The sequence below is a fragment of the Vanellus vanellus genome (genome assembly GCF_965231255.1).
Source record: "Vanellus vanellus genome assembly, chromosome: 2".
Classification (NCBI taxonomy): Eukaryota; Metazoa; Chordata; class Aves; order Charadriiformes; family Charadriidae; genus Vanellus; species Vanellus vanellus.
Window position 1 is genome coordinate 44,555,863 of NC_138906.1, and position 126,285 is coordinate 44,682,147.

General features: G+C 37.1%; 1 protein-coding gene across 1 annotated transcript; it reads right to left on the reverse strand.

Moving 5' to 3' along the window:
• Nucleotides 1–10,493: 10,493 nt before the first annotated feature.
• On the reverse strand, nt 10,494–117,602 carry NEK10 (NIMA related kinase 10; the record flags this gene model as incomplete). Its single annotated transcript, XM_082479416.1, has 35 exons — nt 10,494–10,551; nt 22,464–22,519; nt 22,604–22,656; nt 24,058–24,166; nt 26,616–26,726; nt 30,238–30,338; nt 37,853–37,890; nt 40,516–40,564; nt 48,125–48,211; nt 48,300–48,483; nt 60,589–60,802; nt 66,222–66,292; nt 66,893–67,022; nt 83,522–83,597; nt 94,310–94,412; nt 94,614–94,735; nt 95,334–95,379; nt 96,733–96,870; nt 97,428–97,556; nt 97,668–97,770; nt 99,147–99,211; nt 102,059–102,136; nt 102,767–102,828; nt 104,457–104,596; nt 105,055–105,279; nt 106,669–106,755; nt 107,917–107,996; nt 109,080–109,147; nt 109,499–109,577; nt 111,707–111,748; nt 112,527–112,607; nt 115,418–115,520; nt 116,021–116,151; nt 117,143–117,203; nt 117,529–117,602. 35 exons carry the CDS (start codon nt 117,600–117,602, stop codon nt 10,494–10,496), a joined length of 3,354 nt encoding a protein of 1,117 aa, XP_082335542.1.
• Nucleotides 117,603–126,285: the final 8,683 nt, after the last annotated feature.

A 126,285-nucleotide genomic window follows, 5' to 3' on the forward strand; every position in this document is an offset into this window, starting at 1 on the left:
AAAAAGAAAGTCATTCCATGTCTAGTCAGAACTATCTAGAAAGACTATCACACAGGAGCAGTTAGAATTTTCACAATTAAAAAATTGTCGTAATGTCAGCCTGCAGGGCGGGCTCATATTCCTTCATGATTATTGTATATAGAACACTTTGTGATTATAACTGGAAATGCTGACATCCACAGCAGCGATTAAAACTGAGTTTTGCAGACCAGTTCTAAAGTGGGTTTTCCAGATCAGCTATGAGCTCATACAGGAAATTGACAGAATCACAGAATGATTGAGGTTGGAAGGACCTCTGGAGGTCACATGGACCAACTGCCCTGCCACCTACAGCAGGTTACTCAGGACCATGTCCAGGTGGCTTTCCAATAGATCCAAGGATGGAGACTCCACAACCTCCCTGGGAAACCTGTGCCAGTGCCTCATCACCATCACAGTAATAAAAAACCCCTGATTCCTGATGTTCAGAAGGTTCCTGTGTTTCAATTTGTGCCCCTTATTTCTTGTCCTGTGACAGCACCACTGAAAAGAGCCTGGCTCCATCTTCTTTCCACCCTCCCTTCAGGTATTTATACACATTGAGGAGATATCCCTCTCAGCCTCCTCTACACTAGGCTGAACAGTCCCAGTTCTCTCAGCCTTTCCTCATAGTAGAGATGCTCCTGTCCTTTCATCACCTTTGTGGCTCTTCGTTGAACTTGCTCCAGTATGTCCATGTCTCTCTTGTACTGAGGAGCCCAGAACTGGGCATAGTATGCCAGGTGTTGCCTCACTAGAGCTGAGCAGAGGGGAAGGATCACCTTCCTTGACCTGACTGCAAAACTCTTCATAATGCAGCCCAGGGTGCCATTACCCTTCTTTGTGGCAAGGACAAATTGCTGGCTTATGTTCAGCTTGGTGTCAACCAGGACCTCCAGCTCCTTTTCTGCATCTGCACACCCCCATCCATCCACCACTCCAGTTTTTGCCCTTTTTTTTCAGTTTGCTAGTGGCAGTACTAGGACATCCATGCAATCAGCTGTATCAACAACAGCTAGGAATGATGGCAAAATGCAGCTTTATATCACTACATTTCTGCTTCTGGATTTTATTTTTTAAATAAATTATTAACTGTTGTGTGAGTAACAAGACTGGAAAGTGAGTCAAGCTCACAGAAACTAAATTTCATCTCCTCTTCAGGAACACACAGACAAGCTTCTTTTTTCAAATAAATAAATAATTATAAGAATATTCTTAGATGTAAGATCTCCATTGTGAGAGAAGAAAGAGGATCTAATTGCTAAAATACAAGTCAAAGAATCAAGAGGCTTTGATCCTACAGCTTGGAGTGAAATAAGTCCACAACAAATTCTCGAGAACTTGTGGTTCTCATCCATGATACGAGTTGTTTGACTCAACAAAACCTTCCACCAGAGTTCTGGTCCATGCATAAAAGAGCTAAGCTATTGCTAGCTCCTCGGTCTCTTTGTATAGCTTTTGCATTTGCAAGATGAGGATCTTAATCTTTACCTTGTTTGGGTGCTCAGAGATTTAGTTCATTAATGTTTATAAGGCACTTCAGAGCCTTAGATGGAAAGCTGTACAGGAATGTAAATTACTATTAAGTTCTCCCAGATGTTACAAAAATACGGTTGTCTTGTCTCATCTAAACAGAACTCTCAAATGTAATAATGAAATTTCAAAACATTCACCATGATTCCTACTCTTCTTCCATCCTCCTCCATCTACTTCATCGCAGTGACACACAGTAATAATCTTCACCTCCTTCTAAAACTGAATGCAAAAAAAAAATTGCAAAAAAACTTCCTCAAATATGAAAGAATAATATTTAAACATCCAACAAATCTGAAGGCTTTTTACAAACATACAAATGAGTCAAAGCTACAGGATGTTAGTCCCTACCATTAGCGATATTTAAGCCTTAATATTTTACTCGGTAATGAAGCAAACATGTAGAATAATTACTGTCAAGCAATTAACACATTTCAGTGAAGAGGAAATCTATCATTTGCTTTAGGAAAAAAAAAAAGCAGTATGTGCCACAGTGATGATTACAGAAATTCAGTCCAAAATTCACTGTGTTTTCTTTTACAGATTATGGTGAAACACATTTTAGGATACCCTTCAGTATTTTTTTGAAGTTTATTTGAATGCAATGCATTGGGCTTGTCTGTTTGAAGCAGTAAACAGTGAACATTTGCAATGTGCAGTCTTGATAAACAGGAATAAGACCAGACAGGGCAAACAAGCACACGTTCAAAAAAGATGGCTAACCCCTCTTCATTAAACAAAAGATGCAGCTTGTTGCCAAGGATGTTTGGCTGAAGAACTAAGAATATCCTCTAGATCTTTGAGGTGTACAAAAGAACAGTGCAGCTACAGAGAAATACACAAAATCAAAGAAGAAATCTTGGAAAATAGCCTGAGGAAATACATCTCTCCTCTACATATAAGTATGCTACCTTCTCTTCATAGGCTGACAAAACCAAGGCAGGAATACATGAAGCAATTGAAACAGAAGGTGATAGAAGTTTAGATTAAGAGCTGATGTAAAATTAGAGTGAAAGCTTGGATACCAAAATGGTTGGGCATAGCGTGGGTTCATATGGAGAATATCTTTTGCCACTACTAGTAACTCTAAGAAAACTTCTTTTGATTGGAAGCTGTACGTACTTTCCAGGGACCCTGCAAAAGGGCACAGTCAACTTCCAAAATACCATTGTAGTGGCAGCTTCACCAAAGCAAGTCTCCCCTGAGTACTCACCAGAATAGTCTCAGTGTGCTGGGTGGTTGTTCACTGCTTTAGTTCTATATTGCAGCCATATTATGTGGTTTTCTATGTTAAATTGGTAGAAAAAAGATGCGAGAATTCCTCCCTCATAGGAACTCTCCGATCCCCAGATTCTACAGCAATGTATCCTGATCTTCTGTGTGCAACCTCAGAGGCAGATGCACCATTGCAAAGGTCACAGGGTTCGGAAAACGCATGAAGGAGACTAATGGAGTCTCATTCCTGGAAATAATAAGGGTGTCCTCCTTATAATAAGTGTTTAGTGAGTATGGGAAGTGTCATGTCTCAAGAAATGAAATTGTAGAGAGGTAGCCTGACAAAATGCTCCACGATGTACAGTGATTTCAGCAGAACAGTGCTCATTTATTACTGCTGTGCTTTGCATTTACTGGACCTTTTCAACAGTTGTCCCACAATCCTGCTCTGTCAAGTAGAGTCAGTTTCACCCAGTGAAATCTGAATACAAAGTGAGTTTTCTATTGGTAAAAAAGGTTTGTACCCACCGACTTCCACCAGCATGTCTCTCAGCAGTCACTTCTTACTGAGAACAGGACTATAAGTTCATTGTTGATTAACCTGTTCAGGAACATGGTATTTTTCATTGTCCATTACTCTTTCATGTCAGGAACATCTATTTCCATCCATTCTATAATTATTTTTCAATTTAAAAAAATATCACTAGTAGTGCACCATCATTTAATAATGAACTCTCAGGAAAAACTCTTTCTGAAAGACAGTGGACAGGTCACTCAAGGCAAAGCTCTAATTGACTGCCAGGTTTCCTTATTTCCTTATTCAGAGACAGTATTCAAACCGTATGTAAAGGAGCATGGGAAATGTCTGTCTCAAAGAACGGAAGATGACAAATAGGTCAAGATTAATTTAAGCCTCACTGAAGGCATCTTTAAAAATAGCTGTCTACAGTTAGAGAGTGCTACACCTCCCTCGTTTATTTAATGCCCACTCTCTGCAATATAAACCTAATTGCAGAAATGATCCATTCAGCACAACGTAATTTAAGACTAATAGATTGCATTGTAGAGCTTTACAAAAGTCTCTGGGGTTTACTGTGCTGCTGCTGGCTCCTACAGGTCTTCAGAAGAGGACCATTCATACCAACACTAACAGGTTTGTGCTGCTTCTACCTGGCACACTGCAGTCTCCCGTTCATTTTCATTGGCTACGTTTGGACCACAAATGAATCACAACAGATATTAGATACATAACCCTTCAGGCATATGCTGTGTCATCGGCTGTGGGCCAGAGCATCAGACCCACTACATCAAACTGATGTGTTCTGCCAACATTCATCATCTTGTATAATTCCATTGCATCATGACCTGTCTGAAAAAAGTTAAAGAACTAATCATCATGATCAGCTAAAGAAACATAAACCTTTGATTCCAGATCCTGCGAATTAAAACAAAGTTTTAGACAACCTTCTAAATTAAGTAAATAAACATTATTTCAATGACTGTATTTATTGTTTCAATTATTCTATGTATGTATTTGAAGAACATATAAATACTACACTGCGGAAGAAACTCAGGAAGGTAGTCTATGGAAAACTCCATCCCCATGTTGTCTGGAGACCAGGTAGAAAAGATGAGAAAACTGTAAGTAGACTCACAGACCAACTTGTCTGGCCCACCACTTTCCAACACTATATCCTCATAGCCAACACAATCTCTTCAGCAGCGAGAATCAGTATTAGTCAAAACTATTCCTCACGGATCCAAGGTATCCACAGACTGCTGGAACACCAGAGTTTATCGGCATGTTCTGCTCAGTTCACAAAGCCAGTGCTCTCTTTCCATCCACCAGCACTGCAACGCAGGCTGCACCAGAGGCACAGGCAGTAAGTCCTAAGTATTCAGACCACATCTTTCACAGAGACACTCATTTTTTGTCTTGTGCAGTGGGTCTCCCGTTTTCATCTTTTCCTTTTTAATCCTACTATGGCACTGTTTGCTGCTCTGAAAGACAATGTGCTGGTTTTGGCTGGGATAGAGCTAATTTTCTTCATAGTAGCCAGCATGGGGCCACGTTTTGGATTTGTGCTGGAAACAGTGTTGATAATACAGGGATGTTTTCATTACTGCTGAGCAGTGCTAACACAGAGTCAAGGACTTTTCTGCTTCCTCACACTGCCCCACCAGCGAGTAGGCTGGGGGTGCACAAGAAATTGGGAGGGGACACAGCCGGGACAGCTGAGCCTAACTAACCAAAGGGATATTCCATACTATATGACATCGTGCTCAGCAATATAAAGCTGGAGGAAGAAGAAGGAAGGGGGAGACATGCAGAGTTATGGCATTTGTCTTCCCAAGTAACCATTATGCGTGATGGAGCCCTGCTTTCCTGGAGATGGCTGAACCCCTGCCTGCCAATGGGAAGTGGTGAATGAATTCCTTGTTTTGCATTGCTTGTGTGTGTGGCTTTTGCTTTACTTATTGAACTATTTTTATCTCAACCCATGAGATAACTCTTCCAATTCTCTCCCCCAGCCTGCTGTGAGGGGAGTGAGCGAGCGGCTGTGTGGGGCTTGGTTGCCGGCTGGGGTTAAGCCACGCCAGACAGCTATCCGACCGCTTGTTCAGCCATGTGGTCACACATTCAGCAACTGTAATTCACCATTATGGCAAGCTCTGAAATATTATCTCTCTTCAAATGAATATTCCTGATCATACATCAGCCAGACTGTAGTGACCACCCTTCAGCAAGACCTTCCTTCTTTTCAGCCACATGGGCATAGTGCCACTGTGTTAATGACTTGTAACTTTTGAGTGCATTAAACGCAGCACACAGACTACAGAAACAGAAGTCAGTGCATTTTTAAATGTTCTGAAAGTTGTCATCAAGTAGCGCTGTGATACAGCAGTACTATTGCTAACAACAGGCCTTAAGCTTTGCACTGAATTTGCGGGGCTTCAGGTTCTGCTCTGAGTACATCTTTGTTTCACTCGGTGTAGCTGTGTTTGTGATTCCTCTAACTGACCAGTTGTGTACCTTTTGTTTTGTTTACCTTTGTACAACCATAGTTTTATATAGATAGCAATAAAAAGCAATTACTCTACGTAGAATGAGATACTTACGACTCTAACATAATAATGTAGAATGAAGAGACACAGACCTGGTCTGATAGCAGAGTCCTTAAGAAGTGGAGACACATGATGCAGTATAGAAGAGTACAGGTATGGGAGGACAAGAGGTGAGGCACAGTCTTGGCACTAGTGAGTATAAACAACTCAACCATGACCAGTAACAAAATGCAGACCTGGACAAAACTGGGTTGAGGTAGGTAAGGGAACAAAGAAGCACTATCCAGTACATGTAAAATAGACCATACATTATAAATCCACATGTATCATGGAGCTGCAGATCAATGAAGAAATGGTAAAGGTGTAAAAGTGTGTTAGCAAATGTATAAAAATTATCCTGAGTGGTGGATCCAAGAGTGAGGAAGAAGGAACCATCAATACAAACATCCTATTCCTCCTGGCACAGGACTCTAGATGCTGACAACTCATGGTAAACACCCCCACCAGAACAAAACCACTGACCTTGGGACACAGAGGAGCAGTGAAAGAGTGAGCATAATCCCCCCAAATGGGGAGAAGCTAAGAAGTGTCTGTACAGCAATTTTAATTGCATTATTATTCTTTCTTTTTCTGCAACAGATCTAGACTAATAATTATTCTTGAATTAGACTCCTAAGATTTCAACTATACTAATTAAAAAAATAAAGGATATATATTTTTATATATACACACGCATATAAATTAATGTAAATATCTCTCTATATATAGAGAGAAAAGTATGTTCTTCCTCTTTGTCTGTAAACAAGACTTTGAATGTAGCAGACTACTGATTCCACTGCTGAGGCTGACTCCCAACACTATTTATATTTGCTTACATTGCCCCAGTGGAGATGGAGGCAGAGAAAAGCCAGTACTGAAGCTATGGTAAGTCTAAATTTTGAGCAAAACTGAGTAAGTCTAGTCACAGCTTAAGTCAGGAAACACGTCCTGATTGGCGGAAATTACAAACATAGATCAAAATACGACAGTGGACAATTAGTTCAATTATGGAAGCAAAGCCTTAATAGATAGAAGTTTTTAGTTTGGTCAGAAATTGGAGGACTCAAATGTCAAATATTTTAAAATAGCTAGTTTTATCATTACGACTCTCACCACCTCCTGTTGAAAACAGTTGAACAGAGACTATCTATATGATTTAGCTTCCTGCAAGTCAAGAAACAAAATTAATTAGAAGACCTTTCTTTCCAATTGCTGTTGTCTATCTAGACAAATTGAACAATGAAACTTTCAGTTGAGAAGTTTTTAAATTCAAATGCATGGTGAATTCATACAGTCAAAACCAAACATTCTCAAGTGGTTTCCTCTTTTCGCATCTCCCGAAATGCAGTCATTCAGACTTGCCAGTTCTTCCTAAAAGCAGGACAGAATTCATACATGCTAAAATTGTGCGTATTATTCAGTTTGGGGAAGTCAATACTAGAAGCTTTCTTGTTTTTAGCAGGGAACGTTGTTGGCCTTTCTTCTTTAATTAACATAATTCCATAAGTTCATGAACTAGTTGTCAAATTTCTTGATATGAAATACCAATAATCAGGCAGTAATTCTACAAGTTACAATGATTGTAAGAAATAGTCATTAAATACATTATTCTGTGACTGTAAACAGGAATTCCCTTATGGAATAAAATTAACGATTTGATCCAATGTCAACATTTGATTATTCAGGGATATCACAGCAGACTGGGAAATGATTCAGACAGAGCAAAACAAATGTAAATCAGGCTACAGAATACACACACAGCGCATTCTCCTGAGAAAGTACTTGTAATCAGATGACTGTAGAAAGTACGTGCAAGTAATAGAAGGCAGAATAATGCATAATCTCAGGTACTTCGCTGCAGCCAAGCAAACTGAAGGAAGGGCCTACATAAGTCAGAGTTTAGATTAACCCACAAATAATCAAAAGTTAGCTGTAGTTCAGTACAGCGTTTCAACATTGTTAGTACCCATGCTTTGCAGCATCTTTTTCAATTAGCGAAATAATAATTACTCCTATGTCTGTTTCTCTGGGTTTTTTTGTACAGGTTAAATTAAAGATTACAAGCATACGAGAAAAAAAGATACACACCTTGAAGGATACCAGTTATGCACTGGACTGGTACTCAGGAGATATAGGTCCCATTCTCAAGTTTGCTGATGATCTCCTGAATGATATCAGGCAACTTATTTTTGGTTTCTGTGTTTCCATAAATATACTTTACCTATATTGTCTATACAGAATTTAGCTTTACAGAAATTATTAATGGCAGAACTGGATCTTGTTACTTTTCATACAATGGGGAACACGATGGATGCTGATCTCAGTGGAGAGCATCTATGTACGAGTACCATAAATTACTTAACAGCTTAGATAATGAATCTTCTGTGGCACCTAATTGCCCTACATGTAGAATGGATCAGCTCTTTCCTATAACATGCCAGTTCAGTTGCAGCCAAGGAGAAAAAAAAAAAAGCCCTAGTGAACACTAGGGAAGAAACAGAAACGACCACTGATTTCCTGCTTTGGTTTGCCTTGGTGGTTGCAGCTGTACACGCCACCAATCCACCTCTTGACTTGTAGTTACTGGAGTGAAGTCTGCTCTCCTCTGCTGGCCACCAGCTAGTGTTCCACTTTTTCACAGTCACAAAAACAAGCACAAAATTTGCTTCAAAGTTAACAGCACTAAAAATACATTAAGAGAAACACAATAAGAGTAATTAATTATACTCTATTTCTCAACAAAAATAATGCCATCAGGTATGAATGAACACTATCCTATCACACAAATCCAGACAAAATATAAACAATGATACTTCAAAACACGCTTGAAATAAGGTCCAAATTATTTCTAAGGCATTCAATACATTCTGACAATTTAATATTATAAGACATTTCTGAAAAAATACTAAAATATGTTACTTTTAATGTAGATTGGGTTTACACTATTTTAATGGAAAATTATTATGAGAATTCATAAGCAATTTGAGTAGAACAAACATATCAAGTTTGAACTTAAGTCTCTTTGGATAAAACATCAGTGTAATGAGTTCCATTGGCAGCCATATACAGCGTGGATTTACTTTATAATCCATCAGATTTAACTATATTGTGTTCCCTTTCTCCATTCTAGCAAAGCAAAACTAACACCGAACTAGAATAGGAATTGATGTTTAGTGGTAACATTGTAGGAAATGCCCTTTCTATGGTGATTCATAGTGAAAACTGTAGCTACCTGCTGGTCGTACCTTAAGAATCATATGTCTCGACCCTTAACAGACCTTTGCTATCACTACTGTACCATTGTATAGATGCAAAGAATGATGACTTTCTACATTATGTATATGTGAAAAGAGGAGAGATTTTTTAATTATTATTATTTTATTCTTTTTTTTCCACTGCTTCACATTTCCGGATGTTGAAGTCACACATTATAGGTGAAATAATACACTTGAATTGTTAGGAAATTAACACCCGTTAGCTATTCAGAGTTGCAAACAGACCACTTGGGGGAAAAAATACCCAAACCTTTGCCAGCCTATGAAGAGTACACAACATACAGCTGTATCAAATTACCTCTGAGTAATCAGGTGATGACCATAATGCTAATTTTCAACAGACAGTAGAGCTATATCACCAAGTGCATTCCACTTATTTTCAATAGTTACGATTGCCACAATATCAACTGGAGAGAAAAACTTTTGTACTTAATAAGTATTCCTTGCTAAACTGTAGACAAAAAAATAGCTTCTCTGCTAATGCAGTGAGACATTTTTATCTACATTTAACACAGAGTGAATAAATATTGAAATTCTGAAAGTGCTTTTAAGTACTACAGTTCTGATTAGCAGCAAAGCATGTATTTAATTTGCTTAGTCTTTAAAACAGTAAATGAATGTGTATATAAAATGTATATAAATGTACACTACACATTTTATATCATAGATCTATTCAACGTGTGCCTAAAGATAGACGTATAACAATACAGAAATTTTGAAATAGCAGTAAAACCAGCAGTTTTTTAAATCACAATCATTTCAGAAGCTATGCCAGTTGCAAATAATGACTATTAACATGTCATACCAGCATTAGAATTTGCTTCTATCCAAACATAAGTAGAGGAATTCCTTCTAAATACTAAAACCATACTGATGGTGTTTAATCTGTTTCTAATTCTGGTACAGTGAACCTACATATATTTTCTGTCTGGTCATATTACAAAGCTCTTTTTCTTCCCGTAGAAGATGTACACGGATACAAATAAGGTTACAGGCTTTGAACTATCGTTCCAGAAAACCTGACCATGCAACAATTCTTTAAAAAAAAATTATAAAAATAAAAGATATGTACTGTTGGGAACTGTGTTTTCCTCCTCATTATGTATAAACCTGGAAGCATCTTTCCCAATGTTTCTTTTAAAGTGCTTATGCTGTAAACAAAGCTAAAGTTAACAGTACCATCCTGAAATATCACGTGAGGTCTCCTGAAGAAGTCCTACATTGGTATTCCATCTGGATGCTATTTAATGAGCAAAGCTTGCCCCTTTGGTAATCAGACAGTCTCAGCTAAAGTACAGACAGGCTGGTTGACTTCACTGGGAACAATTCTGAACCCTTTGTTCAGAATTACAAGTTCTCTTCTTTTGCTGGATGGTTCCTTGTTCCCCTTGGATAGTAGAGATACCTGGGGGGAAAAAAAAAAAAAAAATTGGTAGTTAGTATGTGTGGGAAGTAAGAATTCCTCACTATTCACAGTCACCAAGTATGGGATCAATCTTTGTGCTAGCATAGAATATAATAGTTTGGGTTGGAAGAGACTTTTAAAGGTCATCTAGTCCAACGTCTCTGCAATGAGCAGGGACATCTTCAACTAGATCATGTTGCTCAGAGTCCAGTCCAACCTGACCTTGGATGTTTCCAGAGATGGCGCACCTACTGCCTCTCTGGGCAACTTGGGCCAGTGTTTCATCACCCTCATTGTAAAAAGTTTCTTTCTTATATCTAGCATAAGTCTACACTCTCTTAGTTTAAAACCATTATCCCTTGTCCTATCACAACAGGCCCTGCTAAAAGTTTGCCCCTATCTTTCCTGTAGGCCCCCTTTAAGTACTGAAAGGCTTCTATAAGGTCTCCCTGGAGCCTTCTCTTCTCTGGGCTGAAGAACCCCAACTCTCTCAGCCTGTCCTGATAGGAGAGGTGTGGCCCTCCTCTAGACCCACTCCAACAGGTTCGTGTCTTTCCTGTGCTGAGGACTACAGAGCTGGACACTATCAGCAGAAAGCTGGTGTAGCAGATAGAAGCTGATGGAGATGGCAGAGAGGCCAAGGAACCTCAGAAGTCTATCAAAAGAAATGGTTTAGTTCAGATTTTACAACAGAGTTTGATGCGGAAATCTCTGGGTGAAATTCTATCATTTATGCTACACACAAGGAATTAGTTCATCTAATGATCCTCAGACTTAAAATTTATGGACCAGTCTGCACTGCACACAAATAGAATTAGAGCAGCATGGTGCAAAGCTCTCCCACAGCTAATCAATGAGGCCTGAATGGAACATAACGTATTTGTGGGCCAGCTTTAACTTATGCTGCTGATGTAACATCTCCAGAGACTTCAGCACTATAGAGAACTAGTTGAAAGAAAGTCTTTAACATCACTTCTTTCTCCTTTTCTAATTCCTCTTTAGCCTGCTACATAAAAGATTAGCACAGAAAAGTGGAGCTGCTTCTGTTAGCTTTATTTAGGTGAAAATTACCTCATAATCAGATTGCATTGTATTGTTATAATTAATCTATGAAAATATGATGTAAAGACTTCTTCTCATAATCAGTTCTGTGAGAAAGTAAGTCAGGTGTTTATTTTCTGTCTCAAAACTCCACCAGCCTCCATTCCAAGAGTAAGACCTCTTCTGAAATTTTCCCTGGCTACCTGTATACAGCATGCATGCCCCCAATATCTGTAGCCCTTTCAAACATTCCTCTATACACATGGTGCTCAAGCAGAGTGTTATTTTGATTACTGAAATACTGAAAAATATGGAAATATTCCAGTAATAAATAAAGGAAAAATATGAAAAATAATTTAAAGTTTTGCACACATACTTCAACACATGTAGATAGAAATCCCTAAGCTGAAAGATTGTTATTAAAGTTGTAAAGTCAAGTGCACGCAAGAAAAAAAAAAAACACAGAGAGTGAAGGCTGACAGCCAACTTTCACACAGCCCCCTATGTGGCTAACATAATACTCAATGAGGCACTTCACCTGCGCAAAAAATAGAATCATAGAACGGTTTGGGTTGGAAAGGACATTAAAACACCAGCCAGTCCACCCCCCCTGCCACGGGCAGGGACATCTTTCAGTAGATCAGGTTGCTCAAAACCCCATCCAACCTGACCTTGAACACTTCCAATGATGGGGCATGCACAACTTCACTAGGCAACCTGTTCCAGTGTCTTACCACCCTCATCGTAAAAAATTTCTTCCGTATGTCCAACCCAAATTTACCCTCTTTAAGTTTAAAACCATTGCCCCTTATGCTGTCACTACAGGCCCTGGTAAAAAAAATCTCTGTCCATCTTTCTTATAAGCCCCCTTTAAGTATTGAAAGGCTGCAATGAGGTCTCCCTGGAGCCTTCCCTTCTCCAGGCTGAACAACCCCAACTCTCTAAGCTTTTTTTCATAACAGCGATCTTCCAGCCCTCTGATCATTTGTGTGTCCCTCCTCTGGACCCACTCTCCCACTCTAACAGGTCCATGTCTCTCTTGTAGTTTTGGGGACCCCAGAGCTGAATGCAGTTCTCCATGTGGGGTCTCACGAAAGCGGAGTAGAAGGGGAGAATCACCTTCCTTGATCTACTGGCCATGCTTCTTTTTATGCAGTCCAGGATACAATCGGCTTTCTGGGCTGCAAGCACTGGCCTGGACATTGGACATTGCCAGCTCATGTCCAATTTTTCATCCACCAGTATCACCTAGTCCTTCTCACCAGGGCTACTTTCAATCCCTTCATCCCCCAGGCTGTATTGATACTGGGGATTGCCCTAACCCAGGTGCAGGACGTTACATTTGGCCTTGTTGAACTTCACAATGTTCACATTAGTCCTCAAGCCTGTCCAGGTCCCTCTAAATTGCATCCCTTCCCTCAAGCAAATCAACTGCATCACTCAGCTTGGTGTCATCTGCAAACCTGCTGAGGGTGTGCTCAATCCCACTGTGTCACTGATGAAGATAATAAATAGTGTGGGTCCCAGTACAGACCCATGAAGGACACTACTTGTTAGTGGTTTTCACTTGGACATCGAGCCATTGACTATAATTATTTGGATGTGGCCACCCACCCAATTTCTTATCCATCTAACAGTCCATCCATCAAACCCATACGTCTCCAATTTAAAGGCAAGAACATTGTCAGGACTGTATCAAAGGCTTTACAGCAATCCAGGTAGATGACATCCATAGGTACTTCCCTTGTCCACTGATGCAGTGACCCCATCATAGAAGGCCACTAGATTAGTCAGACATTATTTGCCCTTGGTGAAGCCATATTAGCTGTAGTCGCACAACTAACATATTTACTGTGATAGATATTAAGAGTACTTTCTATGTTTTTCTTGAACCACAATACAGTTAAGAATATTTAATATAAAGGTTTGTGTATGTTATTTCCTAATTTTTACATCATAAACTAACCCCTCTCCAGGAATTTCATTATGTGATATCACCAACTCAGTTCATTGAAACCATTATCTGTACTGCACAGACTCTGCTATTTAAGTTAATAAATAGCTTGCAGCAGATACTGGTAGCTATCCTTCCGTGAGGACCAGCACCAGATGATAATGGGATACACACTTTTCTCACTATATAAAAAAGATTAGTGTGCACTCAAGTGCTCCAGCTGTCAGTGGATCCCCTTCTGTCCGAGCTTTTGAACTCAATTCCTGTTCTGTGTGCCCACTCTTTCTACCTTCTGCCCTTACCACAAACCATTCTCTTCACCCAGTCAGTCCCAGCTACAGGTGGTTCTTCCTTCTCCCCATAGCAGTCGCCTTTCCAGGATTCCTACATTCTGTCTCCTGCTGTCCTTGGCTCTGTAACAGATGTATGTATCTACTGCTCACTTCCTAGCTTCTATCTCATCAGTTGCTACTTGTTCATTCTTTACTCAGGCATTACCTGAAGATGACCAGACAGACTCACTTTCTGTTCTGATGTCTAAACTTAAACTTGAACTCACAATATTTCAGTGCTCTATTAAGGCTACTATTAAGCATATACCAACTGTGATTTTTCAAAATTATAACTTGGTTACATTGGCATGAATTTCTAAGAGAAGGGTGAAAGTCATATCTGTGACAAAAAAAAAATTTAAATCCTTGCTCTAGCACACAAGTCAATAATGAAAATATCACTAGAATTTTTTTAATATGGGCAAGCAATGTAGGGCAAAGCTTCATATTTTCAATGCCTTCATCCAGTGCTGTAAAGGCTAAAATTTTTCAGCTCTTTCCATGGCACAGATTTTTAGAGCTACAGGACTACACGGAAACATGGAAAATTCAGATCAAGGTGTTTGACAGATACAAAATCCCAGTAAGACAAACAGTTATCCCTTCTTTTTACATAATTTTCAGATGATTGGTCTTAAGTAAAAGGTTTCAAATTGACTTTCAAAACCAGGGCTGATACTTTGATAAGGCCTAAGGGTTATCTTTATGGAGTACCATATCAGAAACACGAAAATCTTACTTTCCCTTATCGGTAAGTCAAAGTTCTGCTAGCAAAAAGGCGGTCTTCAAAGACAAGGGACACAACTACAGTATTTAGAGGAATGGTGTGCCTGTTAGTACCATACTGACATCCTAAATAGCTTTTGTTGTATTTCACACAGCTGTATCAAAACAGCTATCTATGTAACAGTGTGCAATCCCTCCCCTAGCTGCAGTCACGAAGGATATCTTGAGACAGTTAAAAAAAAATTATCTTTGCATGGCCCGGATTGCCGTACACTGAGGCCAATCTCGTCTCCCACTTCTTTGAAAACTTTCAGATTGTTTTTCACTTAGCCTAAGACTTCCCAAAACTCCTTTCAACAGCATTTTGCTGTGACATGCAAAGGTATTACATTGTCCTCAGCTAAACTGTCCTAACTGCACCAAACCATTAAAGCCTCAAACAAAAAAAAGAAAAATTCTTCTTTACTTCAACTCAAAGAGTTCAGTCCACAGCAGCTGTATAAGATAGAGGTGTGCTAGCATAAGAATGATTCTGGACTACAGTGAGCTTTCTGAACCACCGTGAATAGGACAGTTAACATCTTATTCGATGTTGTTAGAGAGACTACGCTCTATACAAGAACTCCACCAAGCAGACATCTCAGACACATAGGAGTCAGTGTCAAAGTAAATCTTTCCCTCAAATAGGTAGAAAGACCTGCTTCAGAACTGCAAGAGCAAACCCGTCTTATCTCAGCCAAACAAGTCTGTGACGACAGATGCTTCTACTCAAAGACGGGAAGCTCATATAAGAATGTCTGAGAGCTCAGGGCATGTGATCTCTGCAAGGGATCAGAGCCATCTGCCTAGTGTTGAAAACAGTCATTCCCACTATCCAAATGCTGTCAGACAGCTTCATAAACACGCACTTTTTCTACAGTGTGGACTCCAGGCGTTTCCATTGTCAGGAGACCCCTTAATTTTGTGTATTCATCGCTGAACTGTATCAATGACTTGGTACCCACCAGTCAGCCAAAATTTAGGCCAGATGCTCCTTCATTTTTTCCAACAAGAGGTGAAATGCACCTTTCCACATATCTCATTGCTAAAGAGACGCTTCAGCTGAGTGAGGGGAGAGGTTTTGCGTCAATGACAGTCCTATCACATGATCAGATTATTTTGGTACTTGCACCAGATGGATCCCTGGATCACTTCTCTCCTCTGCACATAGCAATGTCATGAATTATACCCAGGTTCTACATCTAAGACTTTTATACCGAGTAGCCCCGATACTAGCCAAATCTAGTAGGCTTGATGCTGACTAGCTGCTAGAGCAATAAACAGTTTCTGCTACAGTTCCTATCATGCTGATTCACAGGAAAAAAGCCTAAAATAATAATTAAAAAAAAGACTGACTTACTCACCAAAGTGGGAAAAGTGTTCTGTTATGCTATTGTCATATCAGAAAAATGCAAATCCTTTTTCTGTGTCATTAGATTACTGGCCTCCCTGAAATGACCAGAATATTCCTACAATTCTCTAAAAATCCAGTTAGCGGTAAGTTTTTCACATCTTACCAGCTGATTTTGACATGCACAGCTGCTAATACCCCAGGATCCAAGGCATAAATCTTTATTTCTCTAGAGCTCCACTGTACCATTAACAGGAAGTCTGGCACACGTATCTTCTGAGTACAGCGAATATAGGTGTGGCTGTAACACCTTGGTAAAAATTATGTCTCTAGCAAGCATGAAAAGGTGCGGTGTGACTATCACCATGTGCAGTGGTGAACTCTATCCAGCAAGTGTCTTTTAATCCATCTCTTGGCCAAATGTGTCATTGTCATTGAAACACTCTATATTCATCAATGTGACAGGGATTAGTCACAGCCTTACCGTAGTAGTTGGATGAAATTGAAACTAGGATCAATTGCTACCCCATTTTTTCACATTGCTTCTCCTTTTTCTAATTTCTGTAGAATCTGTGACATGGGAAAGGAAGGCCAATACTGCCTCTTAGTGGAAGGACAGCTAACTCAAAAGATGTAGCGAATGCTGGCCTGTGGGAATAGGGTGGCATACTTACAGTGCCACACAGACCTTCAACCGATAGCCATAAGAACTGCAGGTGGGTAGATCAAAGACTCTTGCAGCCACGGATGTTCAGAAGAGAGTAAAAAAAAAAAAAGTGCCGAGCTTTGGCAGACTTGTTTTCTGTCGATTTGGCAGTACAAATCAACAGAATGCTGGTATGACTCTAAGAAATGTTGCTGGCCAAAACAATCTTCTTTCGTACGTGTGAGACTTAAGAAGTAAGAATCAACATGAACAATAATTTGGAAGAAGAAAAGAATTAACAGAAAACGCCAGGCAACATTAGCAGGAAGTGGTGCCAGAACTGAATAAAAAGTAGCTGAGTGTCTTAAATCACCTAGGTAACACAAAGTCAAAAAATCCTCTTTAGATTCCAGGAGTGTTGGAGCTGTGTACTTTCATCTACTGTCTTGTTTGGTATGTTCTAGAACATTAAAAAACATTAACTAAGCTAAATATAAATTTGAATCCTTTAGTCGTGTAACACAAAGAGGTGCATTAACATTGAAGAATACATAGATAACATGGTAAGAATTTGCAGATAGAAAAAAACTCCATTAATGCATTTCTATTTTTGAATGAGGTATCCATGGACCATAGACCCAACACAAATGAGAGCTGCCTGAAAAAGGCAAAATTCAGAATTTGCTGTCATTCCTGATCTATATTATCCTTCTGCGAATAATACCTTGAGCTATTCTTTGAGCAGTTAAAAATGTATAGCTATCATTAGAGCCAGACTTGACAGTTTTCCTTGTCATGAAATAGCTCTAACTACATGAATGGTTGCTTCTCTAATTCTAAAACTTCAATAATAATGGAAAATATTGCACTGAACAAAGTTACAAAAATTATAAGTGACAACATATTGGTATATAATAATTTGATTATGAAGACTATTTCCTTCTATTCTTACTCACATTGCAACCATTTTTTTCCTACAAAACTAATGTTGAAACAACATTTCTCGCATACACAGACGTCTGGTCACATCAGCTTGTACTGGTTTTGGCTGGGACAGAGTTATACTTCATAGTCGTTTGTATGGTGCTATGTTTTGGATTAGTGATGAAAGAGGTGTTGATAACACACCAGTGTTCTAGTTATTGCTGAACAATGCTTATACAGCATGAAGGCCATTTTGCATCTCACACCACTTCACCAGCGAGTAGGCTGGGGGTGCACAAGAAGTTGGGAGGGGACACAGCTGGGACAGCTGAGCCCAACTAACCAAAGGGATTTTCCATACCATATGACAGCATGCTCAGCAATAAAAGGTGGGGGAAAGAAGAAGGAAGGGCAGGGGGGAATATTCGGGGTTATGGCACTTGTCTTCCCAAGTAACCATTAGGCATGATGAAGGCCTGCTTTCCTGGAAATGGCTGAACACCTGCCTGCTGATGGCAAGTAGCAAATGAATTCTTTATTTTATTCTGCTTGCACAGACAGCTTTTGCTTTACTTATTGACCTGTCTTTATCTCAAGCCATGAGGGTTCTCACTTTCACCCTTCCAATTCTCTCCCCTATCCCATTTTGGGGGAGTGACTGGGTGACTGTGGGGCTGAGCTGCCTACCGGGTTTAAACCATGACAGAGCTACGGCACTCAGCTGAACTCAATTCCTGTCTCTGACCATTGCTATTTTTGTTTATTTATAACAAATCTTTTTTCATATAACTGAGTTTCTGCTTGGATTAAGTCTCTTAATGCAATTTATTAAAAATAGATTTCTGCATCAATTTGGGTATTACATGTATACTTCAATATAAAAAAAGCATGGTGAAATTTTGAAACTAGTATTCATTGTCCTATTCATAAATAGGCTCACAAACACAGAGCTTGCCTGTTGTGCAGTATAGTATTAAATCAGAAGGAGAAAAAGAGAGAGTGGCGCAATGGATGTGAATAGAATAATTCTGAAATATTACAGGGGTTTTCTTATGCGTGTTTACTAAATTTCTGTATAAATAATACAATTGGAGTGCTGAGTAATTTCAGAAGATTAGTAATAAATGGGCACAAGTTGATTATTCAAGATAAAGCTGAGGGTCATTATCCTCAGCTGGTCATTAATCCCCATGAAATGACTGGTATTGAGATAGTAATTACTATTATAATGAAAATGGGGGGGGAAAAAAAGCATGACATTTCTCTTATGAAGCTGTCTCAGTTTCTAAAGAATTCATGTTTCTCTAATCACCCAATCAAGTTGCTTGAATCATTTTTAACCCTTTATACAGCTTATTCGTCCGACTACTATTTTCATGTCATCGCTTCACTTAAGGTTTGTTTTTCCATCATACATTCCTAGAATTTTGGGGAGCACAGCAACTGGCAACAGCAATGGGAAAGACAGACAGTGCACACAAATCCCTCCAAAACAGAATATAAATAAAAAATATTTTCAGAATGTTTTCTCTATACAGTGTGCTCCACAATGAGGTACAAGATTGCATTATTATGCTATACACTATCTAGCTGTTTATTCTGCATTTGATAGTGCTTTTAGCAATAGCACACATCCCATGTTGTTGCACAGCAGCTGTGGAATTCTTTGTTCCAAAACAGAATTCACCTTGTGGCCTGACAACATATGGAACTGATACTGTCAAGTGAACTTGATCAGAAATCACAAAGAAATTTGGCCCTAAAATGAAGAAACATCTTTAAAAATTTGCAACTTCACAAATTAAGTTTGTGGTGTTCTAATGTGTCTTCTGAGGGCTCCTGAGCCTTTGGAGTTGTTTTGTTTTGTTTTTTTCACATTTCTATTAGAAGAGCTAGAAACTTATTATGGGCAGAAGGGAAGGCAATTTGTTTCCTGCTAGAAACATTATCATTCTGTTTCTACTGTGAAAGACCCACATATGCTGCATCATTGCAACTTCCCATCTTAGAAACTGAAAAACTTAATCTAAACTAAAAGCTTTTAAAATAAGCTAAGAAAGTTAAAAAATAGGTGTATTACCCTATATGTTGCTAAAGCAAACAAATATTCATTACTCCTAGTACTTTTTTATAAAGTTTTTCTGTGAACACTTTTCTAAGAAGGGGATCCCAGGAAAGCTACAGGATGTACGGAGTTTCTGCTGGAAAATTCGCAGTTGCTTCTGAAATGTTTCACTGTGTATAAAAGAGAGGAAGTAGAGCAACGCTCAAAACAGTTTTAGGCAAGAATGGTTGATAGGATGTTGCTCTGAGGGCTGCAAACCAAATTCTGCATGGTGGAATAAAACCAGATAATGGTGGACACTGATAAGTGACTTGCAGTGCAGCCTGGGAAACCAATTTGTCCTTCTAGCTTGCTTAAGCTGTTTGGAGAGTTTGAGGCAAAGCCTAATGATGCATGTTTGCTAGCCAAATGAATCATTCCACACTGGACAGCTATTAAAACTGGACTGGCTATTTGGAGAGAGTGTGGTGTGGGAAGCAAAAAAAAAAAAAAAAAAGCTCTGAATGGCATTGAGCAGAGCATACTTTAGAAAACATGGCAAGTCCTCTGGAAATAGAGACATGTTTTTGACAGCCAAGGCCAAAGCATGGTCTGTGAATTTTCTGGAAGAGAAGGAAAAATAGTAAGGTATTTGGGAGTAGAATGTTGTCTGGAAAAGAAGTAATGTAATAGGGGAACCAAACACAGTTACGCATCACAGCAGGTACCAGGATTCAAAAGCATAGTGAAAAAGCAAGTGCTCCTGGGAAAACCAAATACATAGCACCGCTAATGCGAGGAAGGATGCTGAGCATCCACTGGCCTTCTCCAGACTTTATGAACGTGTGAAAATGTACTGCTTGCTCTTTTCCCCCTGATTCTTTCTGCAGGATAAACATAGCATAGAGAAGAACACCTTACACCACACTGTCATCCTGTGTGGCTATAAAGAATATTCTCTTACTTCTCTTCTAAAATACAATTTCCAAAAATGTAGAAAAATAACTTAAGATTCTACAGAACAACAACTCTCTAGGGAATTCCAGCACAACAGTAAAATAAGTAGTCCTAAATAAATCAGGAAAAACAGAATGTTAATTATTTTACTGCTGTTAGTCTCATGTGCATTTCTGTAGCATTCCTATGTTACACGATGAAAGCACTAGTATATTTGCCTGCAATCTTTAAGCATCCTTTACATTTCAGCGATTACATTTACAGCAACAGGACACGAGGAAAGGGAATGAAGCTGCGCTAGGGGAAATTCAGATGGGACATCTGGAAAAAGTTCTTCACTAAGAGGGCGGTCAGTCACTAGAACAGGCAAGTGGTCACAGCACCAAGCCTGTCAGAATTCAAGGAGCATCTGGACAATGCTCTCAGTTATATGGTTTAATTTTAGGTAGTCCTGCGAGAAGCGGGGAGTTGGACTCGATGACCCTTATGGGTCTCTTCAACTTGAAATATCCTATGATTCTACAATTTCCATTAATAGATCTTATTTTTATAGTAGTTTGTGTAAAATACTCAAGTCCGTATTCAGCACACACCTGCTTCATTACAGTTGATTGCAGCAAGATGCTTTTTGCCAGTCTGTTTGTGAGATAAATGCCTATACAACTACAAAACATTTATACATTTATAATAAGACTTGCTAAATCTTGAGGTTAAAAATGAGAGGGTTTTTTTTCTTTCTTTTTCAATAAGTTGTGTGATATTTTTTCTACAGCAGCAAATCTTGGGAGTTTGTGATTAGGACAAAAAATTAAAATACTTGAAATTTGTTAGACCTCATGGCTGCAAAAGTGATTTGTAAACATGATTCAAGTATACCCTGAAGGTTTAAAGAGTGAATTATTATTTTATTTTGGGAGTGCTGAATCATGATTTTTCAATACTTACAGCTGGCAGCTGCAAGACACTTATAAGCTGGAATTCCGATTTAATGAGTAGCCTACAAAAATTTTCAGACTAACATTTGAAATTTTTCAAGCTAGAGTCAATCCATACAGAAAAGTTTGCAGAGATAATAAATAACTGAAAAACACCACTGAGGCACCAGGAACTATAAATTCTTAAAACCTCATAATATCTGCATTAGAAGGGTGTGGGGGTGTATGTTTGTTTATTTTTTTTAGAAGATCTAACTGCAGTCTCACAAGCTTTAAAATGTCAATTACTACAAAGACAAGGAATAGACTTACTTGATGGAAGTAATGAATTTTTTTTGCACTAAAGAATATCTGGGATGATAAACAACACGCCAGCAGGTAAAAAGAATGAGAAATGCTAAGCTTATGTTGTGGACTATAATGATATTTTTCATATATTTTCTTTCTTGTGTTCCTCAAAGGTTTCCTGCAGTAAAGATACACCATCTCCAGGACAAGGCATTTGCCTAGTTTCAAAGATTTTTTAATTTTTTTTCATCCCCTGCACTTTTGTGCTAGCAACCACTCACTCTGCTTGTTGTGCTGTACTCAAACATTTTACTACATACACCAGCATCATCCTTTCAACCCTGTAATGGCAGAGTATTATAATAAAATATACTTCTATTTAAATTAAACTTTTGTTCAGCTGTGTTTTCATATGGGAAAAATGTGAAGAAATTGCTGCCAAACTTGTACCACTCCATCATCTGAGTGAAGAAAACAGATATGGCCAAAAAAACCTGCTTAGATTAGCTAATATGTCCCACCTCCGTTTCTTCCAGTCCATGCATCCATGTGTTATAATAAACCACGGACTGCACTAAGCTTAAAGTGCAAATGCAATCATGTAAACAGGCAGATGATACATTTGGTTTTAGCACATCATAATTATCTTTCTCTTTTTAAATTGAACAGACTTACCTGTTACAAGAGAAATTGTAATAACCACTTTCCTCTAGAACCTCTTCAATTACAGTCTACAAGATAATAAAGATAATTTACTGAAATGAATTTCTTTTAAAAGTAATAAATTAATACATATAGGTATATTTATAGCTCACCTGCAACTGTTCATATGTCATCCCTTCTGCTATGTCAGAAGTGCCAACAATACCTTAAAGTAAAAGGCAAGTACTGTTATACTACTGAATTTAGGGTTTATGCTCCCTCACCAGTTTCTTGCTAATTCCACTACAAATATAATGACAAGAGAGATGCTTGATTATCAGCAGCTTATTCCACTGACCACAATGACCCCTGCAAAGGTGGGAGGCATCTTATGGCATGATGTGAACATTTGAGGTACACAATGTTACCACATTATGAAAGAGTGCTAATTGATGGAAAATATTTTAAACATTTAACAGAATACAGCAATGCAACTTCCTTATTCTTCCTCACTTACCATTTATAGTGGAAAGGGCACACAGCCAGCAACAATTTGTGAGGACAAAAGTATTCTTTGTGGGTTAAAAGATTCAAAAATTACAGATACTGAGCATCTGAACAAATTGCATTGTTATCTCTGGGAACAAAATAAAGCTCATATTTAAAGTGATTGTTAGGGACTCATTTCCTACTCAAATATTACCCTTGACACCTAGTATTATTTTTGGTTTTGCAATAAGCTGTGGAACTGATATGCTAGTTTCAACATACAGGCCAGCAAAATCAAAGTTTCTCACCCTTTTTTCTGGCACCATAGTTTTTTAATATAACTACGTCCTCTAGCCCATGCATTGTGATGTAGCTTTTCCTGTATTTAGAAGAATGGAAATGGCACAAATACCAAAATACAGGCTACACATTTCCCTTATGTCCATTGCACAAAGAAGCATATGATGAAATAAGTCTCTGAACTAGGAATTGTGGTTCCCCACCTACCTGGATGATGCCAGTGATAGTAGGTTTGATTAAAGACCAAGTTCATGATTTGCCACGCTAAGTATCAGTAGTCCAAAGTATATTTGACACTATTCAGTTTCTAAAGTGTATATATATATATACACACACACTCTACATCATATAGATGTGGTATAGCACACAGCATTTCATTTCTCAAGTTTGTATGGCTTGATCTAACTAGGGAATTAAATCATCCTAGTGTAATTGTTTCAAACATGACAGAAGAACAACACAGAGTTTAAACAGAGTTTGCTTAAAAATCATGTACAAGGACAAGTAAATCCTAAGCAGGACGTTTTCCATTACAAATATTTCTATTGATTTTCATGGATGAACCACATTATTTGCATCTTCAATATTTCCTTGTCATTCCAAAGTATACTCCCTTAAATTAGTAGAATGTTCCATCAGTGGTAAACTGCATATCTTATTAGAAATTAAACAAAACACAACATAAAAAAAAAAAAACCCTGATAATGAAAATCAGTACAGTCAACATAACTTTACTGTCTTTAAAGACATATGTTAGAACAGTAATTTCTTCTGCTTTGATACCGTACACTTTATAGACATATATATGCCACTACAGAGGTTTTGTTGCTTTCTTTACCTTTTCTATCACCTGGAAGCAACGTATTTCCACCTGAAGAGAGAAGTACCACACGCCAATCTGCTGTGAAGAAGTTTGGCTCAATCATTTCAGGAGAACCTTGCAGCAGCTGGGAAAAGCAAGGAGGGGGAAAAAAAAAAAAAAAGCAAAGGATGCATGAAATCTCCACCCTTCTTGTTTGCCAAAACTTCAGACTTCTCTGAGGCAGTTTACCCTTTCCTCTGTTTCCCAGTGAAACCAGGAGTCAAAGGAGATTTTCAATAGTTTTTGTGTTAATGAAAAAGTGGTGAACAAAATTATGAATGTTCTACCTTCTCCTCTCCAGAAACACTGACTGAACATTACAAGCTGCCAATCTGCACTTAATATAAAGCACTGAGTTCTTCAGACTTTTTGAATAAAATGTCATAAACTATGCATTTGTGTGAAGACAAACAGGGAAATGTATGCCCTTAAACCTAGGAGAGAAACAGCTGATGACTCTGGTTTTCCAAACCAGGGCTTCAAGTGAAAGCATTAGTCCATATTCAGGTGGTATAATTCCCATTACATGGGTCCCACCACTTCTGAAACCTCAAAGTCAGTTCAGCTACTTGATTATGTGAACAAGGATACTGACATTAACCTTAAAAACACCCAATATTGAAAATATCCACTGGGAACAACTCTGACATGAAAATATCTTTGCAGGCAGGAAAGAAATTCCAGTTATGCATTTCTGCAGCATGTTAACACTTTTACAGTTACAGAAACAGAAGAATATCTGTTTGGAAGACCTCTACCCCACCACCAATCAGTGGAGGAATCTTTTTGTCTGTTATTGTAATTAGGTTTTCTAATTCAGCACAGTTAAAAATCCATGATTTTTTTAATTTTGTGTGCAAAAACTGCACAACTTCATAACAACACTTGCTGGAAGACTTTAAACAAATTCTTTTCTCTGTTTAGGTGCTTCCTATTACCTCTAAATGACATCCATGTTACCAAATGTATTTATGGTTGTGATTTTTGGTAAAATATGTACCATTTATTCATGGATGCTTATCAATTCTCCATCCTTCTAACTGTGCTTTTTGTTGTTGCTTTCTATCAACTACTTCTATTCACTATTTCCTTCAAGGTAGAAATGCCCAGAATTGCATTCAGCATTTCAAACATCTTCAATTTACTACCATTTACTTTTTAAATAGCGCATTTCTACACTTTTCTTCAGGTTTAAATCCAATAATTTTGAAGCTAACACAATTTCACAGTTGTTAACATATACAAATTTATAAATAAATACATTCCTTTATTTCTGGGCATTGGAAAATTAGGTTAATTTTATAATAAATATTTCCTGTTTCTTACCATATTTTTGGGTACCCTTTCCTAAAAATATAAACTCAGTACATGATTAGCAAATATTTCCTTAGATTTAATGTTATGGCTGAAATGCAGGAATTGTTTAAGGTAAATCCCAGATTGATTTACAGGACAGCAAATTGGCGTGAAACCAATGGCTCAGAGAGAGGCATCTTTCACTATCTTTGAAATGTATTACCAGTGTAGACCAATGTGAACACTAAGAAGCGACGTTTCATGGAGCTTAAGCATCTCAGATTAATTATTACAAAAGTACAGGAAGGATTTAGCATGTGGGGTCAGTCCATTCCATAGCAAACAATGACTCAGAAGATTCCACAACTCAGTGCAAGTAAGTGACAAACACATTAGATTACATGAGGGAATTACGTGAGTGATAAAAAATCATCAAATTTTAGATACAGTAAAATACCTAATAAGTGCTTTGTCATCAATTCAAAAATGAAGTATCTTAGCTTCACAGTCTCCCACAGTACAGAGATGCCGAGGATGTAATTTTCAGATCCTCTGCTGACTACAATCTTCTCAGGAGATTTTGAAAGAACATTTAGAAATTCTGATATTAGTTGTTAGCTCTTTCTCTGTTGGGGAGTGCCCAGAATGTCATTGGAAAACATGCAGGCATGGTTCTTTAGTCATACCATTCTTGCAAATCTGCAGTACTTTTAAACTGATTACACTAATCTGTTGCTGACACACTATATAACAACAGGACAAGGTATGCTACATTCAAGACATTCTGGGACAGTGCTTTCCTAAAATTCATAGTTTGAGTAGGAAAACATTCCAAAACATGAATAATATTGGGAAATGAATAAAAACTTAAGAGTTTACATAGATAAGAGCTTACATAATCTTTATCAGCCTTTCCCACAAAAAGTTACATTTTCCTTTCTCTTCTCTTTTTGAGCTCTGATGAGATGAAGTCTCGCTTTTGCATATTAGCAGCTAGCAGGTCCTTTGCCTTTAAAAAAATATTCTAATGATCAGACAAACGTAAAACCAATCTGTAGTAACTGCTTACTTAAGAGCCCTCCATATTTTCCAAATAAAGGATAGCTAGAGAGTATTCTAAATATCTCCTTTTAAAAATTGAATTTTATTCTTATATTTTTAAGATATTAATATTGACAGCTTATTTCAAACAGAAGAAGAGACAAAGTTGACCACAAGTAGTAATTGGTGTACTACACCTTTTTCATTTCTGATTTCAGATTACAAGGATTGCTCTGCTGACTGAAGAGGGACTTCTTGAATCTCTCAATGATTCTCCTTTTCAAGCTGCATTGCAAAGCTGGAGGAAGCTGCGTGAAACAGAGAAACAGACGTTTACACCTGCTGTAAAAATGACCTAATCAGCAGTACCATTATTGAAAAAATTAGTTACACCGCAAAAAGAAACATTGATATTTAACAGCATGGTGATAAACAACAGTACAAGAACTTGTACTGATTGATTTCATGGCATATTATAATAATGCTCCTTAGTTCGCCTACTTTGTTAGGCTTGGCATATCATATAATTCAGTCCCTCTAGCCTTGAAGGTAAAGATCATTATAACAAGCCTAATACAGGTAATACTAGATTTGCTTCCCCAATCAAAGTGCTAGTATTTGGTCGTTTTTCTACAGAAAAAGCTCATAGAACATTGACTAGATTTCATGTTAGCTATAACGAGTCACTCCAGCTGTTCTCAATCCATTCTCCACTGAGCCTGTATTTGTGCTTGGGATTGCCACAACCCAGGTGCAGGACCTTGCACTTGGCCTGGTTGAACTGCATGAGGTTGGCCCCACCTCTCAAGCCTGTCCAGGTCCCTTTGGATGGCATCCCTTCCCTCCAGCATTTCAACTGTGCCACTCAGCTTGGTGTCATCATCAAACTTGCTCAGGGTGCACTCAATCCCAACATCCATATCACCAACAAAGATGTTAAACAGCACCAGTCCCAATACCGACCCCTGAGTAATGCCACTCGTCACTGGTCTCCACTTGGACATCGAGATGTTGACCACAACTCTGAGTGTGACCATCCAGCCAATTCCTTATCAATCACATGGTCCATCCATCAAATCCATGTCTCCCCAATTTACAGACAAGGACATAGTGTGGGACAGTGTCAAATGCTTTGCATAAGTCCAGGTAGATGATGTCAGTTGCTCTTCCCTTATCCACCAACACTGTAACCCCATCGTAGAAGGTCACCAAATTTGTCAGGCATGTTTTGCCCTCAGTGAAGCCATGTTGGCTGTCATCTATCACCTCCTTATTTTTCATCTGCCTTAGCAGAGTTTCCAGGAGGATCTGCTCCATGATCTTGCCAGGCAGAGAGGTAAGACTGACTGGCCTGTAGTTTCCCCAGGTCCTGCTTTTTTCCCTTTTTAAAAATGGGGGTTATGTTTCCCCTTTTCCAGTCAGTGGGAACTTCACCCGACTGCCATGACTTCTCAAATATGATGGACAGTGGCCTAGCAACTTCATCCACCAGTTCCCTCAGGACCCATGAATGCATCTCATCAGGTTGCATGGACTTGTGTACCTGATGACAATTCTATGGTACGTACTACCCTTTTGGAAGGATCTCCTATGCTGTTTCTGTATAATTGCTTATACCTGCAGACAGTGTTTGTAAAACTATGATTTTCTACCATTTAGTATTCACTTTATAATCACATCGTTGATGTAAATTCACAAAGTGCCAACTGCACTGAATTCAGGAAGCTTTTTAACTACTCAAGGAAGGTTTGACCACTAATGATTCACATTCAAACACTGTCACAGTATACATTATACAGATTTTTTTTCCCATTGGAACAAATTACTGCTCTTGGATGGCTATAAATCTGGAACAGCTACACTGGCCTCAAAGGAGTCTTGATTTGCTCTGGCAAACCAGGCATCAAGGTTACATCCTAAGCATAAAAGACATCCTAAGCTGGTTGCATACGTTTTTTTGTTACAGACAGATACCACTGTCTTTTCATGCAGAGAAGGCCTTACACATATGCTTTAAGTCAGATGTTGAATGTTCCTTAGCCTATAAGTGAGTAAAAAAAATGACGCCTTAGGAAAGGCCTGCAAGTTACTCCATAAACTACATGCCACTGCAATGAACTGTGTGCAGTTAATGTACCATGGGCATACTGGGACATTCTGAAGCAAAATTGGTAAAGAACAAGTCCACTGCTTGAGAAATTCAGAGTTGCCTCAGGCACTGGTGTTCAATTTTAGCTTTTGTTTTAATGAAATCAGATGTCAGATCAGTTTGGGTTTTGGTTTTTGTTTTTTTTTTTTTTTTTAAAAGGCCAAGGATTTACATAATGCTTTTTTAAAAGCTTCCTCTTACATTGTTTTCCCGAGATCACTCTGACTCTTGTTCCCATGGAAACTGGATTGGGAAGGCTGCTGACAGCCAAGAACTAACATGCAAGAACTCTCCTCTGGTAAAGTTCATTTTAGAATTGTCAGCTGAAATATGTAACAGAGTTTCAGAAAACAGCTATGTATTACAAAAAATATTCTACCTTAGATTTGTAAGAACATAAACAAGTACAAGAGAAGCACATAATACACGGTGAAGAAGTACAGGTATGGATCCCGGTTTCTCTGCCTTCCCATTCTGAAACCAACTGACACCAAAAGCATCAAAGTTGTTACTACTGCTTCAGTGGTCAATTCTGAGCAAGTCTTTGAGCTGCTGTTAGTTCTCAGTTATTGGGCACCCATGTTATGATAACTTGCATTAATTAGCAGGCTACTTGAGAAAACCTTCTTCAACAGAGAGGATAGGTTCACTAATGAGCATCTTGGACATACTCCTAATATGGCCTGTAAAGACTGAACTGCCTCACTTGTGTTAGCAGGGTAAGGAAATAATTTCCATTTATTTTAAATAACAATTGTTTTCTTTGTCTCTGATAATTTATTTCCTGTATTACCTGTTTTGATAAGCTTGACGGTTAAAAAAAATAAAAACAAACCTGTAAAACACACCCAAGTTCAGTTATGCTATTTGTTTATAAACAAAAAAAAATTGGCTCAGCAATCTGAAATCCCCTGAGGTGATAAACATAACTTGCCAAATATAAAAACTCCATTTTGGAAAATAAACAGATGTTTTAATTAATAATAGCAAATTTTGCAAGTAACTGAATGGCAGCTATCTTTCTGGAGAACAAAAAGGTTTCCATCACATTTTTAGTTGAAATTTCAATACAGATTTGTATCAACCGCATTGTGGCTTTGGAATCAGCATGAAATAATTTCAACTGTCTTTCACTATGAAACATTTTAACTTAATTTTAAAATAAATCTTAAGTTCGAAAAAGATCTGACATTTCAAAATATTTAACATATTCAGGATCTGAACTACTGCACCAGAAATCCCCCCCAAATTATTACTATTTATTGTTATAAAAAATATTACTTAGAAGTTAGTCAGAAATTATTGCTGTAGAGGAAAGCATTTTATGTAGTCTCTATGTCAGTGTATGGTATGAAGACACTTAAAATATTCATATTGGTGGCATGACAGAATGTTGTAAAAATAATTTACTGTACAATCTATTTTTCTGAGGTGAGCCAATGAATTTTTTTTCATATGAGTCAATTATTGCCATCCTCCACATACTAATATTCAAGGTTAGTCTTTATTTAAATGATATATTTTTAAAGCATCCTGCCATCTGCAAAAATGTCAAGTTCTGTTGTTTTTAAAGAACGGTGACTAAATTAGCAGCACTTTGCAGTACCATCATTTTGACAACAGCAAATAACTAAAAAGTATGGAATGTCAGAAGCAACAGTAATGCATACTTGAGTGATGAAGATAATTTTGTGCAGCTGAATAAGAATCTGCTGAACAGGGTCACTGATCTGACGCACCTTCCTTTGTGATACAGCAATTCCTGCCGATGCTGTAGATGACAACAGTAAAATCAGGAGACCAACTTATTTTGTTGCCTTAATATATTAATAGTGAACACTGTTTAAAACCTGTAGATGTAAATATTAAGTTTTAATGCATGACTTGTTTTTCCAACAGTGCTGGGAACCAAAAAAGTATAATCTAAAAACTTAAAAGATTAGACAATGTAATTGATAATGGGTTTCAAAAGAAAAATCCCTTTATCCGATTCATTTCTATGTTACTATAAGAGAAAAGAAGTATTACTGTTTCTCACTAATCATAAAAGTTTTGCCACACTTATTCAAAAGGAAATTTAAAGATATGATAAACAGAATTTTCTTATTTTAACTGATATTTTTTTTACAAAGACTAACACACATGATATTTATTTTTTATATATTTTGATGTTTTAAAATTTATTTTCATATCCTAGGATAGTCCCTAGGAATTATAATAAAATGTTTGATGTGGACCCTTTGGAGACCAATTTTATTAAAATATATTTTCATGTTGCCTTATAGTGATGTGTGTTGCTTTATTCCAGCTACTTTTCATTTCCAAAATCTAGCAAGAGCATGTTTTGAGAGAAACCTCAAGAAAACGTGCAAGAAGCTATGAATCTCTTGGGTCTTCTTTAATTTGTGTCCTGGTTTGAGGTAAAGCAGAACCAATTTTGTTCAGTAACTTCACTTCTTAGCTAGGCCTCTCTAACTACTGAAATTAACAGCATATTGTGCAGACAATATTCACTCTCTCAGAATGATGAGACCAATGTTTATAGCTGATGCCCAGGCATGGTATGCAGAGAGGCTCTTGCTTATACTTATTGCTATAACCCCCAAGGCCAAACAACTTTGGTTTTGCCCTGTTGGAGGGTCAGAAGTGGAAAAGCGTAGAGGGATCCCACCTGCAGGGAGGAGCGGACAGGACAGGTGACCCAAAAATGAGCAACAGGGCATTCCATCCCATCTGCCTCATGCTTAGTATAAAAGCTGAGGGATCAAAGGGACAGCCCTCTTCCTTCAATGGCCGACGTCTGAGGAGGACTCTGTTTCTCTGCCTGTCATCCCGATCCGGAATCCAGATCCCGTCCGTCACTGAGTCCAGCCTGGGACTGCCCCAGTGCCAGCCGGTGTCGTGACTGTCATCTCGGGAGCTTGATATGGTTTTGTATATATTTTATTATTTCTTTTTATTTTATTATTAATATTTCATTAAAGTAGTTTAGTTCCTTCTAAACTCATAAGTCTCTTTTCCCTCCTCTGCCTCTCTCCTTGAAGAGGGGTAGAGGGGAGCATCTGTCGGTTCCATCTGGGGTTGCCCAGGTCCCCAGTAGCGGATTTGGCCTAAATCACGATAATCTGCATCAGAAAATCAGTTGTTTCTGTTCTTTGTCATAAATTCCTCCCCACCAGAGACCACCTTATCTAAAGGACATATGATGGAGACTGGAAAGGACCTGTTACCAGCATTCTCCATGATCAAAACGACATCATCAAAACACACATAAATGGCATTTTTCATGTTTAAAATAAAAGAATACTAAGCAAAGAATAATACTGTAAAAATTCTTCTCCCCACATAGAATACAGACAATTGCTCTGTATTAAAGCCTGTATGTTGCTTCTGCTTGTAAATTTCACAAAAATAGTAGTGTTGACCGGGGAATATAAGGGAAAAGTGGGTTTTAAAAAATTTTAAATGCAAAGCTAGTTAGATATTGATAGAAAAATGCATGAGGTTAAGCAAACCACAAAATGGGGTTATGCAAACCAGAAAATACTAACACAAATTCCCATGTTCATATGCACGTAGTTATGGGCTATGCACATTACATTCCATTCCACCCCCCGGCCCTGCCATATTATATGGGATATAAAGTTGTCCTGGCTGAAGAAAAAGACTAAACTAATCTAAAAATTAAATGTTTTATCAGTGTTGAAAAACATTGTGTCTCTTAATATATATCTCCATATCATTTCTCTAAGAAATAACATTTCAAGTAGACTTGTACACCAGACAGATCAGAAGATATAATATTCATTGACTAATTACTAAGAAGAGATCGTGAAGTTGGAGATCCACAATAAGAAAGTATTGGCACTTTGAGAAAATAACATTGCTATAAGTTGTTTCTAATATTTTCTTCTAAAACAGATATTAAAAAAAATATTTTTTAAACATTGTATTTGAACATTTCCTTTAGCTATTACCTAACAACACGCATAATAGATACGCATACACCAATTCAAAAATAGTGCACACACAGGTTTATATTTTAGTGCTTAACTATTTAATTGGGTATCCAAATGTGATCTCTATTAAAAAGCATCCATCATACCTGATGGTAATGACACTACATTGTGTAGTACAAATTCTGAAGTAAAGAACAGAGTCAGTCTGGAATTAAAAGGGAAGCTTTATTTTAGAATTAAGAATATTGCAGTACTTAACAAATTTAGGCTTCCTCATATCACCTTTGTTAGTGATACAATATGATACGATTATTTTATTGTAGATTTTATTTAGATAAGTGTGAATTAATTATTATGACAAGGAGCAAGAAAGATGAATTTTTAACTTATGAAAATAGTGAGTATGTATAAAACTGTTCTCTTCCTCTAAAGCTAGACTACCATCCTCTCTCAAGCAAATCCATGTACATAATGTATATTTTTCACAGAGAAAAACACTGCAAAGGAAGTCATGCAGGTATAGAAGCTATACCTTTCTTTCAGCAAAATAAATTTAACATAATTTTAACCTGTTCAGTTACCTCTATCAGAAAAAAAACATATATCAGCTATGTGAAAATATTAAGTTCTTGGGATCAAGAATTGAAAACAAAAGCTGAAAGTGAATGTTTATTTTCCCCATTGAACCACTGTTTGGGACTCATCACAAAGAGCCATTAAATCAGATACGATCTTGGTCATCCAGAATTTGAGATAGATATACTTGTCTGCTGTAGGTGCATTTTTTTCTTGTAGTACAAGTAGCTTGGCGATTAAAAGCAAAACTGCCCTAATTTACCAGCTAGTAATATCAAATATCCATGTGATTTGTTTCCTGCCATATTCAATGAGATATTTGAAAAATACTAGTCAAAGGCAGCTTGATAAAAAGCAAAACCAAATTCCTTTGATTACCTAAATGAGTGAGCATTACTTAAAATTTACAAAGCACAGTAAACTCAGTACTGATTTGTGGATGATATATCTAAAAGGTTGACTGCATTTTGTTAACTAAAGACCGTTATGAACTTCCCTATTGAACAACAACAACAACAAAAAAAAACTATTTGTGTTTCATGGAATAATTTTAGTTCCAGCCATAAGAACCAACAGACAAATACTGCTGATCAAGCTTTAAGCAATTTAATAGAACTGGGGCATAGAAGTAAATATTACGTATTCTACAAACCGTGCGGATTTACAAAATTTCATTAGGATTTTCAATATAACAATTAAAACAAACAGAACAGCTTGATTCTTATTTACCTAGTGCTCCTTTATCATGCTTTGCCTGCTGAGAAAGAGCATAGAGCCAAAACTAAACCAGATTATTGAATTTTTATGTGGTAAACGAGTCGTTATTTATGATTATTAATCTTATGTGTTTAAGTCATACACACTGTCAGACCCAGAGATTAAATAAAAGCTTATCAGCAGACTGCCATTATAAAATACTTAGTGTATTACTGAAGTACATTAGTTACCGAGTATTAGACCTGGAAGCTAAGCAAAGAGCTTAGGACCAAGTATTGAACTTCAGCCAGCAGCCCTGTATCTCTCCTAAATACAGTTGTCTCTAAACTACACTTCAGAGGCTAATTTAGATCCATATTCTAAAATTTCCTCATACAGAAACACCTTGAGGATCATACAGTCTTATGGACAGATTTACATTCACCTAAACCTTTTTTTTTTTTTTTTTTGGCAAAGTGATCTGGTATCAAGAATGAAAATTCTACTGAAAGGAAGATGAAATCCAGATACCAAAGTTAGTTATCCCACAACCAAACTATTATCATTTTTTTTCCTGTTGAATTTCTGTGCTGGCTATTTTAACAAGAAGTAGAAGACAGACATTCACAAACTGAAGCGTCTAGGGACCAACCAGATCTGAGTTGTGCTCTAACAGAAAATAAAGAGATACAGCAAATGTCATTCTCTATCACAGAGACACACATTTCTAGCAGGATTAGGAAGATAATGACACCATTGCTATTGTCATTTTTTTTGTGGTAATGCCTTTTGGCAGATGGGTTGAAAGAGGCAAGTGAAATTCAGTTCAATGTTTTTCCCTAAGCCTCCTCTTAATTATCAATAAGAGGAAAAGAAGTCTTGCATTTCCCCTGAGCCACTTAAGGAAGAATTTTCATTGGTCTTTCTGCTCAAGTTGACAGTGGAAGCCATGCTATAATAACCTAAAATATTACATACCATGACAAGAACGATTTTGGTTTAGGTCTTTTTGCTTCATTTGCATCTCTCTACCAACTGTTTCAACACTGCTATATTCAATCCCAAAATAAATAGCATGGTCTTGCCGTCACTACTTAGGAATCTTCAGTTTTTGTTAGGACACTGATAAAAACTTTACTTCCTTGGCATATTACCTTTTTCACTGCTCCCTGTGGCATTTGACTTCTTTGCTGTCAATGGCTTGTATTACAAAACAAAAACAAATAAATGAGTGCCCTTTCCTTTGTGGGTCTTCTCAGACTATTTTTTTTTCCCTGAATAAAAATATGCTTCAAACTATGTAGTTGCCAAGACACTCTCCATGATATTTGAAAAGTCATGGCAGTAAGGTGAAGCCCCTGGTGACTAGAAAAGGGAAACATTGTATCCATTTTTAAAAGGGTAGAAAGGAGGATCCTGGGAAATACGGACCTGTCAGCCCCACCTCTGTGCCTGGGAAGATCATGGAACAGATCCTCCTACAAGCTGTGCTAAAGCACATGGAGGACAGGGGCGTGATTTGAGACAGTCAGCACAGCTTCACCAGGGGCAAGTCCTGCCTGACCAACCTAGTGGCCTTCTATGATGGAGTGACTACATCAGTGGACAAGGGCAGAGCTACAGATGTATATCTGGACTTCCGTAAGGCCATTGACATGGTGCCCCACAACATACTTCTCTAAATTGCAGAAATAGGGATTTTATGGACTGTTTGGTGGATGAGGAATTGGTTGGATGGTCGCATCCAGAGGGTAGTGGTCAGTGGCTCAATGTCCAGATGGAGATCAGTGACAAGTGGTGTCCCTCAGGGGTCCACACTGGGACCAGTACTATTCACTATCTTCCTCCATGACAGACAGTGGGATCGAGTGCACCCTCAGCAAGTTTGCAGACAACACCAAGCTGAGTGGTGCAGTTGACACACCTGAGGGACAGGAAGCCACTCAGAGAGACCTGGACAAGCTCGAGAAGCAGGCACATGTGAACCTTATGTGGTTCAACAAGGCCAAGTGCAAAGTCCTGCACCTGGGTCACCAGCAATCCCAACCACAAATACAGGCTAGGGGATGAAGAGATTCAGAGCAGCCCTGCTGAGAGGGACTTGGGGGGTACTGGTGGGTGAAAAGCTGGACAATGGGCACTTGCAGCCCAGAATGCCAACCAAATCCTGGGCTGCATCAAAAGAAGCGTGGCCAGCAGGTCGAGAGAGGTGATTCTGCTCCTCTACTCCACTCTTGTCAGACCCCACCTGGAGTACTGCATCCAGCTCTGGAGCCCTCAGCACAGGAAAGACATGGATCTGTTAGAGTGGGTCCAGAGGAGGGCCACAAAGATGATCAGAGGGCTGGAGCACCTCTCCTATGAAGACAGGCTGAGAGAGTTGGGGTTCTTCAGCCGGGAGAAGAGAAGGCTCCGGGGACACCTTATAGCAGCCTTCCAGTACCTAAAGGGGGCCTACAGGAAAGATGGGGACAAACTTTCAGCAGGGCCTGTTGCGATAGGACAAAGGGTAGTAGCTTTAAACTAAAAGAGTGTAGATTTACACTAGATATGAAGAAGAAACCTTTTTTACAATGAGGGTGGTGAAACACCAGAACAGGTTGCCCAGAGAGATGGTAGATGCCACATCCCTGGAAACATTCAAGATCAGGTTGGACAGGGCTCTGAGAAACCTGATCTAGGTGAAGATGTCCCTGCTCACTGCAGGGAGGTTGGACAAGATGGCCTTTAAAGGTCCCTTCCAACCCAAACTATTCAATGATATCAGCAAACAGAAAGGACTGAGTAGGACATAATATGGATTTTCCTGTTGTTCAGTGTATAGAGCTTTCTCTTTTTTCTATTATGATAGTAACAATATGACTTACCAGTCTAGGAAGAACAGATGTAATGTCTACTTGTAGTGTCTATGTGTTTCAAAGACAGCTAGAGACAAAATATTCAGCTAGGAACTTGAGGAGTTCCCATAAAGTCCATATACTCCAAGACCACTCCACAATTATTTTTTTTTTAAATATAATTTTAAAATTTTTTTACGATTATTTGGGGGATGAGAGCATGGGTGTGTGAATAGGCTGCTGAAGACTTGATCAAAACTTTTAAGAGTTTTACCCAAAAAGGAAAACATTACTGACAAAAGATACCAGATTTGCTCATGTTACCCACAGGACTGAAAATATTAACAAAGGCTAAAATGTTCGTCTGCAGATCAGTGTAGCTCTGATACATTATGGCTGGATAGTGGGTTTAAACTGTGTGTTGTTATTAAAATGACATACTTCAGTAAACAGCACTGAGAACTGCTGGAAGTAGACAGCAAATTTTGATTTGTACTGCATAATTTGAATTCCTAATACAATTTTTCTATCAAAAAGTTGTGAAATAGAAGTTAGTACAGACAAAAAGTACTTTTTAATGAAAATATTTGAACTGCTCAAATTAATTTTCTTTCAAATATTATTTAATTCAGACAATATGCATTCTGAAATCACAGCTTTTCTTTCTTACATACGGTGAAGCTTCTCAATAAGAAAGACAAGTATCTCAAATGGAAAACGTGTTTCATCAATGATAATGTACAAATACATGATAATTTACAAGGGCTGTCTGAAATATTCCTTTCATTGGAGAAATTCCCATTGCATTTGGTAAAAGTTTAGCCAGGATAATGACCACTAAAGTGAGGTCTTACTGGTTTACTATTGGAATTCATATTTTTAAAAAAATCCTTAAGGATATTTCAGATATTTGTATTTGAAATGTAATTATCTCATTTTCTAACATTTTAATATATATAATTATTAGATAATACTATCATTTTTCATATAACGAACTACAACTAGAAGACTGTAAGACTTCCACCTTGTCACAAATGAATACTCTGTTTTCTTAGTATGGGCCCTGTGCACTCTCAAGAAGAGATCAATAGGCAGTAAAGCTGAAGAAATAAAAGAGGAGACACTCTATATGCAACAGAAGGACAAGGTCTAAAAACTTGGAAATCGTTAGGTTTAATTTAAGTTAAAGTTTGATTTTGTTGCAAGCACAAAATTACCTGGTCGCAGTCTTGATCCCGGACCTTCAATATAATCTCTATTATTATTTAAAAAAAAAATAATAAAAAAGTAGTTTTAACTGTGTTTGTCATCAATGACTGTAGAGGAAATATTAGTATCCCCTGACTCCTTCTCATGTTTCCTCTAAAGGAAATCTGTCCAAATTCACTAGTTTGTAACTGTGCATTTATAAGTCACATAAAGGCTGGCTTACTCTACATGTCCAAAATAGCATGACTTCTACTAAATAAAAGTTAGACTCCATTCTTTTCCCTGCTCAGTTTTCAGCCTGGAAAGTACAATCATAGTAGACAGGATTATTTAAAATCTGTCTATTTATACAGACAGATATTTAAAACTCGATAATCCACTAGATTGCAAATTATTTTGCATTTCTAGATGCTTAAGGACATTTCAATTAACCCGTTTTATGGACAGAAAACATAAAGAGTAAAGCAATTATTGTTCAGAGGATAAAAACAGGAGTAATAATGCATACAGTACTAGTAAGTGGGGAAAAACAATTAATTAATGTTACATCACCAGGACAGTAATACCTCAATGTCAGAAATCCAGGTCCAGATGTTTCAATGCTAGCTTCTGCTCTATACACAAACACTGTCCCAGCCCACAGATTTCACTAGCTGAGATAAGCAACAACAAATGGATACAGACAGATGGGGAACAGAAAGAACCGGTATGATGTCCTGATAGATGGCAGCCTCAACAGCCCTAGCATAGCAAGAATTTGTATATATTTTTAGGCAGTAGGGAAAACTACAGTTTCAAAGAGTGGTTATGAAGAAAGATAAGGAAATAGTTTGCTAATGTTTATGTGAGGGGCAGAGATGGAGAAAAATACACGTGCTTGCTCAAGCATCAGGAGGTTGCCATTACTGATTGTAGCAGGACTAAAGCTGGAAAGCTAGTGAGTGGTAAGTGACAGACTGGATGGTGATATGCTAAGAACAACTCTGAAAGCAAAAATAAAGTATTGCATTTGAAGTGATAGGAAAAGCGCAACCAGTAAAAGGATACACACAGAAGATGGCAAGGTTGAAGGCAGGGCTGCAGAAATTCTCCTTGCAGCAGTCTTCTGAATGGGCATTTGAGTTATTAGAATGCATGTATCAAAACCAGGAAAGACGTTTGCATGATAGTCTTTTGAACCCAAGTTCAAAGAGTTTTAGCAGCATGTATTGATAGGAAAGGTTATATCTTAGAGGTGGCAGGCAGAACAGTGAGACTTATTCTGAATGTAAGAACATTGAGGCATGTGCAAGTTAAAGTGGATATTCAGATGTCAAAGTATGAGTGAGGATGGATGTTATTTTCGAGAATGATCAAAACCTGAGCTAATGGGCAGGACTTCAGGTACAGGCAATTATGACATTCCTTTCGGTTATGTGGCACTCAACTTTATGGCCACATGGCCAGAAAGAGATCTTACAGAGATGAGCAAAAATTTAGTACAGACAGAAGGAAATACATCTGGTGTATACAGCTAAATTAATGATTTGCAGCATGATTTTGCAGGTAGATGAATAAGTAGACACATTTGCCCATGCAAAGGCAAGATGCTGAAGAAAAGACAAGAGAATCAGTGATAAAGCCACGTGTAACATTCAGAGGAAATTAGATGAACAGATAAACTAGTATCCTTCTCTATGGTCCTTAAGAATAGTTTCAAAAAATAAGGGGAGAGTGAGAAAAGGACAGAGCCAGAAGAGTCAGAAAAGCTGATTTTAAGAAGACAAAGACAGCTCTCGTGGTAAATAGCAGATCAAGAAAGCAAAGGAACTATTACTTGGAAGAGGTCATTAAACAGCTTAGTAAGACTTGCTACAGTAATATTCCTTAAGTGAAAGCTGGATCAAACAGGGTCTGTGGAGAAAAGGGGGAGAGGAATCAATGCTGTTATTATAAATACTTCCCTAGTTAAGTTAAAGGTAAGAGGAAAATTTGTTCAAGAGGCAGACGGAGCCAAGAGTGATTTGAGTTTTTATTTTTCAGATGTAAATGAAAAGCAGAAATGAAGAAACAAAGAACAGAGTCTATGAACAAGCGTGGTGCCAAGGAGATCAGAAAAAATAATGGCTGGTCAAGAATGTGTTTGATGCATTTCTGAGTAAATAACAGAAGAAAAAGGAAAGACATTTAGAAGGAGAATGGGGATGTCCGTGCCATATTCTGTTTGTTTGTTTCCTTTTTGAAAGAAATGAAGACTACAGAATTCCAAAAATTAATATCTACATTTATATAGAAGGTCTAGAGGAGTTCAAAGGGACAAGATATGACTCTGCAATATCTAATGCACATGCGCACTTTTCCATGGTAAAACAGCTGCTTAAAATACCAAAACAGAATTTGGCTAACCAACTAATGTCAGGTTAAGCTGATATAGCAAGGTCCACTTTTAAAACGATGTATGTTTAATGACAGCCCTTAAATTACGTAAAAATTCTGTGTGCAAACACCCTCTAACAAGATCCTCAAGCAGACTGACTGTCATAGGCTGAGATAAAATGAACTTGTAATGATAAGTAAGGAAATGTTTCTTAAAGGCAATCACTCAACTGTTCCACTGTGAAAAGACTAACTGGAATTGATCATAACAATGATCAATTACATAATCTATATTAAAATCATAAATCGTACCTACCTATTCTGCGGTTGTCTTTCAGAAGCACTAAAACTTCGTTTCACTATACCTGAAACAAAAGCATAAATATTATCTCTGCATTAAAAAAAAAAAAAAATGCGAACATGCTAATATTTTTTATTTCCCAGACTTGGTGTCAAAATAACTTTTTTGAAGCAGTGTTAAACAAACTCCAAATCCCCATTTGACTGTGGGGCTGCAGTTTGATGTATCAAAAATTTGCTTGCATCATAACTAAATTCTCAGCCCCACATAGTATTTTAATAAATACTTTCAGAATTTCACAGAAACTAACACCACATGCTGACTTGATGTCTACAGAAGACGTATGTGGATTTGCATTAAATTACTACAGTTACTGCTACCACCATAGCCACAACATCGTCTCTAGTCTGGATAAAAAGCTAGAATATTTGCCTACTTTCTCTGGGGACCTTTGATGGGTTGTCTAAACCTTGTTCTACCATGGTTTTATTGCTGCCATTCTATTAGCTAACTATTCAAATTACTATACATGCAATAACTTAGTTCTTAAATAATCCTACTGATTTTAAGACCTCGAAGACAGGGGTATGACCAGTTATTGGTCAAACATCAAATAAGCAATACAACTGAACCCAAACATTTATGTCATTTATTACATAGTGTGAAAAAAATGTGTGAGGGAGGGGTAATGTTTGATGATATTTATTATTAGTGCACTTGGAAAGCATTGTCTTAAAGCAAGTATTTTTCTTAAGAATTTGTGTTAAAACATTCCTATAAAACCATTTCTTTGATGGTAATTTTGACATGAGACCACTCTCTCCTACAAATGGTATCTCATTTTGAATAAGGAATAAGCATGTTTAAATCAAAAGATATTTCAGCTAACTGAAGGTCTGAGTAGAAAGATTAGGAAATTCTTCTACAATTTTCCCATACAATTAATGTATTGTAATACAATACCCCACGTCTTTGTCTACATGACATGTTTTTTCAACATTAGTAACATCACAAGCATTACCATAGAACAAAAACAGAGGCATCTAATCACTCAAACAGTAGCTAAGAAAAAAAGATTTTACACCAAACTTACACTAGGTCTTGTTACAGCAGTTATATTGGTTCTAGAGCAACGGTAGAGGACTTTCAGAGAACAAACACATTTCTGAGAGTCTTAAATATTTTCTTTGTGTTCAAACATACTTTCTGTTGTGCCCTGAAAGATAGTGCCTCTATTTTTCCTACTTTTCTAAGATTCTCTGAATTAAAAAAAAAAAAATCCTGAAGGAGGCTTGCATCTGTCACACAGAATTCACTTCAAACCCAAAAGAAACGAGACATCTTTAGGCCAAATCTTTCTCCCTGAAAAGAAGACACACAGACAGACAGAGAGAGAATGAAAGAAAAAGAAACAGTGTTTTACTCCTTGCTAATGCTTTACTTAGCAAAACAGATATTAAAACTGAGGCACTTTGGCCAAAAGAAGGTTTGATAAGAGCAGTTGATATACATAATAGCAAATAAACTAGGCCCTTAAAGAAGCAAAGATACTTCAATTAACTTTAACAATGAGACAGGAAAATAGATAGGAAAATACAGTATCCACTGTCTAGAAAGTAAAGGCGGCCTTTGGAAATGAAAAAATATGATTGTACCTACTCAAGGAACAGATATTTTACCTGCTTAGGATGCAGACACAATGGTACAAATACAAAATTAGAAGCTCTGACTGAACCTGAATCATGTCGCTTGGGATAAGGATTTTGAGTTACAACCTCAGACACTCTTATAACAAAGACTATAATACATTATGGGAATATATGCGAGAAAATCTGTAACAGTAGCCACTTGGCTAGAAAGCTATGTTTGAACACAGCTGTTTGCTAGAATTTTAAAAACAGCTCCCCTTTCCAAGTATTCATACACAAAATTGGATTTGAAATACTATACCCTTTGGCTGTTTCAAATAAACGGTCTCTCTATCAGTAAAGGGCTCATATCCAAATTTGCTTGATCGGTTTGATGACTCACCACATTTGACTTGCTAATCTGCCAGTTTATGAGTGTATTTACAAGTGCATGATATTTCACACCAAAGAGTCTGCCTCACCACTCACTGTACATAGTAGAGCTGCAGTATTTTCTGATTCATATGCTAAAGTGAGGAGAATACTTACTAATGCTTAAAAAAATAACCCAACCAGAAATCATGATGCAGAACATCACTAAGCAATAGCCAACAGCCTTCAGTCCCATTTTTATTGCTAATTATTATGTTAGAGACCCACCAAGCAGCTACAACTCTTTATATTAGACGCTATGAAAACACACTGGAATAATTTATTCAATAACTAAGCATGAGGAGACTCAGACATCTAAAAATCATTGTAACAAACACATTCATGTGTGTATACACACACTTATTGAACACTAATGACTTTTGCTATAATCCCTCATCTTCTGTGTAAGGCACATGCTAATCATGCAAAGCCAGACAGTGAGTGAGAAACAACACAGATGTGTAGGAAAGTTAACTAATATAAGTCATGAAGCACACAGTGCATCCTGATGTTCAGCCCAGGGTGCTACCTGGACCATATTTCCTTTTACCATGATTATTCCTTTGACATGGGTGGGAAGAGCAAGGCAACATATATTTTGTTCAAATGCCTTGCAAGAGGGACTTTCTCAGTTCAAGATGATCTCAAGGAAAATGAAATATAAATCCTCCAACTCTTTCCTGCTTTGTGCCCACTCTCGTTGGAATGTGAAAGACGCACAAAAGCCAAAGCTTTTGATTCTCATCAGCCTCCTTATTCTGAATAGGTCTATGAAGATTCCTTAAGGACATTAAAAAATTAAAATTATACATATCTCAAATGAGTCATCAAGAATTTTTCTGACTGCTACTTTGGTCTTTAGTAGCTGATGTAATTAAAGCAACTTCAAAGGCTTTAACTTCATAACATGCATTGACATCAGTGCAAATCATACAAATACATTCTAATATGCAGTTTAGTGTTTTTCTCTTGGAGGCACCTAACCACGTCATTTCAAAAAAAGAGCTTATAACATGATACGAGACCAGAAAAACCTGGGAAGATAGTAATTTTTGCTTTGGCTTTCACTTTTACTTCACCGGTATCTCAAAAACAACTCTGAAAACCCTTTCAAGTTTGATCAGACTGGTAGGAAAATTGAGTCAAGATTTTGTATTAGCAGAAAACGTCAATAAATCTCCATGAATGAAATTGAAGCAATGAATGTGGTTGTTTTGGTGTGTTTTTTTTTTTTTGAATGACAGCTTCATGACCTTTTCAGAAGAAAGGTCAAATTACCTTTATTTATACAAAATACTGTTAGTAAGCTGCCCTTAAATCACTGTACACTGGAATGGGCAGTCCCAACCATGCTAATTAAGGTGTTTTGCAGAGCAAACAGAATTAAGTTTTTTTCTCACTAGCAGTGAGTTGCAACAGAAGTTGCAACAGAACTTGCCATAAACTTACTTGAAGCTTAAGTCAAGCTTCATACAGGAAAACCAAGTCTTGGCAGATTTATTCTAGCTGATGTCTTGAGCAAAGTTTCATTAGCCTGAGGTCTCAATAGAAATCTGAATCTCAGACAAAGTTGAATTGGGAAAAACAAGCCTACAAAACACTAACATCTCCAAAATTCTTTACAGACAGCCCATTGTGCAAACTACAGGTTTCTTAATGCAATAGTCATTTTCAGCAAATTTCCTAAGCTTTCACCTCACACTCTAAAGAACCATACATAGCAGATGTGAGATGATCTTACCCCTAAGACTTGCTAAGATATCTGTCTTATGTAAAGAAAAATATCTTCTAAAATCATGAAATCCAAAGAATACAAGTGGTATGAATTAAAAAAAAATAAAGAAAAGCTCTAGCTCTGCAATGACAGAACTTGCAAAATATAAGGTAGCTGCCTGCAATTAAGCCCAAATTTTGAATGAAATTACTAGCTCTAGACAGCAAGTGACATTACAGAATGGGTATTTATTTCCTACTGGGTTTGCTATTATCCTCAAAAATAGTTAAACTTGGAGCTCAGTGATGACGTAACCTCAGAGCCCAATCGTTTGCTACATACAACATGCAGAGTTCCTATTTTGAGACTATCCTAGTTTTAGAAATCCCCAGTTATTCAACTGGATAATATTGACTGCTTTGAGTATTACCTGCACAAGACAAGTCCTGGCACTGTATAAACAAGTTGTTTTTCTAAAAGCTCAAAGAAAGATATAGGAGACCTTACTGGAGTTACATCACTAGAATATTCTTCTGGCCAATCTGTGGTCTCTTCATTACGTGGCAACTCTGAGTACTACTGCATTGCAGAAGCTTTGCCAAGGAAAGGAGTCCTACATCTCAACACCTCTGCTTATTAATCACAAGTTAGGTAAGTTCAGATATTCCTCCAAATAGTGGAAACATATTTCAAATTCTGAGATAACAGAAAAAAACCCAAAGCAAGTTACAACACAACAACAGGCCTGTGCATTGAGACTTTATAGCCTCATGAAAAGCTAGTAGCTGAGCAATTCTGAAAGGGATCTATATTGCACGCTTACTTTTTTTATTGTGAGGAAGGTCAGAGGGCAAGTACATAAAACCCTAGGGACTAGGGTTTTCTTATAGCATATTTTACACAGAACTAGTCTTTCAATGTGTTTAGGACATTGTCCTGATTGCAGTGTAAACGAACATGATTCAAGGAAACAAAAATATTTTCCAAAAGCATCCCCAGACACAGAGTAAAATTTTAAACTCTCTCTTACCCAACTGACATAGTAGATCTACTGGACTATTATGCATTAAGAGACACCACATATTTTCCTGCTATTTGATTTTACCAGCAGACATGCAGGTACTGCTACACTGTAAATCAAAACCAAGCAAAAAAACTTAAATAGGACTAAGCTAAGGTAAAGTTGGTAACATTCTTAACTTTAAAATAAGAAAAAAAAATGCAGCTAATAAGCTGTTATCATCCCATCACTATTCGTTGTTTTTTGACTCAATATGTCCCTGCCCTCTGTCAATCTTTGCAATTTCAAATTCTAAGGACTTCAGGGATAAAAACCACATCTCTCACTACTGCCTCTATGCTTCCAAAATGTGCAGAATCTTGCTGCTGTAAGATTAATCATTTCAAGTACCATGAACAACTATTCCAGAACCTATATACCCCGCATTTGGCAATCTTAGGAGTTGTTAACGAAGCTGGTCTTGTAGAACTACATTGTCTAGACTAAGAAAGTAATCCTTTTCTTAAAGCATAATTGAAGAGCACAGGGTATATAAAATTATTAAAATATTGTGAAAATTAGTGGACTATAAAAAAAGCTAACCACTGTTACACTGTCACTCACATGCATAACAGCTTCTGAGCCACTAAACAACTCAGCATATCACAACTTTTTACAAAACACCATCCCAGTTTTAAATTAGAGCGATATTTTTCTACATTTGCAGATCATATTTTCTTTGAAAGTGATGTGATGGCAGCATGATTAGACAAACCATTTCAAAACCCTGGATCAATATACCCGTAACTGAAACTCGTATTTTCATGTTAGCACTTTCCTAGCTAGCTAGATGAAAGTTGGTCAGATTTTCCCCTGTAATGCTGCCATTCTTGACAAAACCATGGCTCATAATTCAAACACTGTTAGCCACTTATTAGCAATGAATGGAGCATAACCCAAGCAATACTCAAGTATCCCAAATTTATAATAACTTTTTTAAAAGCTGGCTTTTCTTTTTCCCTGAGAAGAAGAAAAATTTGCCAGCATTAATTACAGCTGATCTACAACGCTAACTTCAAGCATTCAGTGGAAACTTCAGGTGATCTAAGGATGTACGACTTCAGAATTATTTTTCTGAAAAAGCAATCCTGAAGTATCTATATAGCAATTAAACTCTATGCTTGGAGGAAAATGGACAATAACTTCTAGAAATGCTGATTAAAGTTACTGGAATTAATAGGAACTGATCGGATCTTTCCACTTAAAGTATTTCATTTAATCAATGAAAACCTGGCACAAAAGTATTTAAATATTAGAAAAAGTTGATGTTTTGTTAGTGTCCAAATCTTAACACAGAAAAATTAACAAGGAAATCATTACTAGTAACTATTTGGGTGTGGCAAGTTACAAACTCCACAAAGATTTCAAATGTCTGTGTACAATGCTGAACTAGCCCACAAAGAATTACATTTCTGGGAGATGCACAATGTGTTATTCTTCAGTATAAACACCAAAATAGAACACTGCCTCTGCAGGCTGTGTTTCCTCAAGGGGTTCCTCTATGCAGCCCCTTCCCCACAGTCATACTAGGCTTCCCTGTACCCTGTGACCTTCTCTTTTTACTCTCTTAGCACAAGAAAGTAAAAAAGATAAAGCGTCTTTTTTTTTTTTTTTTTAAGAAAAGCTTCATAATAAACTCAGGGTTGCTTAGCCACAGCTCCCCCAGACTGTAGAATGCCAGGCTATCCAGTTACAATTAGCAAATCATATGAATGGATTTTAAGTAGAATTATCAAAATAGTTATTTGCTCTGCACTAATGGCTAGACATTTCAATTAAAAGGAGTCCTATTTCTTCAGTACCTAGGCCAAAATCTGAAGGAAATCTCGCTAGCAAATAGGACTACAAACAGAAAAGTAATGTTAGTTTTTGAAGCCTGGGACCTTGCAATAACATTTGTTAATCTATCTTCAGACAACCACATTCCCTTCCCCTCTTTAAACGTACAATTTAAATCGCCCCCAGATTTTCTGTCAGAAATTCAGGGGATGAATATAAATCTCAAATTTTGCTCAGCTCTAATATCAACCTTTTTCTTCTAGTACAAAATGCTGTTTGATTTTCTCTAATCAGAATCTCATCCCATTTAACAGGTAGACCATAGTAGCTCATAATTTAGCAGGTAGCTCACAGTGGTTACAGATGTTTCACATATCTTTTTTTTTTCATTTTCATATTTAGAGTATAACCTAAAAAACTATTACTTAAGATAACACCCAGCACAGCTGGTGCTTCCCTATCTGATTACCATAAATAACTATAGGCAGAATTAATGCTACGTTTTGTCACATAATCCCTTTCTAATTCGAATCTAATCATTAAGCATTCCTTCAATTCCATTTGGTCAATTCATCTACACAGCTAAAGCTTGCCTCTTCCAACTTTCTTTTTTACACCCTCTAATAGGGCAGTTCATTTATTCATTTGCATTGCATTATTGTTACTGAGACAGTAGTTTTTAAACTGTCTTCCTTCCGTTTCTTATCAACACTGGTTATCTCATGCTTCAAATCTAAAAACACCTTCTTTGTCAAGGTGCCCCAAAATATTCCAGTTTTCGTAGCCATTTCTGCAAAACATAGGGAGAAGCTACACAAAGACTAATGTGATGCAAAATGTATTATGCTGGAAATGGCTGCCACAGAGGTACAGTTATCCTATTTTTCTTTTCCTTAGCACCCACAACAGAGAGTGAACTTGCAACAAATCATGAAATACCCTAATATTTTGGAATAAACAACTACTTTGCTGTTAGAAAGTAGTGTACACTTCATTCTTAGGGATTCTTACCCATAGCAGACTCTTTCAAATTACTTGAACTGGAGCTGCTCAAGTTGTCCAACATGTCCAGCTCATCATCCAATTCAGAGAACATATCTGTGCATAAAAATGAGAGCAGAGAAGCTTTTAACCCACCTCTGACCAGAATAATAGTATTCCTGATGCTTCTTTTGCTAATGGCTACCTTTCTCAGAGTTCTCTGAAGTGCTGTGATCCTCTACCAGGATTTCTTCATACGTTCTTTCCTCATCTTTTCCACATGCAGATTGACAGCTCTCAGCTGGGAGGTCAGTATTTTCTGAAAATTCACTTCTACAACTGGCTGCTCCACTGCTGCTGCTATGAAGACTCAACTTCTCATAATTTTTCTGACAACAAAGAACAAACAGGAAGTGTTACATATTTTCCTATGTCCAGCACTCATTAGAAAACCTGCAAATGAAAGTGTCACTTGTGTATATACGCACGCATAAAAGATACACTTTTTGTTCCCACTTAGCTGTTAGTCCAGGATTACATGGTACCCGGTTCAGGCACTGATTCTAACTTCAGAGCAAAACTGTCAAACTCTTAATCTAAACAAATCTATTTTTACCCTTTACATAAAAAGCATCTTAGTTTTTGATGAAAGTCTTCTCATAACAAGCACAGAAAGTGAAAAAAAAATGAAATAAATGCCAGACAATAAAGAAATAATGAACAATATAAAAAATTGAAGACTGGACAAAGTAGGTTCCCAGATACAAGCAATAGGAATCATAGAATCATAGAATGGTTTCGGTTGGAAAGGACCTTGAAGATCATCGAGTTCCAACCCCCCTGCCATAGGCAAGGACACTTCCCACCAGACCACGTTGCCCAAGGCCATGTCCAGCCTGGCCTTGAACCTCCCCTCTTCCAGTTTAGAGCCATTCCCCCTCGTCCTATCGCTACATGCCCTAGGAAAAAGTCCTTCCCCAGCTCTCCTGTAGGCCCCGCTTAGGTACTGGAAGGCCGCAATAAGATCTCCCCGGAGCCTTCTCTTCTCCAGACTGAACAGCCCCAACCCTTTCAGCCTCTCCTCATAGGAGAGGTGTTCCAGCCCTCCGATCATCCTCGTGGCTCTCCTCTGGACATCCTCCAGCAGGTCCATGTCCTTCTTATGTTGGGGACTCCAGAGCTGGATGCAGTACTCCGGGTGGGGTCTCACAAGAGTGGAGTAGAGGGGCAGAATCACCTCCCTCAGCTTGCTGGCCACACTTCTTTTGATGCAGCCCAGGATATGGTTAGCCTTCTGGGCTGCGATCACACATAGCTGGCTCATGTTGAGCTTCTTGTCAATCAGCACACCCGGGTCCTTCTCCTCAGGGCTGCTCTCCAGCCGTTCCCCGCCGAGCCTGTATTTGTCCTTGGGATTGCCCTGACCCAGATGTAGGACCTTGCACTTGGCCTTGTTGAACTGCATGAGGTTGACTTGGGCCCACCTCTCCAGCCTGTCCAGGTCGCTCTGGATGCCATCCCTCCACTCCAGCTCGTCTACCTCGCCATACAGCTTGGTATCATCAGCAAGCTTGCTGAGGGTGCACTCAACCCCACTGTCCATTGTCGCTGACAAAGATGTTGAACAGTACAGGCCCCAGTACCGACCCCTGAGGAACGCCACTCGTCACTGCTCTCCACTTTGACATCTTTGAGAGACTCCTCAAGGCTGAACCAACCAAATGCTGACTGGCATTACCAAAGCAGAGCTAAGAAAATCAAAACATGGAATATAAATTATTTGCCTGTAACATTTAAGTGCTGAATCTTGCCTGTAGCATGAGGTTCTTTAATGAGTATAAAATTCTGCCTCTGGTGCGGTGTTTATAGCTTTTCTGGAAAGAATAGAGATCCCTGATCCCTGTTATTGCTTCTACTTTAATACAACATATTTTGAAGGCAGACTGTTTTTATGATCTCCTTGTATATCGTTCTAAGTCTTCGCATATTATTTCTGTTGTGCATAAATAAATTCATGCTTCTTTTTACTCTATCTTGTCAGAACAAAGTGCAATAAAGGAGAACAGGAGACAAATTATATAAATATATCAGATTAAACAAGTGGGTATCTTTAATATTAAAGTAGTTTCAGGACATAATACATTCCTAAATTCATTCCTACCAAGTGTGTCAAAGACAATTTGGCCTGTATCCAAGACAATGTTCTTCCAAAGTTTTTCCCATGAAGTATTTTGACCTTATTGGGACAGAGCAGAATGGGTGCACTAGAAGCCCTTCCTCAGAAACCTAACTGCACCCCTGAGCAGTGACTATACCACTGCCTGCATAATGGTCTGCTTCAATTACTTCCCCATCTTTTGTTCTATTCCCAAAACTATAACTTAACTTGTAAGAGATGCCTTGTCAAGCTTTTCTTTTTAAATTCAAGTAGGAAAAGATCGTTTTATACATAAGCACTGGACTGACCTTATGTCCAAGATGCCACAATAGCAGTGACTTCAGCGTAGCACAGTATGGCAACCACTAACGATGACTCTCAAGCTGACTTAAAGAGAGCAGTCTAGTCATGGCATATGAACACACTTATTGTGCCCTAAACAGTCAGTGCACAATTACTGAAGAGAACCAATTCACCTGTTCTATATAAAAAAAACATAGTAAAGAGAGAGGAGGGCCAAACTGCATGGACATTTCAAACTTAAAACTCCTTTCAACACTGCCAATACTGAACTTCACACTCAAATGACTGATTTTTAACAATAACTTGTAAATCAGGTGGACCTAAGGGGAAAAAAAAAAAAAACAAAAACAAACAAAAAAACCCAAACAAACAACAAAAAAAAAAGATCAAAAAGACTGCTGTTACCAATTGGTGTCAGATTTAACTGCCACATCAAGAAACAAAAATTGTTTGAAATGCGTGAACTGAATTCTGTAGACCTCATGATAAAAATAATCATCAGACCTGCTATAGAAAGTGTTCAGAGATCAGTGAAATGTATCCTAAAGCCTTAAAGCAGTTATATAAACTGTAAAGCTATAACCTGTCCATACATAAAATGTGGTCTGTTTACATGATATCTGAACATAGAGAAATACAGTATTTCATTACTAATCTGGGAGTAATATATAAATTTACTGTGATGTATTTTGCACTACTTAGACAATAGATAATAATTTTCAAAAGTAAGTTTATATACTGTTGTTTCTCTTTTGAGTAGGATGCCTGACCGATTTAGAAGGACAAAAGTATACTGACTGGAGGAGTCTGGGATGCAAGTTCAATACCACTTCTGCTTAGCATTGGAGTGGGACCATAAGGACCTACATAAGGATATAAGGACATAAAGAACAGAATTCTGTGAGAAGAACATGGAGAATGTATTCTCCAATGCCTTGAAACAACCATTTCCACATCCTCAGAGAGACTTCTTTCAAATAGGCAGAAAGATACTTATCCTTTGAAGAAATCTGTGAAACAGTGGGATATTCAACACATCAGAAACACTGAAACATGAGTTAGGTTGATATATATTAATTTGAACTGTGCTCGTACGTACACCTGATTCTAGAGCCTAGTATTATACAAATCTTTCTGGAGGCTTCATCAGTTGATCCATTTTTTTTTCACTTTTTCATAATAAACTAGTGCCTCAGTTTCCCAATGGGGCAGATTGTTTGCCACCTTTGTTGAAACAAACTCTGCCTTCTAGTATAAACAAACACAGTTCAAGAGAAAATCTAAGGGGAAAAGAGTCCCTGTGCAAAAAATATTCAAATTATGAACCAATAATTTTTTTTCCCAGGATTCATCTTTCTTTATGATTGAGCAAAAGCACGTCTGGAAACACTTGAAGTTTGTGTCCCAACCATGAAGAAAAACCTCAGTCTGCAAGCTGAGACTCTTCATCCATATCCTGTATATTTGCACTGTCTCTCTCTTCACTGGTCACCATTACTCTCGTAAAATCAGATATACTTTCTTTTCGGAGAAATGAAACCCAAACTGGTCTGTTCAACTTCCAACAGGAATCTTATCTTTTATAAATTGAAATTAACACTGTCAAAAAAAGTAGGCCTAACTAAAATAAAGATATTGATCTATTGTTTAGCTCTTTTTTGCCAAATTGCTGTCCAGAAGAATTAACTTTTCTGTCTTCAAGAAATATAGAGCTCTCTACTGGCATTTGCAAACAGTGTTTAATTAATCTTCTTTATTAGGGACAAGTAATTACAGCATTATACTAGTCAATTGAAAGAACTACTTCCACTATCAAAATATTTGTAAAAAACTAGAAGATAGCAATAAAATGAGTAACAGCTAATATTACATAGTCAGGAAAAAAAACATACTAAATGAATGTGTTTCTGTACCGGGGTGACAGCTCTTGTGCATTGGGAACAAGAAGTGGATGTTATTAATAATGGTTTTAGTAAAGCTTTTGTCAATGTTTCTCATCACATCTTACAAGAACGATAGGGAAGCATGACCTAGACAAAATCACGATCAGTTGGCTGTACACTTGACCATAAAAATCATATTCAACTTGGTAACTTCGTTGAGTGTTCGTTAAACTGAAAATGGGTAGTGAGCACAGTTTTTCAGGTTCCCTTCTGACCTTGTTCCAAAACCATTCAATGTTGTCACCGAATTACAATGATAATCTGCACAATGGGATAGCAAGATTGCCTATTAAATGTGCATGGATCGTGATACCTTCACATCATATAGCATATTACAGTATATACATCATACACAAAGTTGCATCAATGCAAGTGACAACAAGTTTCGAAGAAAATTTTGATAAACTGGAGAAACTAAAAGAACTGGTGAAGTTTAAATAGGGAGAACGCAAAGCTCTGTGAGCAGAGAGAAACAACTGTACAAATGCACAGACTGGTCAGACAGCAGCTCTACAGGAAAAGATTTTGGGGATTTTGGTGGGTCAGAAACAGAGCATGACTCAACGATACCATGCTGTTATGAAAACGTAAACATCATACTGGGACATACAAAGAAGAGAATCCTCTCTAAGAACTGTGTAATCTTTCTATTTAATACCAATAAGGTTCTCAGTTGGAGTAAATGAGCCCAGTTTTGAATACCACACTTCAAAAATGTGGAAAGACAGCAAAGAAGAGAAATGAGAATTATCAGAGGTCTCCAAAACACTACTTACAAAGTAAGGCTAACGGAATTTGACTATTCAATCCAAATAAAAAAATTACTGAGGACAGATATAACATATAAGAGAAAAGAAATAACTCTTACATATTTTCACTGTGGGGAGGACAAAAAGTAAGCAGCTTAAGCTGCAAACAGGTAAAATTTTGGTTGGATTTTAAGACAGTTTAACAGTTCAACTATTGCATCTATCTGTGATCCTGCAGAGAGAAATAAGTGTTCATACACTATATAACAGGTTTGCATGTGCTCAGTAAATGCAGTGTTCTGGGGACATTCTGGACTTAATGCTCTCACAGCAATTATATGAAATTTAAGAGTGGGTCTGAAAATTTCAAGTGTCATGTACATCCCATACGCACACATTGCATACATCCATCTAATATGTCCTGGAAACAAGGCATACATAATAGATCTACTCTGTCAGGTATAGAAAGTGAGACAAACATTTTCTGAAAGCATCAGGCTAACTGCAGGTATAGTATATATAGCACAGTGTATATGTGCTATGGGTATGCCCAGGTTTTCCAATTGTCTTCTGACAGTGCTTCAGGCATCCTCATGGTTTTCCAGATGTTATCTTTGGATGAAAAAAAAAAAAAAAAAAAAAAAGATTCATTCAGACATAATTGCTGAGTGTAAAGACAGTTTTTTTGCATTTCTGCTGGTTCCAAATTGTTCCCTAATTTGACATAGTTTGCCTCGGGACAGACTTGTGCCACTTGACATTTTTATGACTGACAGGTCAAATACCTGTCAGGAGTGACGTAGCTCTAAGGGTTGGAGATGGACAAGATAATTTCTGACAACTCTTCCTGCCTTATACTCTAAGATTCTATTAAAGTACTTTGACACACTAACAAATTGAAGCTGAATTAAACATATGATGGGTTTGTCCTTAATAGTTTGATCATATATTTTCACAGGTAGTAACTTAGCTGTGATGACTATTTTCTACGTTCAGCAACTGTTTAAAAAATTATACCTGCACAGCAGGTTTTGTATAATTATTTTATTCTCCAAACACAAATAGTCTAAATCCAAAAAAGTTACTTTATTCTTATCACACCGACTGTAATTTCTAACTTTTAAACTTTAATCCCAGTACCTTCTACATAAGTGCCAAAACAGAATGGTGTCAGAACAAAATCAACAGAGTGAAGGGCGGAAGAAGAACACAATTTGTGGAATGCTAAGCTTTCATGACATTCCCAAGTGCCCAGTCATTTCCAAAGCAATGGAAATTGTATGCAGCAGTGCACAGACAGGCATTATAACTCAATTTTTAAAATAAAATTTTAATAACCTTTTAAATAATAAATTTTTAATATAAATAGAAATTGAATATTCTAACTTTATGTAAAGATTGGACTATTTTGCTGCAATATTAATAACCTGTTGCGTTCTAAAACCAAACATACTTCAACCAATACAAAAACAGTTGCTGCATTCCTACAGACTTGTTTTAAGAAAAATAATCTTTTATGCATTGATTGGCTGAATTGAGCAAAATACATATCTAAACACAAAGAATAAAGAAATTAAGATGAACGTTAATCCAATCTTTATGTCTTTTTCAGAGTTAACAAAAAATAGATTAATTGAAATGTAATTGCTAATTAAGCACTACTTTGTAATGCATGTGGTGATGCTTAGAAACTAACGTGATTATTAGCACAACAATTGCCAACAGTGCAGAACTGAATTTGGGTATGGGAGGAAATGACTCAGTGAAAACGTGGTTAAATCATTTTGTATTACTTTGCCTTTCAGATAGCTGTGATCCTGTTCTCATTTCTTTTAAAAACTTGAGGAAATTGATGTCTGCTTTAATCACAAGAGTTGCCAGTAGCCTGCAGGGTTACAAAAGCACGGATTCTTAAACCATGAGCTTCAACCCTTCCCCCTTTGGCCACACATCCTTGTGCATGAAAAAGATCGGGATAGAAAAAAATCCATTTCTGTGGATAAAGAGTGGGAGCAGTAGCATGCTTTGTATTTACAGGTATTCCTACAAAATGCTTCACAATTATTTATGTTAGGGTCTTTGTGATAGAAAGGACATACAAAGAAATCCCAAAGTTTCTCAGGACTTTAGTTTAGAAACATGAATGCTGTGGCTAATCTAGAAAAGATGTAATACAATCTAGTCTCCATTGTCTACAGGTGGATCGTGAATGTTTATGCCACAGATAGAAAACAGGAAACTGCATCAGCCATTTCAGGTCTGGCCGGGCTCTTTAGTTTAGATGTAGCCCTGTCTAAAACCTGCTATACTGCTTCTTTCACTATTTCCATCCAAGAAGCAGTTGAACTGCTTCGGCAAAAGAGAACACCAGGCAGGGTTCTTTGCATAGGCTGCAACCAACCTGGCTGCAAGCAGAATAATCAAGAGTGTGTATCCTAGCAGTGACATCCTAGTCCATCAGAAGAGCAATACCTTGATACCTGCAGATCTAGGTCTGGGAGGGCCACTGTTGGCCTGAAGTTAAAAATCCAATCTAGATGGAAGATGACTCACCTTGGGTTTATATGCCATGCTCTTCAGCATGCTGGGTTAGGGGAAGACTTAACAGTTCAAGTGTGAAAATAAAAATACAGAGAGAAAGTTTCCTAATAAGCATTCTTGTGCATTTGAACATTAGAACAAGGCACTAAGCTAGCAGTGACCTAAATGGACCAGCTCAGACCAAGCACTGCTAATGAGTTCTGACACCCTATTAGCCCTGACAAACACTGGATATGGAGCCACTCCATAGATTGCACTACACTCAGAAACAAAAGCTGTACCTACTGTTCCCATTATCTAAGCATATTAGTCTGTCATCACTCTGCACAACTGGGAATTTAATTTGAATACATGGATTTGCATATATAGATTTAAAAATAAAATGTGTACTCTAGTGACACTATTAATACAAAAATTAAAATAAGCTTAAATTCCCAAAGAACACAATATTACAAAAACCTGCTATGGAGAAAGAATGTGACAGAACCTGTGTGCTATATGTACAGATCAGAGCTTCAGAAATTGAGAATCATAGAATGGTTTAGGTTGGAAAGGACCTTGAAGATCATCGAGTTCCAACCCCCTGCCATAGGCAGGGACACCTCCCACTAGACCAGGTTGCCCAAGGCCACGTCAAGCCTGGCCTTGAAAAGGAAGTTACTCTCAGAAAATATATTAAAAATGGGCAGACATGATAGACTACCTGACTGATCAGAGTAGCAGGAGGCACAAATGGCTCATATTTTGTTATATATTTTTAGCTGACAGACTCTGACTGTAAAGCTCGCAGTTCTCTCTCCCACGTTTCAAATATAGGGCAGATCTCAATATTCCTCATTCTATATTGTTTTAGGTATTTTACATTAAAAAATCTGGCAATGAGAAAAAAGTTATTCTGTTTATATGTCAAAAGGTATGTGAACACACTGGTTTATCAAGGGCTTCTAAGCATTATTTCCAAGTTAAAAACCATTTCAGGATATATGCAGTAAGTGAAGCAATAATGGATGATGCCCACGTAATCAAATACATATTTCCAAAGTAATAAAAGGGACTTATTTTCAGCTTTTTGCAAACAGCCAAAATAACTTCTAAATTTTTCAAAACTATATACCTCAAAAAAGCAATCAAATTATTGTATGGCTACCCTCTCATGTCTTTAAAGGAAAATATTAGAAAGATACTATCATTCTATGATTCTATGATTATTAGCTAAATCAACTACTGTTTTGAGACTCAGATTTGGCTTGGAACACAGAAAACTGAACTTTGCCACTGGTCTGTTTGGTGACCTTACATGAACTCTATTTTTCCCCTCCACCTTTTCCTACCCAGAACATAACAATGTAATATTGACCACCTTGAAATAAAAGGTACTATGTGAGAGATAATTACTATTACTATTATTATTATTAATTGTTTGGGTTCTCTGTGTTATGACAGCAACCTTAACCTTTCAGAACTGAACACGCTAACTCTATGAAACACTTTTAATAGAATCATAGAATCATAGAATGGTTTAGGTTGGAAAGGACCTTGAAGATCATCGAGTTCCAACCCCCTTGCCATAGGCAGGGACACCTCCCACTAGACCAGGTTGCCCAAGGCCACGTCCAGCCTGGCCTTGAACACCTCCAGGGATGGGGCCTCAACAACCTCTCTGGGCAACCTGTTCCAGTGCCTCACCACCCTCAAAGTGAAAAATTTCTTCCTAATGTTTAATCTAAACCTGCCCTCTTCCAGTTTAAAGCCATTCCCCCTCGTCCTATTGCTACATGCCCTAGGAAAAAGTCCTTCCCCAGCTCTCCTGTAAGCCCCGCTTAGGTACTGGAAGGCCGCAATAAGATCTCCCTGGAGCCTTCTCTTCTCCAGACTGAACAGCCCTAACCCTTTCAGCCTCTCCTCATAGGAGAGGTGCTCCAGCCCTCCAATCATCCTCATGGCTCTCCTCTGGACATCCTCCAGCAGGTCCATGTCCTTCTTATGTTGGGGACTCCAGAGCTGCATGCAGTACTCCAGGTGCGGTCTCACAAGAGTGGAGTAGATAGAGGAGCAGAATCACCTCCCTCAGCTTGCTGGCCACACTTCTTTTGATGCAGCCCAGGATACAGTTGGCCTTCTGGGCTGCGATCACACATTGCTGGCTCATGTTGAGCTTCTTGTCAATCAGCACACCCAGGTCCTTCTCCTCAGGGCTGCTCTCCAGCCGTTCGCTGCCGAGCCTATATTTGTGCTTGGGATTGCCCCAACCCAGATGTAGGACCTTGCACTGGGCCATCCACTTGGACATCAAGCCTTGACTGCAACTCTTTGAGTGTGACCGTCCAGCCAGTTCTTTAGCCACTGAGTGGTCCATTTGTCAAATCCACGTCTCTTCAATTTAGAGACCAGGATATTGTGTGGGACAGTGAACATCATCCCTACATCCCTACATCTGCTTCTGTTCCTATGTAAACAACAATTTCTTTGGAAAACAAGGAAAGATAGGAATTTATATGGGAAGCTGATAAATATTCTTTCTATTAGGTTTATTTTCCAACATGGATTTTATGCTATACTTGCCCGGCAAGGTAACTACACTTCTTCAACATCATCTACTGACCTGCCTTTCAATGGCCTACTTATCAGCTTCCATGCTGGTCTTAAACTACTTATAAAACAGATTCCTCTCTGGCTCCAAAAAGACCTCTGTTGCTTAGTTCCATAAACCAGGACAGAGAGTACGCTGTTTATTTCAGACACATTCACAATATGACATAACTGGGATGAAAAAGGAGGCTGTAAGGACATTTTAGTAGAAATAAACCTAAGATAGGTGGCTTCAACAAAACATTGAACTATGTGGCAGTAACACTGAATGCTCTGACACCATGGAAAAATGACAAATTACCTGGCTGTGAAATCGCTGAGGCCTTGACTAAGATGAATTATGTTGTCCATACCTCACAGAGCTTTCTTTTCAGGAACAGCTGCTGCTTGAAATTCCTCTTAGTACTTATAGTCAGAATATCGTCTTTTTTCAAAAATCAAAGTTTTCAGGAATAATTATTCTTTTTAATAGAAAACCTCCAACTTCATAAAATTTTCCTACAATACCAGGAACAAGGACATAACATGGCTCCTTCTGTTTCTAAGCCTTGTAACACTCCTCTGAAATTTGAAAGATCCTAGCCTGATTTATTCTATGTTATTTACTGCAAGGACACACAATTAGGTCTCCCACTTCTCATTACCAAGCCATACTCCCCTCAGCTTCAGCAGTGGTCTGGATCTTTGTCAGATGTTCCCGTTGTACCTGTTTCTTTTAATATACATAATAAAATATCCATTGGAGGGGAACTAGAATTACAGTACTCCTTCCTTGAGAAGACTAGCTGTTATCCCCCAAAATACAGAGGCGTTTTCTTTCTCATTTTGTAGACAGGTGTATTTTTCAAGTAGTTACACAAAACAGACATATTCTAACTTCAATGTAAAGTATCAGTTCTATCATAACTTACAAGCGTCTGGATAAGGCACTCTTCTCTCAAAGACACTATAACTGCATTGAAATCCCAAATTAAGCAGCTTTCCATCCATAGTACATTTTTCTCACAAATTTCATCACAGTTATGCAAGAGAATGACTACATCAAGATATGAAAAAAATAATGACATACAACAAGCTTCCAAATGTGTTGGGTAAGGAAACGCAAAAAAAAAAAAAAAAAAAAAAAAAAGGAAAATAATTGCTCATACTGTTTTAAGTTATAAATCCTACTCTGTATCTTTCATTTCAAATAACAGTGGTTTGTTAAAGTTTTTCTGGAAGTTTTTGGCATCCTTTTTATTGAAAAAAAAATTGTACAATACAAAATTATCTTGGACTGATAGGTCAAAAAATTACTGAATAATATTATTAACAATTTCTACAAGTCTTATATTTGGCCAGGAAGGTGAAGACAAAGAACATATTAAAAAAAAAAAAAAAATCCATGAGTTTGGGACCCAGTGTTCCTGAAAATCTTTTTCCTACAGAGGTTCTTAAGTGCAAACTACTGAGCCCCAATAAAAGGAATTTGAGAGATACAACAGCTTAACAGACAAGAGTAGCTATGTAAATTGTAACTTTGCTTCACAACTACCATAACAATAATTTTCACAGTGAGCTTTTACTACACAAAAACATTGTCCTTGTGTTTAAGTAAATTCTCTGAGATCATATAGAACTTTGGTTCATTATGTAAAACACTGATGTCCTTCATGAGGAGTTCTTAAAACACAGCCTGAAGCACATCGAAGAATTTTAAGAAGCATTTCTGCAGAACTGTATCAGACAGTAAGAAGGCATGAGCAAATACCTTATCAGCATCAGTCTTCTTTATTTAGCAATCTGTAATTAAAAATTATATTTGTGTAGGTTCCATTTTCTAGGTGTCATTGTTTGTGAATCATACACAAGATTATCCATTTGTTCCACCCTAGCCAAGCGTATATTCTCCCATTCACAAACCTTTCACAAGTGTGCAGTAATAATTAAACATTATCAGATTCTGTCAAAACTACAAGTACTTCCATAACAATGCCATTTTCCAACATGGAATCATATGGGGTTTTAAGATACTGTTGTTTTTCCTGCATAAGCATGTCCACAAAAAACGAATTAATACCTCATTAAAAATAAATTAAAGAGCCCGTATCAAAAAACGTTCTAAGAGGATAGGTCTTTTCATTTTGATTTATTTTCTGCTTTATTGTGCCTTATTTTCTCAGATATGGCAAACGATGATAAGAAAAAATAAAACCTAATACATATACTTACTTGTGATAAAATGGAAAGCTGATGGTGACAGGTTACTGCATTTCGATTAGCCTCCATGAAGTACCTCTGGGTTCGTCTCCTCTCCCGATCCAGTTTCTTCTCCAACATGAGATGAGAGGTGGATAGAACATCCAAGTATTTCATCATCACATCAGACAGCAGTGAGCTGACCTCCACTATGTCTGGACGTGCCTCTGCATCAGGAGTCAAGCACCTACAGAAAGAACATTCTCTAATGAAAGCTGATTACTTCTTTCTAAAAAACTGTTTACTACCACTGCATTTCTCCACTGGTCTTTATCAAGTCATGCTAGCCAAGCCTGCATGGGACAGTTTGACCCTGCACAGCCTTGGTGTTGATACACTGCAGAGCACAGTCTCTGGCATCAGCTGGAACAATTATCCTTGGCACGAACCCAGACAGAACTGCTATGGGGGGGCTGCTGCTCTGCACTCCCAGACTCAGTAGGGAGTGCCTGGTGCCTCTTCCTGAGGCTGGGGGAGACACTGGCCTCCCTTATGGGGACTGTGCTCTGGTAAAGTTGCTGCACTGTTGGACAAAGCAGCTGTGAAGGAGATGAGCAAGCTGTCAGAAGGATTTACAGGAGAATGACAAGATCTTCACAGAGACGAGACCCCCAAACAATGCAAAGAAGGAGGAATATCTAGACATTACCCCCAAAGGACCAGTGGATGGAGGCTCACTAGAGGACGTAGGCTGCAGACTTGTGACTTCTACCAACAGAAGGAAGGTTTTTCCTCTGACTACAGACAGACAGTTACAGAACAGGTTTAGTGACCTAGAAACAGGTGAGGAAGAACAAGACCTTACAGAGGACACATCAGAGCCAGGTGACTCTGAATCAAGTGTTCACATCACAAATAAGAAGTAGCAGGTGACAGTCATTTGAGACTGAGGGAACAGAGGCATCCATCTACTCGATCTGATGTGATAATTGTGAAGCCTGTTGCTTGCAAGGTGCTTGAATTCAGGACATTGTGGAGATACTACCAAGACTCACCTGGCCCATGGGCTATTAAGCCTTGCTGCTTATTCATATGGGTACGAATGACACTACCAGGGTTGACCCTGAACACATCAAAAGTGACTACAGAGCACTGGGGTTAAGTGTGAAGGGCAGGGGGCCAAGGTGGTGTTCTCCTCAGTTCTGCCAGTGAGGGGGAAAAACTCAAGTCAGGGTGGATGCAACCTGTAGTCCAACACCTGGCTGTGTGTAGTTAAGAGCTTATGGGTAAGGATCAGAGGAACAGACCAACATGGGTGACATTGTGGTAGATGCCTGCTATAAACCACCCAAAAATTAAGAGGAAGTCAACAAGGCCTTTGGTGGACAGATGGAGCAAGCTTCATGGTAGCAGGCGCTCATACACATTGGGGCCTATTAATCACCCTTATATCTGATGATGGGGTAATATGGCTGAGTGCAGCAAACAGGAGATTTCTGGAATCTCTTGATGGCAATTTCTCGGTGCAGCCAATTCAGAAGCTAACTAGCAAAGGCACTCTGCCAGACCTGTTGCTCACAAACAGCGAAGAACCAGACAGGGATATGAAAATTAAGGGCAGCCTTGGCTACAGCAATCATTTTGAACTGTGCAGTTCAAAATCCTGAGACAAGTGAGAAAGACGGATTGTATGGTTACAACACAGGACTTCAGGAGAGCAGAATTCAGCCTGTTCAAGGATCTTCCTGGTAGAATCTCATGGAAGACTGCTCTGGAAGGTAAAGGGATAGCTTGGGAGAGCTAGATAATCTTCAAGGACACCTCAAAGCAAAAGAACAGCCCACTCCTGCGAGAAGGAAGCAGGGGTGGTCTACATAGGAAGAATACATAGCTATTGCCTGAAGGGTGGAGTTAGGAAAGCCAAAGCTCAGCTGGAGTTGAAACTAGCAATAGATGTGGAAGGCAGAAGAAAGGCCTTCTGTAAGTACACTGACAACAAAACAAAGGCTAATGAAAATGTGGACCCACTATGCAACTTAGTTACAAAGGACATGGACACAGCTGGGGCACTCAATCCCTTTTTTGCTTCCGTTTCCAGTGAGAAACTTTGGCCTTAAGTGCTGCAGATCTCTGAGCCTACCTGTAGAATCCACGAGCATGAAGCATTACCACATAGTAGAAAATACAGTGAGAAAGCATTTAAGCCAATTGGACATACACAAGCCCATGGGACCAGATGAGATGAGGCTGAGGGTGCTGATGCAACTGGTCAATGCCACCATCCATCATGTCTGAAAGGATCAGAGGGATGTATACAGGAAAAAGTTGAATATCGCACACATATCCAAGAAGAGCAAGAGGGAGGATCCAGGAAGGTACTAGCCAGTCAGCTCACCTCAGTCCCTGGGAAAACAATAGAGCAAATTCCCCTGGAAGTAATTTCCAAGCACACAAAGGACAAGAAGGTGACTGGGAAAGGTCAGGGTGGATTCACCAAGCAGTCATACCTGAATAGCTCGATTGCTCTCTATGATGAGATTACTGGCTCTATGGACGAGGGGAGAGCAATATATGCTGAGGGTAGCTTTATTTTAGCAAGGCCTTTGACACAATATGCCACAGTATCCACAGGTCTATAAGGTAGGTAGATAATTGGCTGAACTTCCTGGCTTAAAGAGATGTCATCAGCACTACAAAGTCCAGCTGGTGGCCGGAAGTAGTATCCATCAGGGATTGATAGTGGGTTAGCACTGTTTAATGTCTTTATTAATGACCTGGACGATGGGATGGAGCACATTCTCAAAAGATTTGTGAACACCAAATTGCAGGGATCAGTTGATACAGGGCTGCTGTCAGAGGGACCTGGGCCACCTACAGAGAGACCTGACTGCTATCTATATAATGGGGGGGCATAGAAAAGATGGAGCCAAACCCTTCTTAGAGGTGCATAGTGATAGGGAAGAGGCAACAGGCACAAGTTGGAACACAGGAAAGTCGGATTAGATATAAGGATTATTAGTACTATTACTACTTTTAATCACAAAGGCAGACAAGCACTGAAGAGGGCCCGGAGAACTCATGGGATCTCCATCCTTCAAGATATTCAGAACTCAGTTAGACAAGACCCTGAGCAGTGAGCAACCAGATCTAATTGTATCTGCTTTGAGCAGATGGACTAGATGACCTCCAGGGGTCCCTTCCAACCTAAATTACTTTACAGTTCTATGATTCTTGTTTCAGGCACCCTACATACTTGTTTAGGAACCTTAATAATATACTATTAGGTCTATTTTTAAATCCCCCGAATATTTTGTATGTAGAGTAGGACACGAAAGCTGATAGGGACAGTTCTCCATGTACTATAAAACTATCTTAAATCTGTTAACTCCAGTGAACCTGATAATTTACTATGATTTCCCTGCAGAATATTATTGACCAGATAATATACAGATACACTGAACCCAAGATCCTTCTTTAAAGAAAGTGTCACAGAATTATTTTATTATTTCTAGAATGGTACTTTCTAAATAAATATAACTGCCATGTAAAGTAACAGTTTTCAAAATGTTTTACAGTACTTGAACATCTTGATTTTAATCTTTTTTGGTTTAATTTGCTCAAATCCATTGATTTGTCTCATTAGTTTTCATAACTTTGTTTTAGTTAAAATTTTATATTTCCTTTAAACAGATGCAAGTTTTTCACCCTTAAGGAATGTTCTGTTCGATTTTTTCTTGTTAATTTTTTATTTTAATCCACTGAAATTGGTCAAAATTTCCAAGAATGTGAGCTATAAAAGATTTCTAATAAATCCTAAATTCATTTCCCATGCATCTAGAAATAAATTATTGATTTATGACTAAGCACTGAGTAGACTGATATTCAACTCTGAAAGACTTTGATGATTATGATTCCAGAATTTTAGTAGCTTAACACAATAAAACTGTATTTTAATAATAACAATACTGAGTAATAATAATAACACTAAATGTAAATTTACAGTTGCAATATACAGCTTTCAATGTTTTTCCTAATCTTTATCAATAAATTTTTTTATTGCATTCATCTTTGACTATATGTTGTGCTTCAGTCATTCGGAAAGAACTTCTTCATTTTTGTTAATGTTTCCTCATCTATATAAGTAAAATCTCTTCTTTAACGTGCTTAATTTTTCTAAATATCTCACAAAGCATAAGCTAAAACCTAAACATAATATTTCATTTAAGGATTAACCCATAGTAAGAGAATCAACATTTTTTAAAAAACACTTTGTTTCCCACTGCTATTAAAATAAGCAGAAAAATTCTGATATGATAAGAAAACTTAATTTTAACATTTTCCTGCAAATACCCATTTAATCATCTATTTAAACCTGTTAGCCTCCACAGCAGCCAGTCTTGTGATGATATGGGACTTTCAGTGAACCTGTGTAATACAGCCACAATATCTACAATCATAAATAACTCAATAGCTGGCCTCGGAAAAACCCTCACAAGCTTCCTATTACAGAGTTTCGCATCATTATCAGGAACAAAAAGAAGGAAAGACAGAGAGCCAGACACTCACATAACTTTATCTAAGTCAATGATAAAGATGTGTTTAAAATTTGTAAGAGAATACAATACATATCAATACTGATATGATGTGACTGGAACATATTTTCTGGACACATTTGAGATTCTAAGTTATTCTTAAACAGCACGCAATGAATTAATAAAGCCAGTTATTCTAGCTACAAATATCTGTAAGTATTTAAAATTCATTTCAGGACCTTTTAAACAGAAAGATTAGTTCTATTAGCTCCTAGCCTCTCCATTGTTGTCCTTCATCCTCAAGGTCTTTAAATAACAGAAACCTTTTTGTACAATAAAATATAGTATAAAAATGTTAGTCTTTGTACAGTAAAGTGCTTTTTAGAGATGGAATTCCACATCTGAGCTAGAAAGCAAAGCATTTTTGTACTAAGTGGAGTTTTTCTAAAATGGAAAAATCAAGAGAGCCAAATCTCATAGAAGTGCATCAATCCACTCTCTATACTTTGCCTTACACATTACATTATCACAAGGAAGATGTAACCATAGCTAAGAGAAATATGTGATGAGTGAGTGGAACAAATACAGGCTCCTCTTCTCCTCCAGCACTGCGTTATCTCTGCTTTGTTATCTCTGTTGTCCTGCTAACAGGATTAGAAGGTAGTGAGAAACATATTTCTATCAGTCAAATAAACACACAAAACTATGAATGTGATCATACATTGATCTATAAATAACATATAGCAACAGGGTTACTTCCTTGACCGTAAACTGCGCTTGGCAATGACTCAAAATGCTGTATCTTCATGGGGGGAAAAAATTGATGTGTAGGGAATTAACTACAACACTGGTATTGTTAAACTTCAGTACTGAGTATAAAGTCTACACTGGCTGGACAAATCTACTGACTATGCTGGCATGAATTTTCCAGTTGTAAGTATTCAACTATATTACATATATTATTAGCAGGGTAAGGAGATACTTCCATTTTTCTTTAAATCAGAATATATTTCATATTCAGAGACAAATACTGGCAGTTGCTAATTCAGCAAACTGCCACATTACCACTGCTGGAAACATAAAATAAAACATCTTTTCAGCAGGATGTTGAAATAAAACTAGATGAATAATTACCTCTTAATGGTAAATGACACTTTTTCAGAGTACAGTCCTTCTGGCACAGGTTCATACACAGCCCCTACTATCTGCAAAATAAATAACCTACAGTTAATGGAAGAAAAATATTCCATTATTTATTTGAAGATGCCATATGATAAGTACTGTTCCTTGAAACAATCTGATGGGTATTACATCATTAGCTCTAACTTGCAAAACAACTTAGAACACATATTCTTGCAGAATGTCACTTCTAATCAGCTATCCATATTCATTTACATAATTTACATAATCACTGTAGATCAAAGGGCTACAATATCTGAATAAGAAACATTAAAAAAAAAACAATGATTTATTTTTATTTATGATCACATCGTAAGGTGTAATACACAAGGCTATAGAAAATCCAATATTACAGTACATGAAGGTATTTTATATATCTAAAGCTTCCACCACCAAATGCAATGATAAAAATATGGTAGTCTGAGTTAATAATATACTAACATTTACAAGCCATTTTTGCAATTAGAATGGCAAGATAGCAATTCATATAATGATAAACACTTGTGCTCATTCACACATCAAACCAGAGAGCAGTTTATGCTTCTATAACCTTAAACATAAATTCTCATGGATCTAGTGAACACATGCAGAAGTAATTGGTAGGCTGATCTGGCATATCTGAATACCTTAGTTGCCAAGGAGAGCATATTGGTGCTGTAAAACGGTGGGTTCAGAGTTGCCATCTGATAAAGGATGCATCCTGCAGCCCAGACATCAGCCTTCTCTCCATACGGCTCGCTCTTTACAACTTCAGGGCTAAGTAAAAAGCAATGCAACCCACAAGTGTTTAATTAATTCACTTAGAAGTAGATTTAAAAAAAAAAAAAAAAAAAAAACAAAGAAAACAAAAAAACAACACACCCAATATTTAGTTAGTCAATACAACATTTTCAGAGCACAGACAATTATGTTCCAAAGGTTGCATATCTTTCCTTTACCAGCCAAATTATTTAAGTGGAAGTACAATTAATAGCTTTTCCACTTCTACTGCAGTTCTCCTTACAACACTCGTTTTTTATATTTTGTTCACTTATCCTTTCCACTCATTTCATGCTATAACGTCTTTGAACTTAATGGATACAAATGAACTACAGCACTCAGAACGCGTTTAAAATTATGGCATTTCAATAAAATGGACTAGAGAACAGACAAATGTATCACATCCTCTTTTAATTCAGGTATCACAAAGATTTTAATGATTCCTGTATTTAGAATGCTAACGGATACAATTTTGCTACTAATGTGAGCAAACTTTACTCATGATATCATTTTCATCCTCTTGAAAGTACTGTCATGCAGTCCTTGCGAGGCTGAGACATGGACACTTAACAGCCAGCTGAACGACAATAAAAAAAACCCAACATTGTAAAGATCCATTTAAAGCAAATGGAAGAAGGCAGTAATTTCAGTTTTGACTCAGTACAAAGCAGATTCCCCTTCCTTCTCTTAATTTCTTCAACACTTTTCATAAACGTGGATGATAATACTTTACATTAGTAGGAATATTCTGATGCTGGATTTCAAGTCTTGGCAGTAAGTAAAGGTCATTATCACATAATGTGTTTTTTTTCACTTAGCATCTTCTCACCGTAATTATTCAGAGACATAAAAATACTTGACTCCTTTAATCTGTAAAATCAACTTGAAAACCTACAGATTTTTAAAATAAATGGGATGAAGTCCCTTATATAAACTATTATGCTGAAGAAAAATTAATTGATCTTAACAGAAGGAAGAGAAAGTCAGTGTGGGGAAGTGAGAGAGACCGACAGGTCACACATTTCTGACAAAATTGATCAAGCAAGATACAGATTCCTGGGTGAAACCTAATTAGCGTTTTTACATACCTGAAGAGGGGAATACAGGATGTTGAGCATGGTGCTAGAACCTGATAACGTTACCATTTCTGTAATCAGACTGTCTTTATTCTTCACTGTGACACTAATTCATTAGGGGGCTTTGTGGAAATTTCATTTTTATGTATTAAATGTGTATATTAGAGCAAACATCAGTATTGCAACTTATCATAGATGGTGAGCTCAACAAGGCAAAGCCTCCGACTTAGTAAAGTTCTAAGCATGCTCCTATTCAGAAAAAAATGAATTGAATTCAGAAAAATGAACTGAATTTTACCATCTTTCATTCTAGTGATAATTTTCACACAGAGACATAAAGTTATAAACTATTATTTTAAAATTACTATATAATATTAAAATCCCAAACTGAGAATATTCAAGCCAAACCTATGTAGCTATGCAAAAAGTCGCATAGCCGTTACAGAAAGAATAAGCTGAAGACGATCGAGAGAGAAACAGAAGGAACCATGACCTGGCCTGCAGAATCTTATATTCATGAACAGCAGGGAAGAATCTAGCTTGATGTCCAGAGCAAACAGCAGTCCATTGAGTCAGTGACTAGAAAAAACTTCCTTATTACTACTATGATATGAAATCACAGAAAGAATACAGTGCTGACAGGCTTGTAGTTTTAGGATGGTTTCACGCAAATGCATAATAGCTGGAAGTTAATGAAGTCATTTGGTCTGCTTATTCATGCTGAAAGACTTCTTGTTCTAAATGCATACCTAATCCCCCCCCCCCCCTTTTTTTTTAAATGAAAAGGAGGACTTGCAGCAGAGTACTACTTGATCTTTTATTCCAGAACAAGTGTCTTTAGTCAGAAGCCTCTGGTACCTTAAATAAATACTGTCTCATGCTTAAGAAATACTTTAAATTACTGAAGTAATATTTATCTAAGGTGACCGTGAAAGTTTTACAGAGAACATAAAACCCTATATTTATACAATGCTGTGCTTTCATGGCTAATTAATTCTGTAATTTAGATTTTTAAATAGAATTTTCAAATATTATTTATTTACTTTTAAGAGATGTAGTGAAATCCCTCACCATGTTCTACAGGCTTGCCTCACCATCTGCTAGTTAGAAATGTGGGTGGGGTACAGCACTTGTTGACTAGCAAAACACTTCTGCAGTTGAGCCTCATCTTTTGGATCCACACTGCTGAGGGATGCCAAGCAGATAAAGTACCCAGTTCTGTTCCTGTACACTGCCACCCACAAACAGGAGGGTGGTGGGAGTACATACGGTTTGTCTAATTCAGTTGACAACTGTGTATAAACTGTCACTGTCTGGTCAAGACCAGAAAGAATGAGTAGAACCAGACTCTGAATTTTATTCCATAAAAACCCTACAAAATCAGTCTTACCCACAAACACTGACAATTAATTTTAGGGTATAGCATTGGTATGACCTTTTTTTGGTTTATTTGTTAAGACAGGATTCTTTCTTTAATTCTTAGATTAGGAGAATTTGATTTGCTGAAACAGGACAGTGGCACTAATTAAATTTTTAGCAAACAGATGTCCACACCATAAAATGCATTCAGTGTCAAAATAAAATACATAAAGGAAGAAACTCTAAGAGTTGATAAAGAATTTAATTTCCATTGCTCCAAGGGCTGATCATACTGCCGTGAAGCAGCAGTACTGATGCTATAGTCTATGACATCCACAGTCTTGGTTATTAAAAGAGGCAGCAGAAACTTATATAATTAGTCATTTAGTTCTTGCAGCTAAAATATTCAAGATAATCACTACAGTTTTCCTCTAGGTTTACAAATCACTGCTCATTTCCAAATTACATATTCAAGCTGAAAAAGCTTACTTCAGCAGCATTACATTAACTATAGGAGAGTCCTTCACCGAACAAATGTCCATAGCAAAAGCAAGACTAAATTCTCCTATATGCAAGACACAGAAATACATCCACAGAATAATTCTCCAAATTCTCAACATCCTTGAACTGATGGTTTTATAACTGTTTCACAGAAAGTTCACTTTTGCTCAACATATCAGCATTGCTTTTATATTTAATGTCTTCTATGCCAACAGCCTTAAAATGAGTCTTGAAATTGATTACATCATTTCTTAATCTAAAGAGTTACCTGGTTTTCCTTCTGAACTACTTTCGCAAAACTAAGCGGCTATTTTAAATACAGAAGATAGTTTCCATACTACCCCACATTTTCAATTAGGATTTAAAAAAAAAAAGAAAATCAACTCTTGTCAATATTTGTGTTACTCGTAAAACAGTACCATTTCACCAAATCATCTCTACGTGGCCTTAGAGACATTTTTGCAATCTAGCTTTCAGGTACAATTTTGCTCACTGATGTTATTTTGTCATGCTCTTTATTTAAGAATACTTTTAACAAGGATTTACAGACTGTCCCAATCTCAATCTGCTTCATTAGCACTATTGCGTACCTAGATGAAAGATGACTATTCTCACTGGATTAAATCATGTTCACATTAGTTATTATTGTATAGAAGTTCCAAAATGAAGGAAGAATGCCTGAATTTGGGGGGGGGTGAAGAAAGAGGGAGCTGAGGGAATGATGTTTTCAAAACAGCATTAATTTTCTAGAGCTTCTATGTTGTCAATACTATCAGGTGACTTTACAGGGACACAATCAGTGAGGATTTCCCAAGCTGCACAGAACTTCAATAAGCTGCTTGTGACTTGTCTTGGCACAGTGTTCACTGGTTCATCCAAATGCTTCTGACGGGTGTAAGAACAAGTTGGTATATGTCATCCTACAGTATGAGGAGTATTTTCAAATGAGACATGATTTCAACTAGACAGTCATGGATTAATTAAAATAAGAGTGATTCTTCAAGACTAACTCCCAGATGAGGTGATGGCTATAATAAAGGAGGAAATAAATAAGAAGCATGCACCACTGTGGAAGATTTTAACAATGACAAAGTTGTTGCTTTTATTCTTTATCATTCCTCCTCAAAATAATTTAAAGTTTGATGGAGATTCCTGCAGTTGCTGGTGGTTATACAGACACTCATGCCTAGAAACCATATCTAGCTGAAAAAAGTTGGAGGCTAGCAAAGTATCAAACATGCTTATCTCATTATTCCTTCCCTACGGTTACTGAATTATTGCCACTGTTGGAGACAGGACAGTAGGAGAGATGGTAGACAGTAAGTTTGCCATATACTGATAAACTGTTTAGTTTTTTTGGTCCCCAAAAATAAAAAAAGTCTCTGCAGCTTCTATTAACTTGAGATATTCAGATATCTTTGTTAAGATACCCATATAACAATACTTGCTTGCAATGGATAGTCTTTTTAGTTGCTGGCAGAAATCATTAAAGTGATTTACACAATCTTTGCACCTATAACTGCCACAATCCACTATAAAAATGAGACTGCCATTGTCTGGCCCAGGCCAACCATGGATTTCCCCAGTAATGTCTTGAAAATCTTCAGAGGTAAAGACTACACAACCTCTCTGGGCAGCCTATTCTACATCTGACTGTTATAATGGTGAAAAAAAAATGCCTTATATCAAGTTAGAATCTCTCCTGTTTCAATGAATTTCTATTTTTTCAGGAAAGGGCCAAATCCATTAATTTCAGTCCAAAGAATAAGAAAAATCAAGGGTAGGAATGTCTGTGTTTAGGAATCATTTCTAGGTTTCTATGAACCAGGTGGCTGGTTCATAACCAGCGTAAAATACTGCAGAATAATTTTTGAGTGTTTGGAGACCAGTGTGAAAAAACACAGCTCTACTCTATAATCGGTTCTCTGAATCACAGAAAGAGGGGGGAAGAAAAGATAAGGGGGGGGAGGGTGGGAAGAAGCTGCTCACCACCACCATCATCCTAAAAGAGAAAGAAAGAAAAACAGAAAAGTAGTCGTTGCTTGTCACAATTTTTCTCTGGATAGTTTCCTGTAAACTACAGACATGCATACAGTATTATAGCTTCATAATTACCACTTAAAGCAACAGAAGAAGAAACAGGAGCCACAAAACTGACAGTTTGAATAAAGAGCTTCTGTGAACATTGCTGAAAGCTATTTGCATGTCTCACCTACAAGAAGAATTCAACACAAGCCCTTGGCGGGTATTCTGTCTATCCCTTGAGTGATGAAGCTGGAACAGGATTTTCAATCACTAGTTAAAAATTTTTCCTTCACAGTTTTCTATTTTGAAATGTATTGCCAAGTAGTTCTATAATAATTTATTACATTGTCTTCTAACTTGTATACATTTTTATTATAAATTATGTTAAATATTTTTGTTAAACATTATACACATATATATATAAAAATTCTTCTTCACAAAAGACACTTTTTCAGGCACCTTAAGCCTCTGCTGACGCCTATAGAAAAGTTCATCATTTCCCCCATTTTTAAAAATGTAGGGAAGAAATTTACTACTTTCAGTTTGCAATTTACAATGTAATAAATCCTCTTGAGACCAGGAGAGGAATGCAATTTTAAAAAGGCTGAAGTCAGCGCAGAGAGGTAACTTTCACATGTATAATTGCTCTCTCGTCAGTGTAATCTCAACAGTTTGATTTTCTAGTCCAAGCATTGCCTGTCTCTGCCCAGAAGGTTCCTCTACATTCATATAATTTAGTCTATAGAGAGGCAAAACCAATCTGAGCTCAGTGGCAGGCAACTAATAACTGTAGATACAGCAGACTATACGATAATACCTCCCTTATGTTTTTACTAAAATCTTCCCAGAAAAGCCTGATTTGATGTGGAAGGACACTTTTCACTGCAAATAGTAGTAAAGATGTGTAGTCTGTCTCAATCCAAAAATCTTAATGAGCACTAAGAAGCAGGTAAAAACAAGATCCCAGTAACAAACCAGCAGCTACACTGTTGTTGACCAACAATATAGAGAAATCACTAACTTACTTCTTTCTTTCAGCACATATTCAGTATCTGTCTAAAATAGAAGCAGATGTTTTATACTCTACCTCTTGGGTTTTTTATTTTACAGTTTTGAAAATAAAGATATGGACATCCAGTTAACATTCAACTGATTTGTATGTCTTTGAATTTACAAATCTTTAAGCTTTTCTGTGCGCTAACATTTTACATTATTGCTTGGAGAAGCCAAATATATTATCTTCAAGAAAGTTATGGCCTCTAGCAGCATAATAAGACAGTGTTCTAGAACACATCAAGAAATGCCAGAAATCCACTTCTAATTCACCCATGTTGCATAATAATACAAATCAAATGACTTTTTTTAAAGTTTACTCTACTTTTCTTTACCCCTATTGCTTTGTTAAGTAAAAACAAACAAAAATCATCTTCACACCTATATCATTCAATATCCAAGGCAGAAGTATGTTCTGAGCGCAAGTTCCTCTTCCTAATCCCTAAGTGCAAAGCGTCACTCATACCTGCTTTCTTCACCAGCAAAACTTAGAGTACACATGAAACTGTGAAGGCAGCCAAAACAGCCTCACATGTGGTAAGCTGTTCAGGCTGTATATTTGAAAAATATTTTAAGCCAAGATGTTGTTTTGTTCCTGCTGCTCCCAGTCACTCTTTATCACAACTGTCTGCTCTGCTGTGCCAGCAGAAGTACTCTGCAGCTGCATTATGCATCAGACGAAAGACCTGATACACCTGAAAAATAACCTAAATTATTTTTCAGCCAGGTCAGTTCTCTAATCTAGTTCACCATCGTGCGTTTACACAAAGGCTTGTGTTTGCCCAGGAGTGGTATGGCTGTTATGTTGGGGGTGTTTTTCCAGTTTTTTTTTTTTTTTTCATTTAATTATTTCATTGACACAGTTTATATCACAGCCCTAGAAACAACTGGTATTGGCAGAAATTTGGGAGGCTTTTTCTAGGGAAGAAAGATACTAAATACAAGTGCCAAGAGGCCAGCTTTATAAACATAAAAGCAGCTTCCACTGAAACACAACTGCCAGTTTTACTCTTAGTTCATAATGCTCAAGTCAAGCTTTTTTCTTCTTTGTTAAGTAAGAAAAATTTAGTCAATCAAAATATAACTAAACAAAGAAAATGTATAAAAAGCTTCAGCATATCTCTCCTTAGTTCCTCTTTCTGAGCATAAAGCCTGTATAAAAAGCTGTTGAAAAGAGCAGAAGAATTTTATCGTGAGGACTTCTATGTTGATATGCAGAAGCAGAAGACCAGCGAGGTACATTCAATTGCTACATGTTCTCCCATCTTTGAACTCTGTACTTTTTCTGCAAGAGTGTACATCTCTGGCAGTTAGAAAAGATTCACGTATTTATCTGACAGACCTTTTTTTTGTGGCCACTTTATATCTTCAGTGCTTTTACACATACGAAACTAACGCTAGTGAAAACAAGTTCTTTCTGAATCTCATGGAGCAGTAGCAAAAATGCAACCTGGTCTAGTGGGAGGTGCCCTGCCCATGCCAGGGGGGTTGGAACTAAATGGTCTTTAAGGTCTCTTCCAACCTAAACCATTCTATGATTCTATGAATTTGGGAGCACTTATTCTGTACAGTACTATTGACCTATGTTGGCAACAAAATTTGGGAGAACTCTCAACATAATGCAAGGGCCAAAGTTATTGATATTTATGTATCCTTTACAAGCAGACAAGTATTTATCCCCAACCTGAAGGGTTTCTACAAACTTTTAAGAAAGTTAAGCATCTATTTGCAATGTTTTTTCCCCTTATCAGGATACAGGGTATAGGCATATTGGGAAAATATCCCAAAAGATACAATTCAGTTTGATTTGGCCTTCTTGTCTATACGCTGTATCTGTTGATCTGTAAAAATTGCTGGGACTTAGTGTGTAAAACTACTACATGTTTCCAGGCCTTCACTTTTTTAAAAAACTTGATTCAAAGACAATTTTAAAAACAACTTCTTTCAGTTGTCTTATTATTACTGAAGAGTGTCATGAAGTATCACCTTTCACACTGTAATGAAAATACAGTTACCTAGTTAAGCTCAAAATGTACATAACTTGTTTCAACTTTTTTATGCTTCTGAATTTTCAAGATTATCATATGCACCTCTGAGTAAATTATAAGGACAAATCAAAGTATCATTAATGTGCAGTTTAGTGTTCTGATATCCCGTATAGAGCCTCTGAGAGGCTTATAACAGAAAAACACATTAAAGTTCTAATTTACACCTATTGTTCCTTCAGACACGTCATGGAACAAAGTCTAAAACAACAAGAGGAAGTATAATCCAGATTCTGAAACTTACAAAATAAAATTTCCCTTCAATGTGATTTTTGATTTATATTATTAAAGGCAAGCATCACTGTATGGTCCACACATCTGATGTTCTTATTCATACAAAAATATCTAGCAGATTGTCAAGCTGTCAGTTTTAAAAGAAATGCTGTAGATAAATTGTATCTGTAAGTTCTGGCAAAGTACTATCCACATACATAAAAACTGAAACACTCATATTCTAAAAAGTACTCATAACATGCATCTGACAGATACTTCTATGAATTGACTCCTTCCAACCAGAGAAGTTTTCCAGTGAATTATAACTGCAATTTCCTATAAAGTGTTTTGTGGAACTGCCTAAAGTCTGTAACTGTACAAACAACTCAAGAAAATAAAAAGGTTTTTTCCTTTTATCTATGGAACAGAAATCTGAACACTTAAAAAATGATGTAGTATTATGCTTATTGTGCTATATGCTTTTCAGATTGAACTTCATTCAGTGCCTTTGTCCAAATAACTAAGCTTATCAGGAAATCACATGAATATTTAAAAGTAAAAGGCAGACATCGAAAAATAAGTATCTGCAAGAAGATGACCACAAGCTGTAGCAAATCCAATTCTACAACTCTAAAATAAACCTAAATCTTTAATAATTGATTCCATATAAGGTGTTAATTTCACCTAACTCTAAATTCCTGTGAGTTAAATTTATGCTAAGCTAGTGCTCCAGATCCCTCTGTAGCAAATGAAGAGAGACAGGCACATCAAGTGGTTGATTCACCTCATCTTAAAATAGCGGTTTAAGATAGATGGGATTAAATTCATTATTGAAGTGCCTATTTTCTTCCATTACTTTCAGTAATCATCTAGCTGCTTGACTTGAATAAGATGCCTAGTTTTATGAATGACTACGTATCAGCAAGATGAATCCCAGTCACACCAAGACTTGTTTCTCACAGAAAGGTATGAATTAGATGACTGCAAGTATTTGGGTTCACTGGAACCTAATAAACAGATAATTAACTAATAACTAGTTTTCTGTTTAGCAATCACATTCAGTATGGATTAAATGAACACACAAACAAAACAAAAAAACACAACAGAAAGAAAGACGACAGCTGGAGATTTTCCCTGAATAAGATGATAACTTGTCTTCTTTTAAACAGAATTATAAATTCCCAAATCTGAAAAAAGTCTGTCGATCCAGATGCCTGCAAAACCCCTCCAAGAAGTCAGTAGAGGAAATACAAGCAGAGGGCTGTAGCATAATAATCTAGACATAACTTGTTATATTTTTTTTAATATTAAACAAAGAATTTAATGCTTAATGGCTCACTTTAAAATATCAGTTGAAAAAGTAAGGCTACATGGGAAACTGAGCAAAGACTAAAGAGAAAGAAGGAAGAGGTTTGAGATACCACCTCATTCTATTCAGCTCACTCCCTAACCACAGTATTGGGCACCCTTGAGCAGTAGGCCAGAAGCAAAATAGGACAAATGACTTAAACTGAACTGTCACATTATCCTGTGATGAGAAAAACATTTAATTCTACAGTTTTCTTCTCTAAATTCTCTCCAAAATTCCTTTTAGGAATAAACTAAAGCCTCTTCTTGAGCTAGGAAGTAGAAGACAATACTATACATGTTAATTTGTAAATAGTAATCAACAAAACCTACCAACAAGTTACATTTACAACACACTGCTGCATCTCCCAATTTAATAACTGGGCACCTTCATCTCTATAAAGATACACAGACTACTTGTCTGCAGTTAGGATCAGATAGCTTATTCACTGCTACATCTGTACTACTTCTTTAGTCATAAAATCATTGACCCTTGCTTGCGGAGCTCAAATTGTGGGGGGCCTAGACATTGAGCACTAACCCAATAAAAGAGCTTTCTTCAGCAGAACACATAGCAAACGCAAATATATACGTCTGTCTGAAATCATGGGGTATTTAAATTCAACCTGCTTATGACATTCCTGTAAGCAATGATCAGCCATAACCAAGAAGTTTAAGGACTCTAGGTGTGGAAAATGTCAGTTGCCAATATGAGTAGCATAATTAAAGGAAATATAACTCCAAATTATTAAACCCACAAAAGCTATTCAAGTATCAGCAAAGAATTTAGTTTTACCTCTCCCCTCTTTCATTCAAAACAGACTCTTACATTATGTCTATTTTACATAAGAACCTGATAAGAGACTAGGGATGCATCTCAAGCAGAAAATATGGTCACTTATGGTGAGAGAAGAAATGGAAGGAAAGACTACAGGCTGTTCTGCTTGCAGATGACTCAGACATAAACTTCTTGTTCATTTAGAAGGCATCAACACCCCTTTATAGCATTTCTTAACCAGATGTCTATCCTATTTCTGATTCTAACTATTTTCTTTATTTCAATTATTCTAGAAGAGTATTACAAACATTCAGCCTCCTACTTATTCGTCAATTCATGACGTGGCTGTTCTTTCAGTCAGATGCCTAGCATACCTAATGCTGCCTCCAGTCATTCTTACACCACAGCTGGCCTGGCAGCCATGCCTTGAAGTAGATAGTGAATCTACCACTGCATAAACCAGGAAAGGGTAAAAAGAGGAGAGCAGACCCTTGAAAATCCAGTATTAAAATTTCTCTAATGAGGCATGGCCACTTTACTGCTCTGGTGTATAGGCTAATAACATCTCCATACAGTCCAAGAACTCTATTCTGTTACAGTGGCACATGCTTCACTTATTCTACCATTAAAGTTATTGTAACAACGAAAATGATCGTTCTGTGCAAATACTCAACTGTGAATGAAACCCAAGAAATAGTATAAGAGATGAAACAAACCAAGGAAAGACTAAGGCAATTTGAACAACCCTTGACAGAGTTTTGAAATCTGGCTACTATGGAAAAGCAAGCAACTGAACAGAAGTCACACCAGAAACTAAAGCCTAAGACCCAAATGAAAACAAGAAATAGCTTTAACTGACCACCAAAGACATGGTAAAAGAGCAAACACACTATTAAGGAAACATCAAAGACAGCAAGGTGACATATAATGGCACTACAAATTGAAACAGCACACCATATCCTGGGCAGCAAAGTAAGGCAGAACAAGAAATAGTGAAGATCTAGAAACAGTAAGAATCTGCCAAGATATCAATACAGCTGACATCTAGGATAGAAGAGAATGGGGAAAAAAAAAAAAAAAACAACCAAGAAAAAAACAGAAAAAAACCCACCAAAAGTATTCTACGTCCTGCAGTTCAGATGTCATAGTAACATAATAGCTCATTTGCTATTATGTAAAAGAAAAATTTAAAAAGAATAATTCTAGCAAACAAATACCAGTAACATTGGACTAAAAGACATTTACAAGCTCATAAATTAGTTCGATGAAATCACTGATCTTATTCTAATAAAAAACGTTCATTCGTTTTTATTATTATTATCTGTTCCAACGGGATTATACCATAATAAATAATATGCCTTAAAATAATTGTTATACAAGTCCTACAGAAATAATTATTTCCAAGAATTACATTGTTGGTTTATAATCGGTTATGTTGGTAGAATAGTACTTTTGGTTTTTTTCAAGATAACAGTTTAAATTCATCACGGGGTCTATAAAATTATTATGTACTGTACTTCTATTTTTTTTGAAGCATTAAAGTCACACTTTGGAATCTAGAGCAGCACCATTTACTTGTTAGAAAACAAGTATAGAAACTAACTTGTATGTTTTCACACTCCCTTTCATCAAGAAAACCTATGCTATGACTTTAAGCTACTTCTAAGCCTTTGTGAGTAAAACAACTCTTCTCTTCTTAGGATAAAAAAAAAAAATATCTGCGTGAAGTAGGCCATATCACTTCCAAAGTGGCCTGCTTTCTTTTTAGTCCAAGACTTTTTTGCATTCTCTCCTGTCTAGTATTAAGTTAGATCTTACAGGGGACTTCTGTCATTTCCATTGAAACATTTTTCCAGAGATAAATACAGATATCTTCATGCTTTCTTACTTTGTTTCACATCATTTCCAGTTTTACTTCCATGTATAATGCTTTGTAATACTGGACATGGTATTAAGTACTTTTCAAACGTGAGGTGACAGTTGTTATTTAGCCAAACTTGTTACTTCATAAAAATTATATAAAGTTAAATCATTTGGTCTTCTTTTTATAAATCTATCTCTGTCAACTACTCATAATGTTCTTCCTTAAAGTTCATCCAGCTTATCTTTTTAGTCATGGTATCTCCATAATAAACCAATATTCTGTGCAGAGTTGCACTGTGGCGTACAGATAGAGACAGTATTGTCTGCCTGTCCTCAGCTATACTGTCCCTGTGGATTCCACCTCCAATTGCACTGGACTTTTTGCTGACATGCAGTATTATAAACCCATGCCTAAACTACAACCACAGTATCACAATTACGTTTCATTCTCAGAGAGAATACTTACATTATCCAACTTTCAGAAGATCCTCTGATATAAATGCTGTATTAATATACTGAAAGGATTATTTAACTTCTGTTACCTTTCTAATCAAATCGGCAAATCCTCCCCAGAAGCCAGCTGTTCCAAGAATGGCAAAACTAGCACACGACTTTTTTCACTAGTTTTCTACTCTCCCTTACACCACAGTACCGCCAGTTTCCTGTTCTCTTGGTTATCTAAACACACCAAACTACTGTCACATGACAGCATGTACTGCAGCTTACTTGGAAGATAACATTTCAGCTGAGCTTAAAAACTTTTATCACCAAGAAGATTAAATTGTGCCTCTACTCATTATCCAACACCACATTTTCACACACATTAGGACAAGGGGTAATGGATTCAGGCTGGAATACAAGAGGTTCCACTTAAATTTGAGAAGAAACTTCTTCTCAGTGAGGGTGACAGAGCACTGGAACAGGCTGCCCAGGGAGGTTGTGGAGTCTCCTTCTCTGGAGACATTCAAAACTCACCTGGACGCCTTCCTGTGCAACCTCATCTAGGTGTTCCTGCTCCGACAGGGGGATTGGACTAGATGATCTTTTGAGGTCCCTTCCAATCCCTAGCATACTGTGATACTGTGACATTGAAAGAACCTAAACCCTCAAATTTGGTTGAAATTGATGAAATGGTTCAGAGGCTATTTTTGGAGAAAGAAATAACTGCTGGGAAAACTGGAAATCAGTTTGACCATATAGCATCATAAAGCAGGCTAAAAATTAAGTACGTATGAAAGTACAACACACTCCCTCATCTTAAATTATCCTTCCCAACACAAAAATGCCTTAAATAAATGAAAATATTATCAGGTCACCAGAATAAGCAATGAGAAAAACCAGCTACTGCAGATCTCTGCATGAAATCATATCACAATATTGATTTATGCAGTGCTCTCACAAGATATGGTTATAGATAGAAGTGACCAGTACTAAAAATTTGGGTACATAAAACGGTATATTTTTTCCTCTACAGCAGAGGAGATGAGGGACACAAGTAAAATAGTACCTCTAATTACCACTGAGAGTTTCCTCAAAAGACCACAAAGAGAAAACACCTCAACTTTAGCATAAAAAGCCAAATCTTACATAATATTGTTCTGTGTGTCAGTTTTCCAACATTTTAGAACAATTGTGTTTCAGAAAGATCAAGTTAGTTTGCCAACTAACATGAAACATTCTCACCTAATTCTTAATGACACCTGAGAGGTCTGCTCTTCGCAGTTTCCCAACAGCTTTTCAAGATCAGTCAAGTTCCCAAGGAATTATGATAGGATTCTCTATTCCGTCGCAATCTCAAAATTTACTTAATTTCCCAGAGTTTTTCTAAAATTTCTGTATACATATACAATTACAAAAGCAGTTACCGTAACCATGACTTGGCTAACTTTTACTTGTATCTGTAGATCTGTTGTCAATACATCCCCTTCATACGTTACAATCCTTCTTGTGAAACAAAGGAATTGCAGGTACACATGAAAGGAAACTTCATTCTCTATAACCATGTACAATTTGCTATGTCTCTTCTCGGAAGGCCTTCGAGACAGCAGGATACTAAAGACTCTGTCACCACTAACTTGGAGCAGATTGTTTCTGGTGACTTATGAGATGGAAAAAGACTTCAGAATTCATTACCAATTCCCTAAAGCAGTTTTTCCTCAATTTTTAATGTATTAAGCGTAAACACATCCATTTAATACATTTGGTATTCCAAACATACACATTGCTGGATTTTTTAATTCAAGGACATAATCAATTAAAAGGAATTTAATTAGTATGATAGTAGACTAAAACAGTATGAAGCAGAATTAAAAACCATCACAATTACAAATCATAATTATATAAGCCCCTCTCTAAACATAAAACAGTATCTGCTGTTGTTTTATGATGACACAGTTTTAAAAAAATTGCATTAGGAAATTGATTCAGTCAACCTCAAATACGAACATGTTTGGTACATCTAGTGATATGTTTTTAGCTGCACCACTCTGCATAATGCTGCATAGCCAAATTCAAACAATAAGCATCAGACACTACATTTGACATTTATTATTTTGTTTCTGTACTATATTATCTGCTCCAAGAAGGGTGGGTTGCATCTCAAACTACCCAGAACTATCATCCTGTGAATTGAGAAGAAAGGAATTTCTGCTACTCTAAAATGGCAATGCTGTCTCACAGTTTTCTCTTCCTCGTTTCCTTTTTTTTTTTTGTTTTTGTCCAGGAACTAATATTTCTGCTATTGGTAGATATGCATTCCCAATATTTTGATTATTTTATAGCCCTTCACTTCTACTTAAATCATACAAAAAAACACCAACAACAACAACAACTTCTAGTCCAAGCACTGATTAGGTCTATAGGCTCTGACTTCTGCTTCATGACTTGTTTTAAAATACTCAATCGGTTCACCTCATTCCTTGTGAACAGGTTTCTATATCAAAAAGCCTGCTGTCACACACAGTACTAGCCAAGTACCTTGAAGGTGGCATCCAGTGCATTCAGCTGTTTGCAAAGCCTTTTTAACATTCTTAAATTATTATGACATTGGAAAGACTTTAATGCTTTAGCCTGTCGTTTTAAATATTACTCAAGCATACATTTTAAATACAAAGACATCAGTACTGTATCTTTGTTCTCTTTTCTGACTGCAGACAGGCAAGGATTACTGCTTCCATGATTTTGCCTGTGGAGCAGAACTGACAAGTAATGTCCCAAAAGACCACTTACTGGGAGACTGCAACATGTAAGTGACATTTTATCCTCATGCCTACATCCAAATAACTGGACAAAGAGGCACAAAAAGAACTGCCAAAGTCCTAACTCTGATGTGAACTTCCATGTACGAAGACAGGGTATGAGAATAATAATGAACAAGGTATAAGCAAATAAAAAAAGAAAAAAAAATAGAAGATTTAAATCTACAGAACACTGCTCCCAAATATAAATTTCCTATGAAGTGTAAAAAGAATGAAAGGCTTCAGTGGCAGTATCTAACAGGAAAAAAAAATAGGATAAGAAAATTACAACTCAGTGACCCTGAGGGCCACTGGGGCATGGTTTGGAACCTCACACTTCTAAAGACCCATAACTGTTGTTTAAAAGAGCACAGCAACTTGCCAAAGGAAATTGCAGCTCATTCAGCAGACTGAATAATGTATTGTCTAAGGCAAAATTTTAGAGCAGTCATTTATGAGTTTACTAAGCTTAAATTGCAAACAATACGTGTCATGTTGTTCCACCATTGAAAATTTCAAACTTCAGAAAATATTTTTTCAGTTCAGTTATTAAAACCAAATGCCTACTGATCCAAAACTGATCCTACTGATCCACTGCACCAATTTAAAGTACTTTTAGAAGACAAATTGTTCGCATGTACAATGTAACTGAACATTGAAGCCACAATTACATTAAAAGCCAATAAAATTAATTTCTATTGTTTACGTATATCTTTTTATAACTTGAAAACACTTTTATTATCTATAAGGATATTGATAGATGAACAAGCTACTACACAACCACAGTTACTTCATTTTTGCACCAACTTAACCCACAGTAACCAGCATGTGCAGGAATAGGCAACAGCAAAATAGGCAGACAACCAACTACTGCAGAGTAGCTGTGGGTGGGTAGCTTGCACCTTGTCCCTTACTCCATTGTAATTTGCCTGTCTGCTCCAAAAAATTAACCATGAAGATGGAAGTCACTGGACTAAATGTTGTATGCAGGAATTCTTACCATGAGTATAGAATGGTTCCCACTACTGATGCAAGTTTGCTGTTTTCTTGCTTTTGCTTTGCAAGCCCAAAGTCAGCTACAATAAAGAAAAAAGATTCACATGTCAATAACCACCCTCTTTGCATGACAATCAGTGCTGGGTCACAACAGCTGAAAAGTTGGGGGAGGGTGGAAGGGAGGTTTGGGATTTTATCTTTTATATTTCGTAGTACTGGACCGCACTATCTTCCTATCTCCACATTAATCAGCTTATGTTTGAATCAGGCCTACCAGCTTTAAAAATATTATAAACACATTTTTGATGCTTTCAATTCAAACTACATGACCAGTTTCAGGTTTCTATTAATATATTCCAATTAACTACATGACAATGGTAAGTATCTAATAAGCAGTGATCTAATGCCCAAATTAATGGAAAAACAATGTAATGAAGTCAGTAATTATTTCACTTTCCTTCAAATTATGACAGCTGGGAAGGGCGGACTTTCTCAGAAATCAGTTTCAAAGGAGGGGGGGGGGGGCAATATCTGAATTGTTCATGTTCAAAGATTGCATTTGGTAAGAAATAATGGTGAATATTAGCCTTACCTTGTGACAAAAGCTGTAGATTTAGATGATCGTACAATTATGTTAATATAAGTGCCTTTTATGCAATTATTAGGTAGTCTTTCACAAAATTGTCACACACAGTCTTAGAGATGATATTTTTAATTTAAGTTCCATGCAAACAGTTCAAGTTTATTTTTTTCAATTCAATACTCTACTGCTACCTCAACACAACAATTCAGCTTATATACATTGCAGTTTATTAAATCCAAGCACAGAGAGCAAGAGAGAATCATAGAATCATTTAGGTTGGAAAAGACCTTTAAGATCATGAGTCCAACCGTAAACCTAATACTGCCAAGTCCACCACTAAACCATGTCATGTCCCTAAGCACCACATCTACACGTCTTTTGAATACCTCCAGGTACTCAAACACTTCCCTGGGCAGCCTGGTCCAATGCTTGACAACCCTTTCAGTGAAGGAATTTTTCCTAATATCTGATCTAAACCTCCTCTGGTGCAACTTGAGGCCTTTTCCTCTTGTCCTATTGCTTGTTACTTGGGAGAAGAGACTCGCTACACCTCGCTACAACCTCCTTTCAAGTAGTTGTAGAGAGCATAGTTGCATGGGGTTGTTGTCAACGATCTGGATTAGGAGATCGAGCGCACCCTCAGTAAGTCTGCAGAAAACACCAAGTTAGGTGGGAGTGTTGGTCTGCTTGAGGGTAGGAAGGCTCTACAGAGGGATCCAGACAGGCTGGATTGATGGGCCAAGGCCAGTTGTACGAGGTTCAACGAAGCCAAGTGCTGGGTCCTGCATGTAGGTTACAACAACTCCATGCAACGCTACAGGCCTGGGGAAGAGTGGCTGGATAGCTGCCTGGTGGAAGAGGACCTGGTGTTGGTCGACAGCCAGCTGAATACGAGACAGCAGTGTGCCCAGGTGGCCAGGGTGGTCCACAGCATCCTGGCTTGCATTAAAATCCATTAATAAATTTTCTATTGTAATGCTACTTCAGAATTGGGAAGATTTGTGTGGTAAATAATATTGTTTAAAATTTTTGAGGCTCCTGTTCTACCTGGACAAAGCCCATAGCATTCCTATTCCAATTGTCTTTACAGTGAGATAGTTAATAAACATTTTAGTTCAAAATGTTTCTACTCATTGAAAAAGCTGCAGATCAGAAGAAACACAAGTAAAAAAAATTAGTTTCTGTTGGCTCTTGTTCAGTGTGACCCTCAAGGGTCCAAAAAGGAGTAGGTCTCTTATTCAAAAAGGGTCTTTGATAAGAAAGCCAAATCTGGGTACCCAGCCCACAGATCATTTTTCTTTGAACAAAATGTTCAAAGATGGACTCGCTCTGCAGTGCTTGGAAAACACAAGTAGAAAGAATGCTAAATTAACAAGATCGCTGAGAAGCATCACATTTGCCTTCAAGTTAAGACAGTCCTCAGGCAGTTCACTCCAGGGAGCATTAATCCCAAAAGAATCAGAGGTTTTTGCAATATTGATACTTCCCTGATTTAATTGGGGTGAATCATTCTAAATTTCCTCCTTTGGAATACATCACATAATATTCTATGAAGAAAGAGTATTAAGACATTACATCAATCAATAAATTCAGTTTCTGATGCTTGAAAGATTTAGGAAAGGGAAGAGGAGAGCTGGGCATCTCCGTTCTGGAAGTAGTCTATTTTAATACATTAGTGATTATCTGGAAAAAAGAAAGCAAAGGAAAAATCAGCCAGATGGAGTAAATATATTATCTTCCTTTTAGGCTTAGGTCCTCAGAAACAGAGGGAAAAAAAAAAAAAAAACTTTTACAGACAATAACTTTTCCAAATTCTGCTAAACCATCTTGGTATCAGCAAGAAGCTCCTAAATACAACTGGCGCTGCTAAGGAATGTAAAGCACAGGACAATGAACTTTACATTAAAAATACAGGCTTTTTCTTAGCTTTTTCAAGCCCATAATACAGAATTGAATGAAAAGGAACTGGCAAATGTTCAACTGCATCAAACTAGTGAAATTGCTTGTTTTAATTCATTTAGGCACCTGTCTGCAGCTTATAAATTAGTCTACATTTTTAATACTCCAGGATTCTTCATTTGGTATTTGATGCCAAAAGTTACTACAATAACTAACAAATTAAATCCTGCCTGAGAACTGCAAGAGGCCTGCCTCCCATACCGTTAAATGAAGATATGACCAAATATAAAGATGACCTCTGTTAACTGGTATTCATTGTTTCAGCTCTGAACTGAGGCTTGATTATTGAGGACCCATTGAGACAATTCATATTTGGCAATTTCCTGAAACAACTTCACACCATATCAGTATGTCTTTTAGAAGCTGGAACGGAATTTTGAGAAAAAGATAACTCAATACTTGCTCAACTTCTCATGAATTTTACCCGTGTCAGCTTTTCACACAACGAGACAACTATATAAATCTTTGATCTGATCTACTGATTTTTATTTTATGACCTTATTGGTCACTTCTGAAATTCAAAATCTTACTGATTAAAGAAAGTATTCTTCCTGAACCATCTCGACTTACTACAGTTAACTCATTCAGTAGCACATCAGGCATTAAGACATCACTCTTAAGTAAGGCATGGGCCTTTCCTTAGAAGTTAGACCTAAACAATTCACACACGTGTGTGAATGCAGATGCATCTGATCACAAATCTCACCAATTTCACAATGAAATACAAAACTTTCAGCTTCCAGATATTGTCCTACAGCTTCCATTCTCACACAAAAAAGCAACCGACCAATTAACAGAGCTGTTGTGACTACTTGCTGGAAAGAATTATATCAATGCTAACAATATCATGATAACTATCAGCAGAATATAGCTGGCCAGAGAAAAATGGAAAAGAAAAGCCCATAGAGAATCATAGTTCGGAAGCCAGCGAAAGCTTTGTACGCCAGTAACTTAGATGAATCAAAACAAAGGCTGGTAAGAGCAAAGGCAAAGACATAGCACAAAACAGGAAGAAGGGAGAGCACAGGCAGGCCATCCAGCCACCACCACTGTCAGGATGCAGCAATGCATCCAAAGGGGAAATTATAAACCCATCTGAGTGATCCAAAGCAAGATTCTATGAGACAGATGAGCTAGTAACCCTCTGCCATAAAAAAGACCAGTCCTGCCCCTCTCTTGCACTGTCTCTGGAAACCAGCTCATCTGGCACTTGTGTCTTGATGAGTTTAGCTCACCCTTTTTCTAGGCTAGTTTCATACTGCTTTAATCTAGCCCCAGACTTGATATTGCAGTCCTAAAATCATTGAATTGTCTTCCACTTGTTGCCCTCTGTAGTCTTGCAACGCAGGAATCAAATTTGGATTGGAGAAGCAACTCCCTCATTCCCCCCAAAATAAAAAAAAAAAAAAAAAAAAAAACACAACTCATTTTGACTGTTAGATTGTCCCACTGTCCCAAAAAGTAAAAATTACTCCTTTGGGACCAAAATTAAAACAAACAATGGCAACTTTGTAGTACAGCTGAAGAAAAACCAAAATGCTAGTGGACAACTGTCATGATTTAACCCCAGCCAGCAACTAGGACCGTGCAGCCACTTGCTGACTGCTCCTCCTCCAAGGCGGGATGGGAAGAAGAATCGGAAAAAATAAGGAAAACTCATTGGTTGAGATGAAGACAGTTTAACAGGCAAAGCAAAAGCCATGCATGCAAGCAAAACAAAACAAGGAATTCATTCACTACTTCCCATCGGCAGGCAGGCGTTCAGCCGTCTCCAGGAAAGCAGGGCTCCATCACACCTAACAGTCACTTGGGAAGACAAAACACCATAACCCTGAACATCCACCCCTTCCTTCTTCTTCCCCCAGCTTTATATGCTGAGTATGATGCCTTATGGTATGGAACATCCCTTTGGTGAGTGGGAGTCAGCTGTTGCGGCCATGTCTCCTCCCAAGGTTTTGTGTACTCCCAGCCTAACTCGCTGGCAGGGGGTAGAAGGAGCAGAAAAGGCCTTGACTGCTTAGCAACAACTAAAAACATTAGTGTATTATCAACATTATTCTCATCCTACATGCAAAACAAAGCACTATACCAGCTGCTAGTAAGAAAGTTAACTCTATCCCAACTGTAACCAGGGACAATGACACATTTCAATGAGGAAGCAGTCTTGGACCTTCAATGTCACCAGTGGAAAGATCTATCTACCTGCCCAAAAAAGAGAGTTGTTTGTTGCTGCAAAATAATGGTTGTTTTCATCTGCACATGTCATTTTGGAAAAATGATACTTTTTCTGGTTTTAAACACTATTTTAATTTCTTCAAGTGCATGTAAACTACATGCATATCACCACTACAACTTATTGTACCATCCTAATACAAGAGAGTTCATAAACCGAGGGGAATGGTAGGTACCCCAATCTTGCAAACAAGTTTTCTAAAATAAAATTTCCATGGTAAAAATTTTTGATGCTTTGTCTACTGTGCAGCCTCAACTGACATGATTTCTTTACAGCTAATTTCTCTGATGGTTGGAAGCTTGGCATCCTTTGTTGAAGATGAAGATTATTTTTAAGTCTGTTCAAAGACAATAAAAAAATAACGAGTTGTCACCGTTAGATGGACCTTTATAAACTATAACTACACATGCAATTTCACCAGCTATTCATTACCAATAGTCACATCTCTCCACAGTATTGTTATATTTGACTAGATTTTGTACTGTGATTGAAAACATTAAGCCTTGAGGATTTTTTCCTCTGTATATCAGGAATGTAGAAAATTAAACTTTATTTTAATTTTTAAATTAAATTAAACATTATTTTAATTTTTAAATTCATTTTTAAAAAGTCAGACAACCATGCAAGACAGTCCACAAACAGGAAGAAAAATTAACACAAAATGATGAAGTCATAGTTCTTTAGATTCTGAAACATCCTTCTTCACTTGTTTTCACTTGTTTACACTGTGTTTAGGGTAGCAGAGTAAGTGATAATGGAGTAAGACTGTTGCAGAAAACATCAACATGCTGGGGAAGAGGGCATGAAGGGAAGAGAGAACTACGAAAAAATGGGTAGGCTGACTTGACTAGTATCTTAACCTCCTACAGAATGATCTCTTCAACTTTCATAACAGCTGAATTATAAAAACTTTCTAAATCTTAGCAGTCTCTTTAAATGACCATTTTAGGTACCTGCAATGTTTTTTTCTCTTTTTATTGACAGAACTGCTTTTTCATTTGCCATTTTATTTCCCAAAGATTTCACCTAGTAGATTGACCTTCTACAGTTTAAAAAAACAGAACATTTTCCAGATACTACATCTTAACAACACCAATATCATATTTGCACATTTGTTGCCTTAATTTATATTTGAACCCTATTTGAAAATGCCATTAATTTTTCCTAAAATCAAATATGTACACAAAGACCAAAAGCAAAGCAGAAAAGGAGGATGAATGGAGTATCAAATTCACCACATATCTGAACTTCAGACCTACTCAGGTCAGATTTTCACTGTGTCCCTTTCTTCTATCCTGAAAGCTCAGGCTGAGACAAAAATCACTTTGCTTCTTTTCGGCAAGTTTGCAACTGTAATCAAGAAAGTTTGTCAGCAACATACTGAGTTACAGTGATCAGGAAGATAAAAATAGAACTTTAATTTTTTTTCCATAAAAGTCTACCCTAAAATCAAGTTAATTTGCAATTTAATCAACAGTAGTACATACTTATTCTACTTTTTTCCATCAATAGAATGGGAACAGACTTAATTTCTCATGATTCCCAAATACACCTCCTAGCTACTCTATCATTCTCCTTTCTGCGTGCTAATATGACTGCTGCGTAAACTCAGTCTACTCTCTGTCAGTTTTGTGAAGCTTGTAACTTCTGTACTAAGAATGTTAGCATTGATCCACATCTAGAACAGAGATTTGTAGAGAGAGATGTGATTGTGCTATTAAACCACCAACAGTGTCCAGAATGTTTAATTCACAGTGTGAATGTAAACAAGTGGAAAATTCCACTCAGCCTATTATGGAAGCTTTGAAAATTAAGTACTATAAGCATTTCCTTGAATCTTAGTATGAAGGGTAGCAATTCTGATAATGAAGACTGATTAAATGAGCCATATAATCTGCAAAAAAACTAGCACTGATCGAAGCGACTCTGAAAAGCAGTGACTAACACACAACAGATACTAGTTATATCCACTTCACCTCATGGCCACTGCTTCTCTGTGCATGGCACAGAATCAAGAGCCAATAGGTCTTTTAAAAGCACACTCACCGAGCAAGTATTCTGAGTTACAAAATTGGTAAGTGCTTTCTTCCAGCATCCAGCAACTATTTGAACTTTTCAAGTCTCATTCGCTTCACCATTCTGACACTTCATTGCTGCCTGCTATGACTAGAAGTATTTTGGACAGGTGAGTTGTCTCAAAACTAGTATTCTGCTGCTATACAATCCTAGGTTTCAGTTCCACACAGACCCTTTCTGCTGCTGTTGTATCATGTGTGCTAAACATTAAACAGCGCATGCCACCCAAAAGAGTGTACGCAACCCTTCCCAGTTCTCCTCGATATCAGATCTGAAAGGTGTCACAGTGGTTCCACATGGCCCTCTGACCATCAAGATCCAAACCTTGCTGCAACTAGGTGACACTGAGGAAAAGTGATGATCTACAGTCTTCTGTTTTGTCCTACAAACAGATGCAGCTGTGGAGCTCTAGACAGAAATATGCTGTGCTAGAAACAAAATACAGCTGCAGTAAAATATAGCTGCAATAAAAGCAGATACTTTCAATTCCGAGAACTGTAACTTCTCAATGTTTTATATAAAAAGGCTGGGCAGATTAAACTGAGAGCCACAGATAATATTGGTTCAATGAATTTCTAAAACCATATACAAAACAACTTTCATTCAGGCTGTGCGTAAAATTCTACTTTGTGTGTGTGTGTGTGTGTGTGTGTGTGTGTCACAAATTATAAATCACACATTCAACCTGACCAGAGATGTACAGTTTCAGTAACAATTTTCCACCAATTTAGAATTAGATATTTTATGAAATTGCAGGTTAGCATGACTTAATATTTATATTTTTGTAGCATTTGTAGGTCTACCAATTATGATCAAATGCTGTACCAACATAAGAGATGGTAGTTATGGCCTCTTTCCTATCAAATTTATGTCAGAGATGAAACAGAACACGAGTAGGGTGGGCAGGTTCAGAGACTACATAAGATCATGCTTAAAGTTCTCTACAGTCAGAAACAGAGATCTTGTATCGCCACTAGCCTGGCTAGGATCAGACCGTAAATGTCTGTTTCCAATTGCAACAACACACAACTTACAAGAGCCTGAAAAAGATTGGGATAATTCAGATTTCACTGACACATGCAAAAGACGTCATGGAAAATGCAAGGGAAGTTATATAATCACATTAGAATGAAGCACCTCCTGGACTTAGGACTTTCATTTGTATCTTGCATAAGTTTTTAAAAACAATCAATCAAATAAACAAACAAACAAACAAAAAATAAACAAAGATGCGGACAGCGTCTAATCTCACTCAATATTTAAGAAAAAGAAAACACAGCATGACTATACAGATTCAAAAAATTCTTTCTATTATTACTTCAGGTAAAACCTATAGAGATGATATTCAGGGATCACCTCTAGAAAAGGCCCCTCATAGCTTAATCTTACATTGTGCAAGGCCAGTTGCAGAGTTCTCTGCTTGTATGAATTCTATTTTTCAGCCACCTTTCACCATAGGTCCCTGCCTACCAAGTCCTGCCAGAATTGTTCTACAAGGGCCACCTGTAGAACATTTCTCCATGAATTCAGGACAAGCAAGTGTAATTCTTTGCAGGTTTATTTTTTTCTGTGCTGACAGCAAGGTGGGAATGTCTCCCACACTATGCACTCCTTTCCTTTCCAGACAACGTAATCTCAGAAACTGTATCGTAAGAAACGCCTACCTGTGGGTTCCAGAACTTTCTTAAAGCAGTTCAATGTTGGGACTCCTGCACAGCCATGCAGAGTACAGAATGAAAGTCTTAGCCTTCAGAAGCACTTTGCTCCAGTGTATTGCTCACTTTTTTTTGTAAATCAAAATCTACCATGAGGGTCTGAAACTAAGGCACCTCTAAAGACAACATATTTGAAAAACTTTAGTTACAGAGGAATAAGATGCCTTTGTTATACTGTCTGCCTGCAGATTCTCAACAGCAAAAGATTAACAAGAGTTACTATTTCTAGAAGGACTGATTGAGGAAGAATAAAAAGAGCAGATAGACAAGCTTCTTTTAGGAAGCAAAATAATGTGGATCATTGGAGACCATATCTTAATTACATAGTTGCACAACAGTGCTTCACAGGTAGTCCACGGGAATATTACCCTAGTTAGATCAACACAAGTTTTGGACAGTTTTGAGATTTGAAAGCCTCCGGAAAATTGAACTCTCTCTCTTTAGGATGACTATGTAGCTTGTAAACACAGAACTGCAGTTCTAAGTAGATCTTAGAGCAGACCTTCTCCTTTATAGAAGCTGACAGGTTAAATTCACTGCAGAAGCAGATTTAAGATGTCTCAATAAACGAGCATACGCTTCCACCTTCATCTGACATTTTGTATTAGCTTTCATCTAGAATCACTTGAAATTCTCAAATGTATAGTACGCTTATCCACAAATACTGTGAGAAATAATTATCAAGATGGCAAATACTCCAGTCTTTGGCATACATGGACTGTATGAGTTAGGCATAATACCACAGCATGCACAAATACAGTACATATTTATTATTGGAAAGAAAGTAAATTATTCTTAATTTCATTAAGGTTGTAAAACAACAAGGCTCAGTAAAATTCAGAAACAACAGATAGAAGGCCTTCAGCTCCCTCTGAAAATTTCATGTACACTGGTACTAATTAAAGTACTAAACAAAGTGTTTGTTCAAATACTGCAATAGTTGCAAACCAAGCACTGTAGAAACGGTCAAAATAAGTTTCAGTTCTTCCAATTTTCCTCAGCTTCTGTAAATATTTGACAGAAATATAAATCCTTTTCAAGGGCAATTTTGAGCCTACATTTGAAAGTACATTTACACTTTACATCTAGATTGGCCCAGAGATAAGGCAAAGGTGTTAAATCAAGTCAAGAGTGCCCCTCAGTGGCAGTATGTTGATATAAAATAAAACTCTGTGATAATTTACTTTACAATAATATTCTGAATATTTATTTTCATCACTCAGGGATAAATGCTCCGTTAAATCACCTCGTTTCAAAACTGTATAATTACTAAGAATCAGAGGGTTCTAGCACACACAATTTAATAATGAATGAATTTAAGTATGTACATCATCAGGTATAAATACTTATAATAAAACAACAGTTGCTAAATATATTTGCCTATTTTAGCTGAGTGTTTTGTGGTTGCGTGTGCATATGTCTACACTTCCCTGCTATTTTTAAAGAAGAGAGATTGATTTTTGCATAAAGACTTCTCACAATAATTCTGCAGTATTCAAATTGTTTATTTAGCTCTGTGTCATGAGCAGCCAGAAAGCAGGCAGTAGTTCTTGGAGAACTTTAAAAACTATAGTATCTGAATTGCCTGTAAGGCTTGCTGTGTTTACCAGGTTGCATTAATTCACTCAAAGAGTAAAACTTTTTCATACTTTGTACTGTTCACACATATACTGCTTTCAAAGTCTATCCTGAAACCTGCTTAGGTTCCTTCCTCCACACTGTGGAGATTTTAGAAGCATTCATCAAGAACATTGACTACTACAGCCTTAGACAAATAGCACTTCACTGCAGCTGATCACTGAAAACAACTGACGGATACTAAAAAATTGCATGTTATAACTGGAATAGAAATGTTATACTGTTATACTTTGTATGTTCATTAGCACTTGTTATCTAATCTGGTTATCGCAATATTCTTGCTGATTTAAATAAAAACAGGTATTGAAGAATAAGTATAGTTTAATTGGTTTAGGGCTAAATCATGTCCTCCATCATATTTGACACACATAGCTGTGAAAAATGCAGTCATGGCTGATGACACCTAGTGGCAATGATCACAAAATTTGCATTAGCAATTATTTTACACAACAGTATAAGAATAATTTACTAGCTTCCAAATATGGTGACCAATGCTCAGGAATCCAAAATCTTCTGGGAGTTTCAGTAAAGAAATTCTACTCACGTACATCATGGGAAATTCTCTTCAAGTAAAGTAGTTCTACTTACTAATTGTAACTTTGTCTTTATCGCCCAGCATGACATTGTTCGGAGTGAGATCTCTATGAACAATCCTTTTCTCTTTATGCAAATAACGAAGAGCTAGACAAAGCTTAAAAACCAAACAGAAAGAGCCTTACAAAGATTCTTAACTACAACCTAAATAAAGGTACATAAAATTAAATCAATATCTGATATTAGTGCTTGATATAATAAGCATTACTTTGTCATTTATTAGCCTAACAGATATAAACAGTGCTACTAATTACTTGCAGAAAAGTGCCCTGGTAACAAGAAAAATGGACGTCCTTACTTGGATAAATATTTGCCATATTCTTTCTTCTGTAAACCATTGTTGTTTTTCCTTCAAAGAGTGAAAGTGTTCTCCCAATGGCACTCCCTCTATGAGCTCCATGACTATGTACAATCTGTCGTCTGCATAGAAGAAAATGAGATAATAGAACATTACATTTATGCAGAAGGCATTTGAAAATAGAGTAAATATATTTTTCAAACTGTTTTTTTTTTAATTTTTAAAAATTTATTTGTACAGACAAATACATTTTAATCATATTTCTACTCCTTGATATTCCATTTTTTCCTTCATTTGTATCACAGCAACTGTAAGGAATTCACTGCCTGATAATCACTCAACAGGCAGGCGTATGTAGCCAACTCTTTATAAAAAAGAAAGTTAAAGACATTATGGTTGAGCAGTCTATATCATTCATTCTACTAGCTTTTCTAATTACTTAGAATTCCAGTTGTAAATTTTCAGTCTTTAACTCTACAGGATAAGAATGATACTTTCTACAGGTTTACACTGCATCCAGTTTCACTGATAGATAAACAAATATAAACATTTTTTTCAGTTTTAAAGGAATAAAAGGCTGTGTAAACTGTAGCAGTTCTTGAAGAAAATATTACCATATATTGCTCAAATTTGACACACTCCTTCCAAGCTGTAAGTGGTTTTACCATATATTTCCATTTCTTCATTATGTATGTGGTAATTCCCTGCATTTATACTTACTTTCCAAGAAGGTTCTGTAATACCGCACAACATTTGGATGATAAAGCTACAATAAGGAAAGAAATGTAGATGTTTAGAATAGTTAAACCAATGGCACAAGTATTTATAATGTTTAGCTACACATTGGAAGGAAGGACCCCACAAACTTGCTTATGAACTTGCAGTGCAGTAAACCTTCACTGCTACCCCAAACACAGAGAAGTGTTGCACATTACTAGAGTAATCAGGAGGAAAATACAGCATGAATTCTATCCACTCTCCCCTTAATAAATGAAAGAGAGTAAATGATGTCTGAAGACAGGCAATTACGCCCGCATCAAAGTATTGGCTTTCTTAGCCTAAGAACACTAATGATCAGTCTCTTTTTTTTAATTTTCAGTTACAAAAAAAGACTATTTTCTCACTGTATTTTAAACCAAATAATTCATTAAATAGAACAAAGACTCATCAGTTTTCTATTGCAATCTTAATTTACAGAATCCCTGAAAAAAGTTCAAATACTGCCAATAGAGAAAATAAGAATCTTTAGTAACAAGCATTTGCACTGCTGTTAACACTACAGTACAAAGGTTTTCAATATTGGCAACATTCCAGTAAACAAGGCCAATATTGCACTGATCAGACAAAAATACTAACAGCTGGAAGCCCTGCTGTATAGAATCATACAATCATACAATCATTTATGTTGGAAAAGATCTTTAAGATCATTGAGTCCAACAGTAAACCTAATACTGCCAAGTCCACCACTAAACCATGTCCCTAGGCACCACATCTACATGTCTTTTGAATACCTCCAGGGATGGGGACTCAAACACTTCCCTGGGCAGCCTGTTCCAATGCTTGACAACCCTTTCGGTGAAGGAATTTTTCCTAACATCCAATCTAAACCTCCCCTGGTGCAACCTGAGGCCTTTTCCTCTTGTCCTATCGCTTGCTACTTGGAAGAAGAGACACACCCACCTCGCTACAACCTCGTTTCAAGTAGCTGTAGAGAGCCATAAGGTCTGTCCTCGGCCTTCTTTTCTCCTCTTCAAAAGACTTGTTCTCTAGACCTTTCACCAGCTTTATTGCCCTTCTTTGGACATCCTCCAGCACCTCAATATCTTTCTTGTGGTGAGGGGCTCAAAACTGAACACAATATTCAAAGTGCGGCCTCACCAGTGCTGAGTACAGGGGGACAATCACTTCCCTACTCCTGCTGGCCACACTACTTCTGATACAAGCGAGGATGCCGTTGGCCTTCTTGGGCACCTGGCCACACTGTCAGCTCATATTCAGCCAGCTGTCAACCACCACCCCCAGATCCTTTTCCACTGGGCAGCTTTCCATGTGAGAATTCACAGTTAATAATGCTAACAGCAGAATACCCATACGTGAAACTGGAGTCCATGAGACATACCTGCTCTTTGATAATGGTTAATTCTGAGACAATGCTCCTTACACTGCTCTCTCTGTCTTTTTTGTCCTTTCCAAATGCTGGATTGTGTAAATTGACTTCTTTCATTGCCAGGAGATTTTGTCCATTATGTTTTCTAACCTATGAAAAAGACAAAACCCTTGTAAAACTAATATAGGGTGGAGATAGAAAGGATATTATTTTGGCTACCAGAATAGTTATCAGAGCCCAAACCTGTCTCACAAAAGTTACAATCATAGCTTTTTCTGTTTATTATACCATTAGCCAAAAAAACTGGAGCCCCACAATGCAGGTTCGCAATATACTGCTGAACTTGCCACAGTGTTTGAAGTAACATTATCTGTTCCCAGAGTTGCTTTTCAGATAAAACGCTTGAATTTCAGCGGTTTTACACAGATTTGTTAGTCTTTGCAATAGACAGAAATGCTGTTTGTGGAAAGGAATTAAAAGAAAGTAAAAGTAGGAAACCTAAGAGATAAACTGGTCAATCTTATAAATACAAAGGGGGACAAACAAAAATCACAGTAAATACTAACAAGCCCAGATCCGTAAAGGCCTTTTCAAACCTGCATTCCCCTACTGAAATTCAAAGGATGGTAGTGCCTAAAAGTGGTAGTAGACCCTCTTTATGATGCGTCTGTGCAAACCTGTCAATTAATACCAAAAGGAAAGTTTACCTTATATACGCTTCCAAAAGCTCCACTGCCAAGGTGCTCTAAAATTGCATAATTGCCTATATGTTTTGTAGGTGCCTTATTCTGATTCATGCTTTCAATACTTTCAGCAATTTGCTTCAATTCATCCTCCTGTTTATAAATTAAATGACAAATAAATAAATATAAAATATGTCACGCCTTTCCTGTGCTAAGAATGTGCAAAGAATACAGCTTCTTAAAGCTGTGAAGGTTTTCACTTACCTTTAATAAATTCAGCTTTGATACCAACTCTTCATAAGCACTGATATCACGCACATAATGTCCAATATCAATGAAGATTTCAAACAAGTCAGTAGGGAAAAGTCTACAAAGGTTTAAATTTTGATATATTTTAGAAACAGTGTACACGGTAGCTATTAATCTACAGCAGAGACTTTTCAATGTTTATTATTACAACTTATTTTAGAACCTTCTAAATAGTACACTTATTTTTTACTAATCTATTAACCCTCTAACATTACATACATAGGAGTTAAAGGACCTTTTAAAAGTCAGACTTCAACCTCCATTGGTTGGGAATTAATATAAATATCAGTTCTCCAAACAAGCCTCTTTAAGGTCAATGCACCTCCTGGGTTTCCAGTATTTTTCCTATTTTTTTCTTATAGTACTTCATATTATGCTTGTTGTCACTTTATCCAAGTTCCTTCTTGTAATGCATTAAGTGATAGGATTAACATTTGTCTGCATTTAAAGAATTATGACACCCATCTTAGAATTTTTGTCCAAGAAGTCTAGTCTAAAAGACAAAAAGGATTGAGAAAAGCAAAAGCCAACAGATAGTAGATTAGCAATATGCTTGACTGAATGTTTGTTTCTTTTTAAAGATCTAGCAGAAGTAGAAATACAGAAAATTAAGGCATTTGGAAAAATACTAAAGACAGCACATTAGTCCAGATTTATCACTTTCAAAACTTGACACCAACCATGAACATTCATTACAAACTGGGACACGTTCAGTACAAAATCCAATTTTAAAAGCAAAAATAACAAAAAAGTTGTATTTAGAATTCTAATCATTTATGATACAGAATAAAATCACACAGAAACACTACCACCAGGCAGACCTCCTAGGCAGTATGATTACTAACCTAATCCCACAAATCAAACTGTTAGGTTTTATATGGCCTTTGTAGCCAACCTGGCGAAACTGTCATCTTACTAGTAAAAATGGGTAGTCGATGAAAGACATTTTCTCCTTATTGATCCAAACCTTTTAGTAACACTCCTAAGTAAACCAGCTTGATGCAAAGTCATTCCCATATGAAGGAGTGGAGGGCTCAGGAAAAATTTACTGCTCCTAGTTACTTGCTGCTATCTGGGGCTGTAACATGCATCAGCTAATATTTGGGATAAAAGTATGGTTTATCTCCAACAGTATTAAATCTGTCTTCAACATATTTAAAACGTTGATTCATGAGGGAGAAAGCAGCCCCTACAGAGCTAACTTCTCTGGCATGCATACAATAGAAGTCCCTGCACTGAACATCTAAATCTTGCAGGCTGGCACTGATGCAATGCAGGAATGGCTATCTGTAGCTGCGGGCAGGACAGAAGTTGCCCATTACTGTTTCTTCTGGTTGAAAATAAAGGACTTTTAAAAAACATGTCTTTCTGATTGGAGTGATGACTTTTGAAAGCTATCCTAAAGGAGTTTCACAAAACATTGTGTTAACATACCTTTTAAAGATATGTCGATTCCGTTCCATACTGAAGAGAAATCTCAGGGCTCTGAAGGCATAACACTACAGCAGGAAAAATACTTAAATTAATGAAAAATTTATACACAAACGGAAAAGGCACTGATAAACATCAAGGATTCCCTTTGACTTCACAGGTCGGTAAACTGTACTTAAATGACTAGATAGATCACATTATTAAGCTGATAATGAAGAGAATAAAGACAATATTAAGTTCCTCTTTTAAAGTAGGCAGGGCCATTTAAGGAAAAAAAAAAAAAAACCTGGGTGACTATAGCTGTAGCACACACTGAGGCACATCTAAGTCTTCATCATCTCTTTTTATTTGCAGATACCTCAATACTTGAGACCTGCTCTCTTCTCCAATGCTGAAAAAGGTAAATGTAATCAGTGGTTTTGTAGTGATGCAGTAGAAACAGCATTTTGCATTTTTTCTGAAAAATGTAGTGTAGAACACCATAAGTTCTAACAGGGGACAAAAAAGGAAAGCAAGAAAGAGAGAATGGCCAACTTTTTTTTTTTTTTAATACTAAGTTCATCATATTTACAGAGATCTTTATGTACCTCAGTTTCTGTCTTTATGTACCTTCGTTTCAATATGACCTCTACTGAAAAAAGTTTATTTTTAAAACAGCCACTGGCAGGTAGTTAATATGTATGCTTTTATGCAATTAATCTTTAATATTGTTTATCAAGAGTCAATAATATGGCACATATGTGGCTCACCAAAGATGACCATATTAAGTAAGCCAAAGGGAAATAATTAGTAATAATAATTAGTAAATGCCTTTAATGTAATTTAGAATTACTATATTGCATCAGTGACTAAAACACTACTACAGCCCAGTGTGATCATCCCTATTTAGACAAAGGTAACTGTGTCTTAGTGACAACAGCAGAATTAATCCCCATGTTAAAAAATTTTTTTCAATATATAGAAAATGCATTACATGAAGAAAATAAAGGCCAAATGCTACTTTTGAAGGAAGCAGGATACTTGAAATTTTACAGACAAGGAATGTATGTTAATGCAGCTAAGAAGCTGTTTGTTTTACAAACAATATTTCTTTTTAGTCCAAAGTAAACTCCCCCATCACAGGAGAAGGATGATGTGTCACGATGTCTAACATTCACTGAGAATCACAGTCACAATTTAGCCATACAAAATAACCCAGACTGGCTGGGCCATAGTTGCTACCTTGAAAGTTTTTCCTTTTACAGACTATACATAGACCTTACTGTAGAAAGCCCATCAGTGAAAGGACATGATAATAGATTAATAATGATATAAATAGATAATTTAAATGGCAATATTTGTCTTTCTCAGACTAGTATTGCGAGATTAACACTTAGCATTTGTGATATGCTTCAGTTTAAGGCATGATCATTTTTATATATGGTACATATGCAGAATAAATGACTGAAATCACTGCCACCTTTGAAGTAATGGAGTAAGATCACTAAGGTAGTATGGTAGGCAGAAGCTGAAAATTTAAATGTTGAAAACACAGACAATGGAGCAGTAAAGAAACCAGACCAGCATTGCGAGAATTCTGAGAAAAATGCCTATGAAATTCAAAAAGGGTATTCCAATAGCTGCAACTGTATTGCATAGCAGTGATAATACAATGGCAATACAGACAGCACTGTGAGAATCTGAACAAGGATTCATAAAAAAAGTACCTCTTATTGTTTCCCTGAAACAGATCTAGTTTTCATATGTGATCATTTAGTCTATTATTAATTCACATTGCTTCATGTTTAACCCAACTACAGTTGCTTAGTATCCCTTGTGAGTTATTTGCTATCACATTGCGCTGGAATCTAAAAATCTTGGCGGGCATAAATTAAGCTCCTTACAGTTGTATGCGGCAACAGTACTGAGCGTATGCTCCAGTTTATTAGACTCCATGTTAGTCTCGTATATCCTCTAGGAAAATTTTTATTTATCCCTCTCTTAACCTGATTTAACTAAAGTGCACTATAAAACCTCGTTGCAGAAGAAATGTACGTACTGCACTGAATCTGCACTCGAACCCTAATCTGCAATGAGAAAGATGACACGACAACGAAATTTTTTTTGTGGAAATACTTTCCCTCACTGTCAAGGCATGTCTACCTGATTAGATAATTAAGTAGCTTGGTAGCTATGTTAGCATAGGGCTATGCCAGAACAAAGATCAGGTAAGAGGCAGGAGTCACCTGTGCTAAGGACCTCCTCACACTTGCCCACAGAATGGCAACTGGAGCAACAGCAGTTGTGTTCATCCCTGAATGCCAGACCACTACTTTCCTACAGTTTAGAGAGACACCAACACCATTTCACAGAGGCTGGAGAAGAGCTACCAGCTAAGTAATTACTACTGATAACTCTCAGTCCAAGTTGACTCAAACCAGTACATTTATGGTGATACTGACATGTAAAACCAAGAGCCATTCTACACTTATTAGCTCTATGTTTATCCTACATTTAGATTTGCTCTACTTCATGTGATGTTTTCCTGCATTTCATTTAAAAACCACAGTAAGATGCTCCAGAAAGAAACAGATATTAGTACAGTGTCAAATCTACAGTGAGTTTCAATGAAAACTAATAGGCTAAAAAGATCTGATGATGGGCAGCCTGAAAAAGTGGAGGAAAGACTGTCACAAGAAAAATATTCACTTTCCTTTACACTATATGAGGTGCCAGAAACAAAATAGATCAGAACAGAACACCAGAAACTAAGTCACTATTTAACTTTTAGTTCCTGGGCCATTTCTTATTCCTGGTTTTGTTTCGGTGAGGTGTTTTTCCCTTTTAAGCAACTTCTACTGCACTTTAAAATAAACTTTAAAATTCTCGGGGACTGTTTGGGGCTTTCCATGTGCAATGAAAATAAAGGACGTTACCTGTAATAAATTAGCTTTTTCAGCATTCCTTTCTTTGTTTGGTAAAATCAGCTTTGCTATTGTATGTATTCCATTTGCCTGGAAACAGAGAATGGTCAATATTAATGGCACTCCTTTTCACAGAAATATTTGTGTCTTTGACTATGTCTGGAATACATACCAGGGATTTTAAGAATTGTTTTCAGAACCATAGATGCTAGCTGATTTAAATACTACATTTTAAAATGCAGTGTAGAAACACAGTCCTGGGGATGGAGTGCCAGGAAGTTATCTCAGAAATACCAAACTCCGAGGAAAAGGGAAATTGTTTGTGAAACAACAACATACCAATATTAAACTGCACAGAGTTTGCTTTAAAGGACTTAATGAAATTCAGAATATGTGTTTCTCAGTTAATTCTGTGATTACTTTTATTTACTATCCTATTTTGAACATGGCAAAAGCATGGCAAGAGATGCCAACCGAAATGAACCCTGTTGGAATAAAGCTGTTTATTCTCCTAGACAGCTAGATACATATGTTGATATCTTTGTGTATATGTCTCTGTGTGTAAATGTATAAAGAAATAGAGATACTTAAGTTAAAGACATATTTTCCAATCCCTTTCAAAAGCATTTTGTTAGTTAAGTAATTAAATGATGGTGGCAAATAAGAATAAATTCAAATATAAACTATACTTTCTTACTTAATTGAATAAAGTCTTCTTACCTGTACTACCTGGTAAGCATTAGTCTCATTGAGCACCAGTTCAGTAATTGCAGCACAACACGCTAAAATAAAAATTCAGATGTAACATTTAGGGCCAGATTCATAAAGATATTCAGATAGCATGGTGGGTTAACCTTATCTAAGGGCCAAATGCCCATCCAGCTGCTGATTCACTCCCCCTCCTTAACAGGACAGAGGGACCAAATAGGATGAAAGAGATCATGGGTCATGATAAAGACAGGGAGGTCACTTACCAGTTACCATCACAAGCAAAACAGATTTGACTTGGGGAAAAATAATTTAATTTATTGTCAATTAAAATAGATTTTGACAGAAAAAAAAAAACAAAGACAAAAAATTAAAACACCTTCCCCCCAGACCATACTTTTCCCCCCCGAGACTCATCTTACTTCCGATTCCTCTACCCTCTCCCCCACCAGCACTAGGGGGTGGTGAATGAAGGTTACAGACAGTACATAACAGTTCCACTCCTTTCTCCTCACGCTTTTCCCCTGCTGCAGTGTGGGTCCTCTCCACGTGCTGCAGCATGAATACCTGCTCCACTGAGGTGTCTCCCACAGGCTGCAGGGGAATCTCTGCTCTGATGCCTAAAGCACCTTCTCCCCCATCCTTCTTCTCTGACCTTGGTGTTTGCATTTGCTGTTTCTCTCCCCGCCTTTTTTTTTTTCTTCTCCTCCTCTGCTCAGCCAGCATTTTTGCCCTTTCTTAACTATGTTTTTACAGATGCACCACCAGCTTTGCTGATGAGCTTAGCTTTGGCAAGCGGTGGGTCTGTCGTGGAACCAGCTGGAACCAGCTGTGTCCCGCAGAGGGCAATCCCTTACCTCCTCCCACAGAGGCCCCCTGCGAGCAAAACCTTGCCACCCACACCCAAGATATAAATATAAACAAGTACTCAGAACTAAGACCTCTGTGAGTTCAGTGCTTACTCTTTCTTAGGAGTCCTTAAGGAAGGCAGAAGCAACCCAGAAGTATGCTCCGCACTGGCAATACTTTTGGTTTTGCAATTTATTTCACGTTGCCAGCTCCTCAGAGGTAACATTCATGATGAAGTACTCACAAACACTTATGTATTATGTTACAGCTTTCAGGAAGATACTGCAAAGGTTCGTGTAATCCTAGTAAGGATATTTTGCATTGTGCTTCCATAGTCACTGGAAAAAGACATGATTCTCCAGAAGGCATTTCAGAATGGATAGCTGACGTGCTATTGAGAAATCTCCTTTAAAGGGGTTTCTCTCCATAACTACTGAGGAATTCTTGCCTGACTAGTAGTCTTTAAAATACCACTTTGAAAGAGTTCCATCATAATTAATTTATGATTGATCTACCATAGTAAATTTGAATAGAGGGAAAATATGATCAAATAAAAATAATCTCAGTCTAAAAACAAAATGAAAAATATCTATGTCTGAGATGTATTTACAGGTGGAAGAAATATATATGATTCCCATGTACTTCATACTTTATCCTTTGCTTCTTTCTAAAAAGGTGTGCTTTTTGAAAATATGTGCTAATATTACACATTTAGAAATAAACACGGCTGACTTGGTGCTCCTGCTCCCCGAAGCAGGTATAAAAGTTTACAATTTCAGTTTTGAAATATTTTGAATCCCTTTGTGCAAGTGTAAGTAAACACATTACAGAGGATTAGGCCTTATAAACCTACCTGCTTGAAGTGAGAAAGTATTTTCTTGCATCTCATCAGGACTCAAATCATCTGACAAGTGAAGATGTTGGATTCTCCCTGCTGCGTTTGCACTAGATAAACTTGCAACCGAAGAGCGATCAGAAACAAGATTTCTTTCCCTAAAAAAAAAAAAAAAAAAAAATCAATTTGCAATGTAAAAAAACCCCACTTAATGTTTTTCACTAAATTAGCTAATACACTTGGAAAAAGCAAACAAGCCTTTAAACAGAAAATTCTTTTACCACGTTCATTGATTATGTTCACAATTCTAGCTCACTAACTAGGTGTCTGATTAATAGGGAAACTAAGTAGACAGCAATGATGTAGTTATAATCTATTCATTATTTAGTTTACACACTGACAATATGAAAAACATCTTACGATAACAATGAAATATGCATAGTTGAAAATAATACTGCTTATTCATTATGTTCTAAATAGCCTTTTAATTTCTGCAAACATCACATACAGTTGAACAAAACAAAGATGCTATTTGATAAAACAGGGCTTGGTCGAATGTATCTTAAAATATGAAAGTCTCATATAATCACTACAATATTGAGTACTCAAAACCTACCCCTGCAATATATGAAGGAGCTGCTTGATTCCACCCCAAATTCGGATTTCCACACTAGTCTCAGGGTCTTCACAAACCTGTACTAGAATCCAAACTACACTCCATAGAAGTTTGATATGATCAGAATGGAGTAAACTGAGCAAGACTGGAACTCCTTCATATATTTTCACTTGCTTTTTGATTTGTGGCTCTGCACAGAGAAGACGTAGCAACTCTGCTGTAAGCCTAAAAATAATCAGCAAGAAATGTTAATAACTCCATCATTACTTTGTATTGTCAGATAGCAAACAAACACACAGCAAACGTTTAAGAAAGAACTGAGACCTCCTTTAAAAAAAAAAAAGAAATTAAAGAAAACTGCTTAAAGTCACTGTAAACTGGTTAAAGTCACTGTTTAAAAAAAAAAAAAAAAGAAAATTAAGAAGGTCCAAATTTGCACAAGGGATTAAATTATATTTACATTGAGCTTGACTGTCAGCATAGGCAACAGCCAGGATGGAGGTGGCCAGGTGGGCTGCAGTCATCCATGGTACCACCTTCTTATTAATGGCATTAGTACTACAAGTAGCACTGCCTGCATGAACTTGTAAAATCCATCTGTGGAATTAGAATAACTCCACAAATAATCATGATTCTTCTCCAGTATGGTTTGAATATTATATTTACAAAAGGGATTGGATATGTCATTTAAAAGGTTTATACAAGATTTTCACTAACTTCAACTAAGGTGGACTTTCCATAGAAAATACGGTCGGGGATTTCCATTTCCACTTGAAGCAAAAAAGCTGCATGTGTGTTTGATGAAACATATGAATTCAGATTCACGTCTGAATTTAAAATTATTCTTAACTAGCACTGAACTTCACGAGATCCCTGTCTACATTCAAATTCCAGTTTTTATGGCAAACTTTTGGGTTACATATAATCTAAATAATTTCAAACCCAGAAATGAAATAAAATCTTTTGGTCATATGTAAAATAATTTACATGCGTGCAATAATTAAGCAAGAAATTTTTTAAAATCTCTTCAGAATATTAATGTGATAGGATAAGTGACATATCATCAAATTTGAGAGTCTCTTGGTTTCTTACTGAAATGCAGATATACTATGCTCAACTAGCAGGCTTAGCTGAGATGAAAGGACATTTAAAGAACTGAAGGAACCTTTATGATTTTCTGATTGAAGGGCTATAGGGTCTGACCCAGCCTCTGGCATAAACTACAACACGTATATTTCTTGCAATTTTTTAGTAGTACATATTAGACATCCCAGGAACTGTCAGAGTTGAGCATGCTTTCCATCTAACCACTCAGGTCCGTCAGAAGCAAAGAGGACATGCACCAAGAGAAGCGATTGCTATCACTTTATGGTGACATTACAATTTATTTGCACTGCACTGTAGGCCATCAGTGGATAGAGAGGAGACAGCTTATAACAAAGCTACTAGAAAAGATTTTGCTATATCAATATCTGACTGAAAATATATAGGTATCAGAACTTTACCCTTAGTATATTAAAGTGCCACATTATCTAATTCCTCTAAATAAACATGCCCCTAAATGAAAAAGTCAAAATATATTTTAACACAATTAATCTACAAGCAAAGTCTCACCTTTTAGAAAGCAAATCGTATTCATGTAATATCACCAGCAAATTCTCAACAATGGTGAGCTCACTTATCTTCTCCCTACATTCTGGACTACAAATTGATTATTTCTGGTATTTATATCAAATTAAATTATATGAAAAAAACACATTGCTCTTTAGCCTCCCTCTTTATACATTTGACCAATTTTTTTTTACCTCAAGTCTTAAGTAATAACATCATATCGTGCACACAAATATTTAAAGCCACAAATATGTGCTGGGTCAAGAGTGACACTGCAACAATTGCCAATTTTTCCAGTACAAAAAAGTAAATGTGAATGCACAAAAGACACAAATGTATTTCATTTGTTCCCTACTAGAAATTAAGCAAATGAAGTATATTTTTAGAATCAAATACAATTTCCATGAATATTTGTAATATACTCCACTTTCTTGGCCAGTCCAAATGTAATACATTTAATTCTGTGAAGAAAGTTAAAAGGAAGTTGAAAATGTATGTATAACATCATTTAAATTAATACTGATATTAAAAAATAAAATTAAATTGAATGAAAGAAATTTGGGAAAAGAGAAAATCCAGAGAAATCTTAGTAAATAAATTCTACTGATCTCAAGGAATTCTATCTATCCTCTTCAGTTTTGTAATTTTCCTTATAATTATTCATTTAAAAGATAAAATTATTATACAAGTCTGGAAGTCAACAGAACAATAATGTAGAAGCAGCAGCTTTTCTTCCATAAAACTACTAAGGATGAAAGACGCTGTATAATCCTTTTCCTTTTTTCCCCCCCTCCACACCAGGAAAAAAAAGTCTTGTCTTTATTTAAAGCGGTCATTAGTGAAGACAGGATACATATACATGGATTTGAGTGCATGCATTCATGATTTACTACACTGAACAATATTCTTGCTGGCTATTGTGAGGCACTGTTATATTAAGCTCAGTACAAAATAATTTTATATGCAAGAAGTCAGTAAGAATTACAGAAACCTGCACAGAGGTTGCAAAGAGAGATTCTATGACTCCAGTCTTGCAAAGTTCTCCACACACGCAAGAACTCTGCTGCAAGGACCAAAGTTTCAATTTGGTTTCTAATGCTTCGATATAAAATTAAGCACACTTCATAGACCTCCACAGAACAAGGCCTCATTTTGGAAAAAAGTCTTCCTCATAATCAGCTGTTTAATATTGTGCAAAGAGATAACATTAAAATGCTTATTGTGAACTACAGCACATGAAGTTGAACCTACCTTTCTGCTAAGCTAGTCAGAGCAAGGAGGGCACCCAAAAGCACATTGCTGTCTCTGGCAGATAACAAATTTACTAAAGTCTGGAAAATGAAACATGCAACAAGATAAATAAGTATAAATTATACTCTTTTCTTTTACAACTCAAACACATATAGAGTTATTTATTGGGAAGTCAAAATTAAGACACCAAATCTTTACACAATACACTAAAAGTCTTAGGCACATTTAAAGTACACTTTAAGTATACTTAAAGATACACTTAAATCTTAGAATACATCCAGTCTTAGGACAAGCAAGGATGTTTCTTCTCAAACTGCAGTTAGCATCTCTCCCAACTGCTAAAGCATCTGTCCAACTTAATATACCATTGTAAAAGCCTGTTCCTGTGTAAAACACTTCAGAACTCTACATCAAGGCCTCCTGAAGCAAAGTTAATTGTCAGATTATATTTAAACAATGCAGTATGTAATTTAAGGCCCTGCATATATTCTGTCAATGATTTATATTAAAGGAAATTTCATGTTTGTCTAGATTCTCTAAACATATGTTGTCCAGTACTATCTGATCACAACTGCCAATGTTTTACTGCAGCATAATAGAATCATGAAGCACTAGTTACACTGCTCTTGATCTCCACTGTCTCTCAGCTTGGCCACAAAACAGCAATGGTTAAGTATGGATCCTTACACTGGCAGTAATGTATAGCAAGGGATGTCTAAGTTGTCACTGTCTAGATTGACCCTGTTCCATTTAGATACAGAATACTTTATAAGGGAAAAATCACAGGAGAAATTTATTAAAAAATTATAAATAACAAGATATTTATATTAAAAATATATAAAACCATTTTTTTCATAGTGACATGTAGCTCAGGACAGTGTAAACACGAGTACCAATTTTTATATGAACAAGTTTAGTCCAAACATTTAAGACCTATTTATCACAAACAACCAATAACCATGCATCAAGCCAATTAACTTACATACAAGAAATAATTTTTATGATACTACTAATGCAGCTGTAAAGAACATAACTGAGATTATCTTACTTTACAAGCTTGACAAGGTAAGGAATTTACTCCCACCTAGATCAAATCTGAAAAGCATAAGTCATTCAGTTAAGTAGCTAATTGGTTATAATTAGCAGTTTTATAAAGCACTTACTTTATGTGCTCCACTTGCTATAACCCATTCTCTTTGATCTTTAACAGCAGCAAGCTTTTGGAAAATGTCTATGAAACAAAGGAAGTCACATAAATTGAAGCTTTACCACTTAATATTTTTCATTTTACTAATCAGATAATAAAGCAAAACATTGGATAAGCTCTTTGAACCATGACTAGGTCATTTTACTCCATTATTTCAACACATAAAGAGGTATTAATTTCCTAAGGAAATATTATTTCTGTACAAAAGCAAGATGTGATTCTCCACACCAATTTAAGTTTTTCCTTGTGTGATGATGCCTACAATGAATCTGGTAATATCTTACTTAATGACCGTCTCAAGTATTTAAAACATGTTAAGCCTCACACAAGAAGTTGTAAGTGCCCTTTTAATTTGTTATCAGCTATAACACTTACATGTCATGTTGACCAACTTGTCTACATTGTGCTGCTCTTCTCCGTAATCCAGATAGCCACTTGCTACTGTTTCCATATACTACAAATAGGTGGAAAAAAATAAAGGATATAATAAAAAATAGTTTTAAGAATTCATAAACCTAGAGTGTCATGCACAGAAATAGCCTGTAGGTGGAGCATCTGTTTCACGAAAATGGTAAGTCTGCAACATCCCTCATACTTTTGCTGTAAAACTTGTCAGAGAACAGAAGAGATCTTGGAGTATAAGAATTCAAAAAGCAAGTGTAAAATTCCATAAGAAAAAAATCCACTGAAGACTATCAAATACAACGACCCGACTTCTAGGGCCAAACTTCCCTTCTTTGCAAGCTGCTAGAGGTTGATAATAGTTTTCTGGGGAATTATCACTTCATGTTTCTGCATCAACTTAGCATCAACTGTTTGGAACAGCCAGATGGATCTTCAGTTCCCACAAGTAACAGGCTCAGACTCTACAAAACCTACGCAACTGCAGGGGGAGAATTTTGTTTCTTTTATTATATTTTTTTTGGACATAGTCAACTCTTTGGAAATGGTGGAAACATGGTCAGAAATAACCAAATAGCCCTAATAACTAACTAGTCAAACATATTTTTTCCAGAAAATGAGAATTATCACAAGGATGTAATGTTTGTTATTACACAAAATCATGATATGATTCTCCATATCACTTATATGTTGTTTTTACATATGGTGGCTTTTTGAAATTTCCAGAACACTGTACAGGGAAACTACAGCAGTTTCAAGCAGATGGTAGAGAGAGGCTAGAACTACAGTAGCAGCACACAATTTAGAAAAAAAACTCACATGAGGAGGACACTACTAAGCTAACTAATATTGGTAATAATAATTTTGTTAGTGTTTTCTACTAAAGCACCCCAAAACACTTTAAAATGAGAACAGTTTTATCTGAAACTGCACCCCAAAATGTTTTTAATTCTGTACAAAATCGTTTAACAGAGGACTTTAGACTTGTGATTTGGCAAGAAGATTTTGATTCACAATTTACCTTGAAATTACTGCCACCTTCCAAGTTTCTGAGGGATTTTTGAAAATCTCAGCTATAAATTTTTTCAAACTGCATTTCAGAGTGCTGGAAACCCCATTATCACTTAATTTTATCTTGCTGCAAAGGACACAAAAGATTAAGTTCCCCAGAAGTTCAGACATCACAAAATTGCATCTCGTGACTTTTTAAATTCTCTATACCAGGAAGAGATGCACAATAAAAATGATTATCAGTTGTATGATTTGGATTCCTGCTGCAGAGGACTCCACTTGCAGATGTTGCCAAGGTCTCAGCAGGCCATTGCAGTTTGCACTGTGCAAGCTCCTCAAAAAGTAGGGCTAAGCATTAATGACATGCGACATTGGAAAACACCAAGCAGTTCTGTGGGAACCATATCCATTAGAAACTAATAATCTTTAACTCCTGCAACTTTAGGGATGTTTCAAACAGGTGACTGTCTGACCAAAGGGCTCATAGCACACTAGTGGTTCTTTGAAATATAGGTGACTCCATAAATATTAATGAATGATGACTGCATCCTAGAAAGATTTGTTATAAAAATTGATTTTTTTTTTCTTGAAAGAAAGCTCCCAACAATTTCAAATATACTCAAGATATGTCATATCCCACTGCTAAATTGTTACAGGCGAAGAAGTATTAAAAACCCAGGAGTAAAGCAGTATTAGCACAGAGCAATAACAACACAGCAATCAGTTATCAATAATATTTTGTAATGCAAAAGTGCTGTAGTCCCCAAATTTAAACCTGTTCAATGTTATATCACTATGCTTTTGCCTTTGAAAAGTCATTTGCTACAGTTCAAGGTGACTCTACTCATCTGCCTTCAAAAGTCTAGGGTTTATTTTGACTGAACCAATTGCGCAGACTTTTCTAATCCTTCTCCCACTTCAAGAGGCATTTGTTAAACCTCCTAACTAAAAGTCCTGGGTTAAATGCTGCTAGATTATATGGAGAGCTGCTTTGTGCAGTAGTGAAAAAAAAAAAAAACAGACCAACTGTTTATGTGCAAACAGAGGAATAGACTCAGTTCTTTCCATAAACCCAGAATATATATACACTACTTTTTACAGTGTATTTCATTCTAATCATAATAAACTGACATGCGACTTAATGGACAAAGGTACTATGAGGAATTCTACCTGAGCTAGATTTTCAATCCCACCCGAGCTGTGGAGCATTTCCTAAAAGAAAATAAAAATTATTTAAAAAATTAGTTCAAATATAGAAAACACTAGAATGAGAGAACACTAGAATATAAACGCTCTGTTTGTTAGGAATGTTGAGAAACCTTAACTCCAGCGGTCGAAGTCAATGGATTCTGGAGACGCTTAGCACCTTCATAGTTCAGAATTACTCATAGTAAGTATATAAATAAAAATACAGAAGTGAAATTGTAAACGTTCTAAAACTGGAAAAACAGCATAAGCTTTGGAACACATAGACAAAAAATACACAAAAACAATTATCTTAACAAATGTCTCAGGCTTAGTCCAATAACAATCATAATAGCCAAAATAAAATTAAAAGCTAGTTGTCTGTAGTTCAGAGCATTGGGCTGCTAGGAGGAATAGGCAGCTTTCAGTTTTCTTCACTTACTACATAATGGGAATTTTACCATATAGATATGGTAAAGTCAAGTACAGGATATAGGGCTCAGAGCAATGATCAAGCCATCTGTTATGGAGATTTCCAGGTTCTTTGCTAGGGTTAGTAACAACAAACACTACATGAGAAATATCAGAAACTGAGCAAGCTATGCAGTAGCTTTGCAAATTCACTCTTGGGATCTGTTTGTTTGCAAATCATATTTTCACATATAGAAATATATGCACATACACACAATAAGAATGCATCCATAAGAGTGTACATTTTTATAAACGTGCACCAACACAACTCATATGCATTATGATTATATGCATTCTCTTAGCTAAGCAAGAAACAGTATTTTGATATACTGACCTGGTAGCATGGATCCCTTATCAGTAATCTCAGGCAGATTAATACTCTAAGAAAATGGATGGATGGAGCTTGATTAACCCACTCCCTGGGAAAAGAAAAATATTCAAAACATAAACCAAATACAATAAAAAAGTGTTAAAACACTCAGATAAAACACTTTGATTCAGGAATCAATTGACTAAAAGATTAGTGACTTACAACAGCTGAACAACATACTGTACTGCAGAACTTCTAATACCATTTATATTCAAACACAGTAACAGCTTTAAATAAATAAATGTATTTCACTATATGAACATTGCCAGCCATCACTTTTCACTGAAGTGATGCAGGAAAGTACATGCTTATCTCTAAGCACAAACTGATCATGCTTTGATATAAACTTACTTTAAGTGTTTGGATCAAGGCCCAAAAGGGCAAAATCACTGAGAAACCACATATCAAACTTCAGTGCACAAAATACACTTACATAACAATATTAAAAAAACACATGGGTACTACAGAAGTAAAAATATCTAGATTTGAAATCATTTTTTGAATGATCATAATTTATCCTGGACTTGAAAAACTCTAATATCATTAGTCCTTGGAATAATTTGTTATTTAGTTTAAATCTTCTTGATATAGGATTATACTTCCAAATAGAACTTCCTCTTTTATATTTCTCCATACAATTCCCCAGCACAAGATTTAGCAGAAAACAAAACTCAGATTTGCACAAAGCATCCAGGTGCAGTAATCCTGCATAAAATACCAGTAATGGAATCACTATTTCCATTGTCTCTTAAAGGTATATATTACCATTTCCCTATTTAAAATAAACCTAAAATTGGACATCTTTGCTGTGTTTTTTTGTTGTTGTTCTTTTAACTGAGAGAACAGAATCTGTAATATCTGGGCAAGTTTCCAAGGAACAGAAGTCTATGAGACGTGGCAGTTCTCTTCCCTTTTTATCATTTGCAGTTGGGAAAGAAGCCAATGGCTAAAAATATTTTGATAAAAATAAATGTTTTACAAATAGATACTAACAAAATCTCAGCCCTTCTCTGCCAATATTCTGCCCAAAGTAATACTATTTTTCATTATGCTTCCATAATTGGCCACTTCAGAACGGCACAAAACTTTCACAGAAAGAAAACAGGAACCATATACTGGCAGGCAAAATTTGTAGGTCAGATTTTAAAGCGGCCTGAAGATCATTACCATGGTGGTTCTATAAAGTTATTCTTTCAAAAAGCTTTGACTCTTGACAGAAGTCAGTCTCTAATGGTGAATCGCATAGGTCACATTTCCAAGCAGCGACAGTAATTCTCTGACCCTGGTTAACATTTGAGAGACTCTTGTACTATAGTTACATTTACAATAGATGTTACTAGATACCCCAGTGTATATCCAGCATTGCCAGCAGGATTTTTTCAGCCTGCTTAGTTATACTCCTTATCCAAACTACTTAAGCTAAGCTGATCATAGCTTTCTTATCAAGAGAACTACCTCCAACCAAGACTTCTGCTGACACAGTGATGCCAGTAAGTGGGTGTGATTTTTTTCTTGCACCCCAACCAACACAGTTATGCCAGCAAAAGCACGTAATTCTGATGAGGGTGACAGTTTCTAAAGCTCTGACACAATGCAATGGAAGTAGTTCCAAAGAGAGGACACCATCACAGCCATAGCAAAATATTTATAAAGGGCAACTAAATCACCTTTGTCACTCCACTTACCTTATGGGTTTTACATACCTACTAATATATTATATGCTTTTTTCATTAACCTTACCTGGGTGCTTTCATTTATAACACAAGGCTGCATTTCCTATATCATCAGCAGCAACAAATACCAAAGAAAAAAAAAATCCAAAATATGAGCTAGGTATGGCACAATGTATAAATAAAACTTGAGAAGACACAACGCAAGTTATTCTTAGATTTTTGGCAAATGAAGCTGAGCCACTGACATCCCACTGGTGAATACTGAGATGATAAAGTTCACTTGCAAAAAAAGAGGTACCAGATTTACAAATCACTTAAATGATCCGTCTTAAACTCACTACTATTTAGATAATCAAAGATGAGATCCCTAGTTAGTTCTGAAAAAGGGTCTAAGCAAACTATGTGGGGTTTTTTGGTGGTTTTTAGATATGTCTGTAATTTCTAGCTGTTTCATATTTATACCTTTAAATGCTCTAAGATTCTTCCTTTAAGCTTCTGTACCACTTAAGACTTTTCAGAAAATGTACTTGGGCTTTAAAAAGGAAAACACAACATGCTGCAGTAGTGTACAGTAATAGAAATCCTGAAAAACACATTATTTCAGAAAGTATCTTTTTCTATCCCCCCAATTATTTTAAGGTCTTGCAATTCTTCTTCATTCAAATGAGAGCATCATAAGAAAGGGTTTTCCCTTTTAAATCCTGTTATACACACGAATACAAATAAATATAAACAGTAGCATAAACTCATCTGAAGTTTATGAAAGCCACTGACCTTTCTATATATACACAGCAGTCCATAAAATACAAGTAAAATCAGTAAAATAAAAATGAAATGAGAAAAACAAACCATAGATTACAGACACCAGATATGAACAAATGATCAAGGAAACATAGCAGATATTAGAATGTCAGTCATCCAAATTTTGTCATATGCCCAGGCCTTCTTTTTTCCGTCCCACTAACCCAAGCATTCGGTCTTCAAAGCCAACACAGAAATGATTGTTTAAAACTGAGATTATGCAGAGATGTGAAGCTGGTAATTTCCACACAGAGGTCTATTGTTGAAACATATATGCCACGTATACTGTTGAAACAACATGAACCATTATCCATGCATCTTGGTTCTTTGCTTAAGGCAGGAAAGCATGACCCTCCGTGGATATGAATGTGTTCAATATACTGACCTGCAGGTAAGTCTGTTCTTAACTAAAGCTGTAAAGATCTCTTGAAACAGCTTATGTTTGGGATGTTTGCTAAAATTTCTCTCATTCTTGTAGGTCACACTAATAAGGAAAAAAAAAAAAAGCTGAATTGTTTATTATCTTACCACAACATAATTTTAGATTGCCCACACTCCACATTAGCAGGAAAAATTAAGAAGTGCCATATCAGCAGTTACAATGGAATAACACAACTTCAGATTTCCAGACATTAACAGTGTGGAAAAACAGTCTGTCTCATGCATAATTTGGGACTATTATAATGGTATAACATAGACTTCCCATATAAAGAGACCATTACTTTATTTAAATTGACAATATTAATTCTGAACAGTACACCCTGCTGAGTAGGAGCATGCGTCTGAAACCTAAAAAGGCAGGAACATTCACAGTTGGGTTTAGAAAGTTAAAAATATATAATTCATATCTTGATAGTGGGTTAACAAGAAAGTACAAGTAAAAGACATAAGTACAAATATAAATGCCTCGAACACCTCAAGAGCTTAAGATAAAGATGTTCAGAGATACAACACCGTGTCATCATATTAGTGTTTTTTTTTTACCTAAAGTTTTCAAGTTCAACAGCTTCTGTTGATTCTCGCCATTGACCATGGGGTTTTTGTTCATTGCTTTTGACATTTTGCCGAGCTCTTGTCACACTGGTTTGACCACTTTCAAAATGTATAGCTGGAAGCTAAGGAGTAAAGGGATAGTACTCATGATTCAAACACCGCATTTTAAGTTTTATAAGAATATTATCAAGCAAAAGTACCTTTTCTCAAGTTCTGACTTGAACTTCGGTCTTATATTTTGCCATTATAAAATATACACACACACCACACAAAACAAAACTGACGTGGTAGAAAACTGATCTAAAGAAAGGCTGGAAAACAAGTACATGGAGTTATATAAAATGTGAAGAACAGTGTCTTTTAAAATGTATAATGGCAAAGCTCAGCAGAATCTGCAACACACGCTCATTATCTACACTCCTTACCTGCCCCACTTCTATAATTGCATGGCCTTCATATTCTTTCTAGAAAGAATCTGTAGAACTCAGATGTTTCAGCTTTCTGCTGAGAAGCAATTCCCTGCCTCTGTCTGGGAAGGGAGTGCATGACTCTGATCTCACATGGACGATTCCCTAAGTAATTTTGTCATATCTTTTTACAGAATAGAAAGGGAGAAATTGTTCTGGCATTCCAAGGACTTGCACCCATCATCATGTGTTGGTTTTCTTTGCTTCAAATAGCAAACACAAGCTTCACTAAGTCACTTGAGGTGAAGGAGATTTTACTGTGTCCTGTAAGTTTCATGCATTGATATTTATGCCCTGCAGATTTTTAGCTGAAGTGTTATTCTCCAGAGACAAATTGCTTATGGTTAAAATGCTGATTTTTTTTATTTTGTATTCTTTACCACTCTTTATCATGTTGTAAGCAATACTTTCTAAGCCTACCTTCTCATCACATTGTGGAATGGCATGTAAGAAAACAAATCTGTTGGGCTACTTGACTATATGCAACAATTAAAAAAATAGATTGCTTTTAAAAAGTGACACCACATCCACTACACAAGATTTTGCTAACATTTTTAATCATAATGGAACACAATATCCTAAGTATCTGCCACAAACCATAGTCACCATTACTTCTACAGCATGTTTAATAGTTATTGAAAAATACCTGTTGGTTGCTTGACTGAACACTTAAGAGAGACCGAAGTCTTTTAAGATCAGAATAATCCCTAGGATAAAACACAATAGCATAAATGCGTGTGTTAATAGTTACATAAAAGTACTTTTGTAACAGTAAAGAAGGTCAACAAGCAACAATGCTACTGACAGAAAATAAAGTTTTCTAGTTTGCCTAGTGTCCCCATTTTGCATTGAGAAGAATTTATACCTTCTCCAGAATGCCTTAAATCAACAAAGGTGTAAATAAACTTTGTGACCAGAGTAACAGTTGTCATGTTTATACTGCATTTCAAAGTAAAGCATTTTGCTTTGGCAGCTAGTGCAAATTCCACATGGGTCCTGCTGAAGTTCAAAGAAAGACGTCAGATACTGTACCTCATAGAGATCCCATGAGGTTTTTTGTCTGTTGCTTTTTCTGTACTCTTCAACTTTTTGTCCTGATCAGGCATTGTGTATCACTCTTATTAAACAGCTAAAACCTCATTTCCTTTAAAAAAAAAAAAAAAAAAGGTAGAATTATATCATTGCAGCAAAAGCAACAAATATTCACTTACAGAACCAACTGACAAAATTTTAAGGAAAAAAAACCAGCTGTATCATTTTCTCAACATGAACCCTCAGACATTATATGAGGATATCCTTTAGAATTCCAGATATTAACAAGAAAGTAACTTAACATACAGAAACCTTATTTTCCCAACACATGGGTAGATAATATTGGCTATCTTACTCTTACACTTCATTTTTATTGGAATGTTTCCTCTTCTTGCATATTATTACCATTATTTTTCACCACGGATTATCTGCTTATGTTACAACAGTGGTTACAGGCTGACATCACGTTTCTATCATACAAGCTGCTGTCCAGACAACAGAGAATATAATGGTTTTATCACCAAAACAAACAAGACAGATGAAGGGTAAAAAAAGCAGGTATCTGACAAATAACTGAGATGCACACATCATGCAGTCTACCAATGAATCATATTTTCAGTAGTTTGGAATCTGGGTCTTCTGAATTTCAGCTGAATGCCGTATACCTATAGTGCCCAGCTTTTCTTGCAGTGGGATGCACAGCTTATTTCCATAGGTAAGCACAGCTGTATGGCCGGGCCTTATCAGGGACATTACCACATATTAGATCCATTGCAGACAAATGTTCAGTCTGACTTCCCACAAAAGCCAACAGCTTGATGCTTGCATAGTATACAACATTTGTTCACTGAAAATCTTATAAAGCCCTAGAAAGAGACAGAAAGACATAGAAAGAGGATACTCAAGAAGAATCCCTTGCTGCCATGAAAGCAATTATATGATACAGTTTCTGCTCTGAGTGAAAGAAGGATGGTCAGGAGCAGGCTCAGGCTGAAGAATTATCACCGAGGACTGCATACAGCTGCAGCATATTGGTAGAGCACCTCCAATTTAAAAAAAAAAAAGAGGATATAATACCACTGCCTGATCCTTTCTACCCATTTTACTATTCACTAAACATGGATCATTTGGATGTTCCCTTTGGTGTCTCTTTAATAGGATTTTCCATATGGATTCCCAGGATGGCTAGGATTTCATCCCAAATTGTTAGGTCTTTGTAATTATTTACAAAATCTTACAGCGTAGACCAACCTTGCTTTAGGGCTGCCAGTCCAATGCTTTTGCTGTTTGGGGTACCTTAGTAAAGATGAAACAGAGTAACAGCTAACCAAAATTTTAAAGGTTCATTGCCATTATACATCCAAACGCCCCTGTACAAAATTGAACCTGACAAACATCAAGCCAAATTCCCTTCACTGCTGTCTGAGAACGAAGAGATGCAGCTCACCCAGGGATGCAACCCTCACCCAGCTCTGAGGAGTCATCCTGAGGTTACCTCTCTATTTCCTAGATGCCACTAAGACAGCACAAGTCAGTAAGCACTTCAGCAAAAAGAGGCCAGCCCTGGCCGCAAACTGACCCTGCATGCCTCTTTGGTCTGCCGGCACAGCATCACCACAGGTGCACAGCTCACTGGATTGGGAAACCTGATTCAGGTTGCAAATAATCCCTCCTACTTTAACCCTGATTACCTTACAGCTTGACCCCAAGTACTTCTGCTGTACAAGGACAGGGACAATGTGCAGAAAGGAGTATTCATCCATGCAGCTTCAAGTGTTGTGCCCTTCAGCTTTACTACAGAGATAAACCAATTAACAGGCAGCTGCTGGTGAAAATGGCAGTCCCTTTCCTTCCCCTTCCCAACCTCAGCCACTCTTCACACATCTTCAGCTTTTTTGATGCAAACCTGAGCCAATTTAGAGACCTAAACAGAAGGAAACCCATATGCTTCTCTTTGTAAAGTTTTCTACCAATTTAGCTCGCTATTGCAGTGGCCCGATGAGTATCTCTGCCGAGAAGGCAGGGGGCAGGAATGCACAGCTGTAGAGGGAGAAGAGCAGAAAACCCTTTCATCAGTAGCCAGTCATGAAATCTGGTAGGTGTATTAGCACCACACCCTGAGCGAGGGGCAGACAAAAGGAAACAACCCTCTGTTGTCTTTGTATCAGCCATAAACCTGAGAGAAAACAGACATGAAATATTTCCTTACCTATTCTCACAGTTGTTTGACTTTCTTTAAATCACTGAATAAGATCCCACCTGTGTGTCTTCTTTACTCATGCCAGCAGAAATTTCCGTGGAGACAGGCTATTAACTATCCTTATAGCTATCCCCCAGCTATTAAGCCCCATGAGTAAGAGTATAAGAAACAAACCAAACAACACTCACATTTCACTGAGGTTATGCCAGAAAAAGATTGAGGTCAGAGAACTCTTTAAAAGAACAGAAACACATTAGAAGGAAAATGTCTTTACAACATACAGTCTTATTCAATTCCATTTAAAACAATGAAATGAGAGCAAAATTAAGTAATTCATTTTAACTGGGGATCATTACATTTAATTAGTTATGTTAATTCAATTACATAGGAAGAGAGATACATTGTGATAGCGTTGGTACGCAGGATAGGACAAGAAACACTTCAAGAACCCTGTCAAAAATGAAAGAATTCACATCATGGCAGACAGGAGACAAAGGAATTACCACCCCAGATTTGATCTGTGGCCCAGTCCAGTATCTCTCTCAGATGACACAAGCTCATAAAGCTTCAGAAGGTGAAAACAAACTGCCAACTTAACGAAAACACAAAGACATGTTGGAGGATAAATCTACCACCACAAACCACAGTGTCATAGTTAGAAACTCTCTTAAACAAAAAAAAAAGATGTCTTACATGCTTTATAATCTTTATTAGCAATAACTATTGGATATGGATAGTTTGCAAGCCAAATAGTTGCTTGATTTACCCTTGAACTCCCTTCTTAATCACTCCAGTGGACGAGTTCCACTGTCTAATTATACATAGAGGGTTAACTGGTTTAAGCTGGATAAAAGAGCAGTAGATATGCTATATCTTGGCTCTAATAAGACTTTTGATGCTGTTGCTAGACAGGAATGTATCTAATACCATAAGTTGGGTGAGAGGTCAGATGAAATTTCACTCCTTAAAAGACCAATTATCAATATATTATTGTCAAAATAGAAATGGCAAAGGATGTGTAAAAGATGACAAAAAGTTCCCAAAAGGTGGTACTTCTCCAGTCTGATGAAACCAAAGGGAACTCTGGACCACTTCCCCTCTTGTTCTCAGAAAGGATGGCAGTCAGGAGGATGGGTCACCACCAGTGACAGCTTGTGTCTAGGAAATTCTACACTGATGAACCCATACAGACAATGTTTGAAGAATATTTCTTACACATTTTATTGACTGAATCAACATGGAAATCTGCATGTTTGCTATACATGAAATCTTTCTCATGTGTATAGTTACCTCAAATTTTAATTATTTCTCTGAAGGTTCTCTGAAGATTAACTAGGATCCAATATCAGTTCCTGCTTTCCCAACAAATTGAAATATTCAAGCCACTGCTGATATGGCATTTTGGGGGCTTTTTTGTTTGTTTGTTTTCCCTCTGCACCACCCCATAGAATCTTAGAATCGCTGAGGTTGGAAGGGACCTGTAAGATCATCAAGTCCAACCATTAACCTACCCTGACAAAAACCACTTCTAAACCATGTCCCCAAGTACCACATCTACCCTTTTTTTAAACACCTTCAGGGATGGCAAATCCACCATCTCCCTGGGCAACCTATTCCAATGTTTAATAACCCTTTCAGTGAAAAAGTGTTTTGTAATATTCAATCTAAACCTCCCCTGACATAACTTGAACCCATTTCCTCTCGTCCTATCACTTGTCACCAGGGAGAAGAGGTCAGCCCCCACCTCTCTACAACTTCCTTTCAGGTAGTTGTAGAGAGTGACAAGGTCTCCCCTCAGCCTCCTCTTCTCCAGGCTAAACCACCCCAGTTCCCTCAGTCATTCCTCAGCCCCAGTTCCAGTGGAGCCATAAACAGTCAGGCGTATTCTCAGATTCCTGGACCCATGCAATGCAAATCTCTGGACCATTTTCCAGATCAGAACTTTTACTGTAGATCCTGCCTTAATCTACTTTGTTAATCTGCAATTCATGTACGTAGGAAAAAAAAAGAGAATTTCTGAGGTCCAGCGAGCAGCTCTGTATCAACTCAAGGATAATATGTAGCTCTGTGAAATTCATCCTGTCTGCCCTCGCTACCAGACAGACCTTTTTAGGGAACTGTACCGCTACGACTCAGAGCCTCTGGGAATTACAAGAGATTGTCTGAAGTCTTCTGAAGGCTCAGAGCTGGTAAAGGCTCAGGGCTGGGGAAGATGTCATTACGAGGCGTGGGGGAGGAATGGGGGCAGAGTAACCTTTATTTTAGAGGCATTACTCACAGTTTGTTAGGCAGGATTCAAGCCCGTGATGCCCTCTCGAGCTGGCAGGCGGCACACCACACAAACCGGCCTTCATTTAGAAGCACAGAGATCCCCTGGAGTTTTCACATCTTATTCATGACTAAGCAGACCTGGCTCTGCACTTGATTTTTCCCCGAAGTGTTTTATACCAAGCTGCATGTTTACATTCGTTCCTAAACGCTAACATTATCTTTTTACTTTCTCAACATCAAGTTTGAAACCTTTGTCTCTCCACGACTTAATTATACCACGGCTGAAACTTGTGATCCCCCGGTAACTGCGTGACAAGGCCGTGACGCGCTCAGACACGGGCCCGATTTCGTTGCCTCCTTCGACGCCTCCCCACGTCAGCCCTCCGCATCTGCCGCGGGGTGGGGAGCAGCGAGGCGCTGCGAGCCCTTCCCAGAGGCCGGTTCTCGGGAAGCGGGGCTGACAGACGCCCCGCAGCAGAGAACGACGGTGCCCCCCTCCCTCGGTTCCCTGTGGGAGCTGCGCCCGCCGGACGGTTGCCGTTGGACCTACCCCTCCCCCGTCCCGTCCCACTCACGTCGTGGCGCGCGCTCGCCTCCGCTCCCCGTCCGGCTAAGGAGGGACGCTCCCTCCGCCCGTAAAGGAATCCCGCCCCCTCGACCAATCGCGTCCCATCTTCTTCGAAGAGAGCCCGGCTCGCCGGCCAATGGCAAGCCGCCGTCTTCCGCGGCGCTGGGGCACCCTAGCGACCGCCGACGCCGGCGGCCGTTGCCATGGGCAGGAGGACGCCGGGGCCGAGAGAGAGGGCCTCAGGGTCCCGCCGCAGCACCCACCGCCTCCCTGCCTGCATGCAATACAAAGAGAAAAAGCCGTAATATAGTTCAGTAGATTTATCTTTTTTATTGCTTTTACCAACTTTCTGAAACATTACAAAAGATAATTTTATTCTAGCAGTAATTAAAACAACAACGGCTGGATCTTTCACATTAAGGACAAGTCTGAAAGTCTTGTTTTCTGTATAAACTGAATATGGATTCTACATTTGGAATAATATTTTCATCTGCTTTGGATTTTGTTATAAAGTAAGAAAACATCACTGTAATTAGAAAAGCAGTCATAAAAAATTCGAACCGTACAGTATGTAATCCCATTTCAAATAATCAGTATTAAAATCAAAATTGTAGTTCAGCTGGAGATGCTGAACCCTGGAAGACACCTTTGCACAGGAGTATCAGCAACAGTAGAAAGAAAAATATTATAAATGTGTCTTGCCAATAAAATAATTTTAAAAAGTACTGATTTTCAAACTCATTCATTATTCCAAATAAACATCAACAGATACTAAATTCAATATGAAAGTGTCTTTAGATTAACTTCAATGCCAACTAAGAAGTCCTATAAGTTTTCACTAAAAATGTTACAAAATAAAACCGACTTAAAATTACTAAGCAATTTGCTTTATTTATAGCACTACTTTTACGCTGTGTGCCTCTAGTCTTAAAATTTGCTGTAAAATAAATTACTGTTGGTATAAACAAAGTATTTCACACATTTGTACTGCACTTGATAATGAATTTGACCTAGGTGAGTAATTAAAACATTACTAATCACATGAAGCAAAAAGAGAACTAAAATCATTGTGGTGCTCATCTAACAGACTACATTTGTGAACTGAAAAATCATGAACTATTTACCTTATGATTTACAGGAACACATGTACAAGACAACCCTTTAAAATGGCGCAGGCTCTGTGATGCGACACCTATTTGTTACAGATATATTTTACAGCCTGTCGAACCTGCCTTTGCAAAGGGCACAAAATTAGGAAGCTACCATAGAAAGACAGAGATGCAGGTGAAGCAAACGGTTACGTTACAGGAAAACTTTCATTAGGTGTAGAAAAAATGGCCAAGACATTTGGTTGAAAAACCTCCACTAGGGCACCAAATTCTACCCTAACAGGTTTTATGATGACAAAACTTGGCAATTTGGAACATTTCACTGAATAACCTTATGTTACAGCTGCAAAATTAATCTAGAAAGAAAGTATACTTAACTTGGGCATATGTAAACAGACTGAAAAGTGTATTGTTGTAATACATATGAAAATACTCTAAGAATAAGTTTTGTAGAATATAATTTAAACACCAGACTGCATTTTCAGTGAAATATTTTAGACGATAATTTAAATGGAGTGGTCAAAATTAAGACCTACACTTTATGTAAACATTCATATTTATAAATAAATTAGAAAAAGAAAAGAAAAAGAAAATCAGAGGGACTTCCTGAGGTGGCTCTGCAGCCAGATACACAGTAGCACTAAGCTCCATTCCGGGAAACCAAGGCATCTAAAAAAAAAAGTGCAGGGCTGTTTATTTTCCTTTAACTGCTGGAATGGAAATACATTGGTGTAGTTTTTACAGGGCTTAACCCCTGTAAAAAAAAAAAAAAAAAAAAAAGAAAATCAGTGCACAGCAATTATCACTGCTCTTTTGCATCTGTTAACACAAAACGTCTGTCCACATACAGTAAACTACATCCTTAGCTGTTTAATACTATGTGTCATTCCAAAGCAGAAGAGGTGTAAAATGAGCAGTGAATCGCTTAACCGTAGATTATCAATGGGGTTCTATGCACTTAATACCAAATCTTCTTCTATTCATATGGAGAAAAAAGTGCAAGCATAACACACTACTGACCAAGAACACTGGAAGTAAAGGTCACTGTAAACTGCTTTGCAAGTCATGTTATTTCTGGCACTGATTAACATATCTACATAATTTAAATAAATACTGTGATTAGACTTGTGGGGCTTTGGTTTTGTTTCCTTTCTACTTTACTTGAAAAATACTCACTTCCTGTAATATTCACCAAAACTTAACCCTTCTAAAGTAGAAGCCGGATACAAGATGTGCAGCACCAGGGAACCCTGATTTCCGGAATTACAGAGTTAAAAAGCTTATAATAATTTTTTGGGTCTTTGGAAATTGTTGTAGGACTGTGAGTGTGAAGTATAAAATACTACTGGGAGGACTGGTACAAAAGTAATGTATTGTGGATAACGCTATGTAAACTGCCCAAAATATCCTCCCTCTTTGAGTCAGCAAGAGCTACTTAGTAGTCAACAACTGACATGCAGATGTGTACTTTTTTTTTTTAATAGTTCAGAAAGTTTTGGGAAACCAACTGCTATAGTTTCACCTTATCTCATTTTGACTAGAGGGAAAACTTGGGTATTTTCAGAAAGAGCACGTACTCAAGCTAAGGCACAAGCTACACTATTATTTAAGAATAAAGGAACGTGTATACAGGTCATTACACAGTATTTGTCAAATTGGTAGTGCAGACCTTCACTTGCTTTGCCACTGACCTGAGCCTTTGCTATGACAGTTTGGATAGCATTAATCGTATTGCTGTATACTATGATTTACTTTCTTTAAACTATCTTCTTGGAATTCAGCCAAATGATAACAGAAAAAAAAAAAAAACAACAAACAAACCCCAAACATTATGTAATTACATTGCATTTAAAGGGAACAGTAACAGTCCATGTAACTTAAATGCTATTTTTAAATGTTTCTATTTATTCCCACTGATTGCTTTATTTTGTAATACACAATTATCTTCTCTCCAAGTGACACTTGGCTGAAAAGCACCAGAATTCCACCTCAAGTGGTATTTTCAGATGAACTCTGCCCTCCTCCAGAATCTGCTCCTTTTGCAGTTGTTGAGAATTTTACCATGTGGTCCATGGTAAAACTCTCAACTTTGCCAAAAGCAGAATTAAGCAAACAGCATCTTCTAATTTTAAATGAGCACAGGTTCTAATTAAAGCCACTGTAATGAATCCAGAAAGGGCTGGTGGCAATTCAGAATATGAGGAGATCATTTCAGAAATTAAAGCCAAAAAACTAAGGCGTAAGGCAAAAAAAAAAAAAAGGAAACTGCGCAGGTAGGTGATCAAGACTTTCATTTATATATAAAATTCTCATTATTTCAACTATTATAATGCTAAATACTAGAACTTGAAAATGTAAGTACAATAAATGCACTGACTGCATCTTTATCAGTGAGCCCCCAAAATCCCATTTACTTTAATAAATGAATATTTACTTTTTTAATTCATCTTACATGATAAAAATTTATACTAATTAAAATAAATAAAACGTTTTAAAATAAGTTGGTGTGCTATCATATATGCCCTTTACAATGGAGAGGATCAGAACTGTACACACAAATACCACAAGCAATCTGTAATCCATAAAATAATACTGATCATAAATCTATT